The 133445-nt window shown below is 32.5% G+C and overlaps 4 protein-coding genes and 2 long non-coding RNA genes across 10 annotated transcripts; 3 read left to right on the plus strand and 3 right to left on the minus strand.

The window, feature by feature from the left end:
* Positions 1-3398: 3398 nt before the first annotated feature.
* Positions 3399-21933, minus strand: LOC143059542 (solute carrier family 35 member F5-like). The gene is made up of 13 exons (XM_076233060.1): positions 21801-21933; positions 20916-21192; positions 19913-20050; positions 18837-18911; positions 17643-17715; positions 15669-15725; positions 14487-14623; positions 13662-13831; positions 11059-11225; positions 10484-10643; positions 9942-10032; positions 8290-8444; positions 3399-7608 (listed from the first exon to the last, which is right to left on the minus strand). The coding sequence occupies exons 2-13, from the start codon at positions 21018-21020 to the stop codon at positions 7548-7550; spliced, it is 1389 nt and encodes a 462-aa protein (XP_076089175.1). The 5' UTR covers positions 21021-21192; positions 21801-21933; the 3' UTR covers positions 3399-7547.
* A 3497-nt stretch (positions 21934-25430) lies between these two features.
* LOC143059657 (tubulin polyglutamylase complex subunit 1-like) lies at positions 25431-53776 on the plus strand. Of its 5 annotated transcripts, none has more exons than XM_076233189.1 (10): positions 25431-25607; positions 31295-31385; positions 32689-32819; positions 43915-43978; positions 44660-44775; positions 46272-46407; positions 46988-47045; positions 47908-47991; positions 49863-49898; positions 53620-53775. In XM_076233189.1, the coding sequence occupies exons 2-10, from the start codon at positions 31318-31320 to the stop codon at positions 53635-53637; spliced, it is 711 nt and encodes a 236-aa protein (XP_076089304.1). In that variant the 5' UTR covers positions 25431-25607; positions 31295-31317; the 3' UTR covers positions 53638-53775. The 5 variants fall into 5 exon arrangements, with proteins under 5 accessions (XP_076089304.1, XP_076089305.1, XP_076089303.1 ...); XM_076233190.1 differs by lacking the exon at positions 25431-25607 and adding an exon at positions 26200-26265; XM_076233188.1 differs by lacking the exon at positions 25431-25607 and adding an exon at positions 27626-27653 and having other exon boundaries at positions 53620-53776.
* Positions 53777-67667: 13891 nt separating this feature from the next.
* LOC143058414 (uncharacterized) lies at positions 67668-70436 on the minus strand. Its single transcript, XR_012973050.1, has 2 exons — positions 70045-70436; positions 67668-68297 (listed from the first exon to the last, which is right to left on the minus strand). It is a non-coding gene; the product is annotated as an uncharacterized LOC143058414 (long non-coding RNA).
* A 6326-nt stretch (positions 70437-76762) lies between these two features.
* On the minus strand, positions 76763-79541 carry LOC143059838 (uncharacterized). The gene is made up of 4 exons (XM_076233408.1): positions 79457-79541; positions 78044-78549; positions 77551-77635; positions 76763-76821 (listed from the first exon to the last, which is right to left on the minus strand). The coding sequence occupies exons 2-3, from the start codon at positions 78546-78548 to the stop codon at positions 77580-77582; spliced, it is 561 nt and encodes a 186-aa protein (XP_076089523.1). The 5' UTR covers position 78549; positions 79457-79541; the 3' UTR covers positions 76763-76821; positions 77551-77579.
* Positions 79542-82415: 2874 nt separating this feature from the next.
* LOC143058309 (uncharacterized) lies at positions 82416-89080 on the plus strand. The gene is made up of 7 exons (XM_076231785.1): positions 82416-82520; positions 82896-83012; positions 83914-84021; positions 84952-85066; positions 87184-87308; positions 88052-88163; positions 88961-89080. Exons 1-7 carry the CDS (start codon positions 82463-82465, stop codon positions 89040-89042), a joined length of 717 nt encoding a protein of 238 aa, XP_076087900.1. The 5' UTR covers positions 82416-82462; the 3' UTR covers positions 89043-89080.
* A 14663-nt stretch (positions 89081-103743) lies between these two features.
* On the plus strand, positions 103744-109845 carry LOC143059159 (uncharacterized). The gene is made up of 5 exons (XR_012973406.1): positions 103744-103858; positions 105735-105764; positions 106278-106508; positions 107958-108143; positions 108556-109845. It is a non-coding gene; the product is annotated as an uncharacterized LOC143059159 (long non-coding RNA).
* The last annotated feature ends 23600 nt before the right edge of the window (positions 109846-133445 follow it).

The raw sequence follows: 133445 nt of genomic DNA on the forward strand, positions 1-133445 counted from the left end.
ATAACGCCCTTTAGGTAGACAACTAACTATTTTATAGATATAGGAAGATGTGATGTGAGTGCCAATGAGGCAACTCTCCATCCAAATAACAATTTAAAAAAGTAAACCAGTATAGGTCAATGTACATCCTTCAACACGGAGCCTTAGCTCACACCGAACAACAAGCTATAAAGGGCCCTAAAATTACTAGTGTAAACCCATTCAAACGGGAAAACAAACGGTCTAATCTATATTAAAAAAAAAAACGAGAAACGAGAAACACGTATAAATTACAATAAAACACAAACGACAACTACTGAACATCAGATTCCTGACTTAGGACAGGTGCAAACATTTGCAGCGGGATTGAACGTTTTAATGGTACCAAACCTTCTCCCTTTTTCTGAAACAATAGCATAACATTACAACATAGAAAAACACACGATAAAATATCAATTGGCAGGCTTAACTCAATCAAAAAACGTAAATTAATACACTATGAACGAATAAATTTGATCTGCGATATCTGAATGCAAATGCACAGTTAATAAAATATTATATTTGCTGAACTACTTGCAGATTGTGTCTAGCTGATCATTTGTGCTTTTTAACGTAATTATTTATCTATTATACTTTTAAAAATAACAAGAGGCTGTCACAACGACAGCAAACCGGATTTATTGATATTTATTTTGTCCTGGCAATATCACAAGAACCATTACTGATGAATGGTGAAAGTGAAAATCGTCAATATCAAATTTGACCTCCATTTTGTCATCAGTATCAACATATTAAAATGTGAAAAGCTTAGATTGAATGGTTCATGAGTAAATGCAACAACGTGAATGGAAACGCCATTTTACAATCTTTCAAGAACCATAACGCCTGAACGGTAAAAGTCAAAATCGTCATTATTGAACTTGACCTTTATTTTGTCATCAGTAACAACATATAAAAATTTCAAAAGCTTTGGTTGAATGGTTCATGAGAAAATGCACGGACACGACTGGAAACACCATTTTTCAATCTTTCAAGAACCATAACTCCTGAACGGTGAAATTCAAAATCGTCATTATTTAACTTGACCTCTATTTTGTCATCAGTTACAACATATTAAAATTTGGGAAGCTTTGGTAGAACAGTTCATGCGTAAATGCACGGACACAACTGGAAACTCCATTTTTCAATCTTTCAAGAACCATAACTCCTGAACGGTAAAGGTCAAAATCGTCATTATTGAACTTGACCTCCATTTTGTCATCAGTAACAACATATTAAAATTTGGGAAGCTTTGGTAGAACAGTTCATGCGTAAATGCACGGACACGACTGAAAACTCCATTTTTCAATCTTTCAAGAACCATAACTCCTGAACGGTAAAAGTCAAAATCGCCATTATTGAACTTGACCTTCATTTAGTTGTCAGTAACAACATATTAAAATTTTAAAAGCTTTGGCTGAACGGTTCATGAGTTAATGCACGGACATTTGATTGCCGCCCGCCCGACTGCCCGACTGCCCGGCCGCCCGGCCGCCCGCCGTACATCCCCAAATCAATAACCGACATTTTTGTCACAAAAATCCGGTTAAAAAGGGAAACGATTTAAAAAAAAGTCTTAGTCAAGGGCACTCACTACAATGAAGAGCTAACCAATAACCATGATAGCAATATCGATGTATTTGTAGATCTTGTCGTATATAATAGGGGCATTTAATTTATCTGTTACAAGGAGAAAACCCAGGAACATTCAAACTCACTAGTCGAGAATAAATTACAATGCCATGACTAAAACAGAAAAATACAAACTGACCAACTGCAGGACACAAAATACAACATAGAAAACTAGCCCCACCAAAACCTGGGGTGATATCAGGTACTCTGCAAGAATAAATAGGTCCTGCTCAACATGTGGTACCCATCGCGTTGCTCATGTTATATACATCCCTGGAAACGTCTTATTTAAAAGAACATTTTCAGGGAAAAGATTATAAAGTTTCGACAATTTGAACTTATCAGTTGTCATCATTGAAACAGATATTTCGCAACCCTTCACGGTGGCGTCCATAAAATTCATAAAAAGATGATTTCAACTTCACCACTTGGAACTCTTGATTCAATTCCTTCCTAGTGAGTAGCAACCTTCCATCTAGGAAATTGTAATAAGAAATACAAGTTCTAGAATGTCGTTTAAATTGGGAGATATATACTTCGTATGCAGGCGTTTCTGGAATGTTGCTACATAGAATATGAAAGTTTACACTTGGAAAGTTAAACTTATCTCTTTTGTCGTAAAATTTTTTTATTAACCGACTCTTATTGTCAACTTCTAGATGTATGTAAAGATATGATGCAGACTTCACATGATATTTAAAGGAACTAATTCCTTTTTCAAATATTGTTGAGTTGTTTGTTAAAATATGCAATAACACAAAAAAAATAAGTAAAAAATCGACATTTAAGGAAAGTGACACCTATATTAGTCCAGTTTTTGGTGAGGCTCGTGTTGCTTAGATTTTAGTTTTCTATGTTGTGTCTTCTGTACTATTATTGGTCTGTTTGAATTTTTATTTTTACCCATGGCGTTGTCAGTTTATTTTCAAGCTATCAGTTTGACTGTCCCTCTGGTATCTTTTGTCCCTCTTCTATATTAGAGTCAACAAAATTGGCTTATTTTCAAATCTTGTCTTAATGATAATTTCTGCTATTTAAGGTGGTACCTAACACTACAAGGAGATAACTCTGTTAAGTCAGCTAAACGTTTTAAATAAGTTGTGTTGTAAAGGGAATATATTAAGCTTCTTAGTGATCAAAATTGGTGTTTGTCAAACTGCTATACAACCAGTGTAATTTTTCTGATAAAATGGTTGGTTCAAAATTTTTGAATTTTTTATATTTTTGATAAAGGGTCAAAGTAAATACTTGTCAAATTTTTATAAAAATTAAACGAGCAAAATTAATTTTAGTGAAAGTGTTGGGTACTATCTTAAAGTTTCTATCCTTCTATTACAGTTTTCAAAAAAATAAAATCCATAAACATAAAACAATGATTAAAAGGAACATTAAAGGGGAAAAACTCCAATGCAGAGTCTACTGACAATTTGGGCTAATTTGAAGACCATGTCCTTTCCATCAATTTTGCTATTTAAGTTTTTTTCTATCTATTATAATTTTCAAGATAATAAGCAAAAATGAAAAAAAAATGTAAATTCATTATTTAAGGATAATAAATCCTTATAGAAGTAATTTTAGCAAACTATGCAAATTATTACTGAAATAATATGGTACAAATGTTGAGTTAAATAGCCAATTATCCCAATTGAACAAATCAATTCAAATGATCACACATCTCTAAAATAGTTTAAAAGTTTATGGATTTATGATTAATGACATATTTTGTGTTAAATAAAAACAATCTATCATGCTGCTATAAATATATTTCTAATTGATTCTGAAAACAAATGACACAAATCATAGATTGTACCTTGCATACATAATGAATTTTAACATAAAATAAACTATATCACATATTTAACAAAAAATCTCAAAGTGCATAATGTTTACAAGATACATAATATGTATACAATAAATGAACTTTTTGTCCCAAAAAAATACATTTACGGGGGAGATCCAACCATTTTTTAAAGGAGGGGTTCCAATACAGGACAAAGGAGGGTTTTAAAACATACGTCCCCATTCAAAAACATTAATCATATATAAAAGGAGATGATTTGGAAAAGTGAGGTAACAATCTTTAATGGACTTACTTAATCAACCTACTTTAACTGTATTTCAGTCGTCCAATTTATATTATTATGAAGAGAGATCAATATTTATGAAATAAAATTTTCATTTCTGTGGATTTTGAACTTTGGATTTTAGAATGATCTGACAAAGGCTAGTTCACTGGTCCAAAATTTATCAGGAAATTGTATGGAAAGCACCAAGATTATTAAAATATGGATGGTTGCATTTTTTTAAGAATTTATTTCAGAATTATAAGTAAAATTATTTTTTTACAAATTATGGGTGGTCCAGTCTTAGAAATTATGGGCGGTCCAGTCTTAGAAACTATGGGTGGTCCAGTCTTAGAAATTTGACCCCAACCGTCCAGAATAGCTTTAAATTCTTGAACAGTCACAATATGGATGAAATACAATGTATACTTAATCGATCTTCTTTTGCAGCAATCTTTAAATAGATAATTTTGTCAACAGTGAGTCATTATTTGAAAATCCATCTTTTATTGTATTTATACCATGAATTAAAAAAAAATCAATAAATTATTTTTGAATTCAGTAAATGTATAATTTAATGGAAACATAAACTAAGATACTCTAAAATGGAAAATGTCATCAAAATGAAAAAATGCTCACTATCCCTGGTACTCAGAAATTATTGTGATGTTTTTATTATTGCGAAAAATTGGGCAGGGTTATAATCACAATAGTTTAAACTCGCATTTTGAATTTTATATATGATTCAAACAGGATTTTCTCAAAATCGTGAAAATCGCAGTTTAGTTTAAGATGGCAAAATCACAATAATAAATGCACACAATTATTTCTAAATTTACAGTAGTTTTTTACAAATTCACAGTTGGTGCATTGGGATTTTAATCAACTTTTTATTGTTTGGATTTAGATTGATAAAAATATCAAGGGGGAGGTGTGCTAAAACATTTCATCCATTCAAAAATGAGTTTTGTGAAAATCATGACCCATATAAATATTTAAATGCAAAATTATATCCTATTCAAATATTAGATTTTAGTAGAGTATTCTGATAGGAATATCAAAATGTATAACCCTATGATATGTTACCTTAGTGAACATGACCCCCATTGTCATATAAATTGATATACATGATATACAGTCAAACCTATATGGTTAAAGGTCATCCTCATGAACTGAGAAATCTGACCTTACAAGAGCGGTGACCTTCATATTGAGGTTCAAACTGCATACTTATTGCTACATTCAAAAACTATAAATGAGGCCCCTCATGGGGGGGTCCTAGTAATCACATAATCACCATTTTTTTGCCAATATAATCACATAATCATTAAATATTTGCTTATCTTTAGTAATCAAATAATCATAAACTAAAAATACAGTCCTAGGTAATCAAATAATTATGAAATATTTGGCTTAATAATCAAATAATCATTAAAAAAACGGCCAAGTAATCACATAATCAAAAACCCCATGAGGGCCCTCACAAATGTTTCACCTTTTGCAAAACTTTGTTAGGACTTTGGACACATAAGAAAAATACAGGAATATTGGTCTTGAAACTAGTACATCTAGTTGGAAAATATTTAATGCAGACTGAATTGTGTTTTGCTAAAATTTTAACCATTTAAAAAGACAAATAGATTTAATTTTAGAAGGAACAAAAATTTTAATAAATACAAATTATGAAGTGTAACCCAAAATGTGTAAGGGGTTCACCAGAAACCTGTATCACACAGTCACTCTCAAATTATCTTTATTCAAATTCAGTTGCAAACATCATTAATGAAAAAAAAACTTAAAATGAGCTTAAGGTGGTACCAAATATCTTGACTTTAATTAGTTGAGTTTGTTTGATTTTCATAAAATTCTGGAAAAATATCTTCTTAGAAAAAAAATCATCAAAAAAATCTAATCAAAGAGCTGAATAGCTCTGAGGGGAAAGACGGCCCTTGTTTCTATTTCATTTTTTTTTTGCGGCGGGGGGGGGGTGTATCTTTTGATAGTCTTCATATAAAGAATGAAAAAAAAGAACAGCTAGAAAATGCGGAAGGTTGACACTATTGGAATCAATTGTTGTTTAATGTAATTTCGTTTCTTTAGTTTAGAATTCAATTTAGACCAATGGAAGAGATCTGAATCTTCTAAATCTAAACATACAATTAAAGTTGATAGTTAATTATCTAAAATCCAACTAGTTGAATTCTGTCATTTAACAATAACTACAATTATTTTTGAAATCTTAATAGTGTACGACTGAACTGCAGGCTAGGGCCATTTTCCATTTTTTGTAACAGTACTCTTAAGATTTTAAATTTTTTTCTTAAGAAAGTTAGGACTGAAAAATCTATTCAGTTTTAAATTTCCATTGATAAAGTTCCCAGTTACATATCTCATCACAGGGATACAGGTACTAATAAAAATAACAATATGATTGATGTAAACTGTGTGAAGCTTGTTTCCAAATCCTACATTTTGAAATATTTGTAAAATTTCATGAATAAAGAGGTTTAAACTACAAAATGCAACATTTGTAATTTTTTTTGTAACTATTACAATGATTATGTTGGTACACAAAATTTAGTTTTAATGGAAGACTACTTATCATATACTAAATGTCACATTTTAAGTATTTATTTTAGTGGATAATTAGCTCATAAATTAAGGTGCTCCTGAATTGGAGGAAGATTCTCAAAACAGAGATTTACAGAAAAAAATGGAAAAGATCGTTTCTCTCCCCCATCTCATGTAGCCCCTCAGACTTCCTGTTTACTTTGAAAGTTGTTGACCTACAAATTAAAGTTTTGCATGTTGATGTTTGAATCATCTACAGCAAACATCATTATGTTTAAATTTAACAAATACTATTTTTTAATAAGTGCACGATCTTTGAGAAACAACCAGTGAAGGATATCCCTGCTTATGCGTAGTGTGGCATTCCAACAATGACGTCACTATAAAATATAATGTAGGTTGGATATATTTAGAATATCTCGACATACTGATTTTTCCGGATTGTAAAGAAACGTAAATAGTGTAAAGGAGAGCTCAATATACGATAATTTCGAGAGAAACAGAAGGGAAATGTGTAAAAAAGTGTTTAAAGTCAATTTATTCATTTGTGTCTCCCCATCTCATCATTCTCAGTAAGATTTGTTGGGGGTTTTCCACGCTATAAAAACAAAATGAATGATGTGAGGGAATGTCACTCTGGTCAACCCCATTGGGGATTGACGGCTTGAAGCCGTCTTCCCCAAAACTTGAACCGAACACTTTATTGGATAAATTTCATTGCACAAACACTTTGGTCTTACTTTGGTCATTGAGAAGCTTATAAATATTTCCTAAACAATAGAACATGATTAAAACGTTCGGATGATTTGTACAGAGTTATCTCCCTATAGTGTTATAATGTACCCCTCTAAAGGACATACTATTAGTAACAATTTGACCCTGAAGAATTTGTTCCACAACTCAATCATGCAACTTTGACAACCTTCATAGTCATTCTTATATATCTACTATATAAGATAAACTTGATTGGAGAATGTTTAACTGTACTGTACTGTACCTTCAAACAAGGCCTTCCACAACTCTTAGTTAAGTAGAACACTACTACAGATTACTTTAGTGAACAGTTTTTTTAACATTTTATACTATTTATAACACATTAAATTTTCAGTATATGTTTGCATAATATGTGTGACCTTTATAAAATATGACTAGTATGCTCAACAACTTAAAAGTTATCACTGATAATATGAAAAGTGAGATAATTAAAAACACATATTGTTTGTTGTCCATAAATAATATCATTGGTCACTGTGGTCAGTTCTATTACTGGACATTATTATCATTTATCAGACTTTCTGTTTGTTCTCTGTCCACTTCTCTGTATCTGTAATTAAAATATATCTATGCATAAAATTGATAAATTATATATAAATAAAACAGCTGCATCCAAATGTCCCCAGCATTGTACATATGTATCTGTCAATATCTCAAAACAATTTTTTTCTTATCTTTTAAACTTTTTAATGAATATCTTCTTCTTCCAGGTAAGGAACTGAATTCAAATTTTGAATTTATGAGGTCCCGCGAAAACTAACGCAATGTCGGACAATACAGAAAGTTTTCTCTTGGCTATTTACAGGATAAAACGTTCTCTATATATATATACAATTAAAACTATGTAACTTATCTTTTAAGTTATGTAAACATATATGTATATGTATACAAAGTATTGCCTGTTGTGACCCCTACATTGATTGATTTGTGTTTAACGCCACTTTCATCACTATTGTGTTATTTCGTGATGTTCAATTTTTATCCGTGGAGGATGCCAAGTCAATTAAAATTGGGGTTTAATACACCAGTAAAGTGTGGAGTTTGAAGTCGCATCCTCAGTGTTGACAAGCTAGCAATACAGTTGTTTGACTACTTATACCAGTCAGCCATCGCAGCTATTTGACCAATATTTGCTAACTTTTTTTTTAATTGTGAACTAGATGGGGAGTTGTATCACTGGCACTCATAAATCTTCTTATTTATATACACTGCATTTTACTTATCTTCTTACCTTGGCAAAATTCTTTTTCTACATATACAATGTAGAATTTTTTTACATCCAATCAACACTGGATCCCAGTTTTCGTAATGGGTTAGTAAACTCACAGCAAAGAATGCAATAAAAACTGGTAAAGTACCAACATAAAATAACCAAGTGTATGGAATCTGAAATGAAATTAAAATTTCTTGACTACAAATTTGAACTTTGAGCCTCCTCATGACGTTTTAAATTAAGTGATTACTTAGCCATTTTCATAGTGATTATTTGATTATTATACCAAATATTTCATGATTATTTGATTATTTGATTATTTGATAATCTAGGACTGTATTTTCTATTAAGTCATTATCTTCTTTAAAATAAAATTATGATTATGTGATCATGTTGGCATAAAATTTGTGATTATTTGGTTACTTGGACAACCCCATGAGTGGCTCTTAAATATTTAATTGAAGGTTAATTAGAAATCTGATTTTTTTATTTTGATCAATACAGAACTTTTTATCTCCCTTGATTTTCAAACAACTATAACAGAATTTCTTTCTCAACACAAGCACTTTGATATTTTCAGGATTTTTATATGTCACAAAAAAAATGCCTTTATTGAAGTATAAATGTTTTATATATATATTGACATACAATGTGCAGAAAGTCAATCTTTTTTATTTGACAATTATTTCTTTAAACGGCAATTAATTTGGGGATTTATTTGGCGTTTGTTTTATTATTAAAGATTTCAAAAAACAAAGACTATAATCATGATAGTATAATAACTATTTTAATGCAACAACGTTTATAACGTTCATTTTGATTGGATAACATCACTTATTTACATGGCATCAATTGACAATTGATGCTATGGGAAGTACGCACAAGCCCAGATGGCATATGACAGATTTTAAATACATGTTTTAACATTGTTTTCTGTCAGTTTCATTCGAATGGATATAACCATTCTTCTACTTCAGGAAAAAGGCTTTCAAAAAAAGATACTAATGTAGCTTTGATGTCATACTTTGACTGTGACACAATAAATGGGATGTCATAAGGGAGATTATCCTAAATTGTAATGTAAAATAAGGCTTTTTTCCTGATTCTTTTGACTCATTTGATAAGGAGCACAAGCATCACTGAAATTCCATGTGAGATGCAGTGAAGATAAAAATTCATTATTTCAATCAAAATTCACAGCCTTAAGGAAGTACCAAGCACCTTGAACGAAATTATTTTTGGATCGTTTAATTTTCATACAATTTTGACAGAATATTTATTATTGACCCTTTGACAAAAATACAAAAATTTCAAACCACTTAAACCACAATTTATTATCAAAATTTCATTGGATGTATAGCAGCTTGACAACTACTAAATTTTATTAACATTTCCTTAACAATAGAATGTAATTAAAATGTTCAGATGATTTTTACAGAGTTACCTCCCTGTAGTGTTAGGTACCACCTAACATTACAGAGTTACCTCCCTGTAGTGTTAGGTACCACCTAACATTACAGAGTTACCTCCCTGTAGTGTTAGGTACCACCTAACATTACAGAGTTACCTCCCTGTAGTGTTAGGTACCACCTAACATTACAGAGTTACCTCCCTGTAGTGTTAGGTACCACCTAACATTATAACAAAAGTTGAAGTTAATGGAAACTTACTCCTTTAAAAATAACATCTGCTAACATAGTAAGTGGTATAGTGAGACTCAGTGATAGTGTGGCAATGAGTGATGATGTCAGAAAACATCCCCTGAAATAAAAGTAAAACATGTATAGTACTTTACCTGTTGGTTGTTGAAGTGGTTCATAAGTGTTCTTTTTTCTATATATATAAATTATACCATTGGTTTTCCTGCTTGAATGGTGTTACACCTGTCATTTTTTGGGACTCCATTATAGCATGCTGTTTGGTTTGAGCCAAGGCCCCGTATTGAGGGCCGTACTTTGATCTATAATGGTTTACTTTTAAGAATTTGTGATTTGGATGGAGAGTTGTTTCATTGGCACTCATACCACATCTTCTTCTGTCTATATGTTTTATAATAACATCTGATATCATAATAAGCATAAGCCTGTAAAGCAAAAAAACTTTACTGCAATTCTTTTTTTTTGCTTGTTTTGTATATGTAGTAACATAGTTTAACATGAAAATAAATTGCTTGCATTAGATTTTAAGTATAATTATTTTCTCAAATTCTTACCACAGCCATAAAAATTCTGACACAACAGTTCCTATTAAACCATTTATACATATAAACAGCCATTGCTTCCCATTTGGCCACTGGAATGTCTCTTCTTTACTATAGTGAGTTATGAAAAAGCCTGGCCATATAAATATCACACAGAAAAACCCTACAAAACCTGTAAAACAAATAATATGTTGATTCTTACATTTGTTTCTTTTAATCTTAGCTGATATAAGCTTTCCCTGACCAGCTGATATAAGCGTTCCCTGACCAGCTGATATAAGCTTTCCCTGACCAGATGATCATTTTCATATACTGCTGTTTCCTTGTTATTTATGGGATACAAATTTAAGTAGATGTAATATGTTAAAAAAGAGCTTCAAATTTGCATTTGTTTACCAATTTTCGTAGACAAATGAAAACTTTCTTTACTATGAATATCTTATTTCATGATTTTTGCTGAAGTCTGCTTTCAAGCCTATTGAATATTTTTTTATTACTTGAACATTTAAATATGAGGTTCACCTGTACATATATATTGGAGAAAAATGAAAACTATATATATTATAATTAGTTATATGCTAACTTACCAAAAAACATAGGAATATCTAGTTTATCTTCATGGTCAACATTTCTTCGAAGAGAAACTAGATAAAAAGCATAGAGCATTGAACCCAGCACAGCCCATAGAGCTCCTGCTGGTATCCCTTTCTCCATATTCATATCAGCTAGGCTCACCATCACAATACCACCAATACTGCAATAAACCAGTTCAATAATATCCAAAAACTAGAGGCTCTAAAGAGCCTGTGTCGCTCACCTTGGTCTATGTGAATATTAAACAAAGGAAGCAGATGGATTCATGACAAAATTGTGTTTTGGTGATGGTGATGTGTTTGTACATCTTACTTTACTGAACATTCTTGCTACTTACAATTATCTCTATCTATAATGAACTTGGCCCAGTAGTTTCAGTGGAAAATGTTAGTTAAAATTTACAAATTTTATGAAAATTGTTAAAAATTGACTATAAAGGACAATAACTCCTTAGGGGTCAATTGACCATTTCCATCATGTTGACTTATTTGTAAATCTTCTTTGCTTAACATTATTGATGTTTACAGTTTATCTCTATCTATAATAATATTCAAGATAATAACCAAAAACAGCAAAATTTCCTTAAAATTACCAATTCAGGGGCAGCAACCCAACAACAGGTTATCAGATTCATCTGAAAATTTCAGGGCAGATAGATCTTGACCTGATAAACAATTTTACTCGATGTCAGATTTGCTCTACAGGCTGCGGTTTCAGAGTTATAAGCCAAAATCTTCATTTCACCCCTATGTTCTATTTTTAGCCATGGCGGCCATCTTGGTGAGTTGGCCAGGGTCACGGGACACAATTTTTAAACTACATACCCCAATGATGATTGTGGCCAAGTTTGGTTTAATTTGGCCCAGTAGTTTCAGAGGAGAAGATTTTTGTAAAAGATAACTAAGATTTACGAAAAATGGTTAAAAATTGACTATAAAGGGCAATAACTCCTAAAGAAATCAATAGACCATTTTGGTCTTGTTGACTTATTTGTAGATCTTACTTTGCTGAACATTTTTGCTGTTTACAGTTTATCTCTATCTATAATAATATTCAAGATAATAACCAAAAACAGCAAAATGTCCTTAAAATTACCAACTCAGGGGCAGCAACCTATCAACGGGTTGTCCAATTCATCTCAAAATTTCAGGGCAGATAGATCTTGACCTGATAAACAATTTTACCTGATGTCAGATTTGCTCTAAATGCTTTGGTTTTTGAGTGATAAGCCAAAAACTGCATTTTACCCCTATGTTCTATTTTTAGCCATGGCAGCCATCTTGGTTGGTCAGCCAGGTCATCGGACACAATTTTTTAACTAGATACCCTAATAATGATTGTGGCCAAGTTTGGTAAAAATTGGCCCAGTAGTTTCAGAGGAGAAGATTTTTGTAAAAGATGACTAAGATTTACGAAAAATGGTTAAAAATTGATTATAAAGGGCAATAACTCCTAAAGGGGTCAACAGACCATTTTGGTCCTGTTGACTTATTTGTAGATCTTACTTTACTGAACATTTTTGTTGTTTACAGTTTATCTCTATCTATGATAATATTCAAGATAATAACCAAAAACAGCAAAATTTCCTTAAAATTACCAATTCAGGGGCAGCAACCTATCAACGGGTTGTCCGATTCATCTCAAAATTTCAGGGCAGATAGATCTTGACCTGATTAACCATTTTACCCCATGTCAGATTTGCTCTAAATGCTTTGGTTTTTGAGTTATAAGCCAAAAACTGCATTTTACCCCTATGTTCTATTTTTAGCCATGGCGGCCATCTTGGTTGGTTGGCCGGGTCACCGGACACAATTTTTAAACTAGATACCCTAATAAGGATTGTGGCCAAGTTTGGTAAAAATTGGCCCAGTAGTTTCAGAGGAGAAGATTTTTGTAAAAGCTAACGACGGACGACGACGACGACGGACGACGGACGACGGACGACGGACGACAGACGACGGACGCCGGACGCCAAGTGATGAGAAAAGCTCACTTGGCCCTTTGGGCCAGGTGAGCTAAAAAAAGGCATTACCTCCCTTTCTTTTTATTAAGAATTTCTTCATTTAAAACACTTTTTATTGGTGGGGTTCATGATGATCAGTCTTTTATTTTCTATGTTGTTTTTGGTAAATTGTTGATTTCTTTTACTTTTTTTTTACCTTTTTGCTTTGGTTTTGTCACTTTATTTCTGACTTGTGAGTTTGAATGTATTTTTTGCCTTGCTTTTAAAATGAACAGTTTATTTTGATAGATTAGAGATGAAAATTGATTGCCTTTAAAATAAAATAGCTGTTTATCATATATTTTGTGCAATGATAGTATGTGTTGATATTTTTCATTGCAAAAGTATTTCATGAACTATTTTTTAGATAAATTCCATGAACTTAAGCATATGCCCACACATTTGTTTGACCAAAAGAGGCAGAATAATCAGAAATAATTGTGGCCACCAAAAGGCAGAAGCAGATGCACAATTAATGTAGATTATTAAGAAATTAATTATAAAACCATTCATAAAATTCAGGACAATCAACATATGTTTAGAACTGCTGCCATTGTCAAATTAAAGAAACATGCTTCCATGTTATCATCTTACCTGACTAAAACTGTTACTAGTTTTGATAATGAAAATCTGTCTGCTCCTGAGCTGGGAAATATAGCTGCACATATTAAGGTAAACAACCCTGACGTAGATGATAGGACGTTCACTACACCAGCTTGAGTATCCAACAAAGCTTGTTGGTAGGAAAAATTAGCAAAAAACCACTGAAATATTTAAAGGTATTATGAGAATAAAGGAAACACTTATATGTGTTCTGATAAAGCTAGACACAAAAATATAAATTGATGGATTGCTGTCTCAATGACACAAACAATCTACTCTTTTTTCTCTAACAGAAGTTGATCCAACATATTTCTCTGATTAGAAATTTCGTTAAAAAATTGGTATTTGCTTCATCTAAACAGGTTAAATGTACTTTAAAACTGATGGTAGACCCAATTACCTCCCTTTGACCAATAACCAAAAAAATATGCATATCTATCTTGTAGTGTAAGAAGCAGCTATCAGTAGTTTCTTTAACAGGATTGTCTTTGTTATATTTTTCATAACTTTTCCAGACTAGATGCTGGTAAGAGATTTATACATTTTAAAGACAATTCATTGTGTTAAGAAAATCATGTGTTGACCTATAATCGTCTTTAGACAATTGTGCATAACTTATATATACCTCAGGTTTTCTTTTATTCTAAATTAAAATTAATCATTTGCAAATTCAATCTAATACTAATTAGGGTTAGCTTTTTTTAAACCCTGAAAAATATAATCTTCTGTTAGATTTTTCTTTTTAACATCAAATCTTTTAAAAATCGTTCGTGAAATCTGACAGTACCCTGTTAATACTGTAATGTTCAAACTCACCAATATACAGAAAAATATAGCTAACTTCATGACTTGTTTGACAGATAATTTGCTCATAGATCTTAATTTTGCCTCTTCTGCCAGCAGTGAGGCCGAATAGGACAATCTAGCAAGATTGGCATCCTCTGCATAGGTCTCTGTATCAATAAAAAAACAATTAGTTTATCATAATATTTTACTACTAAGGGAACAGACTGATTTCATAGAGCTGCAACTACTCTGAAACCATACAAAGTTGGAACTATTTGTGATATGACTTGAACCCCACACTTGATTGGAGAAATATCATTGGATATGTCATAACAGCAGTTTGACAAACACTTCATTGGATATGTCACAACAGCAGTTTGACAAACACGTCATTGGAGAAACGTCATTGGATATGTCACAACAGCAGTTTGACAAACACTTATTTTGATCATTGTAAAGCTTAATATATCCTTAACAATAGAACTCGGTTTAAATGTTCAGCTTATTTTTACAGAGTTATCTCCTTATATAGTTCACTATACATTGTACATACATTTTTTACACTAGAGTTACTCCCCTTGGAACACATATACTTTGATACTTGTGTAGTATTAATTTTAGTTAAGATTGTTTAAATTTTATTCTTTGTTGTATCTATATGCTATTAATAAAATATTTTGTATTTCATATTTCTTATTTCTATAGTACATGTAATTGAAAATAAACTCTTAAAAAAACTTAATGCCCTACAAAGATTGATTGATTGATTGTTGGTTGCTTAACGTCCAGTGGCAAATATTTCATGCATGTTTAGGATAAAAACAAGTTAACATCTAATACAATAGGTAGGTCTTATAAAACGGGCCATCAAGGATGATGGTCTGGGAAATTTGGACTGCCACTGGAAAATGAGGGTATATTGGAAAGGGACAGAAATTTTGCCTTGCAACAGGTCACCTACGGACCCCTCAAGTTGCTCATTCATTAGTATTTTATGAAGCTTTTTTTAGAAATGTTGTCTTTTTTGTTGTTTTTAAATATTTGGCATAAGTTTGTCATTCTTTTCAACTAGACAGTTATGATTCTCACATAAGATTTCAAATCTTTTTATTTACACGACAAATAAATTATTTCACACATATTTATAAATTCTGAACCTTTATTGAACCTCACAACATATAATTTTATTTGTTTGTCCTAATAAAATAGTACCTGAGAGATGTCTTACTTCTGAAACTTTATTGAACCTTACTGACTTTCCCGATGATACTGAAACGAGATAAAATATTGAATGTATTAATGTATAAAGTTTTGACTGCAACTAAACATCATATAACAATTTATACAAAAGTTCAAATAAAATAAGTCAACATCATATAGCAGCCTCTGGTTTGTTGAAGATTTTACCTTGGACATTCAATTTTTTTTTAAAACCAAACCTGAAGCCATACAGACGAACAAACACACAGACTGAAAAACATAAAGCTCCTAGGAAGGGCATAAAAGTTATAGAAAAGTCTTCATTTATTCTGAAATAAGAATGTGTCCATAGTACACAGATGCCCCATCAGTACTATCATTTTCTTTGTTCAATGGACTGTGAAAATTGGGTAAAATCTCTTATTTAGCGTTAAAATTAGAAAGATCATGTCATAGGGAACATGTGTACTAAGTTTCAAGTTGATTGGACTTCAACTTCGTCAAAAACTACCTTGAATAAAAACTTAAACCTGAAGCGGGACAGACAGATGAACAGAACAGTCAAACGAACGGACGGATGAATGGATGCACATACCAGAAAACATAACGCCCATAAATGGGGCATAAAATTGTGTAAGCCCCAAATCTAACATAATCACACTCAGTTCTTCTTTTCTAAATTAATGAAGAAAAAAACTTTACATATGTATTATGTTTTTATTTTTATTCCATTTTGTACGGGGTATCTTTTTATTAATCTTTTCTTTTTTTCCTCTTTGGAGACCACAGTTGTTGTTGCTTTTGTTTTAATATGTTTGTTTCTGTGTGTTTTTGGTGAAAAGAGGCACTCACAAAAGTAATGAAAGTAATTGAATGTTGATAAGACATGATAATTAATCTTCCTGAACAAACACTTTGTGATGAATTGCGTCAAATAAAATATAAGTAACACTCTTATGTGTCTGAAGTGCTTTTCTGGATAGACTTTCATCAGGAAAGCACAAACCCTTATCTGAAAATTCAGTCGTTATTTTCTGCTGATTAATGATTACTCCTTTTACCATGTTTACATCTGATTACACAGACAATAAAAAATCTTCAATCAACCATTCAGAATTATTTTGACATTTATCTATATTAAGGGGCTTGCGGGTCTAAATTGAATTTTTATTTAATATAGGACTTCGCTATATTTTTCTATAAATGAACTTTATCTTATGCTGAATAGAAAAATGAAATAAAAAATGGGGTCACCCTTCATTTATGCTCACAATCTGCCTTCCAAAGAAACATACATTTTTGTAAAGGTACCTTTTTTTCTGTTAAACTAATAGGAGAAATAGAGGTAATATCGAATTAAAAAAGAACTTAATAACAGAAATCACTCAAATTTTACAATAGTTTAGTTTAACTACAGCTTATTTGAAAATAATAATAAAAAATATAGGTCACCGATGAGTAAAAAAAGATATTTTAATTCTAATGCCAAAAAATGGCATTTTTGCACCAAAGGGAGATAATTTGTAGCTCTTTCAATGATATCTTAATTTTAAAATTCATCTGTGGCCAACACGAATTGATTTTTTTGAATGATTTTTGTACCATATGATAAAGTAACAACTACTTAAGGTAATAAATAAAATTTGTAATGAAAAAAAGTGTTAAATTTTTTCTGAAATTTTTACACCCTCAAGCTCCTAAATAAAACTGAGATAATTGTTGATTATTCACTTCTTGTACAGGGCACCAATTACAATACAATATTTGTAAGAGTTTTGTAATGTTAGGAAATTAGACACTCCCAAGAATGGATGGATCATTAACCAAAAGGGACTGAAATACTTTGGTTACCAAAACCCTAAAATCTGAAAGCTTATGATGCATACATACCTGACTACATAAACATAATAAAGGGATCTTAAAACAATAGTCCAATTCATCTATGGTCAACTGCCACTAGTTAAGTTATCATTGATCAATACTTACAGCTACAATCATCAGATTCAGTGCCACTGGTTTTATCCTCACCCCTCCGTACTGGTACATAAACTGGATCACTCTGTACAATGAAAAAACAATAACTACAAGAAAGTAACACATGTACATACATTCTCAGTAAAATATTGCTTTTGATGAATGTGTTTTTATTAATAATGTATTAATATTGTGTCATAGATCAAATTTCATCCTTCTGTGTATGTTTACTTGGTTTTGTTAACACATGTAACATGTGTTTTTGACTGAGTTAAGGCATTTGACATTTTATAGTGTGTCTTTCTATATTTTAATGTTACAATGTACACTAATAGTTCAGGTTAGTTTTAAGGTTGGCACCTGTTATTAAGTTTAAACCCTGTCCTAAGGTTGGCACCTGTTATTAAGTTTAAACCCTGTCCTAAGGTTGGCACCTGTTATTAAGTTTAAACCTTGTCCTAAGTCAGGAACCTGCTGTTTAGTGTTAGTTGTTTTTTTATGTGGTTTAAAAAATGTTTCTATTTTTTTTATAGATAAGACTGTTGGTTTTCCTGTTTGAATGGTTTTACATTAATAATTTTTTAGGCCCTTAATAGGTTGCTGTAAGGTGGAGTCAAGGATCCGTGTTGCAGGCTGTACTTTGACATATAATGGTTTAATTTTTACAAATTGTGACTTGGATGAATGAAAAGACTCATTGCATCTAGTAAAAAAATACATAATGCTGCTTTGCAATTGGTTGCAGACTTTTTTCTTTTATCGTATTACCTATATATAAATGAATATAAGTATATATATTTGATTATATCATAATTAATACTGTAAATTTAGAAATTATTGTGTGCGTTTATCATTGCGAAATTTTGAGAAATGACCACAAAATTCAAACTTCAAGGTCAACAAGTATTCTGAGAGTATTGCATTTCAATACATAGTTACCTACCAGTTGAAATTAATTATGCTGGAACAAATTGCTAACATAATCTTTAACTTGTCATGGTGTGAACTGTATAACAAATATCAAGTCAATCCCTTCAAGCATGACAAAAAAAAGTGTGAAAAATTTATTATTTTAGTGAATTTTATAAGTCCAAGGACCATAACTCACCAGAAAATCATCTTTAAAAAATGCCTACCGGTAGTTCCTGTACATAGAAGAAGACGGCTCTTAAAGAAAAGAATGAAGTACTATAACACCAATCTTACCAGAGTATGATTAGAGTCTGGACTACTAGGTCTTTCTTCTTCAATGTTGTCATCTTGCAATTGAGAAATTAAATTCTGAAAATGTAAACACATACACATAATATGAAACTAACCTCATAATCTAGCTAATTAGACAGCATGAAAATCTTAGCTTAGTGCAAATACATGTATCAAAATGAAGTCTTAATATTAATGTATATTTTTAAAATTTATGGTTTTGGGAAACATGGGAAAGACCACAAGATATTCATGATATTCAAGCCAGGGTTGGTGCTCCTAACAGTGACGGTCCAGTGTTCTTTCTAGGGGTCTCATTAAGGGGTTCTGATACCAGATCCCACTTACTGTTTTGTCAGATTCCCGTATCCCGCTTACACTATGTACATCAGCAATTATCATTTTTTTGTAATTTCCCGTGTCCCGCTAGCCTTCTTTTTCCGTTTTCACGGCACAATAAACTTTCACATGTCACGCTTACAAAAAATGGACAATCCAGTGTCACGCTTAGGACCCAGAGACCCACTCCCTAGGGCTGTTAAGCATCATGGTAATGTGATGCTATATTTATTGAATGTGATGCTATCTGTTTTGGTTTTCTTAAAGATTATGTAATAAATGAGATGCTATAATTATTAAAAACAAGATAGTATTTCAAAGTTTCTTGTTTACAAGGATGTTAAATGAAATATCTAGGGAGAACACTAAAAACAAGGAATTATTTGAATCTAGAATAATTTTGAATTCTGGAAGATTGATTAGAAATGTATGATGAAAACTAACCCCACTAAATAGGGTTAGCCATGTGTGCATGACTAAGGTTAATTTTACTTTCACTATCTTTTCAGTATAAACTAACTAACCCCTGCCCCTTAGCCATGCATGCATAATTCCAGCTTCAGATAATTTCTTGTTTAAACTTTTTACTAGAAAATATTTTGCATACTGATCATTGCTGATTATGCTGATCAAGAAACGTGAAAATAGCTAAAAAATTAGACAATATAACTGTGGAAGATACAATGCACATTATGTTCCACTCTACCAAATGTTATGGTATTAATTAACATATAACTTACAGGTAAATTACCACCATTTCTACACTGTCTTCGCCATGGTTCCCAAAACAGGAAGCCAAACAAATATATCATAAACATGCTGGTCTTGGCATAAGTTGTAAAAAATGGTTTATTAAAATCTTCTTCTTTAAACAGGTACTGAAAAAATAAAATAATCTTGTATCATAAATGTATTTTTCAATTATAGATTTTTATATGTTTTGGAGTTTGGACTGGTACACATTTTTGTTTAGGGGCCAGCTGATTCTCGCATCCGACTGCACAATTTTCTCGCTATGTTGAAGACCTATTGGTGCCCAGTGGACTGTTTTCTGCTTTTTTGTTGGGAAGTTGTCTCTTTTTCCATCTGATGTGACATAAATAGTACGGCTTACAATGGCTCTTGTTATCAATTTGATAAAATCAATGTCATTTATTTTAAAGCAATGAGGGTGTGTATTAGTGTTTAACTGTTCCTATCATTTGGTTATGTTTAATTTTACAAAATCATTAATACAAATAGCCCAATACATGTAGTGTAAGCGTAGCACCTCAAAACGTTTTTTAGTGTAATGTATAAAATGTTGGTATTTGTTTGATGGATTTGTGTACTCTTGTTGTGTTTACACTACATTGTGGTTTATTTCTCCACCTATCTAGTTTGCATTTAACCTGTGAGCTGTGTCGAATAGAAATTGACTGTATGCAAATGAATACCAATACCTTTGATTGTTTATTTCGAGTTGAAAAATGCAACAAAAAACTCTATGCAAAGTCTGGAAATATTTGAAAATTGAACTGATACATGATATATTACCTTAAAAAACAGACCAAAATTAATCCTTTTTGTACAAATGTAATTGATTTTTTCAAAATCAATTGAAATCATATATGCATGTAAATGTATATGTGGCTTATGAGGACTTACATAAGGTCAATTTCTATCCCACACAGCTCATGCCATAATCAACACTCCAGTCATGTGATCTGTAAATTTCTTTTTTTTTTTACTTGTAAATATTACCTCTGTTAACTCTGATGATCCAACCCAGATTAAATCTACAACCAATAGAACTATTATACCAAGAACCAGTCTCTGGACTTTGGTCAATCTTGTTGTTCCCAACATCTTGATGAATAGGTTTTAATTTTTCTCAATGATGGGTCTTAATCATTTTACAGATTGCAGAGACCCATCAAAAGAGAAAGTAACTAAACATAATTCACTATTTCAGTTAATACACATTTACATGAAGTACTACATATTGTTGATTTTTCTTATAAGCTCTTACAATCAAAACCTGAAAAATGAAAAACAAAATATTACAAACCCTTCTAAATGTACATGTTCTAGAGTTGTCATGATTTTTTTTGGCAACAAAGTCATACAAATATATATGAATGTCATAATTTCACTAAATGTGCAACGTAAACGTATATTTTTTAATTAAATCAAATATGAAAATAACATCTTTAATGATTTTGGATGAGGATTTTTTTTGTTTTAATATCATATGCATGTTACAAATGTACAAGCATACGTCATATATCATGTTTTGAAACATATTTTTTTACTCATATTGCGATGTAATAAAAATCAGGGTAAATAGACCTTTGGTGAACAGGTACTAGGGGGAACGTGAATCAGGGACACAACACTACCAAGAAATAAACAACTGACATTGACTACAGCCAAAGTGACTACGGTGATGATTTGAGTTTTTCTGTTTTAGTGCAAATATTCCATGTTTTCCAATATGTAACATGCATGATGAACCTTTAGTTACTGATTTAAAAGCTTATTTTATGTGTAAATTATGCACATCGACTTTTGATTTTTTTGTCTATTACCCTTGACATTGTTAACAGTTGTATTTGTTCAGCATAAGTTAACCTCATAATTACTTACTAGGAATGTTTATTATTCAAATTCTATAAAAATTGGTGTCTGCGATACACTGTAGTAAAAATATCTGTAATCCAGGGGAAATAGAGATTAATTTTACAAAAACGTAATCTGTCAAAGACCCGGAAGTTGTTAATCGAAAATAAACAAAAATCGAAACCGGTTAAAATAAGTTGTCGCCAGATTGTTCCTTACCTGGTCACATTGAAGAGAGAGATAATTGCCACCAAAAACTATTTCATAAATTATACACAGCAACGTACATGTACGTCAATGAAATTAAATACCTCGAAAAATGTGATTAATATGAATAAATGACAGGTATAAATAATCATAAGATATAAAGGATGTACTAAGTGGAAATTTAAAAAATAAAAAAAATAAAATTGATACTTTAAGTTTGACGAGCATTACATATTAAGTAATTCCTAAACCTCACCTTAGTAAGGGTAGATAGTGGTCTTAATCTAAATCCTCAGAATTTTTTTTAATAAGTTTTCAAAATACAGTGTAAAGGTCAGATTTTGTATAGATTATGCATGGAAAACCAAATTTTGTGAGATTAAAAGAAAACTACACCATCATATATTAAGATACAATGTGAAAAGGTAGCTATTAGTTAATAATTTGCTTTCAGATAAGAAAAAGAAAAAATGGGATCATTATTATAAAAAGATCCACATGAAAAGTGTCAGACAAAAAATTCATACTACTCTCTCGAAGTTTGCACATTGTATCATAGATCTAGACCCAGTTTTGTAAGCTATTTCAAATTCCAACATGCTGGAAGATACCCCAGCCACCTTAACTGTGAAAGCGGACAAATATGTAAGTTTGCCACACAAACCTGTACGGTGGCATAAAATTGCTGGCTTCCATTTCATTCTAACTCTGATGGTTGTCTCTTTTTTTTATAATCAAAATTTTATAAAAAATAAAAAAAATAAAAAATATTAGAGAAATGTCATTGTCTTATTAATTGCATCTTATGTAAGGATGCTAAATTTTGATTGGTTGATAGCCAGTGTATTTTTCGCATATTCTAATATTTTTTCCTCATTTCAAACGAATTTGCCTGTTTTTCACCATTGCCGGTGAATTTGCCTCAAATACCCTGGTATTTGCCATTTTGGATATTGCGTTTTTACCCTCGCGAGCGTCTTCCAACCAAAACTATTCGGAACCTTTCTAACTTTAACATGTTCATTAAAAGACAACATGGTTAAGCACTATTGATTGAGTTAAAACTTTTACAACAAAAATGTCAGATATAAAGTGTAAAAAAAAAACGTATATATAAATGAACAATTTAATGATGGAATAACAATGATTTAACACATAGATACCATGACGTTACAAAAAAACAGCACTAACGCGTATACAAGTACATGTATAATTCCCGCGGGACTACGATTTCCCTTCTCTGTACAGACAGTTTCTAACAAAACCTTTTCGGTGTAATTAAACAGACATTTCATGTTATGGAGGGGTATTTGAGAGAAATACCAGTCTTGGGACCAAATTTCCCTCGCCTAGCGGCTTCGGAAATTTCACAGTCCCTCGACTGGTATTTTTTGCAAATACCCCTCCATAACATGATATATTTGTTCAAAATTGAGGTCTGAACCAAAAAAATAACCGGGTTTTCCGAATTTCTTGTACGGTTGCTGTTGATAAGCAAGCAGAAAAAATTAAATCGCCCCGAAGTTTGCCATGTTGGTTACCATTTTATTTCTGACGTTATTACATATGTTAACAAAGAAACGTGGACTGCACTGTTGACTTATCCTTTATAGCTTGCTATATCGAAGACCGTACTTTGATTTATAATGGTGATTTTCATCATAGATACCAGAATTAAAATTGTGCACACCAGACACACGTTTTTTCAACAGAAGACTAATTATTTACGCTCGAATCAAATAAGTTAAACTTACCAAATAAACTAAGTTGAAGAGCCTAAAGGAATCTGTTTCGTTTGTTCCTGTAAAATTCGCTTACTATCATTCGATCATTTGCAATAATGATTTAATTGTTTGTCAGTTTAACCCATAATTGCAAAAGGATATAAATAGACGTTATGTTCAAACCCCGATATATCAGTTACATCATTGACATTTTATGGCTGTAACAAAGAAGAGATAGGACGTGTGTGTTTTTTGTTATAAAGTGTACCTATCACCGTCATATGTATGCCGTCATAATTAACAAAATCATAATTTTCCATCATATTCAATGTAAATATTGCATTTGGTTGAGCATTTGATTCTTACAACGAAGGAATAACTGAACGGCTATTATATTTTCGCGGTCTGCATTTTATATTTCCTATGCCTAAATGTGGTTAGACTCCATACGATTTTATTCATTTTGTAAATATCTTTTTCTTTCTTTTTTTGTGTAAATGGCAAATCATTTTTAAAAAATTCAGGAAATAGATCGTACCGTTTTATTTTCTTAGAAACTTTACCCTCTTGAAAATTTTAAATAATATATATGGGGCTTCATAAGACCCTTGCTCCACCTATCTTTTTTCGTATTGTGATATTAAAACATTACGATAATAATTACGAAAAAGAGAAACAAATAAAAAAAACCACTTTAACATGTACACACTTCTGGTCGATAAACATCAGTATCACAGGACCAAGCATTATTAGTATTTTAATAATTGACAATATTCGATTTGCACCTATTTTTTTTTTATATTGACATATAAATATTTTACATATATCCTAAGATATCAAAATGAAACATCGATTAAACTTTTCAGCAGCATTTTGGTGGTTTCGCGGTAGATTGAATCTGGAAATAATTAATTTATTTGAATTTGATCTGAATATAAAACTGGTTGTAAATCCCTTAAAATTTGATATTTCATCAGTTTGCTATTTGTTGGTTCCAGCAATGGTGGTTGAAAATATAACAAAGGACATTGCCAATATTACTTTACGATTGTTGAATCTTAGAAACCTAGCAACAATTGACTTCGTCGTACCTGTATATGGATATTTATCACCTATTGTTACTTGTTTAACTGTTTTTGCTTATTCATTTGCTTGTGTTATTCTTCTGCAGACAAACATGCGCTCTCCAATAAATATACTCTTTGCTGGAATGGCGATTACGGTCATGTGCATCGGTATATTTCTCTTGCCAATTTACATTTATTTTTACTCCTTCGGAAGTTACATAGAAAAGGTACAGATAAACTGGTGTGTTGTATATTTCTATTTTGGGCAATGTATTCCAATAATTTTCCCGCATATGCAACTATTACAGTCATAATAACGTTCGATAACTCTGCATGTTAATGGTTCAATTATGATTATGTAAAATTAACTGTTATCTGATGAATGATTTAAAGAAAATTGAAAAACATATTTATTTCACCACGGTTTATATCCATTCGAGGTCTTCTTTTATAAATATAAAATAATATTGTAATGAATTTCATTGATAATCGGACAACACTAACCTGCATAGGTAGTGTCAAAACTTACATCGTGATTAGCTATAGGTGCCATGTTTGTTTTCTTTGATCACGTTGGTGTTATGACTTAATTAATTAATATCTCCTTAATCTGGCTATGTCCAAAGCTATTATTATAGTGACAATAACGTGTCATATTTAATTGCAATATAAACAGTGAAATTAAATTGAATTATGTGCATGGACAAAATAAGTGTCGAACATCCTCTACGTTTGAAAACTATTTGGTCGCCATTTTTCAAAATTTTCTAAAAATAACAACAGCATGTTTAAGCTTAATCTAAAGGAACCAATGTTTGATTATATGCTGCTTTAAGGTAAGACAATGACTGAAAACGCGAGCATCCAACTATGCGGTTATTTGATTTTCATTGTAAAAATCTTACAAACTATATTTTTACCATGTCGCCCACGCTGTCAATGTAGTCGCCATCTTGAAAAATAATACCAGATTTTCTGAAAATAGCTTATTTTCAAATCAATTTGGAAGGGACATAATAGAAAATTAAACTGTTCCATATACGATATTTCAAATATTTATGAATATAATAATAAGCACATATTCCCACAATTATTCCATCTGATTTGATTAAATCGCAATTTAAGGTTAAAAACGACAAAAAATCCAATATTTATGGTAGTTGTATGATTTAACAGTTTGAACTATCGAGGCAACAAGACAAATTTTCAAAAGCATTTGGAAGGGAGAAGATCAAAATTTAAACTTTTCCAAAAGGTATTTTGATATTCTAAATATATGAGGAATTACTATATATTCCCACACTTTTTGTATCATGAACTTAAAAGTAATGTATTTTATCGATTCCTGAATGCCCCTACATTTTACTTGGGCTTTACTTGGGCTTGATACGGGTGATGTGTGACGTCACCAAAGTCACGTGATGGCTGCTATAGTTGGATATTATACCATTTCCATTTGGCTGACCACGACACAGGCTATTCAAAGATATCCATGTGTGTAGACCTTTAAATGCTCTAGTCGGAGGGAAGTATACAATGCGTAAAATTGTCCTTTGCATAGTCATAATTGTTATAGTGGCTTTTATTAGCCATTTGACATGTTTCATAGAAACATACTTTATTGAGGTAGTTGATCCGTCAAATATTCACCCTAACAGAGCCTAGTAATACTCACACTGATTGAATGCAGGCTCATCACATGACACATTTTTATTGAAATTAACCTACGTCACTCACATTATGATATGTCTGTTCTGGACCGGACCATATGAGTATATACTCGTTTGGTTATTAACCGTTTTTTAACGGGCCGGACCATATGAGTTTTTGGACCATATACATGTATGTATTTTTTCACATATGCGTTAGAGACGTTCAATAATACAATAAACTTTATCTAAACAAACAATGATGGTTACATGGGGGTATTGGGTTTTTTTCCTGGGTCATATTTTTTTTCGGGCAATAATCATATTTTTTTAGTTTTTCGACACAATCAGTCATTTTTTTTTCTAAATTCAAACTATAAGGTATGGGGAAATCTGGATTTAGAATATTTTGTTCTGTCCTTTGCTCCACGCTTGTCCAGATTTTTTTTGACTGGGGATCAAAATGTTTAATTTACCTTCCCCTCTGTTCAGTTAGATGGTCGTTCCCTAACGAAACTTCCTTTATCAATTTGTGTCACATATTGTCTAAATCGTGGTGTATATGTTTTCTGTCCTTGTCTAGTTTCAATAATAAGACTCTTGATCCTATCGACTGTTTCCTCATTTAATGAAATAGTTGAAATCTTGTGTAACAATTCTTTAAGATCTTTTTGGAAGTAATATTCCAAGTCGACATAATGCCATTCACTCGTAATTGCGAATCGTTTACTTAATATTTTTATTATTGTTATCTAATAAAATGACCTTTGAACGCGTTTTTTAACGATGCGACTACTACAAGGTTCATACTTAATGAAGAGTTAAGTATTAAAGGTAAACGTGTTTTAAAATTACCCCGACCATACGCGTACGGTCGGACCATATAAGTATTTATCTTACCTCCTATACATTTCTAGGCATATGATTGGTTAAAAGCGACCTCGTGGAGACCGCTTAGTAGGGAGGCGGGTCTTATTTCAATACACGGTTAGTTGTGGATTTACGACTTGGGCACTGTTTAATTATTTAAAACTCTCAAAGTTCTGTTTAATATTGTTGATATCAAGGTTGTTGATAATAAATATTAATCGTTAACATTAGTTGTTTAGTGCAGACCACTTGAAGAAGTTTCTTAAAATCGAACACTTGAGCACTTTAATACAGATATAAGAAGATGTGTTATGATAGCAAATAAGACAACTTTAGTCTAAAGTCAACAAATGAAGATAGTCGGTAAGATAAATTCGTTACATAGTGTGCTAGTGACCTAGGTTTCTAATATGATATATACAGGGTCAGTAAATTCCATATGGAATTTACTGACCCTGTATATATCATATTAGGTCACTAACACACTATGTAACTAATATTACCCATACGGTCAACATGTAAATGTTGTTCAATGTTAACCCAAAAAATTACTATGTTGTTGGATGTAAACCTTTACTTAAAAGTTGTTGAATATTTCAGAGACATTCTTATTTTATTATGACATTTTCACACAGAATTATGTTGTTATTTGTTATTTATACCTTTATTTGATAAAAATGGTTGATTTTTTTTTTAACAAAAAGTGGTTGAATTTTTTGATAAAAAGAGGTTGAAATTGGTCCACCAGCTGTTATTTAAAAAAAAAGTTTTTACAGAGTTTTCTTCATTTTTGTTACAAGATTTTTTGTTTTCTGTACATTTCACAAAACTGCATTGTGTTTTTTAAACAGTTATATTATGACATATTTTTTTTTTAAATCTTCCTGTTTCATGACTGATCAATATATTGTTAGAACTATATGTACATATCTGTGTTTTCATCAATATTTCAACTGAGCAACCCTGTAGTAAGACATTAAGATTGACGTTACTGAATATCTGCTATCGAAAGTGCTCAAATCTCTGATAAATTTAAAAAATAAACAACCCATTTTAAGCTCGGTTGAAGTCGAGCAAATTTTACGTTGTACTGCATTGTTGTTGAAAGTCATAAATTGTGTTTAGGTAAACTTTATATGGTTCAGCCAGGTAACAATATAGCAAGAACGTACGATATTTGCATTGTTTACAAATGGCTGACAAGAGGAAACCAAATTCTGCAGATGATAGACCACAAGAATCAGATAGACAATTTCTAGGTTATAACTATATTTTATTGGTTTTATCAGCTTTATGAAACAGATGTTTATGTGAAAGTTTATGTGACGGTTAAAAGAAGGTGTGAGGTCGGAAATTTATACATATAAAAAAGAAGATGTGGTATGATTGCCAGTGAGACAACTGTCCACAAGATACCAAAATGACACATACATAAACAACTATAGGTTACTGTACGGCCTTCAACAATGAGCAAAGCCCATACCGCATAGTCAGCTATAAAAGGCTCTGATATGACAATGTAAAACAATTCAAACGAGAAAACTAATGGCCTTATTTATATAAAAAAAATGAACGAAAAACAAATATGTAACACTTAAACAAACAACAACCACTGAATTACAGGCTTCTGACTTGGGACAGGCACATACATAAATAATGTGTACGTATGCAGCTATATCACATTATCTTGATAGGTTTACGGTGATGCATCCAAGGATATAAATACACTGCATGTGCGTCAAGTAATTTACTTGAGTGGGGCCCCCTTACAATTTGGCTAAAGGTTCTAGCTGGTTCTTGTACTGTCTGAATTTTGGTGAAAATATCCGGTGGTAGTACTTAGGTTCCAATCTTTAATCGTATTTGGTATTAAACTGTATTTTAAACGGTTTTCGATTGAAGTCTGAGGAAATGTTGACTCTGCATGTTGTTTGTTGTCCTTGATGGTTTTTTTTCAGTTGGTCAGACGGTAAGTTTGCTTGGCGGTGTATACTTTTACAGAAAAGGATCAGTCTGTTTTGTGTTTGGTGGTCTTTTAATGATGGTAATTGTACAAAAAAATGTTGTAGTTGGTCTAAAATCGCTGTCATACTTCCTGGTTTGTAATTGTAGTTTGATGTTATAAACCTAGTCCAAATAATTATGACATCTTAAAAGGCTATTATATTTTTTTTCTTTGACGCCTTACATCCAAGGAAGGCGTCAAAGCAAAAATTTTGAATAGCTTTCCAAGACGTCATAATTTTTTGGACTATTATAAACCTAACCGCTCTTTTCTGTACATTTTCCAGTTGGTCTTGAAGATATCGGTCAAAATGAATTATAGTTATCTCGTACCATTGGTAGTACTTTATTTGACACATCAGCTTAACTTGAGCTAAACGATTGGTGTTTCCAGTATAGACACAGTCGCTTCATTTGCTTAGAAATCAGCCGCCCGCACACATAGGCATATGTCTCCCTATGAGCCTCCTTTAATTAGGAGCACCACCATGAGCTATGGCATATGTTGTAAATGTGTGTTTTGGTTATTTCCAAGTAAACGAATATTGTTATCTATTGTAATAAGAGAGTTTATATAAGTTGACAGAAGTTATTTCTAGTGTTTAGTATATCGAATGAGTAATTAACGTACGTTTTACTTTATGTTATTAGTTAAATCGATAACGTCATGTATGGCGCAACTTTGTCATGCATTGTTCAGAACGTTACCGTTGGGTCAATATTTTAAGCGTGAACCCAAAAGTGTTCTTTTATGAGTTCTTAACTGGAAGAATTGATATGTCTAGATTTGTTTATTTATAAGGTTGTATTATTATAAGCATTTTGAGTCGAGGACTCCTATATTTTATGTAAGCGTTTTACGTTGTTTTTCTTCCTGCTTAGAATATTTACTTCCGGTAATTTGAAATAAATACCAGTGCAACGTCACGTTCGTCAGTCTTTGCTGTGTATACGTTTGGCTTGCAGCAAGGCTCATCCCGGGGGTCCTAGAGGTAAAAATCAGCGCATTAGCTGTATACCTTGCATTTATTTACCGTATTTATCATTGTAATATTTAAGATAATCCCAGTTGACCCGTACGAAAATACAAGTAAAAGACTATTATTTAAGTAGCTCCGCCCCGTACGTAAATTATATGTTATTGTTGGAATATTGTACTTGTATGGAAATATATCGGCTGTTTAATAAAAGTATCATTTTTACTATTGATCATTTATTCACGCTACCAATGATGAGAGAGAACAGACAACAGATTTGACGTCCATATTTATTTATTACCCCGTGCATTTACTAGTATTATGAGATATTCGTATTTGCTGGCTTTATAACTATATCAAAACATAGCGAGAAGCAGAAATTACGACAGCATATAAAATAAGACATTTGGAGCCTGTATCGGCAAGATTGATCTGAGCATTTAAATTGCCTACCCAATTCCCAAGCCTGGCCAAGACAGGTCTTTTTATCAGAAAATTAACCTCCAAACATGATACAATGCAATAAAATAAATAAAACATTGGCACTCACACCACATCTTCCTATATCTATAAACTCATGTGACACACCATCAAGCAATCAACCGATCAAAAAAGTATTGTGGAAAGCGCAATTTGAGGTAAACTGTCGGAATTGAAAGATGCAGATTGTAACAAATTTCTCAATCAGACTACATTGTAATGTTATACTGCAATGGTCCACTATGACGATAATATATTGCTACACATATTTTCTTCTGGTTGATGAGTACCATAAGCCGATCCTGGGGGGGGGGGGGGGGCAGCCCCCAACCACCCCCCTTTTGTGGGAAAAATTTGGTTGATTATATAGGGAGTCACTGAAGCATGACTAGAGCGACCTCCTTTTAGGTCAGTCAGCAGTCCCACCATATGAAAAGTTCTGGATCCCCCACTGAGTACTTTCTGGTGCATGTCTGGTTTAAATGTAAGTTACCGACTTTATCATTGTCAGTTAATCATGAGATCACTTCTTTATTATTTCAGAAAGAAGTAATGTAGGTTCCTGCATGAAGGATGTCTTGGGGAAGATCATTGCTAACAGACCAGAGGACCCAATAGCCTTTATGGCTGACTAGTAAGAAATTTTTTACAATGAAAGATTTCTTCAGATCAGAGAAACAAAATATCTCATTATACAATGTTATATATATATACATTTGTGTATGAGAATATTAGAAAATTAAATGTAACAATACACATTATACTCTGACTCAAACTACATCTCTGGGAAATATTTTTACAAAAAAGCTCTTTAAACATTATCATGATTATAATTATATGTTAATTTATAAACACTACTTGTTCAATGTTGTATTCTAACCTTTAAAATGAACCAAGAACATTCAACAGTTACTTCATGTAAGTTATATTTCTCAATTTGACCAAAATCTTATATTATCTTTGCAGTAAATGTTCTTCCAAGATATAGACAATAATAGTGGATTGACTTGACATATCAACGATTTAAGGATGAGGCTTAGAAACGTGGAAATGCGAGACTCTGCCGAGCTTTTTACCCGTTTTGGGCCGAATCCTTATATCGTTGATATGTCAAGTCAATGCACCATTATTGTCTTTATACTGCAATCTAAAAAAAAACATTTTTAATTGTTGTTTAATGTGTTAATTTTATCATTTGATTTAATTATTGGGAAACTTCCCCTTTTATAAAAAGGCCTCATATCATGCCAGCGGAGAAATAAGCAACACGATGAAATGTACATTACCTGATGAAATTCGCAATCAATGGTGAACGAATTTGTTTGAAAATGAACTAAATTATCAACAATGAGCATAAAACATAATGATTTATAGTTTGCAGACCAAATAAAGGCAACAGTAGTATACAGCTGTTCAAAACTCATAAATCCATGGACAAAAAACAAAATCGGGGTAACAAACTGAAACCGAGGGAAACGCATTAAATATAAGAGGAGAACAACGACACAACACTAAAATGTAACACACACAGAAACGGACAAAGCATCAAAAATATTAACAAGTGAAATATGTTTTTTTTTTATAAATTGCATAAGAAATAAGTTTAAGTCGTTGTATACATTGAAAACAAGAACAGGTTGAATAGGTCGTATGAATAATTAATTTTAATTTCGGCAATTTCTATTTGAATATTCATGAGGAAAAGTGATATCATGTCAGTGACTGTATATGACATCTATAGAAATATACGGTCAACACATTTTGACTGCTCAAATAGAACAAGTGCAGTATAAAAGGCAATTTTAGCACTACTTTTTTCAGTACTATCTTATTTTAGATTTAAAATAAAGCAAGACTGTCTTTGTGCGTACTCACTTTATAGGAGTGTATTCATAATTAAATTCAATTCAATGTTTAATTTTTCCTATTTGTTATAGCTTTGACTCTTTAGAAGAACAGACTAGTCTAGTTGCTAGAGCACGACAGTTAATAATAATGACGCACCATAGTCGACCAGTCTTTGATATTAATGTCAGAATGGCGTATGAGACATTACAGAAGTCTAAATGTAAGTACAAATTTGTAAGGGTACGGATTGGATTTACAGAATAGAGAATAATAGGCAAATGTCAAGAGCCGAAAAAATGTCAACATTGAAAGTGCAACAAAGGTAAATCATTTGATTGACTGATTTGATCCACAAAAAAATCCTTCTCATACACTTATTTTTTACCCTCAAACATGAAATCAAATAAACATAGAAAAACTCATTTGTACGAGGACCATGTCTATTTATATTTATGTTTATATTATGTTATATGTGACCAGGGTCATCTCAATAGTTAATTAGATGGTGTCTATCACTCTATGTTTCTAGGAGGGGGATAGGACCTTTATGGGGACTCCAGGATCGGGTGTTTTTAAGCTCGGAATTTCAGGGTGGACCCTTTCGGGATCTGGGAATTCTTTTTTTTTGATTTTCGGGCCCTCTGGTTTTAGTGTTTTTAAACCTAAGATTGCGGGATCTGATGTTTTTAAGCCCAGGATTTCGGGATCAAGACCCCTCCTACCACTCCTCATCTAGACTAAAATACACAAGAAATTCTGATCAATATTATCTAGTATATATATACACTGTTAACTGTTTATTTAATACTTCTTATAAGTTGGATATGTTGTTTTTGTATGTTATACATCAAACATAAAAATTAGAGTTAAATCGGTGATCATGATTTTGATAGTTAGTGCCCCTTTAAACATTATTAAAATTAAATTTACTTTTATATCTTTTTTTTACATAGGAAAAGTTTCTGGTCTTTGCCTGTTGATGCAAATTGAAAAAGTAAAAGATTCATTTTTTGTCAACTGCACATTTAAAAAAAAGCAAGTTGAACATGTTAATCATCAAATTTAAATTTCATGAAAACTTATCTATTTTTTATAATAGGGTAAGTTTCAGGTTATGCCATGGCAGAAAAAAGAGTTCTCTCAGTGGGGTCTAAGCATGACGCGGGATTTCCGATTTTTTGTAAGCGTGACACGTGAAAGTCAAACAAGTGAAACTGCGAGCTACTGCTCACTGATGATACCCCTGCCACAAGTGGATAATATTAATAATGTAAAAATATGCAAGTGTTCCGTAAACAGGAAGTTGTCGAGTGATGAATCTGAAAACGCATCACAGGGTATAGCTGACTTATATAAATCCTGAAACCAAATTTCAGAAATCCTTGTATTGTAGTTCCTGAGAAAAATGTGACGAAAATTTTCAACTTGGCTATCATGTGTAAAATCATACAAGTGTTCGGTAAACAGGAAGTTGTCAAGTGATCAATCTGAAAACGCATCACACGGTATAGCTGACTTAGATAAACCCTGAAACCAAATTTCAAAAATCCTTGTATTGTAGTGCGACGAAAAATATTCATGGGAGGTAAAACAGTATACCCCCCCCCCCCTTTTTTAAAGCGGGGTTATAATTATTGTGTCGTGAAAACAGGAAATGATGTCTAGCGGGACACGGGAAATTGAAAAAAATGAGAATTACTTACATACATAGTATAAGCGGGATACGTGATTCTAACAAAACAGTAAGCGGGAACCGGGATCAGAACGGCTATTGGTACTTTACGGAACGGAACGGAACGGAACGGAACGGAATTTCATTTAAGGTATCCAAAGGGGGCATTTATCAAAATTTCGAAAAATCTTTAAAACAAAACAAACTTTAAAATTTCTGTGTTTTACGGTTTTCCATATACAAATAACACAAATGTATACTTAATCTCATCTTCACAGGTGAAATGTGTAATAATGTATAACATCGGGAAATATTCTGTAGATGAATATGTCGGATTGTCCTGATAAATTATCATGAAATTAACGCATTTGCAAGTCATGCATTATGATATCTAGACTGACCTCAGGTCGTCCTTGATTAGAGACAGTGATCAAAATGAATCTGATTTAAACTTTTTAATTTATTTTTCCGTTCCGTTCCGTTCCGTTCCGTTCCGCAAAGTACCAATTGCTCTGAGGAATTGGTATTTAACGGAAAAAACGGAAACAGACATCTTTAATGTAATTAAAGCAGTATGATAAAAAAAAATTGTTTGACACCTCTTTTTGCATGAGTGGTATGTGTTTTAGATAGCATTTTCGACTTGATCAATAATAAAAAATTTAACACAAAGGCAGGTTACACAAAAAGTCTTTCTCCTTCCATCGGTAATTATATTTTAAAAAAGAGGCCTTCAACAGCCCGTTCCGACGATGATTAGAGACAGTGATCAAGTTGAATCTGATGTAAACTTTTTAATTTATTTTTCCGTTCCGTTCCGCAAAGTACCAATTGCTCTGAGGAATTGGTATTTAACGGAAAAAACGGAAACAGACATCTTTAATGTAATTAAAGCAGTATGATAAAAAAAAATTGTCTGACACCTCTTTTTGCATGAGTGGTATGTGTTTTAGATAGCATTTTCGACTTGATCAATAATAAAAAATTTAACACAAAGGCAGGTTACACAAAAAGTCTTTCTCCTTCCATCGGTAATTATATTTTAAAAAAGAGGCCTTCAACAGCCCGTTCCGACGATGATTAGAGACAGTGATCAAGTTGAATCTGATTTAAACTTTTTAATTTATTTTTCCGTTCCGTTCCGTTCCGCAAAGTACCAATTGCTCTGAGGAATTGGTATTTAACGGAAAAAACGGAAACAGACATCTTTAATGTAATTAAAGCAGTATGATAAAAAAAAATTGTCTGACACCTCTTTTTGCATGAGTGGTATGTGTTTTAGATAGCATTTTCGACTTGATCAATAATAAAAAATTTAACACAAAGGCAGGTTACACAAAAAGTCTTACTTCTTCCATTGGTAATTATTTTTTTGGTAAACATATCTCATGTCAAGGACCTTTTTCGCTCCATAACCCTTTTACTTATATATATATATACATATAGGATAACAAGTATTTGTTGAGTGACTGAAATTTCCCAAAATTATACAAATGTATATTTGAAATACAAATGTGGGGATCATTTAAGTTTAAGAAAATATTTATTCCATCAAAATCCATCAACAAGTTTTAAAGGTTTAAGGTGTACAGTGTGGTTTCTCCAATGATTCTCTACATATTTTTTTATACGACTGCAAATTTTGAAAAAATTTTCGTCGTATATTGCTATCACGTTGGCGTCGGCGTCGTCGTCGTCGTCGTCGTCGTCGTCGTCGTCGTCCGGCGTCCGAATACTTTTAGTTTTCGCACTCTTACTTTAGTAAAAGTGAATAGAAATCTATGAAATTTTAACACAAGGTTTATGACCATAAAAGGAAGGTTGGTAAGGATTTTGGGAGTTTTGGTCCCAACATTTTAGGAATTAGGGGCCAAAAAGGGCCCAAATAAGCATTTTCTTGGTTTTCGCACCATAACTTTAGTTTAAGTTAATAGAAATCTATGAAATTTTGACACAAGGTTTATGACCACAAAAGAAAGATTGGGATTGATTTTGGGAGTTTTGGTTTCAATAGTTTAGGAATAAGGGGCCAATAAAGGGCCCAAATAAGCATTTTTCTTGGTTTTTGCACAATAACTTTAGTTTAAGTAAATAGAAATCTATGAAATTTAAACACAATGTGTATGACCACAAAAGGAAGGTTGGTATTGATTTTGGGAGTTTAGGACCCAACAGTTTAGGAATTAGGGGCCAAAAAGGGACCCAAATAAGCATTTTTCTTGGTTTTCGCACCATAACGTTAGTATAAGTAAATACAAATCTATGAAATTTAAACACAAGGCTTATGACCATAAAAGGAAGGTTGGTATTGATTTTGGGAGTTTTGGTCCCAACAGTTTAGGAAAAAGGGGCCCAAAGGGTCCAAAATTAAACTTTGTTTGATTTCATCAAAATTGAATAATTGGGGTTCTTTGATATGCCGAATCTAACTGTATATGTAGATTCTCAACTTTTGGTCCCGTTTTCAAATTGGTCTACATTAAGGTCCAAAGGGTCCAAAATTAAACTTAGTTTGATTTTGACAAAAAATGAATCGGTTGGGTTCTTTGATATGTTGAATCTAAAAATGTACTTAGATTCTTGATTATTGAAGTTTTTTGGTCCAGTTTTCAAATTGGTCTACATTAAGGTCCAAAGGGTCCAAAATTAAACTTTGTTTGATTTCATCAAAAATTGAATCCTTGGGGTTCTTTGATATGCCAAATCTAACTGTGTATGTAGATTCTTCATTTTTGGTCCTGTTTTCAAATTTCAAATTCTACATTAAAGTCCAAAGGGTCCAAAATTAAACTAAGTTTGATTTTAACAAAAATTGAATTCTTGGGCCTCTTTGATATGCTGAATCTAAACATGTACTTAGATTTTTGATTATGGGCCCAGTTTTCAAGTTGGTCCAAATCAGGATCTAAAATTATTATATTAAGTATTGTGCAATAGCAAGTTTTTTCAATTGCACAGTATTGTGCAATGGCAAGAAATATCTAATTGCACAATATTGTGAAATAGCAAATTTTTTTTTAATTAGAGTTATCTTTCTTTGTCCAGAATAGTAAGCAAGAAATATCCTATTGCACAATATTGTGTAATAGCAAGATTTTTTTTTAATTGGAGTTATCTTTCTTTGTCCAGAATCAACTTAAATCTTTGTTATATACAATATACAATGTATATACACTTTTTACTACCAACTGATAAATTTAAATAATCTTTACCATTCAGTGATAACAAGCAGTTTTTTTACATCTTAATATTTTATGATGTATTTAAATGAGTAGTTATTGTTGCAAACTCCATTAGAAATTTGAATTGATATCAGTTTTGAAAAAGGGAAACGGGGATGTGAAAAAAAAGGGGGGGGGTTAAATTTTTCTCATTTCAGATTTCATAAATAAAAAGAAAATTTCTTCAAACATTTTTTTGAGAGGATTAATATTCAACAGCATAGTGAATTGCTCAAAGGGAAAAAAAACCTTTTAAGTTCATTAGACCACATTCATTCTGTGTCAGAAACCTATGCTGTGTCAACTATTTAATTTTAGATTTAAAAAGTTTGAAGAAGAAATCTTTAATTGATTTGTAAAATCTTGGCATTTGTTTTGTGTAAAAAAAAACCATGTAATGTCAAAAATTTGATCACAATCCAAATTCAGAGCTGTATCATGCTTGAATGTTTTGTCCATACTTGCCCCAACTGTTCAGGGTTCGACCTCTGCGGTCGTATAAAGCTGCGCCCTGCGGAGCACCTGGTTAATACATCAAAGATTGTTAAGATGTTATCCTCCCTCTATATATGTCCTTGGACCAACTTAAAACATTTAAAGAAAAAAAAACGTAGAACCCATGTTTTTATTGCTTTTCTTTAAATTAATTTAAAAGTCACAGTAAACTATAATGCTTTAAAACAACCTAAAATATACCTTTAATACATGTAGCTACATGTACATGTTTAAGACTGCCTCTAGCACAACTTATAGCAAATTTCAAAAGACAAAAAGAAATAATACATGTATTTCCGCTGGTATGCTGAAAAATAGGGTAAGTTGTGGGTAATATTATTTTATTTATATACAAACATTTTTAGCTAATAACTACTAGCTATAGGGAACCAGTCTGACTTTAATAGAGCTGAAGGGAATCTAAGACAAATGTATTGATTATTTAGGGAATCACGGAAGCATGACTAGATCTGGCTACCTCTTACGCAGCCAATGCCCCCCACCCCCCCCCCCCACCCCCAATTAGAAATTCTGGAATCACTGGGTATGCACTACAAATTAGGGTTAGCTGAAACATGCTGGTATGTATTTTTTTGTATAATTGATTGGGAATTGGGAATTTAATGAAGGTACAATAACAATTAAGGGCATGCCTAGGCCTCATGAGGCATAATAAAGGTAGTTAGCCATTGAAATTTCAAATACAACTGCAAGAATTAACATCTACATGTTTGTTGCCTATTTGGTGCTAAAATATGGAGCTGGAATATTCATTTTCATATTTGCCTAAGCTAGCACATTTTTAATTAGCCATTGTTGTTCTCTTACATCACTACCCTCTAACAGTGCACACACATTTTGATTTTTTATTGTACTGAATCTGGTATTTCTGTCACTTTTGACTGAAGTTTAACCATTCCTTTTGAGAAAAAATAAGAAATAACAGATAGGGGTTAACACTGTCAAATGCCATTTCACTGATTATTCTAATATACTATCCATACAGATCTGTGTCCACACTTGTAACAATGACAATAAATTCTTTTCATATTGAGTCTTGTATATATATATATATGTTACTCTCTCAAACGTGTCCATCCCCCCAAACGTGTCCGATTCGCCAAAACGAGTCCATTTCGCCGTATCGTGTCCAATGTTGTCCTTCGCACAAAAGTGTCCAATTTTTATCTCGCCGAAACTTGTCCGATGAAGAACGTCCGCCGAAACGTGTCCATTTTATAACGCCAAAACGTTTTTTTTGGGGTTTTTTTCTGTGCAAACTTTTTTTTCGCCTTCGGCGAAGAACAATCAATTTTTTTAGCGACAAACCGAAAACAATTTTTTTCTTTCAATTTTAGCATTACATATATATAGTAGCAGCTGAGGGTGAAACAAACATTTTTTTTTTCTCAGGGACCAAAACAAATTATTTTTTTCACCAAAACCTGGAAACAAACTTTTTTTTCCAAAAAAAACCATAGCCCCCCCCCCCCCCCCCCCCCAGAAAATCAAATGGTTGCTGCCTTATCTTCCAGTGGCAAATATCTTATGCATATTCTAAACTAATATAGTGTTTAGAAATATAAAAATGTGGTTGATTAGGAATAATATTAAATTATATTATAATAGTAGAAATGAAAACCACACCATGCAGATACAAGTATGACAAAAATACTAGTCATAGCACATATTAAGGGATAACTTTTTAAATATCATTCGTATCTGGTTGTAAATTCGAATAGGTAAAAGTGTTATCAAATATAGCGTATAACGACTTACTTTGAATCAGGAAAAATATATTTTTCACAGTATTTACTTACTTTTTTAGCAATTGAAACTACAAAATGTACTACTATGGTTGACAATTTAAAAGGAAGAAAAATAGCATTATACCCGAACCCTAACACTGTCCCTAACTCTTCAAATCACCCTAACCCTTAACCTTACCCATACCCTAACCATACGGCACACGAGGTCACTCATTGACTCGGCCTACAGTGCTAGATCAATCTTTGACACAGCCTACGGCGCTAGATGGCACGTTGGCGCAGACTTCGACACTAGATGGCAACTGTTTAAACAGTTTTTGTATATCATAATGTTGAATTGTTCATATGGCGACTTTTGGAGGTGAAATTAACGTCAACTTAATATCAATCAGCTGGCAGTTGGGAAAAAAACATTCTGTAAAATTAAACCAATGGAGCTTTCAAATTGTCGACCTGTCAACCTGTAATCCTTTCGACTTGTCAATCTGTCAAATTTGCAATCGGTCGACCTGTCAACATAACCGACTTATGTACACATTAACTGATTTACTACTCTATTCTTCCAATTGAACTACAATCCATATATTCTACTTGACCCAACATGTGTGCTAGATGGCACATTGACACAGCCTACGGCTCTAAATGGCACATTGACACAGCCTATCTTGTAATTGATATTAGGCAGGCGTTACCTGATGAGCTCCCGGATTTTTTTAAGAAATCTTCCATTCAACAATTATCAATATTGTTAACAAAGGTTGCAAACAAATCCAGGGACGAAACTATGTATCTTGGGACGATTGAACCCTTTTGTCATAGCGCGAATATGAGTGAGTACATCCGGAAATTGAAAACGTGTAAGTGGACCATTTTACAGAAAATGATAGCAATTGGTATTTTGCGGAACGGAACGGAAATCAGATTCAACTTGATCACTGTTTCTAATCATCTTCGGAAGGCCCCTTTTTTAATTTATAATTACCAATGGAAGTAGAAAGACCTTTTGTCTAATCTGTCTTGGTGTTATTTTTTATACGTCCGTCAATTTTGACGGGACGTATTATGGTATACAAATGTCCAGTGTCCGTCCGTCCGTCCGTCCGTCCGTCTGTCCGTCTGTCCGGTGTAAACATGTCGCACCGTAACTTGAGAACGACTTATCCAAATTTCATGAAACTTAACATAGTTGTTTCTTATGATGGTAAAATGATCTGTATACTTTTTTGTGAAAATAAGATTACAACTTTTTGAGTTACGGCACTTTGTAACTAAAACAGGGGTGTGTTTTTTTCACATGTCGCACCGTATCTCAAAAACGATTCTTGATTATGGCTTAAAACTTTAAATACTTCTTAGTTATATTAATCTTAATATCTGTATACTTTTTGGTGATGATTCAAAATTATATTTTTGAGTTATTGAGTATTTTGTAAAAAAAAAAGGGGGGGTTTACATGTCGCACCATATCTAAAAAACGATTTATGATTATTGCTTAAAACTTTACACACTTCTTTGTTATATTAATCTAAAGATCTGTATACTTTTTGGTGATGATTCATTTTTATATTTTCGAGTTATTGAGTTTATAGTAAAAAAAGAGGTTTTTTTTCACATGTTGCGCTGTATCTCTATTGCTTAAAACTTAACAGGCTAATGTTGCGTCGGGTTTCCAAATACATCTTGTACAATCTTCCTATTGAGCGGGAATAAGGAATGAGTCAGTATATACTAAGCATGACATCCTGTACAACCCTGTGTTATTCAAAAAAGATTTATGTTTTTTCACAAGACGACGGGCGTATCATGCGCTCATGGCGCAGCTGTTTATTTAAATATTGATCAAGTCGAAATGCTATCTAAAACACTTACCACTCATTCAAAAAAGAAGGGTCTGACTTGTTTTTATCATACTGCTTTAATTACATTAAAGATGTCTGTTTCCGTTTTTTCCGTTAAATACCAATTCCTCAGAGCAATTGGTACTTTGCGGAACGGAACGGAACGGAAAAATAAATTAAAAAGTTTAAATCAGATTCAACTTGATCACTGTCTCTAATCATCGTCGGAACGGGCTGTTGAAGGCCTCTTTTTTAAAATATAATTACCGATGGAAGGAGAAAGACTTTTTGTGTAACCTGCCTTTGTGTTAAATTTTTTATTATTGATCAAGTCGAAAATGCTATCTAAAACACATACCACTCATGCAAAAAGAGGTGTCAGACAATTTTTTTTTATCATACTGCTTTAATTACATTAAAGATGTCTGTTTCCGTTTTTTCCGTTAAATACCAATTCCTCAGAGCAATTGGTACTTTGCGGAACGGAACGGAACGGAAAAATAAATTAAAAAGTTTACATCAGATTCAACTGGATCACTATCTCTAATCATCGTCGGAACGGGCTGTTGAAGGCCCCTTTTTTAAAATATAATTACCGATGGAAGGAGAAAGACTTTTTGTGTAACCTGCCTTAAATTTTTTATTATTGATCAAGTCGAAAATGCTATCTAAAACACCACTCATGCAAAAAGAGGTCGGAACGGGCTGTTGAAGGCCTCTTTTTTAAAATATAATTACCGATGGAAGGAGAAAGACTTTTTGTGTAACCTGCCTTAAATTTTTTATTATTGATCAAGTCGAAAATGCTATCTAAAACACATACCACTCATGCAAAAAGAGGTGTCAGACAATTTTTTTTATCATACTGCTTTAATTACATTAAAGATGTCTGTTTCCGTTTTTTCCGTTAAATACCAATTCCTCAGAGCAATTGGTACTTTGCGGAACGGAACGGAACGGAAAAATAAATTAAAAAGTTTACATCAGATTCAACTGGATCACTGTCTCTAATCATCGTCGGAACGGGCTGTTGAAGGCCCCTTTTTTAAAATATAATTACCGATGGAAGGAGAAAGACTTTTTGTGTAACCTGCCTTAAATTTTTTATTATTGATCAAGTCGAAAATGCTATCTTAAACACATACCACTCATGCAAAAAGAGGTGTCAGACAATTTTTTTTATCATACTGCTTTAATTACATTAAAGATGTCTGTTTCCGTTTTTTCCGTTAAATACCAATTCCTCAGAGCAATTGGTACTTTGCGGAACGGAACGGAACGGAAAAATAAATTAAAAAGTTTACATCAGATTCAACTTGATCACTGTCTCTAATCATCGTCGGAACGGGCTGTTGAAGGCCTCTTTTTTAAAATATAATTACCGATGGAAGGAGAAAGACTTTTGAGGCCCCTCATGGGGGGGTCCTAGTAATCACATAATCACCATTTTTTTGCCAATATAATCACATAATCATTAAATATTTGCTTATCTTTAGTAATCAAATAATCATAAACTAAAAATACTGTCCTAGGTAATCAAATAATCATGAAATATTTGGCTTAATAATCAAATAATCATTAAAAAAACGGCCAAGTAATCACATAATCAAAAACCCCATGAGGGCCCTCACTTTTTGTGTAACCTGCCTTTGTGTTAAATTTTTTATTATTGATCAAGTCGAAAATGCTATATAAAACACATACCTCTCGTGCAAAAAGAGGTGTCAGACAATTTTTTTTTTATCATACTGCTTTAATTACATTAAAGATGTCTGTTTCCATTTTTTTTTTTAAATACCAATTCCTCAGAGCAATTGGTACTTTGCGGAACGGAACGGAACGGAAAAATAAATTAAAAAGTTTAAATCAGATTCATTTTGATCACTGTCTCTAATCAAGGACGACGTGAGGTCAGTCTAGATATCATAATGCATGACTTGCAAATGCGTTAATTTCATGATAATTTATCAGGACAATCCGACATATTCATCTACAGAATATTTCCCGATGTTATACATTATTACACATTTCACCTGTGAAGATGAGATTAAGTATACATTTGTGTTATTTGTATATGGAAAACCGTAAAACACAGAAATTCTAAAGTTTGTTTTGTTTTAAAGATTTTTCGAAATTTTGATAAATGCCCCCTTTGGATACCTTAAATGAAATTCCGTTCCGTTCCGTAAAGTACCAATAGCCATCAGAACCCCCCCAATGAGACCCCTTTGTCAATATCGTCATATTGTGCATTAAATCCAGTTTTCACTTAGTTTGGTATATTTACATACAATTTAATTTGTATTCTTTTATTTTGTAGGTAGTAAGAAGCTCCATGGGGTAAATGGTACTGTGTATAATGAACTCATCAGAGCCTTATGTAGGTATGTTCCTCTTTTTATGTATTTATAAGATGAGCGTCCATTAGAAACATATCAATGTTGTGGTAAAATTATGACAAGTCTTAGTTGCTCATTGTTTCAGTAGTATATATATAGGTGCAATACATACATTTACCACTAAATCATAGTATGTCACACCCGGTTGCAAACAAAAAGGTGTTGAACAAAAATATTCCATCCAATTTGACATGTAAATCACATCAACTACTGACTACTCATAAAGAATAATTTAAATCATGTACAATGTGAAAAGACGACAGTACAAAAATAACTACAAAGAAAACTTTAGATTGAACACAAACCCAAGTGGTAAAGATTCTTGTGCATCTCAAGTACACAGGGATTTTTATGCTCCACCTACTATAGTAGAGGGGCATTATGTTTTCTGGTCCGTTTGTCCGTCTGTTCGTTTGTCCGTCCATCTGTCCCACTTCAGGTTAAAGTTTTTGGTCAAGGTAGTTTTTTATGAAGTTGAAGTCCAATCGACTTCAAACATTGTACACATGTTCCCTATGATATGATTTTTCTATTTTTAATTCCAAATTAGAGTTTCTACCCTAATTTCATGGTCCACAGAACTTAGAAAATGATAGTGCAAGTTGGGCATTCGTGTACTGGGGACACATTCTTGTTTTATCATTATATAATATATATATTTTACAGAGATTTTCCAACTTTAGTGATTAACAGACTATTAAGAAAGATAGAATGTTTAGATTTTGAGGCAGTAACTTATGATGTGTTTAAATCTGGTGTGTTCACATGTTGTGTGTTAGAAGGTAATATCCTATGATGTGTTTAAATCTGGTGTGTTCACATGTTGTGTGTTAGAAGGTAATATCCTATGATGTGTTTAAATCTGGTGTGTTCACATGTTGTGTGTTAGAAGGTAATATCCTATGATGTGTTTAAATCTGGTGTGTTCACATGTTGTGTGTTAGAAGGTAATATCCTATGATGTGTTTAAATCTGGTGTGTTCACATGCTGTGTGTTAGAAAGTAATATCATATATCATATCATAAGTCTGTGTTCACATAGCATGCAATTAAGAATTGAATGCTTCTTTCTGTAACTTTATTGGGGTGTTAAAGCTTTGACCGAAGTACATTTTGTATAAGCGGCAGCGCTTCATACTAAAAATATGCGCATGGTTAACGCTTTTACAACCCTATGAAGTTACAAAAAGATGCATTCAATACTTATAATTACATTTTTTAGCTAGGATCATGAAAACACCATTTTTATCAAGTTTTTATTTAATTTACCTGTGCACTTTATTGTCGGACCTTGTGTCATCATGAATGAAAAGTTTTATGGAGTAATGCAATTGATTAAGGAATAACATGTGATATGCAGTTAGCCAATCAGAAAAACGTATTATAATGAAACATACATCTAAACCCCTAACGGGAAGGATTGTGCCTGATGTTCATATGATGAAATCATAATCTTTCAGTCAGTTTAATTGAAGTCTGGAGCTGGCATGTCAGTTAACTGCTAGTAGTCTGTTGTTATTTATGTATTACTGTCATTTTGTTTATTTTCTTTGGTTACATCTTCTGACATCAGACTCGGATTTCTCTTGAACTGAATTTTAATGTGTGTATTGTTATGCGTTTACTTTACTACATTGGTTAGAGGTATAGGGGGAGGGTTGAGATCTCACAAACATGTTTAACCCCGCCGCATTTTTGCGCCTGTCCCAAGTCAGGAGCCTCTGGCCTTTGTTAGTCTTGTCTTATTTTAATTTTAGTTTCTTGTGTACAATTTGGAAATTAGTATGGCGTTCATTATCACTGGAATAGTATATATTTGTTTAGGGGCCAGCTGAAGGACGCCTCCGGGTGCGGGAATTTCTCGCTACATTGAAGACCTGTTGGTGACCCTCTGCTGTTGTTTTTTATTTGGTCGGGTTGTTGTCTCTTTGACACATTCCCTATTTCCATTCTCAATTCTATCTAATGATATTGTGTTATAAAGGAAATATTATTTATTGACTGGCTGTATGTAAGAAGCTAATATAATTTGTTCACACACTGTGCATTTTGAGTTGAATTTTTTTGTTATTGTTAGTCGAAACTCTTAAATGATAATAAGTGTTGTTCAATAATTAAAAAAGTCTGCATATAACCTATGGAAAACTTGTAATCTGTGGAAGACTTAATTTCATGGTTCAAATGAACCAATGAAACCCATGAGAATTGATATCAAATTGATAATGATGAATCCAAATTAAATATCTTTTTCTAATAACTTATTGTTTACTTTAAACAGATTACCTAAGACTTGTAGAATATTTATTTAATTCTCTGGACTTTACCAAGACGGGGAAATGTGATAAAGCAGTGTGTGATGCTGTGTTAGAACAGTTAAAGACATCATTAGCTAGTAATAAAACAGATGCTAGAAAGTAAGTATGCATACTATAAGGTGAAAGGTCAGGGTTATCAGAATAATGAACACATGATTATCTGATAGTAAAACTTGGTGTCAGAAAGTGATAATTTGTATGAGTACTTTAAGGTCTATGTTATAGAATAATTAGAGACATTGTTAGCTAGTACTAGAACAGATGCAATAAAGTAAATATGAATACTGTTAGGTCAAAGGTTGAGGTAAGAGTACAATTGAAGAAACTTAGCTAGAAATAAAACTGTTGCAAGAAAGTAAATATAAAAAAGATGATGTGGTATGCTTGTCACTGAGACAACTCTTCACAAGAGACCAAATGATACATAAATAAAAACTATTGGTCACCGTACAGCCTTCAAGAATGAGCAATTCCCATGCCATAGTATGAATTCAATAGTCAAAGTAGATTTATCATGTTTATGGAATATATTTTAGGTACTGTTATACAAATATTATATGTCAATAAGACATTATCCCATAGATACAAAAAATTGAGATTTTTGTTTAGAGGTCATTTAATACTTATTAACTTTCATCTTATTCACTTAAATATATATATTACGTTTTATTTTTTTCAGAATTGTTGAGTCAGGGTATAACTTAGGACCAGACGGATTATTTCATGTCTTAGATAAGGTACATTTATACAGAAAATGTGTATTATAAAGTGATGAATATACAATTTAATAAAAACATGATAAACTGACTTTTTCATCAATTGTTTTGGTGAATCAGTAGGGCTGTTCCAATTTATAACATTCTTGAAAATGAGGTTAAAACCTATAATTAAGTGTTCTCCCCATGGCCCTAAATTTATTGAATGTGATGCTGTCTGAATTGATTTTCTTATAGATTGTGTTATTGACATGATGGATGTGATTCTCACTGCCTATATGTTTAGGGAAAAATTTTGGATATTTTTTGCATTTTCATTTTATAAAATGTGTTTGTAATAAATGTTTGATGCTCAGCCTTATTTGAGATTTGGAATTGCATTCCCTGGGTTTCATATTATGATATATGTTTTTATGAAACTGCCCTTAATCAGAAAATATCAATTTATTGAGAACAAGCGCTACTTCATGCATGCATCTAACATTTAGGTCCTTGAGGTAGTACATTTGTACATAACACTACAGGGAGATAACTCTGCAAACACCAGCTGAACTTTTTAATCTTATTCTGTTATAACAGTTGTGGAAATATTAAGGTTCTCAGTGATCAAAAGTAGTGTTTGTCACACAGGATAAATATTGTATCTAACTTGATGCAGTGGTATAATCTATATAACAGATCAGAAAAAGAATGAATCGGGATGAATTAGAGAAAATGGTTTAGACGAAACGCACGTCTGGCGTACTAAATTATAATCCTGGTACCTTTGATAACTATTCTACATGATTACAGAGATTACACCTGATGTCATTGAATTCAATATTAGGAATTTTACAAATTTATGTTTTGGAATATTAATAATATTTTTTTTTAATTTTTATAGGCGATGAAAAGGGACACACATATATCTACAGCTTTCACATTGGAAATGTTTACTGCAGAATGTTGTGAAGCATTTATTGCCAAGGTAAATAACATTATGTATTCAATTATAAACACACAGGGTACTGTGGATTCATCCAATTTTGGTGATACAAATTTTTGTTATTTAAGAAAAAAATATTAGGGTTTGTAAATTTAACAGGGATAAGAGGCATTGTATTTATTAAATTATAGGTTGTTTTATCTTTCATAGAATTTGTAAGAATTATAAGTAAAATAAAGATTTTTGTTTATTTGGTGGTCAGGGTCTTAAAAATGTGTTCTCCATTCCCCTCATGGGTTTTAACTTTGACCAGTCCCATACCTAGTGTTTCCTACAGGTGGTTTTGGCATGTAATGGCGCCCTGCCGCGATTTCTCGACGCCCTGCCCTTTTTGGGGAAAAAAATTGGCGCCCTGCCCTAATTTTGTCGAAATTCCTGACGCCATGCCTTTATCGTCGTAATTAACAACCGGTACTGAAAGACATATTTTATGAATACCGCTCGAGTTATTTCCCTTCAAACGTAAACAAAAGTTCACTAGGTCGCCATTTTGTAAACGATTTCGTAATCAATTGAATAGTGAATACAGATACTAATCACGTGTCCTGATTGTATCCCCCAAGTCCCAGAAACATCGTTTTGCCTAGAAGATTAATGATAAAACATCGATGTGATGCTAGCTTAGATAAATTTTTTTGACATCTGATAGATTTCTAATTTACATAATTTATCATTGTTTGCATGGTTGAACAAGCCAATGAACGGCGATCATGAGACATTTGTCAAATTGAAAAGTAAAAATTCTTTGCAAACTATTTTTTAAATACAAATGCTTGACTGTACCTTAAATGAAATAAATAAAAATCCAAACTAAATTATAAAAAGCAGAATAATCCAGAAAATAAATGAATTCCTTGATCAAATGTTTTCTTTTGTTTACAAACATGTCACATGATCATTTTAGGCGGGAAAAATACTTGGGAAAACACCTAAGTAACAGACAACTATGTCTGGCTATTTATAGACATTTAAAATAAACAGCTGATATGGTAGTGCCATGAAAGTAGTAAAACTTGGTGTATCTTTATTAATTTAATTTGGAAAAGGGTGTAGAGGGGAAGGGGTTAATTTGTAAAGTTATTTTTTTTTTGTAATTTAATAAATTTTGGTTACTAAAAATGACCCTGGATATCAGGGAATGTGTCAACCTGTTTTTAGGGAAAAAAAGGAGGATTTGTCAATGACAATTGATATGACCAAAGCAATATTTTTATATACATGTATATGACATAGTTCTTTCTTGTTTTTAAACAGTTTTAAAGAACTGATTTTGTTTTTAATTGTGTTTATTGTTTTAAATATTTCATATATATATGTTTTAAACACTTTTTCTTGTTTAACAATTTGTTTTAATGATTGATTACAGATGTATATGTCCTTTTTATAGTATTAAACTAGTATGTTTTAAATGAATCCATTTTATAGAAATTGCCTGTTTATGTTAAGTAAGTGCCCTAAAATTGTTGTCCATCGCACTTAATGTGCCCTCTGAGCTAACAATTACCCTGCCCTTTTTAAAAGCTGCATACTTTTCAAAATCACCATGAGGGATTTTAAGCTTTAAAGATGACCTTATTTTAGTTAATTGTCATCATGGTCATAAATGCTTTTTAATCAACTTCTACATTGATTGAATGAGTATGAATGTGCTTACATACCCTTATAACTTATTTGAATGCCTATTTTGAGGTGTTCAGTCTTAATTAAGTAAAGAAATTCAAAATTAAGGTCAGCAAGCAACTCTGAATCGGGATATCCCAATGAATGGGGATATCCCAATAAATCGTGATAGTTGAAATTTATTTTTATTTTGCATCTAATTCACCATTGCTATGTGTAAATTCATTATAAAGGTGAAAGATGCCAGGGATCAAAGATCTGCAATAAAGGTAACAGGATGACAGGCATATTAAACCTGTAGTATATAACTATAATGGTCAAAACAGGTTTTTAACAGTTCTTTACTTCACTTGAGGGTATTAATGGTGTTTTTAACATGTACATGTAATTGTGCATGTCAAATAGAACATGCAAAAAGCTATGTAATTACAAAAATTTAGTTTTGATTTGAAAAATTTTATAAATTATTTTATTATCTAGAATTTGTTTAAGCAGACTTGTTGTTACAGAATTTAACTCATTACTATGATTAAAGTTTATCATGTACAAATATGAATTATTAAAAAAAAAAAGTTAATTCGGTAAAGAAAACATATTTATTAAATTTTATTATACTTTTTGTTGACGGAAATGTATATGTGTTTTATTAAGTTAAGGATACTTATTATGTATATAAAATATTTTTAAATCATTTTAAATAGAAAATTTCTGTAATGGTTAGACTTTTGGAAGGTATTTTATATATTTATATTGTTTTGAAAACTTGAAATCAGAATTTATAAAAATAAAATTAAAAAAATCCAAAATAATCTAAAACATTATTAGGTTTTTTAAGAAATACATAAAAAAATCAATAATTTAAGTGTTTTAAATACTTTAATTTATAATAATTTAATTCCTTTTAATTGTAAACACATGCTAAATTTTACAAGTGAAGAGAAGACATTAAATTAGTTTTTTATGCCCCACCTACGATAGTAGAGGGGCATTATGTTTTCTGGTCTGTGCGTCCGTCCGTCCGTCCGTTCGTTCGTCCGTTCGTTCGTCCGTCTGTCCCGCTTCAGGTTAAAGTTTTTGGTCAAGGTAGTTTTTGATGAAGTTGAAGTCCAATCGACTTCAAACTTAGTATACATGTTCCCTATGATATGATCTTTTTAATTTTAATGCCAAATTAGAGGGTTTACCCCAATTTCACGGTCCACTGAACATAGAAAATGATAGTGCGAGTGGGGCATTCGTGTACTGGGGACACATTCTTGTTTAGTATATAAACTTATAGTATATTTATTCTCCTTATTAATGAAGGTAAATTTCTTAACATACATATACCTTACTCCATCATCCTTGGTAAATTGGATTCATATAATTACCGGTAATTGATTTTTAGTAGTGTTTAACAACTGGTGTCAAATATTTCATGCATATACCATGTATATAGTACAGGAAGAAACAAGCAATATATCTAATGTTCTGAAATTGATTGAAGATGAAGATCTAGAAATTTGGACTTACATTGAAAAAAAGAGCATCTTCATGATTAATTTGAATAATGGTATTCTGGCTCTAAATGTGCAATATTAGTAATCTTATTGCTTCAAATCAACACATATTTTTCAAAAAAATCTTCTACCTTTACAAAACATTTATTGCACTTAATTGGTGCTCTTCTTCTTATATGTTTTTACAAAAGATTTTTTTTTCCTTTTAAAAAGACATTAATTTTGATAATTGACACCAGTATAAATTTGGATGATACAACGTTTTCCTAGTATCACACTACATGTAGGTAAAGAACAACTGGAAAATGTTATTTTTATACTTATCCAATTCATTTGTGATGGAGTAAGGAGAAAATCTTAATCAACCCTAGGCTAGAGAGGATAAATTATATCTTGTAACATATTATAAATACTTTAAAAATGGTTGTAGTAATTTGCTTATTCATACAGTGCTTGTTTTTTTTTACAAAGAGAGATTTTGATACTTCTATTTTACCTGCCTCTGTAACTATTTGCCAATTCCCTGTGCCTCCCTTAAAAAAAAAAGTTTATAGAATAGTTTATGTAGTTCAATAATACCAATATGACAAAAATTTAGAATTTTGTTACTTTTTAGTGGAATATTTTACTTTATTCTCCATAGATTGAGCATTTGTATATTTCTAAGTATAATGTGGGAGAAAACATTTAAGCATTATTTGTAAATATAGAACTAGCTTATCTACTACAAATTAAATGTGATGTTCAACTCTGGAACTTTTCTATGAAAAAAATAGGTCTGTATTTTGCCTTTCTACTGGTACCTGGTGTCTCTTGCATAGAGCGTTTTTGACACTTTTAAAAATTCTCCCTTTTTAGCTCACCTGGCCCGAAGGGCCAAGTGAGCTTTTCCCATCAATTTGCGTCCATCACGTCGTCGTTAACTTTTACAAAAATCTTCTCCTGAAACTACTTGGCCAAATTAAATAAAACTTGGCCACAATCATCATTGGGGTATCTAGTTTAAAAACTGTGTCCGGTGACCTGGCCAACAAACCAAGATGGCCACCATGACTAAAAATAGAACATAGGGGTAAAATGCAGTTTTTTGGCCTATAACTCAAAAACCAAAGCATTTAGAGCAAATTTGACAGGGGTCAAATTGTTTATCAGGTCAAGATATATCTGCCCTCAAATTTTCAGATGAATCGGACAACCTGTTGTTGGGTTGCTGCCCCTGAATTGGTAGTTTTAAGGAAAGTTTGCTGTTTTTGGTTATTATCATGAATATTATTATAAATAGAGATAAACTGTAAACAGCAATAATGTTCTGCAAAGTAAGATTTACAAATAAGTCAACATGACCGAAATGGTCAGTTGACCCCTTTAGGAGTTATTGCCCTTTATAGTCAATTTTTAACAATTTTTCATAAATCTTAGTAATCTTTTACAAAAATCTTCTCCTCTGAAACTACTGGGCAAAATTAATCCAAACTTGGCCACACTCATCTTTGGGGTATCTAGTTTAAAAAATATGTCCGGTGACCCGTCCATCAAACCAAGATGGCCGCCACAGCTAAAAATAGAACATAGGGGTAAAATGCAGTTTTTGGCTTATAACTAAAAAACCAATGCATTTAGAGCAAATCTGACATTGGGGTAAAATTGTTTTTCAGGTCAAGATTTATCTGCCCTATAATTTTCAGATGAATCGGACAACCTGTTGTTGGGTTGCTGCCCCTGAATTGGTTATTTTAAGGAAATTTTGCTGTTTTTAGTTATCATCTTGAATATTATTATAGAAAGAGATAAACTTAAAACAGCAATAATGTTCAGCAAAGTAAGATTTACAAATAAGTCAACATGACCGAAATGGTCAATTGACCCCCTAAGTAGTTATTGTCCTTTATACTAGTAGTCAATTTTTAACAATTTTAATAAAATTTGTAAATTTTTACTTACATTTTCCACTGAAACTACTGGGCCAAGTTCATTATAGATAGAGATAATTGTAAGCAGCAAGAATGTTTAGTTAAGTAAGATATACAAACACATCACCATCACCAAAACACAATTTTGTCATGAATCCATCTGCTTCCTTTGTTTAATATTCACATAGACCAAGGTGAGCGACACAGGCTCTTTAGAGCCTCTAGTTTGTTTTGTCTGCTATTTAAGTGTAGCACTTGAGACATAAATGAAATAATCTCAGATTACCTACTTATTGTATTTCTATGACAGCTTAGAGGAGCTTCTATTGGTTTTTTTTTGAAGAATTTATTACTTTTAATGTATTTCTATTTTATCCAGAAATAGGGTCAATAATTAAAAAATAATTATATACCGTATGCAATTGTAGGTTTTTTACTTCTATTAATTTTAAGGTATGCAGCATCTTTTACACTTGCTGTAAAAATTATAGCAGAAATTTTATTTCCAAACTAATTTATTTATTTTTAATTCTATTTTTATTTATATATAATGTAATTATTTAGTTTTATTTATTTTGCAGGTAAAGAAACTAAGATGACATTGCAAGACAATAAAACAACCATATAATAAAGCAAGAAGTCTCTAAACATTTGAATATTCATATTTATTTGCTATCGTGTATTGTGATTTGCATTTTCATAAAAAAACCAAGTGATTTATATATATTTATGATTTTTTGTCCATCCCAATATGAATTGTATTTATTGAGTGGTGATTCCTCTAGATCTTTATTATGAAAAATAAGGAGATGTGCAATGATTGCCAAAGGCACTGGCGGATCCAGAAATTTTCATAAGTGGGGGCCCATTGACTGCCTAAGAGGGGGCCCACTCTGGTCATGCTATAGTGATTCCCTATATTTGCAACCAGATTTTTCCAAGAAAAGGGGGGGGGGGGGGGGGCCAGGCCCCCCTCTAAATCCGCCTCTAAAAAGGACAACTATACACCAAAGTCAAAATGAAGTGAATGTAAACAATAATAGGAAACTGTACAGCCTTCAACAATGAGAAAAACCCATACCATACAAACAACTTTAAAAGGCTGTGACATGAAAAATGTGAAAAATTTCAATTAAAAAAACTAGGGGCCTTATTTTTGATAAAACAACTTACAAAGAAAATATAATGGGCATGGACAAATGATAACTACTAAACAATGATATGCTTATGACTCTCTCTACATTCTATCAAGGGTGACATTGTTTATTAACTTGTCTGTAGCTATTTATAAGTCTATGGTTTACCGTTGTATGTATTTTACTTTTAGTATATATTTGTTTAGGGGCCAGCCAGGCGAGTAGGTACGTTTACGTCAAAACGCCCGGGCGTACACTTGAATTCCATAAAAAAAAATATTTCAATTTAAAAATAAAAAGAACTGGTCAAATGCACATAAGCCTTGTACTTATTTCTTCAATTTGGAATAAAAGGGACGAAATTTTATTTTAAACCAAATATTATCATATCATATATTTGTTTATTTTCTGTAAAAGTCTGAAAGTATTGTGCAAACTTTTACTGCAAACTTTCTTTTGTTCAAAGCAATTAATTATCTGATGAGATTTGATATAATTATGTGGTTTGCATTTATGTTGCGCTTGTATTTTATGTTGCGAAAGCGAAACCTAGCGCTCTTAAATTTCGTCGGTGGCGTCAATATTTAGATTCAGTATATGGTTACATTTTTTTTTAATTAATATAACTTTTTCAAACCTTCCTGAAATTTACGAAAGTTGGTCAGAAACTGTTTATGATCAAAAGAGTATCCAGAACAAAATGATGAAGTATATATGTTAATGTTCCAGTGTTTTACGGATAAATTATTTTTTCATTCGCAGTTTTAAAACAAGTAGTTATAATACAGTTTGGGGTTAAAGATTTTTACACATATAAATACATTGTCAAAAGTACATCGAATTTTGTGAAAGTTCGGAAGAAGCTTTTTTTTCATTTATTTTGGTTTGTTTTTCAGTTCTATACTGAGTGACAGTCTGGGAAATTCTTTCCGTGATAAACTTATGAACCTCCATAGTTCTCATGAACATTGGGCAGACGTTTAACGTTAGCTACGCCACTGATTTTTTGCTAAATAGATGCAATTTGGGTTCTCGGTGCAGATTGGGTACCGTTACGTTATATTCCAGATCGAGAAAAAATATCTAAAGAAAAAGGAATGATTTGTTTAAAGTAAAGTGAAGAGACAGAAGGGAATTGTATTCAGTAAACAAAGCATGTGTTTACAAATTATTATCTGAGACGTGTTCCAAAGTTAGGATGATTAGGTGTCAAAAAGGTCGGACGAAAAGTGCGATATATCTTAAGTTAAGAGAGCTTCGACAACACGAATTAGGACAACAAAGTGTCATAAGATGGTCTTATGAAAAGTCCTAATCCTAAGATAGCTTCGCATGAGAACAACATCCCAGGTTACCACAGAACTCTTTACGAATTTTAATATTGCACCTGAACATCTCTGAAAATTAATTATTTCATGTTCATTAACAATGTATTTTTTTGGTCAATTGAATGCTTTACCCCACGGCTTCTTTTAAACATATTTCAAAGTAATTGGTTTGGACATTTTCTCTCTGACCAGTATGTTCTAAATTAGCACAATGAATAAAATTAAACATAAAAAATAAACCATTTAGATTCTAAAGTATGTTGCTATAGAGTTTTATTAATGACAGGAATCGTATCTCATTCTTGATAACCCGATACCTTTTTGGGACTTTGTTAAAATTTTACACCTGTTTATCTTTATTTTACTTATAAATGACGTTAGTTTTTCTTTCAGTTAACATTACATACAGTCTGCAGTTAAAGTTTTTAAAACATTTATAAGATTCATAAACTATCCTGGATTTTTACCAAACTTTGACAGTAGCTTCTTACAATCAAAAGATAGTATCGAGAGGAATATTTTTAATGATTTTTTTCCCCTCATTTCTGTTGAGCCTGTGATTAACATCAAAAGTAGGCGAGACACTTGATTCCGCAGAACCCTTACAAAATTTTATAGATAGATCTTCATTGAATCAAAAAATATGTCAAATGATTTCAAAATTTATTACATGTAATATTTGAAACTAATTTGAATTGACACTGTATCAGTGATGATAGTCAAGGTCAACACTGCATCAGTGAAGGCCAAACTGTGTGAGGGATGAATATCTAGTCAAGGTCGTTAAACACTTCCATCATCAGTGAAGGTTGTCAAGGTAAACATTCTCCTCTTGGATGATTATCTCCAATTACTTATAAAATTGTTAGATGTTTGATTGGATGATATCAAATGTTTTCATAGAAAACAGGGAAAAATGCTGAAGTCAATTAAATATAGTCCTGGCCATTCTGACTGATGCTAATCACATTGCTGAGACAGAATGTGATGAAATCATCAACCAGTTTAAACAGTTTAGGGGAACAATACTTAATAGTGTAGCAAGCTCAGATTTTTCCTCTTTCACAGTTTCTGATAACTTAAATAGATTAGATACATTCTGGTATAACTATTTAAATGGATCTTCTTAAAGATCTCACTGAAAATTTTTTAAGATTTTGCTGCTTTTGTCACATGGACAAGTTTCAGTTGAAAGAGGATTTTCTTATAATAAAGAAATAATGGTTGATAGCATGTCTGAGCATTGTCTTAAATCCCAGAGAATTATTGTTGACAATATAAAGCATGTAGGTGGGATTCAAAACATCCAAATGGATAAGCCAATGTTAATAGCAGTCTAAAGTGTCAGACAGAGATATTATGCTTACTTAGATAAGAGGAAAAAAGATAAAGAAAGGGAGGAGAAATCCAAAAAGTGGAAGAGTGTATTGGAGGAAATTCAAGAAATAGGTGCAAAGAAGAAAAGATTTGACAAAGATATAACTGCTTTGGAAAGTTCTGCTGTTGAATTTGCAGACAAAACAGAAAAACAGGGAAAATTGACACTACTAGCAAAGTCAAATGCTTTGAGAAGAGCAGCTAAAGAAAAAGGAGAAACTGTTATAGAAATGGACAGCCGTCTACAAGCAAATTACAAAGAACTCTCAATTCAACACTAAGAACTATACTTTTACTACATAATTCAATTGATTAAAATATTTCAAAACTTGAATAGATACTTTTATACTGATGTGTAGGTCATCCTCTTTCAAAGAATCTCTATTTTACCCTTTGGTTTTCTGTTTTTCTGGGTATGGAAATTTCATAAAACATCCTTGAAAAGTCATGGAATAGTCCTTGAAAAATGGAACAAAAAGGTGTATAAACCCCCTGATGACAGTCAAGGTCAACACTGCATCAGGGAAGGCCCAACCGTGTGAGGGATGAATATCCAATCAAGGTCATTAAACACTTCAATAATTAGTGAAGGTTGTCAAGGTAAACACTCTCATGGATGGTAGTCAAGGTCAACACTGTCTCGGTGAAGGTTGTTAATGTAAACGCTCTCTCATTGATGGTAGTCGAGGTCAAAACTGTCTCGGTGAAGGTTGTCAAGGTAAACACTCTCAATGATGATAGTCAAGGTCAACAATGTATCAGAGATGGTTGTCAGGGTGATCACTGTCTCATGGATGATAGTTAAGGTCAACACTGTATCAGGGATGGTTGTCAAGGTAAACCTTCTCTCATGGATAATAGTCAAGGTCAACACTGTCTTAGTGAAGGTTGTCAAGGTTAACACGCTCTGATGGATGGTAGTCAAGGTTAACACTGTCTCATTGAAGGTTGTCAAGGTGAACTCTGTCTCGGTGAAGGTTGTCAAGGTAAACAATCTCTAATGGATGGTATTCAAGGTCAATACTATCAGTGAAGGTAGTCAAGGTGAACACTGTCTCAGTGAAGGTTGTCAATGTGAACACTCTTTAATGGATGATAATCAAGGTCAATACTATCAGTGAAGGTAGTCAAGGTCAACACTGTCTCAGTGAAGGTTGTCAAGGTAAACACTCTTTAATGGATGATAATCAAGGTTAACACTGTCTCATTGAAGGTTGTCAAGGTCAACACTGTCTTAGTGAAGGTTGTCAAGGTAAACACGCTCTAATGGATGGTAGTCAAGGTTAACACTGTCTCATTGAAGGTTGTCAAGGTGAACACTGTCTCAGTGTAGGTTGTCAAGGTAAACACTCTCTAATGGATGGTAGTTAAGGTCAACACTGTCTCAGTGTAGGTTGTCAAGGTAAACACTCCCTAATGGATGGTAGTTAAGGTCAACACTGTCTCAGTGAAGGTAGTCAAGGTGAACACTGTATCGATGAAGGTTATCAAAATAAACATTCTCTAATGAATGGTAGTCAAGGTCAACACTCTCATGGATGGTAGGTAAGGTCAACACTGTCTCAGTAAAGGTAGTCAAAGTAAACATTATTTCATGCATGTAGTTAATGTAAATGTGAAACCATTCTGAAAAGTCAGTTATAATAGGCACCGACTTGACAAAATGTAAATGTGAAACCATACTGAATAGTCAGTTATAAAAGGCACAGACTTGACAAAATATAAATGTGAAACCATACTGAATAGTCAGTTATAAACTTAAAGGCACCTACTTGACAAAATGTATATGTGAAACCATACTGAATAGTCAGTTATAAAAGGCAACGACTTGACAAAATGTAAATGTGAAACCATACTGACTAGTCAGTTATAAAAAGCACCTACTTGACAAAATGTATATGTGAAACAATACTGAATAGGCAGTTATAAAAGGCAACGACTTGACAAAATGTAAATGTGAAACCATACTGAATAGTCAGTTATAAAAGGCACCTGCTTGACAAAATGTATATGTAAAACCATACTGAATAGTCCGTTATAAAATGCACCGACTTGACAAAATATAAATGTGAAACCATACTGAATAGTCAGTTATAAAAGGCACCTACTTGACAAAATGTAAATGTGAAACCATACTGAATAGTCAGTTATAAAAGGCACCTACTTGACAAAATATAAATGTGAAACCATACTGAATAGTCAGTTATAAAAGGCACCTACTTGACAAAATGTATATGTGAAACCATTCTGAAGAGTCAGTTATAAAAGTTACCGACTTGACAAAATATAAATGTGAAACCATACTGAATTGTCAGTTATAAACTTAAAGGCACCTACTTGACAAAATGTAAAAGAAATTAAGCAAGAAACCCAATGACCAATGTATAAAACAGTAAATGAAAAACAAAAACGACAGACAGCAACAAATAACAACCACTCAATTGCAGACTCCTGACTTGTGACAGACACTTAAATCGTGTAACAGGGTATAAAATAATTGTAAGAGCCTAACCCTTATCCTAGTACAGCACAACATTAGAACAAACAGGAAAACTCAGTTTGGAATGACTTGACTCTTCAGATTGGTACGAGGCACACAAAAACAACTACCAATTAAGACAAAGTACACAATGCACTGATCTGAGAATACTTGCACTTACTGAAAGCTACTTTAAAGCCAATTACAACCAATATACAGATAAGACCGTTGGTTTTCCTTTACAAATGGTTTTACACTAGTCATTATGGGGGCTTTATAGCTTGCTGTTCGTTGTGATTCGAGTCTTTGTGTCGAAGGCCGTACTTTGACTTATAATGGTTTCCTTTTTACAAAATGTGACTTGGATGGAAAGTTGTCTCATTCGCACGACATACCACATCTTCTCATATCGAATAATTAAATTTAAAAAAAAAATTCTGCCAGACCAAAGAGTCACTAGGTACACCAACATAATTTAATGTAAAGACAACACTATGTGCAATGCCAAAATAAAGGTACAACACTGAATGGATTACAATGTACAGAATTATTTTTTCAAACAATTGTATTAAGGTGGTACTCAACACCTTCACTTAAATTAATTTGACTCGTTTAATTTTTATAAAATTTTGACAAAGTATTTACTTTGACCCTTTGACAAAAATATAAAAATTTCAAAAAATACCAACCATTTAATCAGAAAAATTACACTGGTTATATAGCAGTTTGACACACACTAATTTTGATCATTGAGAAGCTTAATATTCCCTTAACAACACAACGTAATTAAAACATTTAGTTGGTTTTACAGAGTTATCTCCCTGTAGTGTTAGGTACCACCTTAAACATTGTGAGAAGAAATTCTTCCAACAGCACTGTTACAATATCAAATATCATGTACTAGGATATGGCGGAAATAAAAATAATTATACATTGCAGCAGTGTTGATTATTTATTGAAATCTAAAAATAAAATTAAAAAAATACACAAACCATTATATATTCCCACTATTAAAATGACCAACTGCATAAAATTATTATTTTACATGTTCTCTTTCAAATCAGTATGAATACATTTCGATCAACACCAAATATAACCAATCTAATTTTCATGAACTAACATCCCCGTGAAGGAACTTTTACTTGATCCATTAGGAGATGCAAGCACATTTTCAGAGTACATTTTAGATGTTTGGATCCAAACATGATCCCCCTTTTTCACTTGACAAAGAACAACTTTAGTTGCAGCAATATTACTAGATGTTGAAATGAATACATGCATGGTGTCTATGATAACGTTGTTCACTCTGAGTTCAGTCTCTATTACTTTACCACTATTAGTGAAGACTGTCCATGAAAAAAAGTACACTCCTGTTACCGGGCACACGAATATTCCATCTCCAGGATTAAAGTTTCCACCTACATCTGTGATCTCGTCGTCAAATTTGACAATGGAGTTTTTATTCAATGTAGTCGAAGAAGACAGTCGAACGAAATATAAGACGTTTTTCTGTCGTTGTTTCGTACCTGTAAATGAATTGGTTACATTTATTTCAGAACGTTTCCAACATACAATTAACGGTGTAAATTTGATCATCGGCTTAGTAATATATCATTGCATATTTAGCGATATAAGACCTCGTATACAACAGTATTCCCCCAGATATTCATTTATAGTGTGTTTCAGATAGGAGTGAAGGTTGGTACCTATTTAAACGTTTAAACCCGCTTCGTTTGTTTGCACCTGTCCTAAATCAGGAACCTGATGTTCAGTAATTGTCGTTTTTTTATGCTGTTCATAAGTGTTTCTCGTTTTTATATATATATATATATTTAGTCTAGACCATTGGTTTTCCCGTTTGAATGGTTTGACTCTAGTCATTTTCGGAACCATTTATAGATTGCTGCTCCGTGTGATCCAAAGCTTTGTGTTGAAGACCGTACTTTGACCTAGTATAATGGTTTACTTTTACAAATTGTGACTAGGATGGAGAGTTGTCTCATTGGCACAAATACCACATCTTTTTATATCTGAAAAAATCCACCTGTTTAACACTTTTCTTATTCAACATACATGTACATGATGAAAGAAAAAGATGAGGTATAATTGTCAATGAGACTATTCTCCAACAGAGATTTATGACTATATGACATAGATGTCAAAGCCGTTTGTAACGACGCTCAAATTTATTGAAATACACTACGTTTGGCAGTGCGGTACGTATAATACATATAAATACGCAGCAATCTTTGGTCGGAATAGGTAGAGGGTCACACTTAATTCAAAAGCCTACCAGCAATACTTTGAGGCCTAAGTTGCACAATCCGTTATTAGACTGTTTATTAAAAAAAATTAAACAATAAGTTTTTTTTTGTGTTATTTAAACTGTTTCAACTATTACCAAATATTTGTTTTTGTTTTAACACTTGTGTCCATATCCAACATATTGTCATTTCCAGTGGAAATTCAAATTTCCCGTCCTTCATCCTAGTTGACCTAGATCTTGAATTAATTACTTATCTTTTATCTCATCTTGATTATGCATGAACTATTTGTCACTGGAGTTATGAAAAACACTGTAACCGCCCTATAGGCTTCATATAACCAATATTTTTAAATTGAGTTCACTACTTAAAAAAATTCCTACTTTCAGTTTTACTTTTACTGAAAAGCAGATTATGTTTTCTGAATCCTAATCATATTATGCACTTTAAATGGTATTTTTAGGCTGTGTATATCCATGAAAGTGATAAGACCAGTATGTTCAGAACTGATTGAAATTTCAAAATTTCTTGCGAACGAAACTACAAATTTAAAAGTACTGGGAAGAATAAGATTGCGTATTAACTCAACTGTGACTGTTTACAATACGTTTCTTTTTTTTTCTTTTTCTTTTTTTTTTTGTTGAAGATTGCAGCAAATGCGTACAAATGACCGCAATCTAATTAAAATGTTGATCTCTGATTACGTTATACTGCATATCAGAGATCAATATTTTAATTAGATTGAAATGACCGATGCACTACATTAAAGCGAGCTGCTTATATTTTACATCCTAAATGTGAAGAAAATCTGATCATCGAATTTGCTTCTGTAAGTGGAAATAACAACATTTTTATTTGTACCACCAGAAAACTGGAAGACAATTACCAATTCGGGCTCTCTTTGTTTCTTTTTTTTAGCCAGAAATATTTTTTCGAGCAAAGCGTACAATTTTATTTAGTGTTTTCAACGCCATTAATCAAATTATTTAACATCATAAGGTATGGGAAATATCCGGATTAAGAATATATTTTTTTTTTTGTTTTTTTGCTTGAACAGAATTTTTCCTTCTTAATCAATTTGGGAATCAGAATATTTGTTTTTATGAAAAAACAACCCCCCCCCCCCCAACCCACAACCCCACAACCCACCCCTCTTGAAGTTAAATTGTCGTTCCTTAATAAAAAACAATGGATTTTTTTTGTGTTGTATGTAAAGTGTGTTTAAAGTTTAATTTTTATTAATATAAATTATAATACATTGACATAATAATTTTCATTTTTTGTTCTTTAGATATACATGTACATGTGGATTTTAAACAAAGTAATATAAACGACACAAATAAAACTAAATGTCAACTGACCTTTTTCTACCATCTCTGTCACATTGTCTAACTTTTCTTTCAAGAATTTAACTTCGTTTCGTAGGAAAGTCAAATCCTGTTCCTCGTTTGTAGAATTTTGAATTGATTTAGTGTATATTCCTACACAGAAAGAAGAAAACAGAAATGCCTTCAAAAGAAACATTTTCAATGCGACTTTTAACAGAGGCAAGTTTCAACAAACAATATCTAATTCAATTGTACCAACTAAATGTATCAGATAGCTGTGTTTTGTGCAATTTCCGGAATATTTTTTTTACACGAAATACACATATCTCAAGTCGACTCTGCAAATCTTAAAGGTTTTAATCTTTTGGTTTTCAAATTCAAAACGGCTTTCTTTTGCATGGAGTGAAGTCTCGAGTGAATGGTTGCTATAAGCATTTTAAAGCATATTGTTACTTTGAATTGGAAGATTTTCCGGCTACATAAAACAGCAACTCAGCAATACAGAAGACTTCATCCCCCACGTTAGTGTGTAGACAGTTTTGTCTTTTCATATTTATTTAACCGTTTTTTTTTGCTATGGCATTGTGGGTTTTTCTTTGACTTTCAATAATTGATTATAACTTTTCGATACCTTCTGTTTTTACGTATCCATTTCCTCCCACGAAAATATTGCCATTATGATACCCATTAATTGTTTTCAATTCAGAAATACTTATAAAATTGAGAATGGAAATGGAGAATGTATCAAGGTGAACAACCGCACCAAAGGGCAGAAAACAGCCGAAGCCCACCAATGGCCATGGTCTTTAACACCGCGAAAAAAAAATCCCTCGGTCGGAGACGGGCTGTAGCTGACTCCTAAACGAAATGTGTATTAGTTTAGTGAAAATGAATAGCATAAGAGATTTTTTCATGGTTAATTCAAACTAAGTATAGACATGTTTTTTTGAACTCAGACACACGGTTAATTTATAGCGCTTAATGTGCGTGGTAAAACTTTCATCCACAAAAGAAAAGAACAGAGAAGTAAAATTAATCTTAAACGTTAGAAATAACTTTTAATTATGAATGCATTATTTTCACTTTACTAGAATTAACCTTCCATATCGACTGGTAATAGGGTGATATCTGTATAACAACATCTTAGATTATAAAAAAGCATTATATACCTGTATGGAGTAATTTTCTTTCAGAACGACAGGTCATTCTTTTTCAGAATCAACCCGGACGATACCATCTTTCAATGATATATGCTCCAAGGCATAAAATAATGACCTGTGTGAGGTCATTATTTTCCTTGATAAACATGCAATCTATGATTTACTTCAAAACTTTATTCGTCTAATAGTTTTTTGTTGCCTATTTGGAAATTTATTTTTTAAAGTTCAATCGATGATAGGTGTAAAAGAAACCGTCATTGTAGTCCCGCATTTTAATTTAAGAGACAAATAACGTGAAGTTTTGTTAATTTATCGCTACAATAAAGAAACATTATCATATATGTCAGATGAATTTTAATGTAGACTTTCATAAAATAAATCCAGATTTAACATATTCGTGTGTAAGATTTTGAAAATCTTATTGAGTCAAACTGAATAGGTTGATTGATTTTTGGTTGCTTGCTTAACGTCCAGTGGCAAATATTTCATGCATGTTCAGAACGATACACACTGAATAGGAAATCATACTGTGACCTACATGTATTTATATTCGTCTTCGTGTCAGTTCTTAACTTTTTAAAATTTACGTATACCTTTTACTCTATCAAATGATCAACTATTAAGATAATCTTATATTCTATTGAATAACATTAACGTAACTCACGAAAGGGTCGGGTGAGGAGGGTATGTAATTATATCCTGATTATCTTTTAATAAAAATGTATTGCTATTCAAAAGACAATCTTTCTGAATTTTTCATTCGATTCAAGTAAAATTGTTAAAAAAAATAACCACTTTTCCGCAATAGAAATAACATAACAAAAAGAAAGAAAAAACATACCCCCTCCCCCTTTTTCATAAGCTAAGTGGTACAATAAAGTACTTACAATGTGTCTTGTATTTGTTATCGACTCCTAAGACTCCTAAGAGTCGATATTAAGAATTGAACGATGGACAGTTAGTGCGTGAATTTTTCTTGCTACCTGATTGGAAGATATTACGAGACGTGAATAATCAAAGTTTATTGATTGGTTAGGACAATCCAAACCTAGTAAATGTCATTCAATCCCGTAGAGTATCGGATTTGTCCTCTCTATTTTAGCAATAAGATTTTGCTTGGTCATTAATCATGCATATTGATACACAGGTAACTTTTATCTATAAATAGCCGAATCTTCTAGAGTTTCGTAAACAACAACGTTAAACGATATATATACTACTTCATAACCTGTGACCTCACGTGTGTGGTAAAATTTGTTGATTGATGCACGTGGCTATTCTAGTAAATGAATTAATCTACAAAGCGAGAGCACTTTCCATTTTCATCAGCTAAGAGTCGACTTAGCCCTTTTTGAAAGGCTATTGCTTGTCATACACCGTTATCGGATGGTAACAATACATTTGTGCAAGTGTCTTACTTCAAGCAGTTAAAGAAATATTGGATAATATTTTTTAAAAGGTTTATATCTAAATTATTTAGTGAGTTTTATTTCACATTCTAAATGAGCCGCAGGGCGTATTAAAACCTGAACGCATTAGAAAGGAATATCCCACTTTACATTGCTTTAGTGTTGTCGGTAAAATAGGATACTAAATTTTTTTTGACGGTATATAAGTCAGATAATGGTCAGTCTTTCATTTGATCAATCCTGACACCCCTCGGTGTGTTCTACGACAAGAAAAACCTTAAAATATGCATTATCTATAACGTAAACAATCGATCTAGTTTGATTTGAGTTGATTTTTGGTGATTTAACGTCCCTTTTAAGCACCGCATTTATAGGCTATTTCCTGGCGGCCAGTTTTTATTGGTGGAGGAAGTAAGAGTGCCCGTAGAAAACCTTCGATACGAAAAATGAAAAATCGGTCTTGTTAATTGTTTAAATCTGCAAATCATGAGACAGATTGGCAAAAAATTTTAAGACTTTTATTTGAATAAAGACAAATAGTTGATTTTTTGCATTATTCTGATTATATTGCCTAATATCAAACATTTGTTTTTGTTTGAACTTATTTTGCAACCTGACCATTTTAAAGGGGGTTAACTTATAATGATATATAAAGAAATGTTAATAAAATTTTCATTTTAATCATTTTTTTAAATTTCTCATATTCTATTTCAAAATGTTATCTCTATTTATTATTCACAATTAAAGACGTGATTTTTTTCAACAATAATTTTTGCAAAATTGAGCAATATCGTACGACTGTAGCTTGAAACATAGCACAATGACCATACTTTATATTATAATTTTTACAATAAGCATGGTAAAAACTACATTTTGGAAAATAATATGAAAAATGAATAAAGATAAAAAAACAAAAAAAAAGAATATGAAAATTCTATCTGAGGAAATATATGCCCATAATTAACCTTTTAACTAAAATTCGATTTTTACTTCAATAAGTGCAGATTACAGTCTGTAAACAATAATATTTTGATTGGGTTGCTCCTGCATACTTCTTATTTTCTTTTTTTATCAGAATAAGCTGTTACAAATGTACCGCTATAGGTTAAACTTTATGAAAAAGGCTACCTTTAATGTATGTCCTTTCGCAGCTGGACATATTTAGCATTTAGGTTACCATTTTGATTTTTTGTACAATGTATGCATGTTCATTTACATTTCCCAAGGAAGGTGGTTGTTTTGTTATATCTTAAGTTTTTTTTTATATTGCAGATTGTTATTATTATTATTGCAACTTTTCTAGACTCGGGGCAATTTAGAACTTGACATACTGTATAACAACAGACGTATCTTCTTAGCAAGGACCACAGCTCATAAATCAACTCAGGATTTCGGGAAAGTTCGGAGAGCCGACAACCTTGCTTCGGAAGTTGACTGTATACTAGGAACTTGTCTATTGCTGTAAAAACAAACTAAATTGACCTTTAGATGTCTTTATTATTTTTGTATCGTTGGAATGCTATCAAATGCGTAGACCTCGAATCTCCTTTTAATCATATTTCTAAATACAAGGTAACATCTTATATAATATAGGATTATTGCATGAATATTGGGAAATATTGTCCCGAGTAGCAATTTTCTACTGTTTTCGACATTTGGCTTATTGTTGAAGACTGTACAAATAGGAAGACGCGGTATGAACGCCAAAGAGGCATCTCTCCACAAGAGACCAATTGAAATAGAAGATAATAACTATAGGTCATTGGATGGCCTTCAATAATGAGCATAATGAAATATTTTGTATTTATCAGCAGATGGTCAGGACATAAGATCAAAGTGTAAATTTCTAAAAAAAAAAAAAAAAACGCACACAAAACAAAAACAAGCAAGTTGAAAATGGATAGTTCAACTTGTCTTATTGGCACTCATACCACATCTTCCTACATCTATGTTATAATATGTATAATAAAAAGGAAACAGTAAATATAACAGCAAGTTGATATATCACTGGATAGGAAACAACCAACAAAGGTTTTAAAAAGGAATATTAAACATTGTGAGATTGGCATGAAAAGAAATTCTTCCTCAAATATTGAACAGTTCCTGGGTTTAAAGGTATCTGCAAAAAATACTTCTCAAACATCAAAGTGACAGATATACAACTTTATCTTGTACACCATTTTCTGATACAGATATTATTAAGATATTACAGTTGTATTTATTGAAAAACTACAAAAAGAAATAAATTGGAAATAAGGCACCAAACATTATATTTTCTAAATTAAATAATACGATGCATGCTGTCTTTTAAATTCCTATGAATACATTTTGATTAACACCAAATATAACCATTCTAATTTTTATGAACTAACATCCCTGTGAAGGAACTTCTACTTGATCCATTAGGAGTTGCAAACACGTTTTCAGCATACTCTTTAGATGTTTGAATCCATACATGATCCCCCTTTTTAACTTGACAGAGAACTACTTTAGTAGCTGGTACACTGCTAGATGTTCCAATGTAGGCATACATGCTGTCTATGATAACGTTGTCTACTCTAAGTTCGGTTTCTACTGTTTTACTGGTAGCAGTGAAGACTGTCCACGAAAAAAGGTAAATTCCTGAGACCGGGGACACGAATATTCCGTCTCCAGGATTAAAGTTTGCACCTTCATCTGTGATCACGTTGTCAAACTTGACAATGGAGTTTTTATTCAATGTAGTCGAGGAAGACAGTCGAACGAAATATAAGACGTTTTTCTGTCGATTTTTCGTACCTGCAAAATGAATTAGTATACTTTGATAAAATTAGCAGTATAAATTTCATGCTTAAACATGTAAAATTAGTTTTCATTTATAATTTAATGGTATCATATATAATTGCAACTAGTAACTTTTGCTTTGGTATACTCAGAATGCACGTGCATCGGATATCCTTACATAAGTAACGAAAAATAAAAAAATATAAAAAAATAACATGTTTATTTCATTTACGAGTTCAAAGCAAGTATTAGTAATAAGCTTCGACCATTAAACCATATATGCATTCATCTCTAATTAGATGATGTACTTTAAATGGTATTTTAAGGTTATGTATATCCATGCAAGCGATCAGCAAATGTTTAGAACTGAGTGAAATCGAAAATTGCTTGCGAATAATTACTAAAAACTCAAAATTTCTCAAACATACAAAATTCATCAGATTTTGAGAAGATTGGTAAAATATTATATCTGTTTGTTTTGTTTACACATGTCAATATAATGGAATTTGATGCGACTGTCATACACGTGAGAGATTTAGCTAGGTTTAAAACCAGGTTTAACCCACCATCTTCTACATAAGAAAATGCCTGTACCAAGTCAGTAATATGACAGTTGTTATCCATTCGTTTGATGTGTTTGCACTTTTGAGTTTGCCATTTAATTTTAAAGGATTTTAGCGGTGCAATTTGAAAAAATACCAAGTTGGATTTTAAAATGTTCCTACTGTAAATTTTTGAAAATGAATTGTATGGTTAGCATGGCAATGACCATTACCGTATTTGTTATTATGACCCTTATGTTTCGACATGACTAAGCATTCATTTAAAAAAAAAATTATTTATGAAAATCTGTGACTACAGGTTTTCATCATATTTTGATGCTTACATTTGCTCTTAAATGTGATGATTACAGAAAATCTGATAATCGGATTGTTTTGTCGTTTCTACTTGAAATTATGAACTTTTTTTTTTTTGGCACCAGCATAAAACCGTATAACTTAACCTTATTTGGTTCTACACTTCTTCTTCGGTTACAGCAACATAATAACACATTGATTTTTTCTTATTTTATTTTTTTTAATATTAAACATATTTTATTAACAATCACCTGTTACATCAACCCTCAGTTGTCCAGGGAAGCAACTAAGGGGGCCCCATTTTTACAGTCTCATTTGTCGGGGAAAAAGCAAATGAGAAAAAAACTCCCACTATAAATTATTAACATCAACCTTTATAAATATTATCTATCCTTGTACAAATGTACATGTACCTGCAATCATTATCGATCTATATATCTGTACTTCTCACCATATATAATTATTTGAATAAAGTATGTTTTTTATCTTTATTTATTTCTCACAAAGGCTACCTGTATTTATTAAGCAGTTTCAATTAACACATTAATTTATACTTTACGGTAAATGCCTGGTATCAGCTTTTCAAAAACATGACTTATAAATAAAAAAAAATGTTGTTGTTTTATATATAAAGTCAGTGGCGAATCCAGGAGTGTTGGGAGGTCCGCGGTTGGAATCCCCCCTTTATTGGACGATCAATGCATTTCAATTAGGACAAGTGGTTGGAACCCTCTCCCTTTTATCCTGGGTTGGCACCCCCCCCCCTTTCAATGGCTCTATCCGCCTCTGAAAGTATTAATTTTTATTAATATACATGGACACACTTTTTTTTACTTTTTTATATTGTGTTTAGATGTGCATTTTTAAAATATCAACAACAAAAATATTATTAAAGTTCAACTGACCTTTTTCTACTATCTCTGTCACATTGTCTAATCTTTCTTTTAAGAATTTAACTTCGTTTCGGAGAAAAGTCAAATCCTGTTCCTCGTTTGTAGAATTTTGAATTGATTTGGAATATATTCCTAACAGGAAAGATGAAAATAGAAATGCTTTGAAGAAAAACATTTTTCTTGTGTCTTTGAACAAGTTTCAAAACAATATAATTTGTACCACAAAAAGATGTTATATAAACTCGTCATAGACATCATGGTTGAAGTTTTTTACATGTATGCCAGATGCATGTGTCAGATATATCTGTTTTTGCGTGTGCCAGTATCAATAACAAATAAGTTTTCATACGAATTATACTTAGCTCAAATAGTGTGTGCAAATCTTTTACTATGTTTTAAGCAGGTTTTTCTTTTACATGTTTTATTTGTTTGTTTGCAAAATTCTAAGGTTTTGTCAGGTTTTCTTCGGCTTTCGATTTTTTATTACTTTCGGAATCGTGCAGTCGCAAAACCTTAAATCATAATGCTTTATACATGTTATATTAATATGATAATATGCAAATTATGCAGTTTTACACTTTTATACACGATCATGGAAACTGCCTCTGAACAACTAGGGTATATATAAAAAAAGAAGATGTGCCCGGGTATGAGACAACTCTCCATAAGAGACCGAATGACACAGAAATTAACAATTATAGGTCACCGTACGGCCTTCAACAATGAGCAAAGCCCAAACCGCATAGTCAGCACCCGAAATGACAAATGTAATACAATTCAAACGAGAAAACAAACGACCTTTGTTTACTCAATCTAAGAACAAAATCTGGTTTTAGAGTTGTTATTATCATAACCTCCTATATTAATTTTGCAACATTAAGTCTTTTCTGTAGTGTGACTGTTCGTTTTCAACGGCATCTTAATAGTAGAACTATAATGCCAAAATGATACTGAAACAAACTCAAACAAAAAGAAGTCATCGACTACCAGCTGTATTTAACCAGGAAATTAACATGTTCCTATTTGTTCCTGTCAAACTTTTGCAAAAAAAAATGCTTGTTATTATCTTTTTTCATTTACAAATACAATTAACTTATTTCCCTGCATATGAGCTTTATCCATCTTAGATCACTATAAATATATAGATAATTTTTATGTGATTATGGACTTTCCGAATTGATTTTCCTCTGAGTTCAGTATTTTTGTGATTTTACTTTTTACTTGGTTAATTTAAACTGAACATAAACAAGATAGTAGGCAGATAATTAATCTAATACCTATGGTGCATGGCAAAACACAAAAACAACACAACTCTCAAGGTTATCTTTAAACATAGAGTTAATTAAAACAACACAATTAACATTAAACATTCACTGATAATTACTGACACTTTATTTTCATAGCAGAGCCTGCTGTCAACAAAAGCATTTTAATTGAGCAGAATTTTGAAAACAACTAGAGCATACTTGTGTACTCAATCTAAGGCAGCAACCATTTGATTTTCTGGGGGGGGGGCTATGGTTTTTTTTTCTGGACAATTTTTTTTTCTCGCCTACGGCGAAAAACAATCTATTTTTTTCGCGACAAGTCCAAAACAATTTTTTTCTTTCAATTTTAGCATTACATATAGTGGCAGCTGAGGGTGAAACAAACAATTTTTTTTTCTCAGAATCAAAAACAAATTATTTTTTTCTCCAAAAACTGGAAACAAACTTTTTTTTCCAAAAAAAACCATAGCCCCCCCCCAGAAAATCAAATGGTTGCTGCCTAAGAACACACTCAACCAAAAAGAAGTCGTCACGTGAAAGCATTGGTGTATACTTTCCGGTGCAGGCCTTGAAGTCATAAAACTTTCGAGTCAGTTTTTTGTACTCAAACTCCAAAATCAACCAATCAAAATGCTGGATTTCATGTTTCGAGCAGGATTTTTGTGCTCCGAGCACTGAGCAAAGTTTTATGACTTCTACCCCAGGTGTCATAACGTTTGGTTTAAGTTATATCTACCAAGAATAAACTTTGAAAACAAGCTTTACGGTTATACTTTAACTTTAGTATGTTTTCATTCATCATTTTGCAGATGAGGTTTTTCTTTCGTGAACAATATCTGCACGTTCATTTACATTTCCCAAGTCTGGTGTTTGTTTTGTTATATCTTTAATACTATTGCATATTATTAAATTTAATATACACATCTTTCCTAGACTCTGTTTGATTTTAAGCTTGACAAACTGTATAGACACGTGTCTTTTGTAGCAACCGCTAACCAAATTGACCTATAAACATTGATGTATTATAAGACAGACTTATTTTTTTCATCTGGATCCATTACAGGGGCGTAGCTAAACTTTAATTGAAGTGTAGGCACCAATCGGCAGGGGGTCTAGGGGCCGCTTAAGGCCCCCAGTGCTTCCAGGGCATAGCGCTGGTAGGGGGTTCAGGGGGGCGAAGCCCCCCGACGGAAAACGGTTTTCAGCATTTCTGGATGCAAAATTTTCGATTTCGTTGCACAGAAAACATTCAATTTACTGGTAATTTTTCTCATGAAATATACAAGAAAAAAGTTCTAAGTTTAATTATTTATTTAATAATTACAACTGACTGATGAATGACTGTCCAGAAATTGTTTTCAACATTTATATTATATGCACATGAGGACAATGTAAAAGTTCAAATATGAAACTTGTAACTAATAAAGTACTCAATTTTCAGGGTAAACCATGACAAAATCACAACGTTTAAACGAAATTAAAGCGTCTGTTTTTTTTCACTGAAAATTTGTCAATAATGCCTGTGATATTTACACTTCTTGTTCGGTGAATATGTAAAATGGACAAGTTCGAAAGCCTTTCATCCCCCATAGTCGCCCTTAAGTAGCTTTTAATACGGCGCATATCACTGAATGAGCGCTCACTGGAAGCTGAAAACACAGGCATTGTAAGAAGAACTGTAAGGATTGAATAAATGTTAGGATATGAATCTTTATTCGTAGCATTTAGTGTCTCTAATAGTTTCTGTGGACGCTGGCCGTCTACCATGTCCCATCTTATTTTCCATCTAGCAACCTCGTCATTAAATGCTTGTCTGTCCCCACGATCTACATGGAAGGTTTCCAAGATTGAGTTTGTAGTCTGATCGGTTAAGGTTTGGAGCTTTGAAGGAATAAGGTACTCAGCGGAGAACCTTCCTTCGTTCTTTATTACACGACTCGTTATTTCTGTAACTAGGTGATCAAGAAAAACCAAGTAAAGAGACACTCTCCAATATTCCGAAGGGTCATTTTATTGGATGATTCTGTCGGTGCATCTGACGTCCAGCGCGCCTTGAAGTACTTGGAGGAATCTCGAATTCCTCTCCAACTTTAACTGCTTTCTCAAAAAGTGCTGTCCATACATTTGGGTCAGTCCGTTCATTATCTAACCTTTTGACTACTATACGAGCTTCCTGTACAGCGTCTAAGAAGTTGATATCAGTTTTTTGTAAATAATTTGTGAGTGCAACTGTAGCACTCAGGAGATGTTCAGCTACCACCAGTGCTATCATAAAATCGAATTTCAAAATTGCGTTTACACATTGTGCTGCTTTATCATCTCTGTCATCCTTCAAAACCCCAAATGATGACACAACAACAGGAAATGCATTGAGAAAAGTAAACAGGAATCTGCTCGACTCGACCATCTGGTTTCGCAAAGTGTGCGTAGCTTTGTGCGTCTGTCTAGTTGTTCTTTAACGTTTTGATTATATGATAATTCCTCAGAAAAAGCTAGAAGTCGTTTTGCAGAATAATCAAAGGAAAAGGCGATTTCTTGTACGGTTGACATCATGTTACGTACACATACATCTTTGCTGCTGTGAATCAAAGCAAGATTCAATGCATGTGCCTTACAGTGAATATAGTTTGCCTCAGGATTGAGTTGAAGGATACGTGCTTGTACACCGCTGTACTTGCCTGCCATGTTTGCAGCCCCATCATAGCACTGTGCACGGATTTTGTTGATATCAAGTTCGAGATCAGCTAGAAATCGAACAATAAGATCAGAGACGGCAGCCCCCTTTACAGACTCGGCATGTCGAAAGCCTACAAATTCCTCTCTGATTATGACAGTGTTGTTTTTTTCGACATCCAAAAAACGCAAGCATAATGACATTTGTTCCTTTGTTGCCTTGTCTGTACACTCATCGGCAATAACGGCAAAGCAGGATGCACTCTTGCACGCAACAAAAACTTGATTTAAAATCTCTGTACCACATAACTCTACTAACTCATTTTGAATGTCTGGCGAAGTAAATTTTGCCCTTGAAGCAGCACTAAATATGCTAGATGATCGGACAATATATTGTCTGCTTTTGCTTTCTTGGCAAAATTGCCATGAAGTTGCTCCTTTCTTCGACGTGGCCCCGCAAGGTATATTCTGCCGTCCACATAACAAAATAACTTCAATTATATGTTTTCTTATACATGTCTATTTGTTGCGACGTTCATTTTATAACTTGTGGATATCATACTGGCAATTGAGGAACTTTTATTTTCCATGATACGGAGATATTCACTGCTACTTACTACACATCCTTGGTGTTGGGTTGAGCTCTCGTGCCTTTTAACAATTAAGGGAAGATTCTTCCAATCCGAAACAGGCGTTTTTGAGAACGACTTTTCTTTACTGTCTTTTGATGAGAAAAGCACACAATAAGCACAGTAAAGTGCGTCAGTTGATACAGAATAGTGAAGCCAGGAACTTTGAAGTTTTCTCTGCTTTTGTCCAAACATACTGAAAATACGAGTTGTTTTAAAGATGATCATGTGGTTTGATAGTTCCCAATGAGACAAATATATCCACCAGAGCCGAAAGCTCGAGGATGATGATATCTACCGTTATTATAGGTAACCGTACGGTCTTCAGCAATACGAAAACACATAATTAGATATAAAAGGTTCTTGCATGACAAAATGTTAGTTTCTGAGCAAAAGTTGTAAATCGAAGCAATCAAAGTAAATGTTAATGAACAATACAAAAATCTACACATATACAACATACAACTCAACAGAAGTCGTAGTGGAAAATCAAATTAAAAAAAAATGTTCTGACAACTGATGGACAATATAGGTACGAAATTTAAGCTAGATGCGTGCATACTTAAATTCAACACAAATTGAGTTTACCAAATATATATTTTCTGATTTATGTACCGACCTGCTTGGGAATTTAAATAAGTGAGAGTCATTCCACTTTGTAGACAACAGTTTTTGTTTTATTAAGTCATCTATATCAGATAATTTAGCAATGTCAGGGTATGGAGGTTCATATTTGCTGATTAGACTAAGAGTGAAATCTGAACTGGAGCTACATGTAGAAGGCGTCAAATCGGACGTAGCTGTCACTGCTTCACCTAAGTCAGTCTGGCTCTCATCCATTACAACTGTTTCTTCATTTTCGTCACTTTCCGGGATTTGATTTGATACCTTCGGCGTTTCATTTTGACTTTCTGGAGATTCACTTTCTCTTATTTTCTTAAACATTTCGTCTATAGTTCATTTTTTTTATTTTGGGTTTTTCTTTGGGTTCTGACATTTTTCACAACTGAATTCAATTACCGGTAAATGTCTGACTCGATCTCTATAGTTAAAAATTAAATACGGTTAACTTAGTTACTGTCTGCACATAAATTATTCTTTCAAACTTCTTCAATCAGCAACAATAATCAGGATATACTAGATATTTATATACAGTGTCGTTTGACACGATGATTAAAGAGTTGTGATGACTTCGCGTGCATCTCGAAAGGGGTGGGGATGGAATCTAAAACTTAGATTATTAAGGCCGTGAAGAGTAAAACAAGGTTTAAAATGAAAAAAAATTGCGTTGTCAATTTTTTCGACTTTTTTTTTTTTTTGAAAAAATAATGTGTAGGCACGTGCCTATAGTGCCTAACGGCAGCTACGCCCCTGCATTAGATACCGAAGTACTTTTTATCTTGTACAACGCGTTTAAGAGTACCATTGATCATCTAGTATCCGATTACAGATCAGTAACTTGCATGTTTCGCCAATTGTTCCGAATGTAATTCCAAATGAGTTTTTGGCATATATTCTACTATATAAAACTAAGGAGGTATGGTATGCTTGAAAAAGTGACAACTATCGATCAGAGTCAAGATAATGTAATGTTAGCCATGGCGTTGTTAGTTTATGTTCGATCTCTGAGTTTGACTGTCCCTCTGGTATCTTTCGGTCCTCTTTTATAGATATATAATATAAACTATGATACGTTACCTGTAATTCAGTAGTTGTCGTTTGTTTATATGTTACATATCTGTTTTTCGTTCATTTTTTTAACATAAATAAGGCCGTTAGTTTTCTTGTTTGAATTGTTTTACATTGTCATTTCGGGGCCTTTTATAGCTTACTATGCGGTATGGACTTTGCTCATTGCTGAAGACGGTACGGTGACCTATGGTTGTTATTTTCAGTGTCATTTTTGTCTCTTGTGGAGAGTTATCTCATTGGGAGTCATACCACATCTTTTTTTTTTTTATTGTAACCTGTATTTTTCGAAGAACATAGTACAACAAACCACACACATTGTTTAATTAAATGTTTAGAATCAGGGACTATTGATACTATACTATTATATTAATTATGTATCAAATAGGCCTAATTTACTTTCAATGGTATTTTCAAAATCAGTGTAGGTGTGACCGGCTTTTTGTTATATCAAATTAGAAAATAAAATCGTTTTTGTATATATAATTATTTATTTGTAAACAGACTCCTTGAGGGTCATCCACATATACCTGTAAAATAATAAAGATAAATTAGTTTTCAATAACTTTTAAGTTGAGTATTTACTTATTGAGTAGAGCAGTCTTGTACATGTGAATCTGCCCACACCGAACATAATCTTTTTTAAGTCCCGAAAAGGTTCGGTTTAGCCAAGTTTCACTGTACACGTTGACAAAATTGAAGCTATGCCCCAAAAAATATCATTGCAGAATAAATAATTATTTCATCTATAATAAGATGTAAATTATATAACTTTACCACTGGCGGATCCAGAAATTTTCATAAGAGGGGCCCACTGACTGCCTAAGAGGGGGCCGCTCCAGTCACGCTTCAGTGATTCCCTATATAAGCAACCAATTTTTTTCCAAAAAAGGAGGGGTCCGGGCACCCCTAAATACGCCTCTGTTTACAATGACCAAAAAGAAATATTTTTCAGAAATGTACGGCTAGCGTCGATTTAAGTGTTTGGTTCGTGTGAATTTTTAAGTAGCACTTGAATAGTCTCTGTAATAAACAGGTTTAAAACACACAATTTGTTTATAATTCAAAACACATATTTGTCCTGCTTTCAAAATAGCAAGGTTTTGACCATACAATATTCGTCACAATTCAACCGATTCCATACCTCCATCTTACGAATAGATTAGGAGAAGCAGAGTGACCCGAGTTTTGCCGATTTGGCAATACAAATTAAACAAATTATTCATGTAATGATGATGAGGAAATGAAGTAATACGTACCAAATATTTACTAAATTCAATCTATATCTCTAATTAGTGTTGTTGTTGTTGTTGAACAAAATCAAAAAGAGGAACAGAAGTCCAACTGAAAAAGATAAACACATAGTTAAGTGTATACAGTAAAAACATAACTCAGGGTGTACGGACACAATTTAATGAAAAGTAAATTTTGATTCGATATAATATTACGAAAAATGAAATACTGAAATTTCTTTTGAAGTCAATTTTAAATATTCAAATAGTATTGAAGATTACTATTCATAATGTGGTATAAATAAAAAAAAGAAGATGTGGCATGATTGCCTATGAGACTACTCTCCACAAGAGTCCAAATGAAACAGAAACTAAGTTAACATCAATAGGTCACAGTACGGCCTTCAACAATAAGCAAAGCCCATACCACATAGTCAGTGTGATTGTTAATGAGACAACTGATCACCAGGGACCAAATGACAGAGATGGAAGTTCAGTAAACAAAGTTATTAGTACTTACAAAGTCCAAGTCCTCCATTTCCGCCGAGAATACCGCCATCCATACCGCCGAGTCCGGCCATACCGCCCATACCGGCTCCACCAGCAAATGGAGATGCGACTGGGATTGGTTGAGGAACGAACTGAACAATTTCGTCAACATATCCTCCCTTTTTACCGTATCCAGAGTATCCCTTTTTACTGTATCCAGAGTATCCCTTTTTACCGTAACCAGAATGTCCACCATAACCGGAGTATCCTTGTTGGCCGTAACCAGAATTTCCACCGCCGTAACCTGAGTATCCCTTGGAGCCGTAACCAGAGTATCCCTTTTGTCCGTATCCTGAATAACCGCCATATCCACCCATGCTTCCACCATATCCTCCGATGCCACCGTAACTTCCGGAGTATCCACCGACTCCACCACCATAGCTTCCGGAATATCCGGAGCCTCCGTAATAATCATCAGCAATTGTCATGCCACAAAGGCAGACCAAGATAGCAACAGTTGTGATGGCAAGTTTCATTCTAAAACAAAGAAAATAATCATTTAAATCAAAATTCATATTCAAATTTAGAATTTATAGAATCATGTATCACCAGCTTACTATAATGTATCATTTTATATTGTATCTGAATATATCTACGAATATACTTGGGATTATTCAGGATCATATTTTTTTTTAAAATTTAATTGTTTTACGCGCGCGTCATTTTAAGGAAGAAATGATATATACAAAAAAGAAATGTAAATAAAAGAAACAAGCACACTTCTTATTCCACAAAAAGTTATTAAAAAAGCGCAACTGAAAAAAAATCAGATTTCAATAAGTAATAAACTTTTGACTATGAATTTTGTAATCTAACAGAACTCTACTTGTATTAATAAAATATTAAAGAAGAAGACTAAAATTTAAAAAAAAGTATTCGGAAAATGAAAAAGAAAACCCAACACGAATCTTAATCCACATCTACGAATATACTTGGGATTATTCAGAATCATATTTTTTTTTAAATTTAATTATTTTACGCGCGCGTTATTTTAAGGAAGAAATGATATATAAAAAAAGAAATGTAAATAAAAGAAACAAGCACACTTCTTATTCCACAAAAAGTTATTAAAAAAGCGCAACTGAAAAAAAAATCAGATTTCAATAAGTAATAAACTTTTGACTATGAATTTTGTAATCTAACCAATCTATACTTGTATTAATAAAACATTAAAGAAGAAGACTAAAATTAAAAAAAAAAATATTCGGAAAATGAAAAAGAAAACCCAACACGAATCTTAATCCACAAAAGTTATTAAAAAAATTTCAACAGAAAACATACAATAATAAACTATTGACTAGGTTATGTTTTTCTAATAGATCAACATGTACCAGTAAAACTTTTTTTTTGGCCAATAAAACTGAAGAAAGAGTTAATACTTTACCTGACTTCGTGCTTGTGTTAAAACAGGAGTGATTCTACTATTAAATGTTCAAACTTTTATACCTAAACTAAAGCTTCCTGTTAGTTCTGATTATGTATATCATTACAATTTATATGTAATTCTAAAATACATGTCGGCACGGGAAAGTTTGATTTGGACACATGTTATGAATGGAAGTAATATTATCTAATACTGAGTACACTTATTTTTTTACACAATTTTCAGTATATTGGAACACCTTTTTATAATGTTGAAATGTGAAAGAAACACCATGCATCTCTTACTTATTCAACCCATTAAATTTACTTTTATTTTTTAGAGAATAGTTATAAGACGTTAGAGATACAGATATGTTTGTCACTTTACAAATTTTCATGATTGACAATATATTTGTACGCACTATAAAAACCTTATTGTCTTAGGTTCATAAATAGGATTTGGTTAAACATATAACGACATTTTGAATGCATCTAAATATTCATTGTTAAAATGTATCTTTTTTTCAAATTTAATGTATTATAATACAATACAAAGCACTTGATATAAAACAACATTTCGTCTCTTCAATCTCATGAATCTAGTTAGAATATTACAACGAAGTTAATATTTACTAAGTTTGTTTTGTCCCTTTTGATTTTTTTACATTAATTGTCAGAATGTGCACAAGAGAAAGGTATTTGTTCATTTATTTGATTATTGTTACTATTCATCATAAAAAAAATGTATTTTTCAAGGAAAACAAATAATCCGTCCTTGAAAAATAAAATACATGTATATAATCATAACTTTGGCAACATTTTCCCCCCATGAAACTTGTAATTTTCTCGTGCTGATTTAGTAGACATTACTTTGTAGTATTTCCCGTTAATGTCTTTATTGACCATATTGAAATCAAACACATGTATGTCATTTTAAATTTTGAAGTAATTGACATTTTTGCCGGCGGCTTAAAAAAATAATTTGAAAACACTTGTACTACATTTTTTTTACAAATTTACTCTTAACACACCGAAATTTTACTATCACTATTAACAATTACTGAAAACAATACATATGCATTTAAAAAAGAACTAATTGAATGCACCCCCTCCCTCATTTCGAAAATAATGAAAACTGTATGAAAAAAGCAGAATCAAAGAGCATTGAAAATTCAAAAGGAGAGATGTAGCCCTATATGATATATATGAATACACTTTAATTTTCATTTTACATCTACAGAAGTGGCTCTAGTGATAAATTAGTAAATTGTTTTGAATTCGATCTCAGAAACCTTCCAAAGAAAGGTGTTCCGAATCGTCTCTTCAACTTTTCCCAAGTCTAGGTGGCCGAGTGGTCTAGAGCGCTAGACACAGTGTAGGTGGTGTAGCATCAAGAATTATTCTTCAGTGACAAGTGCCGTAATATATAAATAGGTATTAGACCGTTGGTTTTCCCGTTTGAATGGTGTCACACTGGTAATTTTGGGACCCTTTATAGCTTGCTGTTCGGTGTGAACTAAGTCTCCGTATTGAAAACCGTACCTTGACCTATAATGGTTTACTTTTATAAATTGTTATCTGGACGAAGAGTTGTTCCATTGGCACTAATACCACATCTTTCTATATAAAGAGACGAAGACCATGATATCGCTCTATTCAATACATTTCTCCAATCATATTCATCCTGTACATATATATATATACATGTATATCTTAATTGTAAACCTCCTTTTATTGTGGACTCGTTGTAGCTCACGTACTTGTCTCGAGTGCGGTTCTTCACGTCTCGGTCAAATAAAAAACTTGAAGATTAGTTTGGCTGCTTCTCTTCTAAGCATGTTGCATTAAGGAGTACAAAAAAAGTCATGTATGTGCAAAGACGGAGTCAGGAAAACGTGTCTGGGTATGGCGACATATCTGTCAGTGGATTGTTTGTTAATTTGTGAAAAAGAAATTCATGTTCAAAATCCGGCATACTGGACCTAAAACTGCACATCCATCATCAATCTTAATTTGAACCATTCATCAGAATGTCCATCTTTTACAGTTGTATATTATTAACGGCTATTGAGAAGTATGCCTCCTAGAACTAAACTGATTTCTTACAAATTGCTACCACAAGACCGAGTGCAGCCGAAAAGCTATATTTCATGTAAGAATTAACAAAAAGCCAACACCAATAAAGATCGAAGTTACTATTAAAAAAAAATTAAGTAATGTCAGTTAATTTTTCTTTAAGATGGTTCAGTTCAAAGCTTTTTTCTCTAAAAGTGTGGGTCTCTTGTCTTTTAAAAGCTTAAATATCACAATACTCTATTGACAACTTACTATACAAGGTCGTTGATTTTGAAGATGATTGTAATTGTTATAAGTTGTTGGAATGCTGCCTCACTAACACGGGTTCATACAAACAAATTCATCGACTCAATATTTATATCACAGTTTAGTGCAATGCCTCTGAACTCATTGGAAATCATATCATATATCCCTACTTCATAATGCTATTTAGAAAAATTTCTTATAAGAATTTGAAAAAAAATATGTATGCCCTTATCTCCGACTATATCATTTGTATATAAAAATAAGAAGACGTTTTATAATTGCCAATGAGAAAACTCTCTATAAGAGACAATAAAACACAAACATCTGTCACCGTACGGTCTACAACCAACAAAGAGCTAAACCAATACCGCATAGTCCGCTATAAAAGTGAAAAGGAAGCCGAAATCCAACAACACTTAACAACAAAAACGATCTTCAAAATCAAATACCTCGTATAGTAAGCTATGCTATAATACCATATATTTGTATTTTATATTGCTGTTCAGAAAATTCTCCCAGGAGGTATTTGAATACAAAAAATGTGTGCTTTTATTTCAGTTTGTATTCTTGAGACCTCCTACCGACATTTGAAAAGATTTTATATAATAAAATTTTGAAGGTCATTTTATATGTTCAAGTTTATATAGATAAGGTATATATATGTACTTGATGTCTGTCATACCGTACAGTCCTGTATCGCTTTATCATGACTTACACAGGCATAGTTGGTTTCTTGTTTGTTTTAAATGTATACACAGTGGTTGGTAAGTTCTCCATACTTTGGATTACTTTCATGTATTACTATAATATTAAACTTTAATAATATATTATATTTATATTACAATATATTAAATTATCGGTAACTTTTGGCATTTCAATATAAAGTTTTATGTGTTAAAACTTTTAACCGTAATTTTTGATAATAGAAGCATTGTCTATTCTCAGATGTATCAAGCATGTCCTCAGAATGTTTAACATCATGCTTTGTAATAGAAAGAAAAAATATTGCAAAATCTTAAATACTAGTACTCCTTTTCAATTTTTGACAGTCTTGTTGAGAATATCAACGCACTTTTTTTTATTTACTATATATATGCTAAAATAAAAGTTAGACTTTCTGTATTTTCTATTGCTTTCAGTGTCGGCGACAAATTCTACAAATTGTGTTGATGCCACGTTTATAAATTGCAATGATAGCCATGTCTGTCACGATGACAACTTAAAGACATATTGCCCTTTAACCTGTGGACTTTGTAGTAAGTATTTATGACTGGACAATCTAAACATAGAGGTACACGTTCATTGTATATGTTTTATGTAGTTGTATTTGTTTCACTAACATAGCCAGTTTTGATAAGTTGATTAACGTGCGTTTGGCGCAAATATAAAATTTCAAACCTGGTATCTATATGATGAGTTTTTTCATATTAAACATTAGTTGATATCAAAAAGAAGATTTGCAAATTTTAAACTTTTTTATGATTGCCAATCAGACAACTCTCACCAAGAGAGCAAAATGACACAGAAACTGACAATTACAGGTCGACGTACGATCTTCAACAAAGCTCATAGAGCATAATCAACTATAAAAGTTTGAAAACTATTACAAAATACATATTATGTTTCGTATGTATGCAAATGGACAACAAATTAAATGTTGATTTTTACGATTTCAGAAAATGCCACATAAACCATAAAAATAATGCAATAACAATTTGAAATTCGCTTTTATAGTATTACGATACCTATATTTCATCACAACCCCCCCCCCCCCCCCCAAAAAAAAACAACAAAAATCGGCGCAAATTTATAAAGTTTATAATAGTATTTGTGTTGACTTGTAGTACCGTTTGACCATATACGTTATTAATTAATCAGTTCTTATTACATTACTTGATAAAGAATGATGTAATTTTTGGTGCTTAAATACCCAAGGAATAGACTTCGAAAACAAGTAATTAAGTATAAATATAAACTGAGGCATGTGTATGAGCACATTCACATGTATATCATTATAAAAAAATACCATCAAAATATCTGAAATAGTTCTGAATAAGTGAATATAAATTTTGAAAAGTAAAATAGTCATCAAATTATTTTAAAAGAATAAAGACACGAAGAACCCATACTTTCAGATATGTTTTGATATCGTTTTAGAACCATGCAAGGACCAGGCTGTCTTTGCCTGCAGTAAGAATGTTTGCTCCTTTCCTGCACTGAAGAAATTTTGTCCTGTGACGTGTTCATCTTGTGGAGAAGGATTGTGTGAGTATATTTATGATAGTAATATATCATGTAACTCTAGATTCTACTGACGAGGAAAGAACAAAAAAAAAAAAAAAAAAAAAAAAAAAAAAAAAACAGTGTAGGCGGTGTTGTCTCGACAACGACAATGCTTTCTGCCAAAGAGCTAATGATCTGTATGCTTTTTTTTAAAAAAAACAGATTTGATTGAGTTAGTTTTATAATTTTCACAAGACTCAGTGTATTTTTTATCTATTAATAAAATTGAGAAAGGAAATGGTGAATATGTCATAGCGACAACCACCCGACCATAGAGCAAACAACAGCCGAAGGCAACCAATGGGTCTTCAATGTAGCGAGGATTCCCGCACCCGTAGGTGTCCTTCAGCTGGCCCCTAAAATATGCATAATAGTACAGTGATAATGGACGTCATACTAAACTCCGAATTATACACAAGAAACTAAAATTTAAAATCATACAAGACTAACAAAGGCCAGAGGCTCCTGACTTGGGACAGGCGCAAAAACTACATTTAGTGTGAACATGGTTTATTTATCAAATTCAAGTTATTAATAAGTAATTTACACAAATTGGCATTTACATATTGACACATTGTCAAATGAATAATCAATAGGATCATGTGGAAAAACACTTTGATATGAACTATTACACATACAACACATTGATATGAACTTTTACACATACAACACTTTGATATGAACTTTTACACATACAACTACCGTACAATAATAATCAAGCATTACAAGTAGATATATAAGGAGATACGGTACTCAGTGCCAAGGAGCAGACAACTCTCGATCCAAGTCACAATTTGTGAAAGAAAAACCATTATAGGTAAAAGTAAGAAGTTCTAAAGTTGCTTTGAGTTATTTCTGTATTGAATAGTTGTTTACTTAATTTGTTGATAATCGACAGCGTTTTCTTTTCAGTGGGATGCACGTACAAGAGTAAACACTATCAGCAAAGTGAACGCTGGGAAGATGGTTGTGATTATAAATGTACATGTTTGAACGCTGAACAGGGACTTTACCGTTGTACCGAAAGGTTTGATTCACGAAATGTTTGAATAACAAATATCAAGGTTAAATAACACATAACACCAATCGGCATCAATCTAACGACTTAAAAAAACCCACCCAACATACATTTATAGAGGTTAGCATAACTTAGGAATACATTACCTTCTTGTACTAGAATTTGCCAAAAAAAAAAAAAAAATCGGAATTGTAGGTCCGCAATGCTTTCCTTCTTCTTACTGTTTTATTTGTTTAAATCGAGCGTCACCGATGAGTCTTTTGAAGACGAAACGCACTTCTGGTGTGCAAATATCAATTCTGGTGTCTATGAAGAGTTTATTTGCATTTTTTTCAAAATAGACACATGTGCATGCGTTTACATAATGTCAAAGTCTAATTAATCCAGAGGATACAAAAGTTGAATCTGAATAAATTAAACAGACATAATCAAAGATCTGCCACCGACACAAAATTCTCCAAGTAACAAATAGGCTCATAAGGGAGCAACCATATAACTTTAAAAAGTGGGGTAATGATTTTTTGTCTCAGACAGAAACAAATTTTGCGAAAGGAGTATTTTTAATAAAAAATTTTCAACGCTATCAATCAAATTTTTTTTCTTTCAAAGTTTAACACTATAAGGTACGAAGAAAATGTGGATTCAGTATAATTTTGTCATCTGCTTGCATGACCACAATATTTGTTTTACGAACCCCCCACCCCCCCTTTTTTGGTTGTTTCCGTAATATTTGACAAAAGATAAACATTGACGAGGTTCCTAATATGAAACGCGCACACATAAAACATAGGGATAAAGATAGAGGTAAAAAGTGCTACTATTCTTTCGTGTGTCTTCAATGTAAAAAAGAAGGTGTGGTATGATTGCCAATGAGACAACTGTTCACAAGAGACCAAAATGACACAGACATTAACAACTATATGTCATCGTACGGCCTTCAACAATAAGCAACGCTCATACCGCATGGTCAGCTATAAAAGGTCCCAAAATGACAAGGTAAAACAATTCAAACAAGAAAACTAACGGTCTTATTTATATAAAAAATGAACCAAAAAACAAATATGTAACACATAAACAAACGACAACCACTAAATTACAGGCTCCTGACTTGGGACAGGCACATACATAAATAATATGGCGGGGTTAAACATGTTAGCGGGATCCCCCTAACCTGGTACAGTGGTATAACAGTACAACATAAGAACGAACTATAAAAATCCGTTGAAAAAGGCTTAACTCATCAGATGGACAAAAATACAAGTGGGCGTAGCCGGTTTCTTGTACATCCCGACAACAAAAAGACAATAGGAACAAATCTGAGAGTTCTGGCAGTTATCTGACAGCTAGTTGAAAGCCACTAACAACTAATAAAAAAAACCATGCATCTAAAACTAAACAATCAATCCGTACACATCCAACATCCAATGGGTTTAGTGTAAAGACGTCATAAACAGTCAGAGAAAAACATGACCTTGTGCAATGCTAAGTGACAGGTATCGACAGATTGTAGATCCATGAATGTGTATATGTATATAACCTACTAGTAATATTTAATTTGCTTTTAATTTACTGATAACAAAATCAATATTTGTACCAATAAAAAACAATACGATCGTCTGATATTTGAATCCTGGTTTCTACATGAATGGACACTATCAGTTGAATCACAGAACAAAAAATATCTGGAGCCCCAAAAATGACTTAGACTGGGTATCAGAGCCAGTGTTATTCACCAATTTAGTTGATGATAAGGAAACTGCCTTTATCTAACAACGCTTACACGTTTAATTTATTCTTCATAAATTTTATGAATTGTTCTTTGCCTTTCTTGAACACAAAGACCACCTCGTTTCGGCGGGGTTCGTGTTGCGCAGTCTTTAAGTTTGATGTCTTAGTAGTGTTCTGTCCCGGTGTTCTGTAGACAATTGTTGGTTTTTCCGCCATTTTGTTTTGTTTATGCCATGTAAATGTCTCTTTTTCGTCGACTTATGGTTTATTCTCTTTATATCTTCTGTTCTGAGACTTTTTAATGTTGAAAATAAGTAGTTTCATAGTTTCTACAGCCCACCCAATCTTTCCTAAATCGTTGCATTTAAACGGAAGTTTCTGTTTTCAAAATATAACAGGTGTGTACATTACCAGAATGTTCCTACAACGTGTAGACTTGTACAAGACCCAGATGATCAATGTTGTAAGATACCAAAATGTGATGTCCAAGTTGTACATCAGAATACAACAGTACAACAAACAGGTAATCACAATTGTTTGACAATACAATCACATGATCGTTAATTATTTTTATAAACAAAATACTCAAATAATGCAAAACACAAAACTAGATTATCAAATAATCAAATAATCATCAGGAAATATTTGGACTAGACTAAGTAATCAAATAGTCACTATAAAACAGTCAAGTAATCAAATAATCAAAAACCACACAAGGAGGGCCAAAGTTATACGCATACTGTTACAATCCTTTATTAGCTGCCCTCTTCTCCAAAATTTTCAAAAAGTGATTTTGTTTATAGCAAATTGGTTTTATGTTTTTATTGATATATCTCTTTTTAATTAAACAAATCATTTATAGAAACGTAATATTCTTCATATAAAAAGATAAAAGTAGGCATGTACTGTTCCTAGTATTGTACACAAAGTCTTGAAAATGTATATCACATGAGCTTGTCAATTTCAAAGTTGGCATACAATAAAAAGATTATTAGAATAATATTTTTGATTTTTTTTCGTAAAGAGTAGCGTGTACTCGAAATGTCATATGATACAATTCATAATGGAAATTGGGAATAAGCCAAAAAGACAATAACCCGACCAAAGAGCAGAAACAGTCGAAGGCTACCAATGGGTCTTCAACACAGGGAGAAAATCCTGCACCGGAGCTGGGCTTCAGCTGGTAGTCCGCTCGAAAAGTAATAAGACAGACAAATGTTCAAAAACCCTATATTGCTATGTTCTATATTCCATTTTTTTTCAAAGGTTGTTTATACAAGGGACAACTTTATTCACAAGGTCAGAAATGGTCTGATGGATGTGTCTACGATTGTGAATGCGTAGATGGACCAACTGGACATTACAGATGTCGAGACAAGTAAGATATCATGTTCTAACTTGTAGTTCTATATTACTAGTACATTGTATCTATGTTACTAAAATAGTTTCATCATTTGATATGTTTACACGATATAGTGTCCTTTGTATTGTTTCTGTCGTAGGGATTGATTAATCGATTGTTTGTGTTTAAACCCACGTTTCAGCACTCTTTGCTATTTCATCATGGTTATGCTGGTCAGTTGGTTTTGGGGGGAAAGTCAGAGTGACCAAAGTAAAGCAACGAATTTCGGTAGGAAAACTGAAAATCCTAGTCAATTAAGATTGGAGCCGAGCGCACCTGTCACATGCGGAATGCGATCTCAAAGCCTCAGTGATGTCAGGCTAGTGATACAGTTGTTCGGCTTTTTACACGAGAATTAAAGATGGATGATTACAGACATAATAAAAAGAAATCTAGGGTAAAACAAAAGGGTTTAAAGCGCAGTTATATGAAAGAAACTGTTTAACGGTAAATCTAATAGGACAATCGTTACTCAGTTAATGCTGTTATATATTACAATTTGTCCAGAAGTACAATTGTTTAATGTTAATATTGTGGACTCCTTTATTCGACGGATACCAATTATCGTTGATTTCATGGGTACAACTGAAACACGAATTTAAATTTCAAGGAATAACAAATTATCTATATGTTAACAAAACCATGGAATCAAATATCAACGAAAAGGCAAGTCTTCCTGAATCAACGAAAATTAGAACCAACGAAAAATTAGGAATCCACAGTATGTTATATCTTCTTCCTAGACACTATTTTTTTACTGTTTTTTGTTGTAGGTGTCCAACATACACACAAGTACCTCAGAATTGTCCTTTGGTGAAAACAGCAGACGGATGTTGCTATAAGCCAAACTGCTAGGATATAAACGTTTACATTAAAATCATGCAACAACAACACGTACCTGTTTTGTGTACTGATTTTATTAAACACATATTATTTGTTCACAAAATACATGTTTTGAATCAAAACTACAACCATTGACCATCTTGTTATAACATACAAAGTAATAGCATATTAATCATACCTGGCGAAAAGTGCTAGTGTAATAGCAATAATGTGTCGCCTGACAATTGTCAAACTTCTTTTTTAGACGCATATGTTTCTTTCGCACCGTCTTACGCTCTTTTTATATCACAACTCATCTGCTATATTTATATAAAAAAGCTGTGGTATGATTGCCAATGAGACAACTCTCCACAAGAGACATAAATGACACAGAAATTACAACTATAGGTCACCGTACGGCCATCAATAATGACTAAAGCCCATACCGCATAGTCAGCTATAAAAGGCCCCGAAATGACAATGTAAAACAACTCAAACGAGAAAACTAACGGCCTAATACATGTACAAAAAAATGAACGAAAGACAAATATGTAACAAACAAACAAACGACAACCACTGAATTACAGGCTCCTGACTTGGGACAGTCACACACTAACAGAATGTGGCGGGATTAAACATGTAAGCGGGATCCCTGTTTCTTGGGTGACGTTTTGGATTTCAATAGCTGTAAACTATGTACGTCTGTTAAATTATTAAGTCGGGGATGTCGTTAACACTAATAGTTGAAACCTTACTTAATTCTTCCATAAATTTGGTTTGGAAATTCTTCATTTACCTGTTAAACACTATAGTCCAACGGAATGGCACCTCCTAATCTATGGTGAAGATCTTTACCTAGCCAGGAAATTTAGATCTATCCGGGTAAAATTCATCAATTGTTTAAAACCATACTTTTCCTAGATGTTAGCAACTCCACACTATAATTAGATCTTTGATTAATGTTTTATTTGCATAAAATTAGATTTTGTTATCGGTAATGAAAACCATACTAAATTGTATTAGATATGTTACACATATGCACATGCATAATACTACAATCTTTCGATACCTATATAACACGAAGTCATGTTTACTCAGACTGTTAATGATGTCTTTATACTAAATCCGTTGGATGCGTACTGCTTTATATATAACTTTAAGATGCATGATTGTTTTGGTAGTTGTTAATGGCTTTTAAATGGCTGCCAGTATCTGCGATTACTCTCAGATCAGTACGTTTAGTCTTATTGTCTTATTAGTTGACTTGACCGATGAATTGTTTGTTAACACTTTAGACAGCATTCATTATCCATGCCTAATTTAACCTAAATGTATGTGATATTTTTTCATTATACATGTTTTATTCAATGTTTAATTAATCCGTTATATTCTAGATCTTTCATTTTATTCAGCATAAATGGACATACTATTCTAAGCTGGAAAATATTAAACAATGAACAAAACCAATTTTACTCTTTTTTTAAATAAACAGGTGTACACGTATGTACATGATATCCATATTTAAATCGTCAAGTATTTGCTTAATTTGTGACTTAATTTTACAGTAAATACAAAAGATACGCCACCAAACTCAATGTTTCCAATTATCAAAAAACTAAATTATCATTTATATACGACAACAGATAAGCATCGACAAGGGTCCTGACATCGACAATCACATACAAAAAAAAAAAAAAAAACGACGGGGATGCAAATTGATGCAACAATAGTTTACCAAAACCTTTTGGAATAGTGGTTCTTCCAAGTTTCTCCAATGTACTTCAATTTCATATTTTATTTGTCTTTTGACTTTTTTATTTGAGCGAAACGTATGTCTTGCGAACTTTTATAATTCAGGTTTCTATGCCGAGTTTATACTAATTTATAATTTCGGTAATCGGTTGATGAGACATAACAAATGTATTACAATTATTTTGTACAATGTGTTCTGGGGTTATTCTGTTACACTTCTGTCCTCATATTGGAAGAAGATTTGACTCCCACTCACATGTTTAACCCCAACATATTTAGTTTGTGTCGGTCCCAATTCAGGAGCCTTAAACTTAGTAGTTATCGTACATGAATGTTGTTGTATACACTATTTGTTTTTGGTTATTGTTTTGTTCATAAATCAGGCCCTACATTTTCTAATTGCTTTAACTGTCTCTTATCTGGGCTTATCACCTTTGGTAGCTTTCTATGCGGTTTGGGTTTTGCTCGTTAGAGAAGGTCTTAGGATTACCTATTTATAGCTGCTAACTTCTACGCTGTTTTGGGGTCTTTGGTTGAAAGTTGTATAATTAGCAAACATAACACATATTTCTATTTTTTTATATAATTTCAAGATAAAAAAAAAGAAAAGCAACTGATAAAAAATGGATTGAGCTAAGGGTAACGTAAGCCTCAACTTGTGTCAAAAAATGTTTTCATTTACTTATCGATAATGTAACGAATACCTAAGCAGAAGTTTATTATTTTCTGTTCTGTTCTTCATAATTAAAACTTAAAAGTCTTAGGCATGACAATCAGAAGCAATATGGCTCAAATATAATGTTTAGTTTGGGTAATAACAAGAGCTCCACAATTCATTTGAAGCCCGCTGTCTGCGTATAAAGAGCCCAAACCCCAATTATCGGAGCTAAAAGTCATATCAATGAAATTAAAATCCGTATCAAAAGTCAAGAGTACTTATTGAAGAGTTTGGAGCCCCCCAAAAAGACATTAGAAAGGTTATCAGAGACAGTGTTATCCACTTATTTCGTTAATGATAAGAAGAACTCACTTATCAGTAATCTTGACAATTTAGTCATTCTTAATTTTCAGGAACGGTTTTATTTTCCAATCAAGAACACCTGAGCGAACATCGTTTTCGATTTTGGCGGGGTTTCTCAATCTTTTGTTTCTTAAAAAAGTGTTTTGTAAACTGTTTCCACATGTGTTCCAGTTTTTCGCAGTAATTCGTTTCTGAGCATGGTCTTTTCTTTTTTATCTTTGGTTATGTTCTCTTGATATAGGAAGATGAGGTGTGAGTGCCAATGAGACAACTCTCCATCCAAATAACAATTTAAAAAAAAAAATAAACCATTATATAGGTCAATGTACGGCCTTCAACACGGAGTCTTGGCTCACACTGAACAACAAGCTATAAAGGGCCCCAAAATTACTAGTGTAAAACCATTCAAGTATGAATTATATATTATATGTATAGATATATGTTTGAATAATGTTTATTTCATATTAAACATAGCATCGGCGTTGTCGTGCCACTATCCACTTTACAAGTGTTTGGTATTTATTACCCTTTTATTGCTTGTCTATTCAAACATTTGATTAGAGAGTGTTTATATATACTTGGTACCCGTATTGGTTTTATGTCTACATTGACGGGTGTTCAACTCACTATTTTTTTATTTATTAAAATGTCCTGTACCAATGACATTGGTCGTTATAATAATATTCCTAGAGAAACCGTTTGTGTGAATGCTGTTTAATGTATGTTATTCAAGATGAATACCATTTTGTCTTGTTTGTCCAGCTCATAGATCTGTACGAACACAATTTTTCCCAAAATGGTGTTGTTCTTTGCCTAATAATCGTAAAGTAGTAAATTTACTTCAAGCTTCAAGTAAGTCTATTATGATAAAATTATGTAATTATGTAAAATAATAACATTAACGGTACCAATTTTTCTGCACCAGATGCGCATTTCGACAATACATGTCTGTTCAGTGATGCTCGTGGCCAAAATATTTGAAATCCAAAGCTTATATAAAAGATGAAGAGCTATAATCCAAAAGGTAAAAAAAGTATAGCCAAATCCGTGAAAGGAATCAGAGCTTTGCATGAGGGAGATACATTTCTTAATTTATAATAATTTCTAATCTTTTGTAACAGTCACTTTTAATAACACAAACACTCCATATTTTCATGCCAGTACCGAAGTACTGGCTACTGGGCTGGTGATACCCTCGGGGACTAACAGTCCACCAGCAGAGGCATCACCCCAGTGGTAGTTATAACATTAACGGTACCAATTTTCCTTCTCCAGATGCGCATTTCCACAATACATGTCTCTTCAGTGATACTCATGGCCAAAGCATTTGAAATCCAAAGCTGCATAGCATATTAGATCTATATATAGTCTCCTAGCTTTATATGTCATTGTATTATACTACTGTTCTCTGTTGTCTATTCATATTTTATATTATGTAACATATATCGTTAATTTTGCCCTAGCATGTATATGTAAATGGTTTAGTGATTAAGTGATTTATAGTGATTAAGATGATAACACAATGTTGACTACTGTACCCCTATTTTTGACATTTTTACCTATTGTGTCTGTTTGTTTTGTTCACGCATCGGTGACAGTATAATGTAATTTGATGCGACTGTCATATAAGTGAGAGGTTTAGCTAGCTATAAAACCAGGTTCAATCCACCGCTTTCTACATTAGAAAATGCCTGTACCAAGTCAGGAATATGACAGTTGTTATCCATTCGTTTGATGTGTTTGAACTTTTGATTTTGCAAATTGATTGGGGACTTTCCTTTTTGAATTTTCCTTGAAGTTCAGTATTTTTGTGATTTTACTTTTTGCAACAAAGATTCATTCAATCATTCAACTAGTTTTAAAATGTTAATACTACTTCTGCTACTTGTCTTAACTTCCACTACACCACCAACAACAACTACGCATACTTCTTTTATAATATGTTAGTATATTCTATAAATATTTGTATTATCTTCCACTACACCAACAACAACAACTACTACTCATACTACTTTTATAATATGTTATTATATTCTATAAATATTTGCATTTTAATTTTCTAATACAAAATATAAAACAATTAAACCAACACCTTATAACAACGTCACCTAGCACGTTGCTGTGTTTCTATAGCTTGGTTTTCATATCAATAATACATTGGAAATAGAAAGATAGATAAGAATTCTTTTTTTTCATATATTTTAATGTCATTTCATCGTTTTGTTGAAATAAATATAATCTCAAGGACCCATATTAATATTGACATGATTAAATCCCATATATAATTAATGTAAAACTGATACTCTGGTCATTTCTAAAAGCAGTAGATTTTTCAAGAAAAGGTAAAAATAGTAAACTTTCTTCCAGACATTAATACCAGCGAAGCTCCTTTTAATATTAGTGAGCATAGAACTTCTGAGTTTATTGACTAAGATCTAGAGTTATAAAGTTTTATTTAAAGATATAAGAAGATGTGGTATGAGTGCCAATGCGATAACTATCCATACAAGCTACAATGTGTAAAAATTTACCCGTTATAGGTCAAAGTAATGCCTGCACCACGGAGTCTTGGTTCACATAGAACAGAAAACAATAACGGGCATCAAAGTGACAAGTGTAAAACTAAATAAACAGCAAGAACAAATGTTTAATCTAAATAAAAAACGAGAAACGAAAAACACTTACAAATGACTTATGAACTACATCAAGAACGACAACCACGGAACAACATGTTTCTAACTAATGACAGGTGCAAACCAAATGCAGCGATTTTGAACGTTCTAACAGGTGCCGAAAATCTTCACCCTAAACTTGAACAGAAGTATAACATCACAATATAGAAAGATACAATATGAAACATCAATTGAAGTTGTTCATCACAATCAAAAAGAAATATTAACAAAAAACAAGTGAATACAATATAGCATAAATATAACATACTTTTGTGTGTGTGTGTTTGATACTTTTCATAAATTTAGATTGTGACTACCTCATAATTTCTTAACTGTGCTGTATATAAGAAAAGAAAGCAGAAATTCATTCCAATTCCACGAAAAGTGGCGACAGGGTCACATACAGTTAAGGCGTTGAAAAATGACAAAACCTCTGATTAAGGTTAAAAAGCATGATCAATTTCTTGAATCGGAAGCCATCTCTCAGATTTTTTCATTTTCTAAATGCAACCCGAAATTTTTCTCTTTGTAATGTCTTGAAAAAAAATGAGCTGAGCTGATTATCAGTGTCGACGTACACCTCTTTTTAGTTGCACTTGTGATATGAAAAATAATACTTGTGTCTACTTTGTTTTGATTACAAGGACCACTCATACTCATTATTTGAACTCAAAAATAGATAGTCATAGTTAAGAATGGCTGTCAAATTCTCTAGCAGAATGATTGGTTCTGGTTTTGTTTTACGATATGTAGGTTTCATATTCATGTAAGTATTAGGTAGGTCAGGTACCTTTTAAGGTTTTGGAAAACAAAGGAGGTTTACTATCACCGATATCTTCGGAGATTAATGATAAAATATTGCCTTCGTGCTGGCAGCGAAAAATTGCGGCTGGCTTTGCCATAAACATGGTGTAATTATTATCACAGGCAAACGCAAAAGCTGATCCTATATATTTTTCAAACTTTAAAAGAAAAATCTGCCTTTTAGGTTTGCTTCTAGTTCTGGCATCTTCTTCAAAACCTTGCCCTTTATACTAACCGCATAGAGTGAACATGTGCAGAAGTAGAACAAATTTGTGTCAATCTTTCTCGTATAGGTTTGCCAGGTCTGCTAATTGAAACACCACTGACTTCTCAGAATGATGTGGAGTTTAAAAGATGTATGTAACAAACTCAGCTAATACAGTTTCTGTCATAATTTTTCCTGAGTACAACTGCTTTCGGTCTTTTTTTTTGTCTCTTCTTTGCATTCTGTCTGTGTTGTAAACGAGACAAAACGGATGGTATTTTTTTCTTGTCCTATTACAACGCAATACTTAGTTTTGCCACATCTTTTAATTCTGTGGAACTGTTGCATAATACAATAATCTTTGTTTCAGGTTTGTTGTCATTGTCTCTCTTTATTGTATAAAGGCAAATTTTTCTCACTAATAAAACATTCATGCACATATTCAATGGGATATTATGGAACGCCACAGCTGTCTTATGTGGAACTTTGATATTACTATATGTTGTTTTATCATTACTTAATAATAGTTTGTCTTTATTTTATATGGTTTTGACATTACGTAATGATGTTTTAATATATCTCAATATGAATAGTCATTACTTAATGATATTTCGATATTACACGATATGATTTCATATTGACTTGATATAGTTTTGTCATTACTCAATATGGTTTTGTCATTACTCGATGTGGTTTCACCATTATTTAATATGGTTGTGTCATAAGTCAATGTGGTTTTCCCATTACTTGATGTGTATGTGACTTAACGCAATGTAGTTGTTTCATTACATGATGTGGTTTTGTTATTTCGTAATGATGATTTGTCTATTCTTTATATGGTTTTAACATTACGTAATGATGTTTCAAAATTTGACCATTTTACACTACTTGATGTGTTTGTTTCATTATTTGATGTGGTCTTGTCATTCTTTTATGTGGTCCTGTCATTCTTTGATGTGGTTATCCCATTACTTGATGAGGTAAAACCACGTGACCAATTCGGAAAAACCTGTTCTATTTTTAGATAGATTTCCATATTGTATGTGCCTTGAATGCGTTTGGCCATCCATCTAATTAGTGTTCAAATTGAAGTTCGGGTTACTGTTTGAGTTAAACGTTTAGTTAGTTTTCGAATTCAAGTCAATACAGTCTTATAATTAAAGTTCTAGTTAGCATTGAGTTTCGAGTTGGACTTCGAGTTCGAGTCACATTTAAAGGCAGAGTTCTAGTTACAACTTTGAATTTGAGTTACTTCTTGAGGTAGAGTTTGAGTAGGATTCGAATTTAAGTCTAATTTTTATTAATTAAGATTTCTAGCTGAAATTCGAGCTATTTTATATGTCTTTTTGAGTTCGTAATTAAATTTTCTATCGCCGGGAACAAGGGCTTTTGCTTGGGCTTCCGAAAAGAGGGCTCCGGGCGTACTAAATAAACAATGTTGCAGTATACAAAACGCAACATAGGAGTTGAAATAAAGTTAGATGTGTTGTGATTGCCAATGAGACAACTATCCACCAGAGTTTTACTTAAATGCAGTGGATGTAAGAAATCATATATCGGCAATCGTACAGCCTTCAACACTCCGTATAGTCAGCAACAAAAGGCCACCATGCACAATGTGAAAAAAATCTATTTTTTAACAGATTTCAATATGTCGTTTGTTTAATGTGCTTTGGATGGGTATCGCCAAAGTTAAAAATCAAATTAAAGTTCGAGTGGTTATTCAGAGTTATTTGGTATCAAAATAGGGAACGGAATACAATAATAAAAAAAATAAAATCCTAAAAATTTTACAGTATTTCGGACATAATTGGGATATCCCCAAACCACTTGGTCCTGTTATTTGATCTATAAGTTTTCAAATTTCAGATTTAAATTACCCAGTCATACCGATGTATTGAGCCAGCCAATTGAAATGTTTTTTAAGCCACAGCAACTGAAAGTTGGGGGCATAGTGTTTAACATTTGTCCGTCCGTCTTTCCGTCCCATTATGGGTATATACATGTAGTTATTCCGCATAACTCCTCCAACAGTTTGAATCCTAGGAAGTTTTCTCCTTACTGTCTGTTTGTACATATATGTTGAAGGTGTGCTGTATGTGGTCAGGATTTAGTTTTTATTAATATGAGCTCTTCGGGGAAAAGTTGAACTTTGTTATTTTTGGGAAATTTACTTGCATAAGTAGGGCGTTTCCAGATAACTCCTCCTACAAATTGAATGCTAGGAATTTATCACTCTGCTAGCTGTTTGTACATGTATTGATGGTGTGCATGTGGTCAGGGTTTTTTCTTTTCATTATTTTTCCTCTTATTGGAGAAAAATAATTGAACTTTGTCCTTTTTGGGGCACAAGCGGTTCAATGAGTGGAGTGCGGGGGCATCGATTTGTCTAGTTTACATTCTTTTCTCGTGTTGTGCTGTTACACTACTGTTACACTACTGTTACCGTTCGATGTTCTCTCACATACATGTTAAACTCCGCCACGTGCACTTTCTTTATGTACCTGACCCAAGTCAGGATCATGAAGTTCAATTTTTGTCGTTGTATACATATGTGTCATATTTTTTTTTTGGAAAATAGACCGTCAGTTTTTTCGTTTGAATTTTTTTCACATAGTGCATGGTGGCCTTTTTGTAGCTGACTATACGGATTTTTGAAGGCTGTACGGTTGCCGATATATGATTTCTTACATCCACTGCATTTAAACTCTGGTGGATAGTTATCTCATTGGCAATCACACCACATCTAACTTTATTTCAACTCCTATGTTGCGTTTTGTATACTGCAACATTGTTTATTTAGTACGCATATCCCGGAGCCCTCTTTTCGGAAGCCCAAGTAAAAGCCCTTGTTCCGTGATAGAAAATTTAATTACGAACTCAAAAAGACATATAAAATAGCTCGAATTTCAACTCGAAATCTTAATAATTTCTAAATGAGACTTAAATTCGAATCCAACTCAAACTCTACCTCAAGAAGTGACTAAAATTCAAAGTTGTAACTAGGACTCTGCCTTAAAATGTGATTCAAACTCGAAGTCCAATTCGAAAATCAATTCTAACTAGAACTTTAATTATAAGTATGACTTTCATTCGAAAACTCACTCAAAGTTTAACTTAAACAGTAACCCGAAGTTTAGTTTGAATACTAATTAGATGGATGGCCTAATGCATTAAAGGCACAGTCATACAACATAGAGATATATCTAAAAATAGAACAGGTTTTTCCGAATTGGTCACGTGGTTTTACCTCATCAAGTAATGGGATAAGCACATCAAAGAATGACAGGACCACATAAAAGAATGACAAGACCACATCAAATAATGAAACAAACACATCAAGTAGTGTAAAATGGTCAAATTTTGAAACATAAAATTTTTAACGTAATGTTAAACCCACACAAAGAATAGACAAATCATTATTACGAAATAACAAAATCACATCATGTAATGAAACAATTGCATTATGTCAAGTCAAATACACATCAAGTAACGTTAAAACCACATTGACTAATGACACAACCATATTAAATAATGGTGAAACCACATCGAGTAATGACAAAACCATATTGAATAATGACAAAACTATATCAAGTCAATACGAAACAATATCGTGTAATATCGAAATATCATTAAGTAATGACTATTCATATTGAGATATATTAAAACATCATTACGTAATGTCAAAACCATATCAAATAAAGACAAACTATTAATACGTAATGATAAAACAACATAAAGTAATATCAGAGAACCACATAAGACAGCTGTGGCGTTCCATAGGATCTTGTTTTTGGTCTTTCGAACGAAAAGTACTTCTAAAATCTGTCGGGGACTTGCATTCACTCGAACTTCTAGATGTCGTTGGTGACATATGGCGTTTCTGTGCTTTCTCAAATTGTGAATTGATAAACTTTATTTGCACAAATTATGATATCTATTATATTTCTCTTTCATTGTGCTTTCTATTCCCTCTATGTTGTTTAATCAACAAATATCTTAAGGGAAGGGAGTGCATTTACTTCATTATGTTCATGAAAAGGTGTATTTTTGGTTTTAATGTTTATAATATGACATTTAGCTTTACTAAATTTTGTGTGCAGCATTTTTGAAGACTAGAATAATGTTTTAGTTTTGAATTATTTAAAATAATATCATGATACCAAATTGATAGAAACAGACTAATTCCTGACTTAATTTTTATCTGTTCTGCCGATATACTCGGAGACAAGCATTCATCGATCTGAGGAATCGACTACGTGTTGTTACTGGCATCAAATGGTATAAATTGTACATGTTGTATTGCACCATATATTTATGTCGACAATAAATGTTAATTCATTGATGCTAAGGTCGAAAATATATGACAATCAAAATTAATTTACAAATATTGTAGACCTTAATAAATTAAACTTGTCATTTGATTAGGGACTTTCCTTTTTAGCTCACCTGGCCCGAAGGGCCAAGTGAGCTTTTCTCATCACTTGGCGTCCGGCGTCGTCCGTCGTCGTTAACTTTTACAAAAATCTTCTCCTCTGAAACTACTGGGCCAAATTCAACCAAACTTGGTCACAATCATCATTGGGGTATCTAGTTTAAAAAATGTGTTCGGTTATCCGGCCAACCAACCAAGATGGCGGCCATGGCTAAAATTAGAACATAGGGGTCAAATGCAGTTTTTTGGCTTATAACTCTGAAACCGAAGCATTTAAAGCAAATCTGACGGAATTAAATTGTTTATCAAGTCAAGATCTATCTGCCCTGAAATTTTCAGACGAATCGGACAACCGGTTGTTGGGTTGCTGCCCCTGAATTGGCAATTTTCAGGAAATTTTGCCGTTATATGGTTATTATCTTGAATATTATTATAGATAGAGATAAACTGTAAACAGAAATAATGTTCAGCAAAGTAAGATTTACAAATAAGTCAACATGACCGAAATGGTCAGTTGACCCCTTTAGGAGTTATTGCCCTTTATAGTCAATTTTTAACCATTTTTCGTAAATCTTAGTAATCTTTTACAAAAATCTTCTCCCCTGAAACTACTGGGCCAAATTAATCCAAACTTGGCCACAATCATCTTTGGGGTATTTAGTTTAAAAAATGTGTCCGGTGACCTGGCCATCCAACCAAGATGGCCGCCATGGCTAAAAATAGAACATAGGGGTAAAATGCAGTGTTTGGCTTATAACTCAAAAACCAAAGCATTTAGAGCAAATCTGACGGGGTAAAATTGTTAATCAGGTCAAGATCTATCTGCCCTGAAATTTTCAGATGAATCGGACAACCGGTTGTTGGGTTGCTGCCCTTAAATTGGTAATTTTAAGGGAATTTTACTGTTTTGGGTTATTATCTTGAATATTATTATAGATAGAGATAATTTTAAACAGCAATAATGTACAGCAAAGTAAGATTTACAAATAAGTCAAATGACTGAAATGGTCAATTGACACCCTAAGGAGTTATTGTCCTTTATAGTCAATTTTTAACAATTTTTATAAAATTTGTAAATTTTTACTAACATTTTCCACTGAAACTACTTGGCAAAGTTCATTATAGACAGAGATAACTGTAAGCAGCAAGAATGTTCAGTAAAGTAACACGTACAAACACATCACCATCATAAAAACACAATTTTGTCATGAATCCCTTCCTTTGTTTAATATTCACATAGACCAAGGTGAGCGACACAGGCTCTTTAGAGCCTCTAGTTGAATTTTCCGCAGGTTAAAGTATTTTTGGGATTTAACTTTTTAGTACAGCAAAAATTTCTTTTAAAGGATAATTTACAAACGCTCCACTTGTAAATCTAAAGAAACAATGAACAAGGAACACAATATTGATATTAACCCGCAGCAGCGCAGTGCAGTGCATTTGAAACATTACTGATTGTTTTATCTTAAAGTTTACTTTTGGCTACTACACCTTTGCATCTACAGCTGCTCCCTAACAGACTAAAGGAGGTATAACTAGGTTAAGGGAAATAACTCTTAAAATAATCACTATTTTAGTGTCAACCTTTGTCATAAATATAATCTGAGCTTCTAGGTTAAACATAAGCATAAGCAACACGACGGGTGCCACATGTGGATCAGGATCTGCTTACCCTTCCGGAGCACCTGAGATCACCTCTAGTTTTTGGTGGTGTTCGTGTTGCTAATTCTTTAGTTTTCTATCTTGTGTCATGTGTACTATTGTTTGTCTGTTTGTCTTTTTCATTTTTAGCCATGGCGTTGTCAGTTTATTTTCGATTTATGAGTTTGACTATCCCATTGGTATCTTTTGTCCCTCTTTTACATGGATTGTTTCCAAACTGTTTCAAGTAAATGCTTAAATACCCTTATAAAATTTGACTTTTACAAACGCTTAGCTGATTTTAAGAGTTAGCTCCCTCAATAAAGGTCTGCCCCCCTTAATTAGTGTGTATTGTGTTTTTGCCTGATTCCCCTTTGCACAGTTTATTCCATTTAGTCAACAGTTAATTTTTGCGGATAACGTTTTGTTGACATGGCCGTCGTCATAAGTGCAATCTATTATTTAAAGAACATTGTAGCGGTCTCGTATCAGAAGATACTGCACATTACTTTGGTATACCTAACTCATCCATGTGCATAAGAATGATGGGACAGAATTAAAAAAATACGTCCATACTTGAAAGAAGATCGCTATAAATACTATTCGTTTTGAATATTCCTCAGTGATCAGTATTCTTGTGATATTACTTTTTTTGCTCATCTGACACTATGTGAATGTAAGATCTGTCGTTTACAACCTATGTATCCTTTTAGACGGTTTGTCTGACTCCAGACTAATCTTTCGTCGATCAAAGTGTAAATAAAAGAACTGTCGTATACACCTACCAACCCACTAAGATTATAGGTTTGACTCATGAATAATTTTGTTTCTATCAACGTGTAGATAAAAGAATTATCGTATATGACTGACAAATCCACTTAGAGTATATGCTTGACTCCATACTCATCTTTCGTCAATCGACGTGTAAATGGAAAAAAAGCTGACGTATAAACCTACCAACCCACTTAGAAGATACGTTTGACTCCAGACTAATTATTCGTCTATCAAAGTGTATATGTAAGACCTGTCATGTATAACTGCATAACCCACTTATAAAGTTAAGGTATATTTGATTCCAGACTAATCTTTCTATCAAAGATTTGATACACGACATGTCATGTATTACCTTACTACCCATTTAGAAGGTATATTTGACTCCAAATTGACATTTCGTCTTTTAAAGTGTAAATGTACTACAGTCCTCTATGTATATTTTATTTACTAAGTATATTTATAATGCAACTAGTTGTGTTTATTTCGTAAATATAGTAACACAGCTATATTTTGTGCAATGTCATTTTCATCCTGGAACTCTTTTTTCACAGTTCATGGGTTCATTAAGGGATAAAAATAAGTTTGAAATATGTGTTACAATTTAAATAGCTATCAATGTATTCATTTAAGTTACAGTATTAACACAACATTAAGTCAATGTCCTAAAAAATATAAACATTTTTTGTATTCGGCACAAAAACCTCGCCCTTCCCCAGTTTCTCAGCCTCATACAAAAAAGTTCTTATTTTTACTGACATTGACCTAATATTGTTTATATTATATAATTGTAAAGTTTTTAATATTCTATAATTTTTTATCTCATTTTTCAGTTTAATCTTTTGAAATAAACAAACGATGAACCGATACCTCCTTGCACTACAATCAACGATGGTATGTTTTTTATAGTTTGATTTTAATATCAAAATGAAATTGGAAAGATAAGCTATCTGATTTTTCTTTGATGTTCATGTATTTTCATTTATTGTCGACCTAAATTACATCTCAAGAGTACCCATATTGATTCTAAAACTATTGTATTGCATTAATAATTCATGTATTTATAAGGATGTGTGGAGAACAATCATTTTGCTACAACATAAGTATCGCTGCTGTCGTCGGTTTATCATAGTAATATCAAGAGTTTATTATATAACTGAAATAAATTAGAAAAAATATGTGATGAGTTATTACAAAGAGTGAACAAAATGACGATTCCTTATACCATATTGACCACTGTTGGTTCAGTAATTGCAGTTTTTAACATGCTGATTTTTTCTGCGGCTTTTGAATTGAAACAAAACACATTTTCTGTTGAAAAAGACAAAAGGATCATATCGAATAACAATTCAAGTACTAGTAAGATCTTTTATAACTACAGCGCTTTAGAGTGCGCAGTGGAATGCGTAAATGAAGAAAAGTGTCATGCAGCAAGCTATGACAAATCCGTTTTAACTTGTCAACTTTGTTTAAATACATCTGAGTTTTTTTCTTATGCTCTAGAAACAACATCAGGATGGAATGTATTACGAAAAGTCGGCAAAAATAGTAAGTATCTTTTCTAACTGCTAGAAATGATCATTTGTTGTGTTGATATGGAGTTTCGACTTTAATCGTAACGACAAAATGCGTTTATTATTTGTTTAGCGTGCTATGTGAAATTTATCAGTAACTGCAACTACTTTTTTGGAGGCTTCTTTGTTATATTTAAATGTATGTTTATTTGGTTTTATTAATCAGTTGTATTTTTTTTTATTGATGTTTGCACAGTTTTGACTGCTTGTTCCCAATTTTTGTCGCATCTATCATGTCTGTTTAGGTTGCTCACTTAGTTTTTGTCAGTATAACAGAAGGTCTGTTAACAATTCCACACAAGCGGGAAGTTAAGATAGATATAAGACTATTTTTTTTCTGTCAAAAATGCATGTAAGGTAGGAATATGTTACTTGTTTTCCGTTCGTCAGTTCTTTGGTTAAAGTCTAACGTTTGATTGTGTAAGTTTATTTGGTTTTTCACCTTTTTGAACTTACCATGTAATTCGGCATTTTTGTTAAACATGATTAATCAATAATAGCGTAATATGTTAACCTTAAGGGTGTTCACTACAAATTTTAAAGACTTATAAATTTAAAGTTTATATGAAACGGAACGTAACACACGGACAATAGTCCATGACCTTGTGTTTAAAAAGGGCAGTGTAAATTTTGTGGGGAATTATTCTTATGTTATTGTTATTCATATAACTTTGGTAATTTCCTCAAATAGCTATGGATAAATAACAATCATTTAATAAAATTATAAAAAAAGCTAGAATATACTGACGGACTTTAGAAACGCAATACGCATTTTGTTGAGGTTTTCAACCAAATCATGATTGATGCTCAAATAACTTTTACATGTATCCATGCTTGCCATATTTCTATCTGTTAGAATAATTCAATATTCGTCTTATCTGATGTTGAGCATACACCGGAGTTTGAGGTTGCACGAATGTTTTACACATGTGTTAAAGCAAAATTTGAAATCCATAAAGGATCGGTTCTTTTAAATCTATACCCACACTTGGATCTGTTTTAAAATGTTGTACCTCAAAATTGCCGATACTGAGCGACAACTATCTGAGTCAGCCTATAGGAATATTGAAAACAGAAATACGTGAACGTAATGTAACAGGGCAGTTCGATGCCAGAAACTCGTCCTATACTGTCCTTTCAGGTTAAGATATAGACAGACAAGATGTGTTGATGACCATTAATGACCAGATCGATCAATACGTAGTCACAACGCCACGTCATCAGATACGGTCAAATTGTAATTAAATCATTGAATGCAATGGTAGTCACATTAATGCCAAAAATGTTTCCCCATAAACTAAAATGCAAACGAATCAACTGCTTAAAAACATTCAAAAACCAAAAGTTTAAATTGCTTAATTGACAAACCACACTGTAAATGCTGTAATGGATGGGGGGAAGGCAAAATCACAAAGTATAAAACAGAATACAAACATGATTACCATTATTGGTTGACTTTCATGACAATCTTTTCGGCGTTGGTTACTGACAATCATTGATAATGACTAATATTCCATTGAGAAAGGGGAACCCAGAGATTCAGTGGATAACAAATGATTGGGACATTAAAAATGACGTAATCAAGTCAACTTTAAAACTACATATTGAAAAATGAGAATTAGAAAGAATAATCTAGTATTGCATTTCTAAGCTATTTTGTTCATCTAGATCATATTGCATAAATATAATACAAGAAGAACTTATCTTTCATCGCAAAAAACATAGAAAGGCAACTGCACCATCTATTATTGATATACACAAATATCATTTTGATTATCTTATAGGTTGTTCAACAAGTTTAAAGATCGGCTTACATGGAATATGATTAAAAATTGATATTTCCATTTCAGACATCAAGGAGTTAAAGACACCAATAGAAGGTAAAATAAATAATAACCTGTTCGAGATTTTCCAGTAATGACACCTATATCTATATTTGTATTTAATAGGGTTGACTGATTCCTGGAGCTGATAAAAGTTTACCATAAGGATTGATTATATTCAAGGACGTTCGATCCTTTATTTAAGAATAAGCTCTTTAAGGAAGTTTGAATAACGGTTATAGTCTGACCAATTGATGTTAACGGTAACTTTTGGTGCATGACAAAAAAAATGTACACTATCTTTTAGACGATAAAAATTTGACTTATTTTGACGAATCGCGTTAGTTCTTTATTGCGGAAAAATGATCGTCCTACACTACACATAATTAAAGTGTTCATTGTTGAATTAAGTTTTGAAAAACATCTTATCAGCTAGGAATAATCAACTAAAGAAATAAATCGTTTGATTTTTATAATAAGAAATAGTTCTGCTCACATATTGTTTATGTAAAAGTATTGCTGGTTCGAAAGATGAATAAATGAACTAACCGTTTCTATAATTTTGCATAGCGGACTGCTATCTTGACGAAAGCTGGAACTATAATGGACATGTTAACTATACTCACAGTGGACGAACCTGTCAAATGTGGAATCTCCAATCCCCGCACTCACACTCATTTACTTCGGAACAGATGTCGGACTTCCATTCGAATTATTGTAGAGATCCTTCCCATACGTTAACTCCATGGTGTTATACAATTGATGAACATTATTCTTGGGAATTTTGTTCAATCACAAAATGTAAGTTTTATATGATAAGTGATTGATTTAACATTCCAAAAATATGCTGTGCTGATAAAAGTGTTAAAACTATAACATGGCCGATATGATTCGTCGGTGTCTCAATTCACCAGGGACTTGTTTTCTTGGTCTCAGATCTTTATGTATCAGTACAGTCTTCTTATCTGTAATTTAACTAATTGAACCTTATTCCTCGATTGTGTCCTATTCCCGATTGTGTCCCAGTCCCGATTGTGTTCTATTGCCGATTGTGTTCTATTCCCGATTGTCTTATTCCCGATTGTGTTCTATTGCAGATTGTGTCCTTATCCAGATGGTGTCATATTCCCGATTCTGTCCTATTTCCGATTGTGTCCTATTCCCGATAGTGTCCTATTCCCGATTGTGTTCTATTCCCGATTGTGTCTTATTCCCGATTGTGTCCTATTCCATATTGTGTCCTATTCCGGAATATATCCTATTCGGTATTGTGTTCTATCCCCGAGTGTGTCTTATAACCAAGTGTGTCCTATTCCTAATTCCTGCGATATTTTAATTAGATTGACATTGAATGTGATACATGCATAACAGGAGAAGCTAAAGCTGTCACTGCATCCGATTTCGCGTGTATTTGAGTTTATTCGAGTTTCCCCGTTTTTTTTTTTTTGTTAAATTGATTCGTTATTCATTATAATATGGTTATTATTAATGAGACTTGACATCGGTAAACTATCTAAGCATTTACCTAAACTGCAAACGTTTTAATAGAGCTGTCAAAACACGTTGGCTGTTTAATATAATATGATATACAGTAGCTGATCGTATAATACTACAAGCATTGTCTACAACTAAAAAAGGGCAATGAAATGTTTAACTGTCGTGATAGATTCTTTACGATTTGGAAATCTTCTCCGCCGAGATGAAGAGGATTATTTAACCCTTCCAAAACACATGTATTTAAATGATGTGTTGATGGACGTATTTGCTCGGGAATAGTTTTTTTGAAATTGTTGTTTATCTTTGTTGTTTTCGTTTTGCTATTATTTTCTAGGAATTTCCGCTTCCAACAGATAAATGAAAAACAATAAAAATAAACTTGTATAACATGACTAGCAATTCTTGTATTTATTGTGATTAAGATGATAACACAATGTCGACTGCTGTACTCCTATTTGTGACATTTTTTATCTATTATGTCTGTTTGTTTTGTTCACACATCGTTGTCAATATAATAGAATTCGATGCGACTGTCTTACAAGTGAGAGGTTTAGCTAGCTATAAATCCAGGTTTAATCCACCAGTTTGTACATGAGAAAATACCTGTACCGAGTCGGAATATGTCAGTTGATATTTATTCATTTGAAGTGTCTGAGCTTTTAAGTTTGCCATTTGATTAAGGACTTTTTGTTTGGATTATCCTCGGTGTCCAGTATTTTTGTGAATTTACGTATACTTTTTTTCTGATTTCAGGCGACACGTGTCAACAGGTTGAAAACATACCCGTTGGATTGACTGTCAAATATAACATGTCATATGGACTTTTGGGAGCTTTATACAGCTGTAAATCATTTACTGCAAATGAGTCGACAGATCATTGCCCTAGCAGCATTTGTCAATCGGATGGAACCTGGTCAGATTTCAGTATTTCATGTGGTGGTATGTTTCATTTTGTTAACATATCTCAAATGTTTGCTTTTTTGCATTCATTTTCATATCTTTGAAATCTTTGGTAAGTTGCAAATGTTGTTTTTTTTCTCTCACTGTTTTTGGATATCAATACGGGATAAGGAGAAAAAATAAAATTATAATTCAAACCATTTAGATATCCTCATTTCCAGTTTGAGGATAATGAGAATAGCACGTGGTGTTAGTTTGAAGATAAAAATTGGAATTTAAAACATTAAACTGGAATATTTAAGAAGACAAACCTTTATCACCTAGTGCAAGAAGGTATGTGTCAAGAAACTTATAACTTGTACAAAATCCCTGTACAAATTACAATTTGTACAAACTTACATCTTGTACACAACATATACACTGTTATGTATAACATGATTTTCTTTTGTAGTAGATGATTGTTACAACAATAGTTCTACCTATAGAGGTAAAGTCAGCTGCAGTGCTCTCGGGACCACTTGTAGGCGTTGGGATTCAGTCAGTACACATGACCTTCCATCAGATCCAGCCGATCACCCGACTAATTACTGCAGAGATCCTAAAGGTGAAGGGAGGCCTTACTGTTATAAAGGAGCAAACGATTGGGAGTGGGAGTATTGTCATGTGACCAAATGTTAAAAGTGCACCTTCGTATCAAACACGAGTGGCCGTATTGCCATGAGAGCAAATATTGAGTGTGAATCCTCGTATCATACAATGTAGAAGAAAAAATGTGTAGAAAACGCAAATCATGTCACATGATCAACAACCTTTTTAATTACTAAATGTGTTATTCTTTTTTTTGTTGATATAAAAGGTGTATATTCAAAAATAATCATGAAAATATATGTGAGATCTGGAAGAGGGGTCCTTCATTTTTGTATTCTTTCATTTCCATTTACAATGTTTCTCTATCCTTGATAAAGAGTATCCGTTCCTCTCTTATCGTAAAATGTGAATCCTCGTATCAAAATGTTTTTAACACGAGTTAGGGTATTGTCATGTGACCAGATGTTAAATGTGAATATTCATATCAAACTGTTTTAAACACGAGTGGTAGTACTGTCATGACTGTCATGTGACCAAATGTTAAATGCGAATCCTCTTATCAAACTGTTTTCAACACGAGTGGGAGTACTGTCATGCCTGTCATGTGACCAAATGTTAAATGCGAATCAACGTATCAAAATGTTTTAAACACGAGTTAGGGTATTTTCATGTGACCAAATGTTAAATGTGAAACCTCGTATCAAACGGTTTTAATCACGAGTGGGAGTACTGTCATGTGACTAAATGTTAAATGCAAATCCACGTATCAAAATGTTTTAAACACGAGTGGGAGTACTGTCATGTGACCATATTTTAAATGTGAATCCTCTTATCAAACTGGTTTAAACACGAGTGGGAGTACTGTCATGTGACCAAATGTTAAATGTGAATCCTCGTATCAAACTGTTTTACGATAGCGAGTAGAAAACACAAATCATGTCATATGATGAGTATTTAGCAAAAACCTGCTATCTTATCAAATGTGTTGTCCTCGTTTTTCTTCTTATAAATGTTATATTGAAAATCTCCAGGAAATATATTTGGGTCTGAATGAGGGATCATTCATTTCGAATCAATACTAGAGTGTGCGAAACACATCAAACGTAATACACTTGCTATTGTTGAAATGTTCATGGATTCATTTTACATTTTATCTCTCATTTTTTTCCTGAAAAATGTTGAAAAAATACCTTGCGAATTATTGTTTTATAATTTTACCTTTGAAGCAATTTTGCATACCTATAGGTTATACTTTGTAAATACAGCTGTTACTCTAACCACGCCTCATTTGGGCAGATATATAACATTTATAGATAAATTATTTTATTCACGTGCTTGTTCCCAGATATGATCTGTAATTTCGTCTCGTCAAGACATTACCTGGGAATGTTACCAGAAAATATACATATTCATAACTGACAAATCTAAATCTAAATTGTTTTGTTCACGCATCATTATCGATATCATTCAATTTGATGCGACTGTTGTACAAGTGAGAGGTTTTGCGCTATAAAACAAGGTTCAATCCACCATTTTCTACCTTTGAAAATGCCTGTACCAAGTAAGGAATATGACAGTTGTTGTCCATTCGTTTGATGTGTTTTATACTTTGATTGTGCCATTTGATTACGGACTTTCCGTTTTGAATTTTCCTCAGAGTTCAGTATTTTTGTGATTTTAATTTCATGTCAGTAGTGCATATGAACTTTCCATTCTAAGATATATATTTTTTTTCAAAACTTCAAAGTAAAAGTGATACAGTTTTAACCGAAAAAGGAGTTGCTATGGAAAATTGCATTTTTAATATTGAAATGCAACCTATAATGGGAAAAAAAAGAAAACATACAAAAATTCACCAAATCTTGTTTATTTTAGAGATTTTAATGAAAATAACTCAAATTTGAAGTTTTATGAATATTTCATGAAGATTAAGAAATATCCTGGGCCTTAACTATGATAATAAAATTGAGAATGGAAATGGGGAATGTGCCAAAGAGACAATAACCCGACCATAGAAAAAAACAACAGCAGAAGGTCACCAACAGGTCTTCAATGTAGCGAGAAATTCCCGCACCCGGAGGCGTCCTTCAGCTGGCCCCTAAACAAATACATACTAGTTCAGTGATAATTAACACGCCATGCTAATTTCCAAATTGTACACAAGAAACTAAAATTAAAATGATACAAGACTAACAAAGGCAAGAGGCTCCTGACTTGGGACAGGCGCAAAAATGCGGCGGGGTTAAACATGTTTATGAGATCTCAACCCTCCCCCTATACCTCTAGCCAATGCAGAAAAGTAAACGCATAACAATACGCACATTAAAATTCATTTCAAGAGAAGTCCGAGTCTGATATCAGAAGATGTAATCAAAGAAAATAAACAAAATAACAATAATACATAACTAACAACAGACTACTAGCAGTTAACTGACATGCCAGCTCCAGACTGCAATTGAACTGACTGAAAGATTATGAGTTCATCATATGAACATCAGGCACAATCCTTCCCGTTAGGGGTTTAGTATCATACCATCATAACTCAGTATAAATTCATAGTTACAGTAGGAATAGTTAAATAAATTCATAATACATGTACTTATGTATATGAATATTTGTAATTTAAATTGGTTAGCAAGTGCTGATTGAAACTCATAGTTTCTTCCTAAATATTATTGGTGGGGTGTTTTCGTCCAGCCGTAACACCCAAGTGTGCTTTTTGTGTCACTGCGACATAAAAAAAGCTAGAAATACAAAGATACATAAAAAAAAATCATCAGAAAGAATTCAATATCAAACTACAATGTAGTATCTTCATACATATAAATTTAGCAAATATAGCTTTGTTTAAAGCCTTCTAGTTCATATATTAGCTATATTATGTTAGATATATGGTTAGAGATGGTGCTGTTGTGACAAGATGTCTTAACTGACCATTTGAGACACAAATTGTGACTTTTCATAGACAAATAGATATACAGTAAGATGTGGACTGGAGACAGAGACAGGATTGGATACTTTATTTAATCTTGAATTTTGGCATGATTAACTGCTAAAGATGACATTTATAGTATTCTGAAATGCTTTCAGTTTTTTATCAGAATAGTTTCAAACAGGTTTTAGACATTTCATGAAAATATGGTATGATAATATGGTATGATAATATGGTATGATAATATGGTATGATAATATGGTATGATAATATGGTATGATAATATGGTATGATAATATGGTATGATAATCAAAGTCTTGTTTTTAAATTCTGTATAAAATGTACTGTAAAAGAAAACTTAATAGTGCAATATGTCATAATGTCTTTAAGGCTAAAATTCTGATAAATGAGTACTGTTGTGAGATAAAAATGATTTTAATGTGTTTCCTATTTGCATAAATGTTAGTATAGATGATGTGCCCTGGGGTGCTGTTTAACTGTTTAAAAAACAACACTTGGTCCAGAAAGCTTCACAGATATACCGACAAACAATGAAGTGCAATTAAAATAGATATACTTGTCCACAAAATTCTAAGCTGGTGCTGTTAAGATATAGTTTTGTATGTTTCATATTTCATATATTAAGGTAATTGTACATACCAAGAACCCATTATATAGAACAAGGTACTTAAACATAGCTGGATTCCAGGCTAACAGACTTCCCGTTTGGTTTTGTTGATTTTTTGTGTTACCCTAAAGGTAGAGATAATGGCATAAACTGAAGAGTACTGGTTATACAAACTGATAAAAATCACGTGGAGCAGATATTGCCCTTCTGTGTTAGTAAAGGTCATAATATGTTGAATACTGTGGATTCATTTATTTTCGAGGATATGAATTTTCGTGGATTACTGAAAATTTGCATATTCGTGGATATTTAATTTAGTGATTACGCCAATCTCTGTATACAAAGCCTATTGAATAAATGTATTCGTTGAATATTTGAATTTGTGTTTCACCTGGACCCATGGAACCCATGAAAATTGGTATCCAACGAATAATTAAGAATCAACAGTAACTGATACAAATCACGTGGTACAGACATTGAGCTACAGTCAAAAATGTCATCGTTTTATTCTGAATCCACATAAATAGAACATTTTATTCAAGGACGAAAATAACAATGTTATTTACAAAGATTAGAACTATGATAGGGCATATTACACGAACTTGTGTCCTAAAACTAATTTAGTTTTTGAAAATTAAACATAACAACATACTTAGATACTTGTTTGAGAAATTATGAGAACTCATTATCCTATAGCCTGTTGATATTGTTCAAATATTTTTGTTTTTGTACTATGTTATACTTTTCTTCTTCATTTGTAACTTTACAATAGATTGATGAGATTTAAATATTTGTAAATATGGAAAATATAAGCCAATGAGACAGCAACCAATTAATTTGAAATAGTACAATATACACAAAATGTATATTAAAAAACCTGCTAACAATGTTTTGGTTTGTTCCAAAAATGAACAACCTTGGTCCTTCACATAGTTGCTAATTTGTATTGAAATTTGCAGAATAACGCAAAGTACTAGACCAATTCTCTACTGCTATAATTTATTAGTTCATGTATAAACTCTATTGAATTGTATATTCTTAGAAACTTACGCTGGGTAATAGTTACAGACAAGGTACTCATACCCATTAAAATCAGAGTCCAAGCCAGAAATACTGTCACACTTCTGAAGGCCACATCCTACTTTGTCTGTGTTTTCCCATATCAACTGTGCAAACATACAAAATACAAATACAAGATTTCATATCTTGATGATGATAACGGATAACTGCTGAAAAACAAGCGGCTTATCAAATTCATATTCAGGACGTGAACATGTTAATGTGATATGAATATTAACCTTGCACTGCACTAAATTGACACATTGAGTCGGAATGTTAGCATGCTGGTTGCCAAGATAAAAGTCCACATGAAGACATATCACTCTCCACATCCACTATGCTGACTCCGAAAAATTCGCCTTTTCAGAATCTAAGGAGTAATGTACTTCCTTGTTTATTTAAGACTAAGGTTTCACAATCTTACAGATCAAACAAAAATACCGATTTTATTCCTTTAAAATATCCCATAGGTACTAAATTTCAAATTTTAGGCATTTCTCGTGATCTATCGCCCATATAAATCTTCCATGATGTACGATATGCATGGTATACATACAAATCTTTTATGAGGTACACAATGGTATACAAACAAATCTGTCATATGGTACAAAATGGTATTTATATGAATCTTCCATGAAGTACGAAATAGTATACATATAAGTCTTCTATAAGCAATTATACAGTTTAACCAAGAAATTAAAAACATATAAATCTTCACGAGGTACGAACTGGCCTACAGATAAATTTTCCATGAGGTACGAAATGGGAGGTACAAAATGACTATAATTCATTTTCAATTACTTGTTGAAATACAAAGCTGATTGAACATTTTATTTACGTAAAATCTTTTAAACATTATCACCAAATTAACGTTCCAAATAGTTCCTGGGATTTTTTCTTCAAATAAGTAACACTCATTCAAAAAAAGCTTTTAATAAAGTTCTCTCTTTTGAAAACGAAAAATATGATCTCATTAATTTTTTTTATCTAAAGTACCTGTGTATAATGACCACAACCGTCCTTGACTTCACATTCGGTTTCATAGTTCCACTGTTCTTTCTCCGATGCCAGATAATTAATGCCTTCGACAATGCCGCCTGTCGAATTGAAAACAAAAATGCATGGTGTTACTTTTTTTATTAGATAAACCATTGAATCACCTTAATGGTGAATCTTTGTGTTCAGTGTTTCATGTTTATTCTGGTAAATTGTGTTAGTTCAAACATATGATCAGCAATCTGAACGTGAAAACAGACGAGGTGGGATATAATAAGAACGTAAAGAAACATATCCTTCTAGAAAAATAAAATTTACACCAAGGAAAGAAAAATCGTCCCATTTTCCGTAATTTTTTGTGTAGGTGTTATACCAGTATTAATTTCCCTTAAAAGCATTATTAGTTTTTATTAAATTTTCACTTTTCAAAAAAATTGTGCAGAATTCATCTTTTTCAAATATAAAAATACTTGACATGAGTAAAGAGTTATCCGGTCAAGTATTAATAAAAAAAATAATAGAATTGTTCATTGCAATTAGCAATATGTTTACTCTTTTTCTTCCTGTGTACAAGATTTACTAACCATGTAAGCTCAAGTTTTTTCAAAATATTCTATAGAAAAACATAACAAAAAATATGGTGTTTTGTAACACCCACGATGTTTGTTTACTACTCAGATTTTTTTTAACTGCAATGAATGTATGATAAATTTCCTACAACTGACAAATTCAAGGGAATATTTTTTTCGATCCTTTTTTTGTATGTACTCGGATGTGAGGTACATTGATTTGTTTGAATTAACTTAATATATTATTGATTCCTTTCTAATACTGGTTATTTCCATTGATCCTGTCAAGTATTGTCCAAATCAGTTTAATAGTATAGTGTGAGAACTGTCATTTTTTCCCACCCTTTTCGTTTGTAACAGGATGTGACGTACTATAATTTGGTGCAATAACTCTTTTGGATAAATTTTAGGAGTAATTTTAGTGAATTCATGATAATTTAACACAACATAAAACGGTGTAAATGTTGTTGAATTAACCAATTAAATGGAATTCTGATGGTTTTTAATAGAGTTTTAACCATAACGTATGTTTCACAACAGTGCATAACAATTCTTTTATGTAATTAGTACAATCTGTACCAATAGGGATACCTACAACCTGGCGGTTCACTTATTGTCAAAATGTATAATTTAATTAATAGGTTTTCATATATTCATTATTATAGTCAATGATTATGTTTGATTATAATACGCAATGAGTTTTCTTTGATAGTAGTTAAGGAACCAGGGAACAGTAGAACACTTTCATTTAAAACATTTACGAGAATTTCAAATGAAACTATATTTTACGTTTCTTTTTGTGTAATTTAATAAAGAATGTTTGACCGATATGATAGCTTACACAACATGCTGCTAACAAATGGTAATACACGTGTTAAATTTACTACCTTTCATTTAATTTGGTCAATTTGTGGATGATTGATTGGAGAGTGGATATATGTATTAGCAAAAGAAATGTATATCAGTATTATCTCTGAGGTATTTACCTTTAGTTACTGCAATGTTTTCGCCGACGGTTCCAAGAGTGCTTTGTCTGTCTGGATTGTGTGGCCATTGACAATTCTGTGCCCATCCACTCGCCTTGCTAGCTAGCTCGTATTCCCATTTCTGAACAGAATGTAATGCAATGCAATTGTATTGATTAATCAATATTATTAGTTATATGGTATGTTAGTGACCTAATACAATATATATGGGGTGAGAGTGAAGCTCGAATCTGCATATGGAATTTACTGACCCAATATATATCGTATTCGGTCACTAGTACAACGTGTAACGAATATATCTTACCGACTATCTTCACATGTGGTATTTAGACTATCGGCCTATCAAAGTAATTATGTCTTCAATACTTAGTTTTAATATAAGAACCTACTTCCATTTGTCTATACAAAAAACAAATGCCAACAATAACAACGTGTTAGCTTTATATTTGTTTTATGAATGTATTGCAATCGTTTATTATCATTTTTTTTGTCTGCTTAAACCTATCAGAATTCTGTTTTGTTTTGAAACGGAACTTACTAACCCCATATGGTTTCTAACCCTAATGGTAACTAACTATATATATATTCAAATGCCAATTTATTGTGGAATGACAGGAAACAAAATGAATACATCAGCACCATATTCACAATATAACTATATTTGGAAGTCATTTTAAGCCACTTTGCCGGTCTGTAATTACAGATAACGTATGGTTAGTAAAACAAGAGGGACTATCTCGTCTAAAATCTTACCAAAAGAAAAAGACCCATGGCTGAGATAAAATATAACAAAGAAACTTCCTCGAGTTTATAGACAAAAGATGATAGGTATATATCTTTTTATGTTGTGATGTTATACTTTTGTTTCAGATAAGGGTGAATGTTTGGTATCATTTAAACCTGCTGCACTTGTTTGCACCTGTCCTACGTCAGGAATCTGATGTTCAGTAGTTGTCGTTTATTGATGTGGTTCACAAGTGTTTCTTCTTTCTTGTTTTTTTACATAGATAAGACCGTTGGTTTTCCTGTCAATTATTGTTTGTGGACTATTATATCTTGCTGCTCGGTGTTAGCCAAGGCTCCATGTTGAAAATAGTACATCAGTAGCAACGGTTTATGAAGGTATTATGTATTGATCTCGACTGAGACAAACTTTTTCTCAGTCGAGTTACTTAATATGAAATATTAACACATACATACACTGTTGAGATAATAATGATAACAGATTCTATATTCATAACAAATGGATAATACTGGAAGTTATAATTTACAAAATGTTTTTATAAAAACAAAACGTTTAAATGATTTCTATTTTTTTCCCAGTCCCCTTACAGAATATTGGATTTTTTCTGCTGAAAAAAATAGTTAGCATATGTCAGATGCACCTTTCATTTTTTTTATATATACATATGGTGATTTGTTTATAAAGGGTATCTTTGAATGTTTGAAATACTAAGGCCTTTCTACCTTAGGAATAGATTACCTTGATGTATTTGGCAATATCTTTAGGAATTTTTGGTCCTCACTACTCTTCAACGTCGTACTTTATTTGACCTTTTTAACATTTCTTTTATTCAAGCGTCACTGATGAGACTTTTGTAGACGAAACGCGCTTCTAGTGCATATATAAAATTTCTATCCTGATATCTATGATGAGTTTTTCTCACTTTATGTAACAAGTGAATATCAAGTGTGTATTCAAATTTGGTAAATTAAAGAAAATAAGGGCAATAAATTGAACGCGTGATTATTTCACTTTATATTAAGTTGTTAAAGTCTACATTTTATAATCTAATTTTATAAAAATATTAGCACATTCATTCTTCATTTCAGTCACGTTTTTAAAACCTTTAAGGGATTTCACGCGCTGTTTTTACGTTTTTATAACACAAATCTTTTAGCAAATAAACTATTTCTTTTTGCTTGTTTGGCAGCTGTTAGAGCATTTATGTTCACATATTTAGTTTGTTGAAATTGACCGTCTGTTCAAGCTCACAATTGTTTGATACCGCTACAAAAAAGGGGTTAAAGACACCAGAGGGACAGTCAAACTCATAGATCGAAAATAATGTGCAATGTGCATTATTTTTTTTGTTAAATGGTAAATTATCTTTCCATTATATATTTTCTGATAAGGCTGTGTACAATCAGTACTGTACTTGATAATTGCACCGTATTTACCCGTCCTTTGATTTCAAATGTTTTAAGGTGAGTGTTTCGAATAAGGTTTATCAGGGAAGACGCTTTGTAAGCACAAAATGTATTAAGCGTTTTTATCATTGGCCGTCGAGTGCTTTAAAGAAGAAAGAATTGTTATAAAAAATCAAAAAAATCATTTAATTTATAGTTAAGTTTTAAATTTGTTTCTATCGTTTGACTAACCGGAAGGAAATACTCATCAGTGTTGATTGCTCGTCCTTAAAAGGTGTTTTTTCATCCGGTTTAAATTGTACTCCGTAAAGTATTTTAATATTTTCTATCAACCACGTGATAATCTAAACATATGAGATGACAGGATCAAGGTCAACCTAGTGTTTATACAGCCAGCATCAACAACGAATTTATTATGCACAATATTATTTTCTGTTAAATTACAATTTATATTTGTTAAAATATATAAATAATTAAAGACAATATAAATGTACATAAAAATAATCTCTGTACCGATTGCGGTGCGTTTGTTACGTGTTCGTGCTAATTCATAGTCATAGTACATCACAGAAGACAAACATCTATGTTTTATACAGGGGAAATCTAATTTCCAATATTCTTATTTTGTTCACGCATCGTTGTCAACATGATGGAATTGGATGCAACTGTCATACATGTGAAAGGTTTAGCTATAAAGGTCTAGCTATAAAACCAGGTTCAATCCAAAATTGTTTTACATAGTACGATGCCTGTACAAAGTCAGGAATATGACAGTTGTTATCCAATTTATTGATGTGTTTAAGCTTTTGATTTTGCCATTTGATTAGGAACTTTCCTTTTTAAATTTTTATCGGAGTTCAGTACTTTTGTGAGTTTTACTTTTTATACCAAATTAACCTGAACATTAGCAGAATGTATATGATAAGCTCTAAACATTGCATACATTAACCAATGATATGTATAATATGAATAATAGGAACAAAGTTTGTACTTTAAACAAAATATGCAACCAATGATGTATATAAGACATTATCGCACCGCGGGTAAATTATCACGCCGTGATTGGTTTCAAATCGTCACGTAGTGACCCCCTATGGAACATTAAGATGGGGGGGGGGGTAATAAATTTTATAGGAGTTCATGACGTCACGTCTACTGTTAATGTTGACGTCATCTATATCTGTTGTTGTGTTTCAGTTTATTTTTTCAACAAAACGAAGCAGAAAAATCCAGCGTGCGATAATTTCGTTATACGGTTAACTAGTGACCCCCTACGGACCATAAAGGGTTAGTAAAATTTATAGGAGGTCAGTAGCGGAACATATAACTTATAATAGTTTATACCCTTGTTAAAATCTCGTAAATCGATTAAAAATGAACAAATCAAGATCACTAACAAAACTAAATTAATTTGAACACCAAAATAATGTTAACAGTAGTATACCGCTGTTCAAAGTTCATAAATCGATTTAGAAAAAAAACAAATCCGGGTTACAAACTAAAACTGAGAGAAACGCATCAAATATAAGAGAAGAACTACGACACAACAGAAACACAACATAAAAAATGTAACATACACAGAAACGAACTATAATATAACAATGACCATTTTCCTTTCCTGAAAGCAGCATGACCCGGTGAGTCGAAAAATGAAGGGTATCATACTTTTTATCATCATCATCAATCAGAATCCATGCTTAGGCATAATTTCACAGTCAGGAATGGAACATAATCGATAATTCACAATTAAGACGGCTATCGTGGATATATAAAGATAAACAATATTATATAATTTCTTTACAATTACTAAAACTAACATACATACATGTAGAATATTGTTAATTGAAAAACATATTGAAATATTATGTAGCTTTTTTAAAGAAAAAAAGTGGCGAAAAATGCCGAGGGAACATTTCAGTGCATAAATCGACATAAATAAACAGACAACATCATGACTAAAATGACAAAAACAAAAACCCAATAGACAAACAATATTATAAAATACTCTCCTAAATTACCAAAATAATACGTACCAATTCTAATAGATCACCATCCTTTACATCGTAACGAATCTTATTGTGCATAGATACAATCTTATCTTTTTGTTCTTGTGATAACTCTTCCGCAGTGGTCATGCCGATATGAATGACAACCAAGCTGAAGCAAGCGAAAACAAACTGATAATTAAACATTTTCCCGATCTATTCAAGCTGCAATGAAGACGCTATATAATATATCAGGACCTTTGAATGTTTTATTTTGTTTCGTGTTTTGTATTGATAGTTTACCTAGATTAACACGTGCAACTATTATGTTCAAGCGGAATAGCTCTAATTAACATAGTTTATCATATTTGTTTTAATGGCTTATCATTTGTTTTTTTTTTTACTTTGTTTCAACATTGTGCCAAATGTTTTGACCGCTAGATGTTTTTAACATCCATCATATAATTCATAGATCATATATATGAGCTTTTGGTATATCATTGAATTTTAATTCGAGTTCGTTCTAAAATGGTGTCATATTTTCTGACCATCAATTACTTCATTTCATACTTGTTTTCGATAAACGATTGAATATTAAACGACTTTGTTTTAAATGGGTCAGCTTTTCTGACCTTCAAATATCAAGATCATAGATATTATTCAATGTTTTAATTCAGCAAAATTTCATATTTCACGAATTACATTTTACAACTTGAACATTATAATGAACATATATATAACATTCGATTATTTTTTCCATCGCTTGTATGGATATTCTGAAAATTTTGAAATTATATAGAAACTTAGATTTCAATTCCCTCAGGTAAAGTTGGCTTTAGATGAATTTGGCTATTTATTTTAGGTATTTTTGACATTTAGCTCTTCAACGGTTTCAGTACTTATACATCTACGGATTTCAAATGTTTGGCTTTGAGCGTTCCTGATGAAGGTAAATCAAGAAAAGATACCATATAAATCATAAAGAGGTTAATATCATGGAAATTAAAGATATTTAAAACAAAGTTATTAAAACTTGTGTTGTCAATTTGAACAGTTTGTACTAAGCAGTTATACTCAAATAAAATGTCGACCGATTAACTGGTTAACCGGAAGAAAAGTGCAAAGATGTACATGATGTATTGTTCAAGGCAATTTACGACTAGTTCAATATATTACAGTTTAATGTGAAATCATTTGGCATTTTAAGGTTTGAATTTCGGCAAATTTTGAATGGACAAGAAAACAGAACTAGATTGTTTGACCATGGACCTCAGGAAATAAAATTGTCTTCTTTAAAACGACTTATATACAAGTAGACATAATTTCAATTTCACCATCTTTTCAACGGGACTGCGAAATATGACCAAATTTGGATGATTAATAATGCATTTTATTATGTACATCCACACAATAGCAAGTTTATATCAACTATAAACAGTTAACACTATATATGCATTCTAAACATTAAAACAATGCATTTCGTGTTTTCTTTAAATTCGTCCCTAATCTAATAGATAAATGTATTTAAGTTCCCAAGAATCCATTTTAGGTTAATGTCACTACGCGAGTAAACAGTAGAGAAGTATTGGTGTTTTCCCTTTACACTGCGGATAACAAGCTCATCTCATAGAGACACAACATAGAAACTGCAACCATTATAAAAACATACTATCGCGTTGAAAAATTAATTTTGAAGTAGGCAAAAAGTAAAGGTAGGAGAAGTTCATAGTTTTAGTATAAGTTTAAACTCTAACAAGTTCAAAGCATATAAAGATGAAAACATGCCGTACAGCCCTATGTTTTGACCTTTGAATAAAATAGTAGTGCATATCAACTTTCCATTCTAGGATATATTTCCTAGTTTAATTTTCACAGTTTTAGCCGCAAAGGGAATTTCTATGGGAAATTGCATTGTCGATATTTACAGAAATGCAACCTGTAGGCTTTATCACAGTGTATTTTTCTTTCGCATGCTTTACTTTTGCACATTCTATTTTTTTTGTCATCAGAATAATTTTACGGATACACATTTTTTTGACATATACACCATCACAAGTGCAGTCTATAATACAATTTAAAGAACACTGTAGTAGTCTCGTATTAGAAGATACGGCACATTACCTGTGTATACCTGACTCACCCATGTGCATAGGAATGATGGGAGAGAATTAAAACAAAACGTCCATAGTTTAAAGAATCGCAAAATCTATATGAAAAAAATATATGAGAGCCGTGGTGTAGTGTAAGTGCATCGGACTACTAACACTAAGGTTCCTGGTTCGATTCCCATTCCGGGATGAAAATTTGAGGGACTGAATTTTCGCCTTTCCCTTGACACCATTTGCGAGGATGGTCTTGAGGAAACGAGAGGGGGACGATAAATGGCTGACCCGTGTTAAGAGAGAGCCATATCTCTTGCACGTTAAAGACACCCTTGTAGATTTCTAAAAAGAGCAGGCTAATGCCGCTACAAGGCAGCACTCGCACCCACAAAGAGGAAAGGGATTAATGTAAGTTGCAAAACTTGTTTCCCAATCCACTATCAATAACAATGTTTAAACTATAAAAAACTAAACAGAAAAAATAACAATTTAGTTTGTGGTTTCTGTTTTATTTTTGGTTGTTTTAAAATAAAGAATTTGATTTATTTGAATACACCTATTCCTATATTTTAACAGAGTAAGACGAATAGTTAAAAGTATATCATGTATATACTAGTATTCGAAAATTGTTCATTTCTATTTATACCAAAGAAGTAGAAAAAATTGTTTGCACTATAAAAAAAAAACCCAATGATAATAGAAATATACCGAACGGCAAGTAAAATCCCATGAAGAATAAATAGTTCCAAAAAATCGCCAGTTGTGTGTCCGAGTTCTCTTTGTTATAAACATCAGGAAAAGTTCTTAAAGTGAATCAACATGCGCCTTATTTGATCGCATGATTCTTAACATCGATAATGCTCAAATTAATATCTATTTGTGTCAATCTATCCACTGCAACGAAACATGCGAAAAATTAATTGCACGTCTCATGGAAATCGTATTTAATGATGTATGTTCATTGTATTATACTCAGTACATTAACAGCATTATCAACCAGGATGAGGCAATGTACTATAACTTATTTGTACACATCAATTCACTTATTCATTAAAAGCTCCGTTGTTCAGCTTTAGAAAAAAAAAAAAGATCGTAGGAGTAAGCCTTTGTTTTGGAACGACGTTTTTTATTTACATTTTGAGACCACCCTAGATGTAAATGGGAGTAGTTGTGATTTTTATTATATGTGTTAACTTGTTTTGACTTTCAAAATTTTTTTCATCTGAGCGTCGCTGGCACGTCTGGCGTATTAAATCTTTAGTAAAGTACCATTTGTTGGCTATTAATCGTTTGTTTCTCTGTCCTTATTTTCTCCTATTTACTTGTATTGTAGTCCTGTCATTTAATGTTGTCATTTTAATGTTATAATTAATATTGCCATTAAAGAGAGAGGTTTGGCATGCCACACAACCAAGTTCAACCTACCATTTTTATCTTAAAATGCCCTGTACCAAGTCAGGGAAATGGTCATTGTTATATTATAGTTCGTTTCTGTGTGCGTTACATTTAAAAGAGGGACGAAAGATACCAAACATGCCAAAAGGACAGCCAAACTCATAAACCTAAATCAAACTGACAACGCCAAGGCTAAAAATGAAAAAGACAAACAGACAAACAATAGTACACATGACACAACATAGAAAACTAAAGAATAAACAACACGAACCCCACCAAAAACTAGGGGTGATCTCATGTGCTCTGGAAGGGTAAGTAGATCCTGCTCCACATGTGGCACCCGTCGTGTTGCTTATGTGATAACAAATCCGGTAAATAGTCTAATTCGGTAGGTCACATTCATGAAAGGGAAGGGGATTGTAGTTACGACGTAAGGAACATATCCGATATCATTTGTGAAACGGTCATTCCATAACGGTCAACCAACTCGTGATGGCGTCCGTAGAGTTTACGAAGGGATGATTTCAACTTCACCATTTGAAACTCTTGGTTTAATATCTTCCTTGTGAGCAGCAACCCTCTATCAAGAAAATCATGATAGGAAATGCAAGCACGGAAATATCGTATCAATTGGGAGATATATACCCCGTATGCAGGTGCTGTTGGAAAGTTGCTACTTAGAAACGGAAAGTTCACAATTGGAAAGCTGAAATCATCTCTTTTGTCGTAAAGTTTTGTTTTCAACCGACCCTCATTATCAATTTCTAGATGTAAGTCAAGATATGAGGCCGACTTAACTGTATATGTAGTATCCTTTAAATGTTATTAAATGTTGTTTTTCTGTTGTGTCGCAGTTCTCTTATATTTGATGCGTTTCCCTCAGTTTTAGTTTGTAACTCGGATTTGTTTTTTTCTCTATCGATTTATGAATTTCGAACAGCGGTATACTACTGTTGCCTTTATTTAACAGCTTCCGTAAATGTCAACTACTCCTGCTCTCGACCATTGATTCAAATACTGCTACTACTACTTCTTCATATATTAAAATTTGTATTAAAGATCAATACTTGCAGAATTGGTCAACAGCTAGTCATGAATGTAGTAAACTATCTTTTTTTGTAGATTTAAATTAACTTTTAATATTGAAAAATATCTTTCTTATAGTAATAATGTTAGTCTGTTTACACAGTTACGTAGTTGAACAATGACATTTTATGCGTTTAAACGGGCAGTGCACTAGAAGGAATTTAATTTCTCCAGTGTGTTTTCATCATTTATACGTAGCATAGGGGGCGTTAGGTTTTCCCGCTTCAAAAGTATCTTATTTCCTATGTAATCATTCAGCACGACACCGTCAATCTGAATAGTCGAAATTTTCTTGGTAAATTTTACTTCTGTTTAAAGTTTGTTCAGTTTTGTATTTCAAGAGTTTTTTGTTTGACACTTATGTATGAATTATATATTATATGTATAGATATATGTTTGAATAATGTTAATTTCATATTAAACATAGCATCGGCGTTGTCGTGCCACTATCCACTTTACAAATTGTTTGGTATTTATTACCCTTTTATTGTTTGTCTATTCATACATTTGATCAGAGCTTGGATATTTGGTACAAGTATTGGTTTTATGTCTACATTGACGGGTGTTCAACCCACCATTTCTTTTTATTAAAATGTCCTGTACCAATGACGTTGATCGTTATAATAATATTCCTAGAGAAACCGTTTGTGTGAATGTTGTATAATGTATGTTATTCAAGATGAATACCATTTTGTCTTGTTTGTCCAGCTCATAGATCTGTACGAACACAATTTTTCCCAAAATGGTGTTGTTCTTTGCCTAATAATCGCAAAGTATTAAATATACTTCAAGCTTCAAGTAAGTCTATTATGATAAAATTATGTAATTATGTAAAAGCTGCATAGCATATTAGATCTATATATAGTCTCCTAACTTTATATGTCATTGTATTATACTATTGTTCTCTGCTGTCTATTCATGTTTTATATTATGTAACATATGTCGTTAATTTTGCCCTAGCATGTACATGTAAATGGTTTGCAAAAAAGATTCATTCAATCATTCAACTAGTTTTAAAATTATAATACTACTTCTGCTACTTGTATTAACTTCCACTACACCAACAACAACAACTACTACTCATACTACTTTAACAATATGTTATTATATTCTATAAATATTTGCATTTTAATTTTCTAATACAACATATAAAACAGGTAAACAAATCTTAAAACAACATCACCAAACACGTTGCTGTGTTTCTATAGCTTGGTTTTCACTTCGGTGTTGACATGAATATCAATAATGTGGTCATTTTTATAAATTTCCTGTTTACAAAACTTTGAATTTCGAAAAACTAAGGATTTTCTTATCCCAGGCATATATTACCTTAGCCGTATTTGGCACAACTTTTTGGAATTTTGGATCCTCAATGCTCTTCAACTTTGTACTATTTTAGCTTTATAAATATTTTGATAGAGCGTCACTGATGAGTCTTATGTAGACGAAACGCGCGTCTGGCGTACTAAATTATAATCCTGGTACCTTTGATAACTATTTTCATATCAATTATACATTAGAAATAGAAAGATAGATAAGCATTCTTATTTTTTCATATATTTTAATGTCATTTAATCGTTTTGTTGAAATAAATATAATCTCAAGGACCCATATTGATATTGACATGATTAAATCCCATATATAATTAATGTAAAACTGATACTCTGGTCATTTCTAAAAGCAGTAGATTTTTCAAGAAAAGGTCAAAATAGTAAACTTTCTTCCAGACATTAATACCAGCGAAGCTCCTTTTAATATTAGTGAGCATAGAACTTCAATCTGAGTTTATTGACTAAGATCTAGAGTTATAAAGTTTTATTTAAAGATATAAGAAGATGTGTTATGAGTGCCAATGCGATAAATATCCATACAAGCTACAATGTGTAAAAATTTACCCGTTATAGGTCAAAGTAATGCCTGCACCACGGAGTCTTGGTTCACATAGAACAGAAAACAATAACGGGCATCAAAGTGACAAGTGTAAAACTAAATAAACAGCAAGAACAAATGTTTAATCTCAATAAAAAATGAGAAACGAAAAACACTTATGAACTACATCACGAACGACAACCACGGAGCAACATGTTTCTAACTAATGACAGGTGCAAACCAAATGCAGCGATTTTGAACGTTCTAACAGGTGCCGAAAATCTTCACCCTAAACTGGAACAGAAGTATAACATCACAATACAGAAAGATACAATATGAAACATCAATTGAAGTTGTTCATCACAATCAAAAAGAAATATTAACAAAAAAACAAGTGAACATCAATACAATATAGCATAAATATAACATACTTTTGTGTGTGTGTTTGATACTTTCCATAAATTTAGATTGTGACTACCTGATAATTTCTTAACTGTGCTGTATGTAAAAAAGAAAGCAGAAATTCATTCCAATTCCACGAAAAGTGGCGACAGGGTCACATACAGTTAAGGCGTTGAAAAATGACAAAACCTCTGATTAAGGTTAAAAAGCATGATCAATTTCTTGAATCGGAAGCCATCTCTCAGATTTTTTCATTTTCCAAATGCAACCCGAAGTTTTTCTCTTTGTAGTGTCTTGAAAAAAAAATGAGCTGAGCTGATTATCAGTGTCGACGTACACCACTTTACAGTTGCACTTGTGATATGAAATATAATACTTCTGTCAACTTCTTTTTGATTATAGAGACCACTCATACTCATTATGTGAACTCAAAAATAGATAGTCATAGTTAAGAATGGCAGTCAAATTCTCTAGCAGAATGATTGGTTCTGGTTTTGTTTTACAATATGTAGGATTCATATTCATGTAAGCATTAGGTAGGTCAGGTACCATTTAAGATTTTGGTAAACAAAGGAGTTTTACTATCACCGATATCTTCGGAGATCAATGATATAGAAAATATTGCCTTCGTGCTGGCAGCTGCCATAAACATGGTGTAATTATTATCACAGTCAAACGCGAAAGCGGGTCCTATATATTTTTCAAACATTAAAATAAAATATCTGCCTCTTGTGTTTGCTTTTAGTTCTGGCATCTTCTTCAAAACCTTGTCCTTTATATTAAGCGCATAGAGTGAACATGTGCAGAAGTAGAACCGATTTGTGTCAATCTTTCTCGTATAAGTTTGCTAGGTCTGTTAACTGAAACACCACTGACTTCTCAGAATGATGTTGAGTTTAAAAGATGTATGTAACAAACTCAGCTAATGCAGTTTCTGTCATAATATTTCCTGAGTAGAACTGCTTTCGGACTTTTTTGTCTCTTTTTTGCATTCTGCTGCGAGACAAAACGGTTGATAATTTTTTCTTGTCCTATTACAACGCAGTACTTAGTTGTGCCACTTCTTTTAATTCTGTAGAACTGTTGAACAATCCAATAATCTTTGTTTCAGTTTTGTTGCCATTACCTCTCTTTATTGGATAAAGTTTTTATCATAATGAAAAATTCATGCACATTTTTCAATGGGATCTGGTTGTTGGAACGAAAAGTACTTCTAAAATCGGTCGGGGAATTGCATTCACTCGAACTTCTAGATGTCGTTGGTGACATATGGCGTTTCTGTGCTTTCTCAAATTGTGAATTGATAAAATTTATTTTGCACAAATTATGATATCTATTATATTTCTTTTTCATTGTGCTTTCCATTCCCTCTATGTTGTTTAATCACCAACTATCTTAAAGGAAAGGAGTGCATTTACTTCATCATGTTCATGAAAAGATGTATTTTTGGTTTAATGTTTATTATATGACATTGAGTTTTACTAAACTTTGTGTGCAGCATTTTTGAAGAATAGAATAATGTTTTAGTTTTGAATTATTCAAGATAATATCATGATACCAAATTGATAGAAACAAACTAATTCCTGACGTAATTTTTATCTGTTCTGCCGATATACTCAGAGACAAGCATTCATCGATCTGAGGAATCGACTACGTGTTGTTATTGGCATCAAATGGTATAAATTGTACATGTTGTATTGCACCATATATTTATGTCGACAACAAATGTCAATTCATTGATGCTAAGGTCGAAAATATTAGAGATTATAGAAATTTTATATTTTCAATAATCTGGTTTAATTCAATCAAATATTTGTATGGGTGCGAGGGTGTTGCAGCCGGTAGCTCATTGCCATATTCGGCATGGCCTTAGAGGGCGCTCGCAGCTTGAATCAGAATTTTGGAATTCCCGTTTCAGCTTTAATTAGAATTTTGGAATTCCAGTATCGGACAGTTGTTAATTTGCTGTCAACTAGAAAGCAGGTGTTACACAAATTAGTTAAAATTTCTAAAAGAAAAAGAAATAATGCCAAACAAGAGAAATGCCATAGGATCGCCATAAAGGGCCATGGGAAAGAAGAGTAGAGCGGCTAGCAGGACAGGAGGACAGAGAGAGCAGAACGAAGAAATCCCCCAAAAGAAGGACGGAGCTGGCCGGAAAAGAACTGCCAAGAAAATACAAGGAGTCGGACACGTGGTGGCAGAAGGACCGGTGGAAACTACTGATTTCTCATCAGGTAATGAGTCGGAGGAGGATGCACGAGCGTTCCCCGCTTTAAGGCACGACCCGTTACACCAAAACTTTGAAATTGCAAATAATTCCATTGATTTCCCTCCGTCACAAGAACCTAGCATTCATGACACAGTGGGGGAACACGTGCCTTTTCAAATTAAGGAAACCTTTTGGAGGGAAGGTTTATTGAGCTTCATTCTCTTTTGAGAACGCAAAAAGCAATGGAAGAGGTAGACGAGGCCCATTTGAAATTAAAAGGGGGGGAAATTTGCATTGAAAAAAGATTGTCGAGTGTTTATTTGTCCATAAATGAATGGACTTCAGCATTCATGGTTTGTATGAGTGTCTACATTGAGAAATACGGTACACGAGCACAGGAATTGTTAAAATATATGCGCGATATAAGATTAGCGGCAACGAGGTCAGAAAACTGGGCCACCCTATGACGAGCAATTTAGGCTAACGATAGAAAACAATCCAACTTTATCTTGGGGAAATATACACGGTGAATATTGGCTATTACACATCACACCTCCCACAGTACAAAACAGTGTGTCAGTGCAATCACAGGGTTGTAGACCAAATACACAACACCCGCTAATTTGATGATTATAAATTCGTAACTGTCATTGTTACATGTAATTATAAACCAATTAAACTATAATAGTGATAACGTATAATGTAAACATAACAATATTTCCCCTTTTTAAAAGATCAAGATAAACAAGATTAATCTCTAGTGAATGAAAGTAATAAATTCAATTTGCACTCAATATTGAACTAAATAGTTACAAGCGTTACTGTCTATATATTAAATGTTCAATTATGAAATCCTAAACCTACAATTATATCACTACACTAGCTTAACCACAAATATTTACAGTCACATGTTTTCAATAAGTCTCTCTGGTGCCTTTCTTACTCTTTCTGTGCGGTTCGTAACGACAGTGTCATTAGCATTTTCAACTGTTTTATTTTCGATTATTTTAGTTGTTCGGATTCATTGTTATTTTCAGAGTTTTTGGTATCGCGGTTTGAATTACATGTTGGTACTGTAATGAATTCAGTATCAATATCAGATATGGTAATTTCAAGTATGTTTGGTATGTCTTTGTTTTCCTGCGGTACAAATTCACGAATCTGATCAATATGTCTCTTTCATACTAAATCTCCAACTTGGACTTGATAAGTAACTGTTCCGAGTTTATGAACGATAACTCCTTGTTTCCACTTGTTATTGTCTGTATAGTCTCTAAGTCTTTAAGATTTGGACTCCCTCCGTACTGGATGCAAAAAAGAATTGATTCTTTTTTCACCATCTCCTCATTTAATTATTATTCACTGTGGAGCTAATGGTTTGACAGATTTGTAATTGACAGGGAAGGGTTTAATTGAAAATGTAAAATAGTCTACCCTAGGTTACCATGCTTTATTTAAAAAGGTTATTATAAGCTACAGTGCGATACTGGCATTTTGCACCTTTTTATGCAGGTGCAATAATAGAACAGAACAAAAAAAGAGGAATTTAGTGGTCAAAAACTTTGTTATAGAAAACGGGGGTAAAGCTATATTACATGAGAACAGTAGGGCAAGTGAACATGATGAACAAAACAGATGGAACTCATTTGTCACAAACTGGAAATCAGATTTTCTTAAATAATATACAAAAGGGGGGAGGGGGGTGTATGAGTCTTTCACACGCACAACAACATCAACTTCTTCAAAGATTTCAATAATGAAAATTTTGTGGAGATGAGAACCCATGTCAGAATTGGAAGCTGACTTGGGCTCTCATGTGGCGATCCAGGGAGACTGGTAGTGATTGGGTGATTATTTCACTCGGCCCTTGCTCTGGGCCTGACAAGTTCTAAAATTTGCAGGTTTAGAAAATGTGGTTAGTGGTAACGGGGGGGGGGGGGGTCTACAGATGGGTGACTCTAGGACCTCCTCCACCTCATCTTATAGAGGGGAGGCCTACATCTGCCAACAGGTGGGACACTAATTACTGGAGCATTGGTAATACGAGTGTTTTCCCCGATCACCCCCTATGGTAGGTGGTTGTATAACCGTGTTTAACTACCAGGGGTTTTATGACACTATGTCAACATAGGTCAGCTGATAGCTATTGTGTATAGGTAATCGGTAGTCACCCTGGCGCCTCAACAAAATAGTATAGAACACTCTGTAGCCAAAGTAATGCCACAAAGTGAAAATGTATATTCTAGTAATGAAAATGTGAATACAAGTTGGTGTAATAAAATGTATGTTTAATTCAAAGGATTGTTTTTGTATAAGTTGTAAATGAAATACAGAGGATGGAACCTCTACACAAATAGTGTAATATACAGAAAGTCTAGTATTTTAATTTTGGTATTTGTGAATTATAATTAACAACAAACAAAGAGAGACAACTCTAGATTAATTTTTAACATAGTTTAGAAAATACGTCAACAACTCTTGATCGTTGTTCATCTCATTGCTATTCTTCAGTACTGATATCGGGTCTTCTTATATGAGTATTGCAATTAATAGAGATTATAAAAAATTTATATTTTCAATAATCTGGTTTAATTCAATCAAATATTTGTGTGGGTGCGAGGGTGTTGCAGCCGGTAGCTCATTGCCATATTCGGCATGGCCTTAGAGGGCGCTCGCAGCTTGAATCAGAATTTTGGAATTCCCGTATCAGCTTTAATTAGAATTTTGGAATTCCAGTATCGGGCACTTGTTAATTTGCTGTCGACTAGAAAGCAGGTGTTGCACAAATTAGTAAACATTTTTAAAACCCGCCCACCATCTCTTTTAGAATAGTTGCTGCTGTTTTTGTGTTTAAATTTTCAGGCACTTGTTTGCTGTATTTGATCGGAATATTATGGTTACCAGTATCCAAGCAGGACCTTCATAGTATTGGACCAATACAGGATAATTGCGAATAAACTTCCGTTTCTAGGAATTGGACATTTCCGTTATTAAGCACTTTATTAACATATTATGGACTTTTGTGATTCAAGCACCCAGAATTTTAATTTTTAGTAATTAACAATTTTATTAATTGGAAAGAAAACAAGAACTTTTTTAGAAATTGATTATCTTCTACTATCCTTAGGCGCAGAGTCAATTTTGAATGGGGGGGGGGGGGGGTCCAGGGAGACTGGTAGTGATTGGGTGATTATTTCACTCGGCCCTTGCTCTGGGCCTGACAAGTTCTAAAATTTGCAGGTTTAGAAAATGTAGTTAGTGGTAACGGGGGGGGGGGGGGGTCTACAGATGGGTGACTCTAGGACCTCCTCCACCTCATCTTATAGAGGGGAGGCCTACATCTGCCAACAGGTGGGACACTAATTACTGGAGCATTGGTAATACGAGTGTTTTCCCCGATCACCCCCTATGGTAGGTGGTTGTATAACCGTGTTTAACTACCAGGGGTTTTATGACACTATGTCAACATAGGTCAGCTGATAGCTATTGTGTATAGGTAATCGGTAGTCACCCTGGCGCCTCAACAAAATAGTATAGAACACTCTGTAGCCAAAGTAATGCCACAAAGTGAAAATGTATATTCTAGTAATGAAAATGTGAATACAAGTTGGTGTAATAAAATGTATGTTTAATTCAAAGGATTGTTTTTGTATAAGTTGTAAATGAAATACAGAGGATGGAACCTCTACACAAATAGTGTAATATACAGAAAGTCTAGTATTTTAATTTTGGTATTTGTGAATTATAATTAACAACAAACAAAGAGAGACAACTCTAGATTAATTTTTAACATAGTTTAGAAAATACGTCAACAACTCTTGATCGTTGTTCTTCATCTCATTGCTATTCTTCAGTACTGATATCGGGTCTTCTTATATGAGTATTGCAATTAATAGAGATTATAAAAAATTTATATTTTCAATAATCTGGTTTAATTCAATCAAATATTTGTGTGGGTGCGAGAGTGTTGCAGCCGGTAGCTCATTGCCATATTCGGCATGGCCTTAGAGGGCGCTCGCAGCTTGAATCAGAATTTTGGAATTCCCGTATCAGCTTTAATTAGAATTTTGGAATTCCAGTATCGGGCACTTGTTAATTTGCTGTCGACTAGAAAGCAGGTGTTGCACAAATTAGTAAACATTTTTAAAACCCGCCCACCATCTCTTTTAGAATAGTTGCTGCTGTTTTTGTGTTTAAATTTTCAGGCATTTGTTTGCTGTATTTGATCGGAATATTATGGTTACCAGTATCCAAGCAGGACCTTCATAGTATTGGACCAATACAGGATAATTGCGAATAAACTTCCGTTTCTAGGAATTGGACATTTCCGTTATTAAGCACTTTATTAACATATTATGGACTTTTGTGATTCAAGCACCCA

This window comes from Mytilus galloprovincialis, chromosome 14 (assembly GCF_965363235.1).
Source record: "Mytilus galloprovincialis chromosome 14, xbMytGall1.hap1.1, whole genome shotgun sequence".
Taxonomy (NCBI): domain Eukaryota; kingdom Metazoa; phylum Mollusca; class Bivalvia; order Mytilida; family Mytilidae; genus Mytilus; species Mytilus galloprovincialis.

What these genes read in the sequence shown, in the direction of transcription:
- LOC143058309 (XM_076231785.1), top strand. Translation starts at nt 82,463, where the DNA reads ATGACTTACACAGGCATAGTTGGTTTCTTGTTTGTTTTAAATGTATAC. An exon ending in AAATGTATACACAGTGGTTG is followed by an intron (nt 82,521 to 82,895) that starts GTAAGTTCTCCA and finishes TATTGCTTTCAG; the next exon opens with TGTCGGCGACAAATTCTACA. An exon ending in ATCTTGTGGAGAAGGATTGT is followed by an intron (nt 84,022 to 84,951) that starts GTGAGTATATTT and finishes TTTTCTTTTCAG; the next exon opens with TGGGATGCACGTACAAGAGT.
- LOC143059838 (XM_076233408.1), bottom strand. Translation starts at nt 78,548, where the DNA reads ATGAAACTTGCCATCACAACTGTTGCTATCTTGGTCTGCCTTTGTGGC. An exon ending in AAATGGAGGACTTGGACTTT is followed by an intron (nt 77,636 to 78,043) that starts GTAAGTACTAAT and finishes TATCTTTTTCAG; the next exon opens with TTGGACTTCTGTTCCTCTTT.
- LOC143059657 (XM_076233185.1), top strand. Translation starts at nt 28,483, where the DNA reads ATGGCTGACAAGAGGAAACCAAATTCTGCAGATGATAGACCACAAGAA. An exon ending in ATAGCCTTTATGGCTGACTA is followed by an intron (nt 31,386 to 32,688) that starts GTAAGAAATTTT and finishes TATTTGTTATAG; the next exon opens with CTTTGACTCTTTAGAAGAAC. An exon ending in CACATGTTGTGTGTTAGAAG is followed by an intron (nt 44,776 to 46,271) that starts GTAATATCCTAT and finishes TACTTTAAACAG; the next exon opens with ATTACCTAAGACTTGTAGAA.
- LOC143059542 (XM_076233060.1), bottom strand. Translation starts at nt 21,020, where the DNA reads ATGTTGGGAACAACAAGATTGACCAAAGTCCAGAGACTGGTTCTTGGT. An exon ending in CAGACTCTAATCATACTCTG is followed by an intron (nt 17,716 to 18,836) that starts GTAAGATTGGTG and finishes TTCATTGTACAG; the next exon opens with AGTGATCCAGTTTATGTACC. An exon ending in CTAGTAACAGTTTTAGTCAG is followed by an intron (nt 11,226 to 13,661) that starts GTAAGATGATAA and finishes GGTTTATTGCAG; the next exon opens with TATTGGTGGTATTGTGATGG.